The following is a 142,500-nucleotide window of genomic DNA, read 5'->3' as shown; positions in this document are numbered from 1 at the left end:
GACGGTGTTAGTCTCAAACAAAATAAAAACAGGGACAAAATCTAAAAGTAACCTCTTGTAACGTTGCTTCCAAAGCAATGCTTTGCAGACAAAAACAAGCATTTTGCTGATAAACTTTAAAATCTGTCCACACATAGGTATATTTGAAGAAGCATAAGGGGAGAAAAGAGAGAAATGTAAGGAGAGAGAGTTTTACAAGTCTGTTGATTTTTATCTCATAACTTTTCGAACATGAGATGCCTTCACCTTTCATGTACATTGTTATGATAATGAAAAAGGGGAGATGTGGTCATTACATGTCTTTACATTTTTGCATTGCTAAATTTGTTTTATGGCTATTAAAGCTTTAAAGCTTTTCGTCTTAGCTCTTAAAAGTGAGCCTATGTCACTTTTCTGAAATTAAAAGCTGAATTCATTAGCAATAAAACATGCAGTAGCTTGGTTCGATTTGCTGCTACACTGTTACATGTTGTGGTATGACCATTAGGTTATGTTGGCTAATGTTAGCAAACTTAAAATAGATATTGCTGTGACGTTACTGAGAAAATTTATTAGTGATAGGACTTTCCTTTCCTTGTACTATTGCTACTCAGTGTTTTAGCATGACACTGATAAACAGCTTAACAGTTTTATCCCAAATTGGACTGCACTTACATAGGGCTTTTCTACCTTAGCAGACAAAGTGCTCTTATACTGCATTAACACAATGTCGGCAGAGTGGGAAGAACAGGAAAAACTAAATACCCTTATTCCAACTTGGGAGAGTTAGCGCATTATTCCAATATGGTTAGCCATAGCACTAACCTTCTAACACACTAAATAAATGACTACTACTACTAATTAACTACCAAAATTGGCTACTTTTGCTGTGTTACATATTTATAGTAGTTTGCTACCAAGTGAAACCAGATACAAACAAACAGCATTTATAGCCATAGCCTAGCTGAACTGATTTAGTGTTAATACTGGACTTTATTATGACGTGACTGCCAGTGGCGGTGCATGTATAGCCATTCTGCCAACAGTTTATTGACACGTCTGTAGTTCTTTTCACCAAGTCGGAGACATCGTTGGGGTCAGAAGGTCCCGGTATCTCCGACTCGGAATTATAAAGTGGAGGCTGACGTGAATGATTTTTTCCCCACTCGGCTACTCATAATTGTGTTGTGAATGATATGGTGTGAGCACTGCACTACAGTTTGATTCTGACCTACCCATTCAAATGCACATTCACACGCCAGTCGTGGCAGAGCTGCCATGTAAGTTGGCCTGACCATCAGGAGCAATTTGGGGTTGCTTAATATCAAGTAGGAGCAGTCAGTAAAATTTAAAGCAAGTAGCAAAAGTTGTTCTTTCAAGAAAGTTGAGTATTTTCACTTTAAGGTTTTTAATGACTTTCTTAATATGCAATTTGCAACTAAAATGTTTCATTTTCTCAGGCAAAATGTCTGTATTTTGTTTTTATTTTCTGTCCCTGATGGCAGGATGTTTATTAGATTGCTGGTATTAGGATAGTGACTAATACTAGTTTTTAGCTCTGTTAATCTCAGAGGGATGAGGTCACCTCCTTTGTGTACAGAGTCAGCTCAGCTCAACCAGCCTCAAATTATTCTAACACTGACTCCGCATATTTAAACTTCACACCTCTCCTCTCCTCCTCCCTGTGTCTCTTCCCCTTCTTCTCTCATCTCTAGCCCTGCTGGGATTCATGTTTAGACTTCTCACCCTTCCCACCACCCTCCTCCAACCACCACCATTTATTCACATAATGACCTGAGTACCTGGGTCTCAAAACATCTGTTTTTCAACTTTAACTGAATCAATATGAACTAGTGAATCAAGGAACTTCTGCTACCAGAACGTCTTTTCTAAACTGTAAATTGTGACTTGAGGAATTTATTTGCTACTTGTATGTGGGGGTGCCCAGCCCACTCTGCCTCACAAAACCACAGTTGAAAAACCACAAATTTACTGAATGAAGGGAATACTGTGAGTGATCCCATGTTGTTTTCCTTTGGGACAGAATCAGATTATCTGTATGCACACACACACAAACCAAGACATGTACACAGACCTCGGTCTCTCAACCCCCAGCCCAGATGTTGATCTCCACAGCTGTCTTCCTGTGTGTCTGCATATCTTTCATGATGATGTTACAACATCCAAACCAGACATTGTTACAATGTGAGATATGGGGTGCACACACATACACACACTTACATAGGGATGTACACAAACACAGATGTCCCTCCAACTATATTCATGTCATGTGAATGTATGTGTGTGTGTGTTCCTCATTGTTTACATCAACATCTTTAAACGATCTTGTTGTTTGTGGGCAAAGAGGACTTTGTAGCCTCCAGGCTCTTTGTAATTAGGGAGGAGGGGGGTCTTTCTTTTTTTTTTTTCCTTTCTGTCTTCAGGGAAAGAGGAGAACAAGCTGGAGCTACAAGAGGGGATCTGCTCTTTCTTTGTCGGTAATACTCCTTCTAGATGTCTGCATTTTTCTCTCATGCTATCCCTCCTTCTTGGGAGGAGGAGGAGAGGGCATGGGAGAGAGAAGATGAGAAGGCCAAGGAGGAGGTGATAGAGGGAGAAAGGTATAGACAGATTGAAAGATGAAAGGATGTCTGTGTTGGTGGAGTTAGGAGAGAGGCCATAGGTCTGGTTTGCAATGGGACAAATATGAGGAGACACAGTATCCATCCCAAAAGTTATGAAAAGTTAACAAAAGAAAATGCGAGTCAGTGTGTGTTTCCATCAAAATCTTAAATTTTGATTTCCCTACCTCAATGATGGCATTTAGGCTCACATAATTTTCTCTGTCCTCAGATGACATTTTTAGAGGATGCATAGATGGCAATGTCAGTCAGTCGGTCACCACTGTTGGATGGATTGCCTTTAAATGTTGTATAGATACTCACGTTCCCCAGCAGATGAATCCCACTGACTTTGGTGATCCCTTGACTTTTTCTCCTGCACCACCTTGACGTTGAAATTTTGCTTCTGAGTGAAACGTCTCAACAACTAATTCATGTTCCCTCAGATTGAACTGTAATAACTTTGCTGATCCTATAACTTTTCGTGCAGGGCCATCATCTGGTCGAAATTTTGATTTGTCCAATATTTTGGCAAAACTAATGAAATTCCCATCAGCCTCAACTACACGTTGTGTTTAGTGCTAATTGACGAATGTTAGCATGCCGATGTTAACATTTAGTTCAAAGCAACAATGTGCCTGAGTACAGCCTTAAAGAACCAAGCATGACTAGCATGACTGTAGGTGAAAATAATGTGATGCTGCATCTACACTGCCAGAAATTAAAAAAGAAGACGAAGGGGAAGCAGATCCAGTACTATCAACATTTAGTCAAAAAGTACGTTTTTATCATCCTTCTGCACGTTTGTTTTACCATAAGTCACATTTTCCACCTCAGTAAAGCATAAAATGTTAATTCCAATATTAGCTGTTTTTTTTTAAGTATATTTCTATTTTGCTTTTTCAGGTGCAAATTAAGAAAAGAGAGAGGGGGACATGCAAAAAGAGAAAAAGATACAAAATCCTCTGATTTTCATCCTTTCTATATGCTGTTCTTCCCAAAGTGCCTATATTTTGAAAATGCCATAGTTCCATTGTAGTGTGCAAAGGATAAAGACGTTTTGGAGAGCTGCATACACAGGCCTGCACAGATGAGAGAGTGGTACTGATCTTCATATGCAACTCTTGCCAAGGAGTCTTGGCTCCCAAAACGTTGCAGTATTCCTTTAATTTGTGTTCTCTTCTCCACCTTCCCTCTATCTGTGTGGTCATTTGCTGTGAGTGATTTGAGTCTGTCTCTGTGTGTAAAGTGGTCCTGGTGTGCTTTAAAGACTCACAGCTGGAAGACAACAAATTGTGGCAAACATACATCAAAGACTTTCAGACAGTGTGTAGCTCAGTATCTATGTGAGCGTGTGTGCTCTGACAGCCACACACCCCCCTCCCCAACACACACACACACACACACACACACACACACACACACATCCCTTGACCTCCCTACAGGCGTTTTTTCACACCTTTTTAAATAGTGTCCTCAGACTCCTCACACTGACCAGACACATGCCCAGACGTTAATCATCTCCAGGACAAACCAATGTTTGTTGTCACAGTCATCCTGACTCTTTAAGGTTTGAGTCTGGAAATACCCAACAGCTTAAATGAAAAAAGTATAAGCTCTTTCGGATGATCAAAGAGCACCTTAGCACACTTTTTATAATTACATATCCATGTATTTCAATGAACTGTTTCACCGCACATTTTTATATCTTGGGTTGTCAGTAGAAAATGCCTGGTTGATGTTCTGCAAGATATTCTTCCTGTGACAAAGGTCTTTTTTTGTGTTGTTGACATGTGTTGACAATTTCAGACTCTCAGCCTGTTCAACCTCTGTTCTCCCCCGTCCCGCTATCTGTTACTGTGTTATCTGTTACTGTGTTTTAATGCAACCAAATTCATGGTTTTGTTGTACGCATCATGGATATTTTTGCTTCTGTGTAGACAATGGAAGGAGCTTAAAATAGTGATTTGGTGTAGTACTTGAATACCAGGGCAGTCACTCCTCCTAAGTGACTGTGCTGTGGTATGGATTAAATCATTAATTTCTGATAAAGTCATCATCTTTTAAACATAAATGCAGGTAAATGTGGTTGGCTACACTGACTTTTAAAAGGTGTGATCATAAAGAAAAACAAAACATTGTCCTCCTAAAGGTGTCAGTATGGTCCAATTAAAGTGCCTGTCAGATTGTTACACACCACCGGAAAACAGCCCGCCCCCAACACCTTTCCAATGCTGGAGGTTACAGTTTTTGTAACTTCCTGAAACCGACAGTCGATCAATCACACCTCTTTCACACAACGACTGGCCAGGTGTGTGGAAGTGAGGAACTAAGAAGGGCTCGAACAAGCAAATGCAACACCGTGAATGTCTTTTCAGAAGAGACTGCCCGAAAATGTATGCAGCCATCCTTGTATTTAAACGCCTCGACGTGTCTTCCCTCCTCTTTATGATGGAGTGCGGCCATTCGCAACAGCTAAGAGCACTTTTGCTTGGCCTTGTTCGCACTCGTTCCCTTCCAGTGTACCCCCGCCTTAACTTACCTTTACTGACACACAACCCCAGATCTTCACTATGCATCATCTGATTCCGAAACACTTCCAGTAAATTGGAACTGCAACAGGCACAAATTCTAGGAAAGTAGAGCTATGACCAGTTTTTTGTCTTGCTTAAGAGTAGGCCACATGCTAGTCACTCTGCTCATTCTGAATATTATGGGCAGATTTCGCAGTCCTCAAATTTTGGAGTAATCTTAAATGGAAGGTTTTGATGTGTACAAGCATGTTTCCTAGTGTTCGTGTGGGAAATCAGGCAGACCTTTTTAGTTTACACTAAGCATGTAACTTGTATATACTGTATAACATAACTGGGCTTCATATACCTTTGCATTCACTACAGCAGTTTTAGACATGTATCAGGTGTTATGTGGAATTTCAGTTTGTGTCTCGTTCAGCTTTGTTTTTACATATTCTAGCTTAGTTTGGTTTTGTTTAACATTTGGTTTTTTTTATTAGTGGTCTGCTTTACTCTGTCTTGATGTAGTTTAGTCTACTTTGCCATACATAAGTTAACCTGAAGACAGTTTAGTTGATTTTCTGTCTCGTCTGGGTTTTAAATAAATGACTCAACACACTGTAACAAATGTTCTGAATCATGTTATAATTATCTAGGGCTGGATCAGATTCTGGTTAGCCTTGAAAATTCCGAGGAAGAGAGAGACAGAAGATAGAGGGAGGTCAGGATGAATGTATTACACTTGTTTGTTGGGTTTCTGGTTTTTCAGCTTGTCGGCCGCAGCACAGCTGAAAATGGGCAGAGAAAGACAGAGAGCAGCTGCAGTCCAGTTGCCAGCCTCACCAGAGTGCTACAAACGGAACTGCCTACAGCGTGGGAACTGGCACACACACACACACACACACACACACACACACACACACACACACACACACAGTCAATACAGCACAAGCTTGTGGCCAGGAACAGTCCAGTCAGTATTTCGCTGTTGTCTTATGAAAATCCCTGCTCCTTTTTTTACCCTGTTATAACTTCAGCTGTACTTAAAAGGATTCCCTCTAAAGCTTGAGGAAATTGTACAACTTCTCGCTTATGGAGGCTTTTCAAAAATCTTTTTGATCAGCTCAAGAGTACGTGGTGAGTAAAACCAGAGCTGCTTTTCATAGATCTTACCAGAGCACTATTACTGTACTAGTAATTAGTAAAGCTGTCAAGATCCCAAGTCTCAGTTCTGTGCCCATGTTAACTTCATGTGTACTCCGAGTCACATTAGTGAATATTATTGAGCCATCATATTACAGCCACAAGGTGAAGTAAACCCTTATGTCTCTGCTTGAGGTATAGACATTAGCTCAATAGACACTGATAAACAGAATCAGTCTCCTGGCATAAGGATGGAATAACATATTATGAAAGCTGAAGTTCAGTAAGGGTCAGCTTTGAACCAGGATGAGCATATTTCAAGGGATGCCCCCTGTGTCACTGCAAGGGGGTCACCAGAAACAACAAATAGTAAGAATAGAAACAAATGTTCCTATTGTGCTAAAGAAAGGAGGAAAAATATAGAAGAGAAGAGAAGAGAGCGATACGAAAGGAGAGGGCCTGATCCAACAGAGGAGTCCATTTATTCATTCATCCAGCCTCATCTGACCTTCACACAGCAGACACATATTATGCTGTTCAACCTAAAACACCTCCCTTTTTTTTCCACAGGTTCCTCGGAAAAGAGCTTGAGGGGAGAACTAAGTGCAAAACAGAAAAAAATCGTGTACTGTGGTCTCAGGAAGGAGACTTACAGTAAGGACAGATGTGCGATATTGTATAATGCTAAAAAGTATAATCGCTGTCTTGCCAAGAGTTTGATGAAAATATTGATACCACGCTCATGTCTGTACGCTACATAAATGTAAAGCTAGAGCCAGCCTCTGATTAGCTCAGCATACAGGCTGAAAACTGGGAGAAACAGTTAGCCTGGCTCTGTCCAAAGGTAAGAAAATCCAGCAGCTAGCACCTCTAAAGCTCAGTGATGAACATGTTTATATCTGTTCCTTTTATATTACACAAACTGTGTAAAAAAAATATTATTCTTACGTTATGGTTTTTGTATGGATTAAACAAATGAGATAACGTTTTGATTGAAAATGTTAGTAGGCAGATTTTGTAACTTTGGACAGAGCAAGGCTAGCTCTTTCCCCTGGCTTCCAATCGTTATGCTAAGCTAAGCTAATTGTGTGCTGGCTTTAGCTTTAGCGCACAGACATGAACGTGGTATCAATATTTTCATCTAACTCCTGGAAAGACAGCAATTAGCCATATTTTTCAAAATATCAAACTCTTCCTTTAATGAATTGATGAATTTGGCACTCTGATGGCGTAGAAGAAATGAACTTTAGTAACTAACTCAAGAAGTGAACTCAGTATTAAATTAATATTTAAAATATAGGCATTCATGGTACTGGAAGATTAACTTTGTAACAACATCCACTGACATGACAGGATTAGCAATATGTTGCTCAAAGTAAAGCCTGGCCAATACCTCTTGCAAACATGAACATACAGACGGCCATATTTTCTCTGTAAATGACTCTGGTCATTAGTAAATTGAACTACATGGCGGCAGACGCAACAGAATGTGTGTTTTAGGTTTCAAGTGAAGCAATTACTTTCCAATTATGATAATAACATCTTCCAGACTACTTTCATAGAAAACACAACCCCACTTCTCAGTGATGTGAACCTTCACTCTTTTGCGCTAATTTCCCTCTCCTCTATTTTCCTGTTATTTCTTCCCATGCTGCTCCTCTCATCTCCATATCCGACCCCACACAGTCTGCCCCCTCCCCCCAAGACGCTAACCCATCCCGTCACCCCTAATACACATCCTGACAAACACACACCTTAGGTTAATCAGTTCACACACACATACCACTCTACCCCCAGCGCACCCCACCCAGCACCTCTGGCTAATCACTTCAAAGGAAGATGCTATCAGTCCGAAGAGAGACCCACTGAAGCAAATCCCAGCCGAGACCCAGACTGCTACGATCTGACAAGCCAGACAGACCCTTTAAATAACAAAACAAGTCCCCTCTTAGCACATGCAAACACATTTTACACTCAAAGAGGTGGACGCCAGCCTCTTAGCATTTTGTGAACAGTGGATAGAGACTTAATTCCGATATTTGCGGCTCAGAGAAGAAGCAATCACTGAATGTCCATTTGGCAGCAACGCAATCAAAAGGAGCCCTAGTTATTAAGAAATGTTGTAAGAGGTTTACTGCTGCGTATCCCCACTGGACTATTTAAAGGATTAGCTTTTCATCAATTAGGAAGAAAGAAGAAGGCATAAAAGAAACCGGACCACGAGAGTAAAGGAAAGGACAAACACAGATGAGAGGGAGGGACAGAGACAGCGAGATCTCCTGGGGTTTTTCCTTAAATCTACCACTCCCCTCATTCCTCCATCCCACATGCTACAAACCAGGAACAACAAAGCCGTGTTTGTTTGATCGATAAGTTCAGTAGGGCTGGCTTTACTTGGAGGCTTTCCCATAGTTTAACTTACACAAAGCCCCTACTGCTCCTCTAGGTAACCCTTTATTTTACAGGTCTGTAATTCCTTAATTATTTCCTGGGAAACGTTCTGGTTAGAACCATGAAGTTGGGTAGTAATTATAAAGAAAGCAAATAAACTTTTTATTGGGTATACTTCCAATTAAAGGAGCATTCCACTAATTTTAGTTGACATGAGGACTACTACTCGGCTGGGGAAAACAGGTGTATAACGTCTTATGTGGCTTTGTAGGAAGCTTTCTAAATTTTGAGAAAAATAACCCTGATGATGTTATAGTGAGGTCACCAGACAAAGACTTAAAATGTGTAACAGCTCTTCTTAGCGTAACGGTCTTTTGGCAAGTGCACAGCAGGTCAGCTGAACATGCAAATATGAGACTTTTGTCTACAGACAAGCACACAACTCAATAAATATGAAAAGAAAAATTTCTCACAATAAATGAATAATGAATGGATATTTAACTGCGTTTAAATGGAGCTTTTCTTCCAAGAAAATTCAAATTTTCCTTATAATTAGGGCCAAATTACATGCGTCTTTCCAGGAAAATTCCTAGGAAATTCCTAGAAAATTACAGACATGTAAATAAAGTGTTGCCCTACTCCAGACGTTTGCAAACTGTAAAGCACACTTCCTGGGGGGGGGCACTCGGATTGGCACTCGGAGTCATATCTCAGTCAAGACACAGACCCAACATATAATGTATATATATATTTTTTTAGAGTCAGTGTGACGTACACTTTCCAAAGATGCCACTATCTCTGATGTCCATCGTGAATAAACATCCGTTAATCTGCTTAGAAATCAAAGGAAAAAAACAAACAAACTCTTGTATGAGTCCAGAACGTGGAAGAGTTCCTGAAAATTATCACATTTTTAAGTTTTCTTCAGGTTCAAAGTAATCCAGTCATAGCTGTCTGTACATACATGTGTACACTGCAAAAAAGAACTGGTAATTGCTAAAAAAAAAAAAAAAAAAAAACAGGGTTCAGGTTGCTATGTCTACTCCATAGCAACATTATACTTCCTGTTTACATTTCCCAAAGTCCCCAAATTATGGGAACCGAAGTTACAAAACTAAGAGCATGATTATCCCCCTTAATTGAAGTAAGACAAAGAATAATAACAGGAGTTAGCAGGTATATGTGTGGGGCACTGGTCTCAATTTTGACTGAGGGGGGATCACAGTGTCAGATTTTGTGCTCCACTCTACATTCATACTGGGCTGAGGCACGGCTCCTCACTAGTTTTTTTCTGCCTGTTATGGTGGTGATGACAGAGAGGATGTTGAAAAACCTAGCTATGTGCTTGCACTTGGTTCCCCTTCTTCCAGAATCATATTCTAACTATGATTTGGGGAAATATTTGAGAAACTCTGAATGATCAACAGGGTGAAATTGGGATGCTGGAGACATGCAATTTAATAGTAAACCGAGTTGTTAACTGGCAAACAGGGAGGGGAGTAATGTCCAACAGAGCATGACGACATGAATGGTCAAGGCATGTTTGTGTCTACCTGTGTGTGAATTGCAGGAGGGGATAACGAGTTGGGAAGGGAGGGGACACTTTGATGACCCTTGAAGATGACCTTTGACCCCTTCAAAAGGTTAAGAGGCAGATTAGGAGGGGAAGGGGGATTACAAATAGACCCCCCACCCCAGGCTGATTACAAGTGATGCACAACCTCCAGGAATTTGGGAATGTGTGCCTCACAAGAACCAAAACACATTAGTGAGGAATATCTAGAGGTGTTTACATGACGATAAAATGAACTCATTCATTTATTCAGAAATATACAGATAGACAAGGACGCCTAAAGCTAGAGCTCCCCACCCTTCCATCCATCCTACCTTGTTTGAAGGCCCAGGGGTTCGAGTTTGTTCTTCATATGCCGCCACATTCTCCCATGTTGCCACCACCGCATGTGTGGGTGTGAATTTTGCATCCGGGAACCCTCGATGTACTTCCTAGGTGAGCAGATGAATGAATGAACGAATGACAGAGGGAAAGAAGGAGAAAAGAAAAAAAAAAGGAAAGATGGCGAGTACAATGGATTGAACTAATGGATGAGGAACTGAAAAAAGGAAGAATCCAAATCTGGAGTTAAGTCCCATACCAAAGGAATTCATCATAAGACGTGATTTTAAGCTTTTCTACCTTCTCTCAAAACGATCACACGCTTTGTAACTGATTTCTCTTGTTTCAGTGGATAGACAGACCTGGGCCACTCTGTTGAGTACGCTGGGTGTTTCTGTCACCCGGTAGTAAATGTGTCCTCGCCCTCCGCTGGTGTCAATGTCAGCCAGGAACGGGGCCACCACGGGGAAATCTGTGGGGAAGCCATCGTCCACGTACTGCTTCTCCATCGGCAAGTCCATGGCTGATATGATACCATTGGTGGCCACCTAGAAAGGCAGAGAATCACTAATTAATAGTGAACCCATCTGAAGGTACCCGCAGCTTAAAAAAATGGCTTCCGATGACAGTTCCTGCAGAGCACTGAGGACACCTGAAGACTTAAAAAAAAAAACCCATCATAAACACCTGGAACACCATAATGAACCCTCGGAACCTCCTAACGAACCCGTATCCCCTCATAAACTGCTGGAACCCCCCATGGAACCCAGGAACCACATAATGAATCCCTAGATTCTCCTCATAAACCACTGGAGCCTCTTCAAGGACCTCTGGCTCTTCTTCAAGGAACCCTGGTCCCTGATTACGCTTTGGAAACATTCAAACCACATACAGTTCAATTGTTACCGGCTTTCCCTTTTGATATGTTACACTGGATAAAAGAGCACGAAGCCCTCTGATGACTGTCTAACAAAGCAACACTCAGGGGTTTTTTCTTTGCATTGTAAACAGATTTAATCAGTGGCGGAAAGTAACTATGCACATTTACTCAAGCACTAGACCTAAGTACCCCCTTGAGGTACTTGTACGTTACTTGAGTGTTTCCATCTAAGGCTACTTGATACTACCTGTCCACTACATTTCCACCACATGCATCTGACATTTATAATGATTTTGCAGATTAATTTTTTGCAAACAAAACATATGAGTTTATAAAATATGATACATTCTTCTGCAAAATAGGTAAAACCAGCTCCACTCCCAGCAGCTATAAGAGGAATGCATTAGTAATAAAAATCCCATTATTTAATATATAATCTTGCTTAACTAATACTTTCACAATTTATTCTTAATTTCTAGCCTGCTCACTTTCAATTGACTTTTAATTTTTAAATCGGAACATGTCTCTTCTTCCAAACATGCTCGAAATGTTACCAAGCATAGACTGCAGAGGGGAGATGTTTAGATTGGAGTATGGGGAGTGTTGAATTCGGACTCGGGGACTAACGGGGATAATCTGCGGTCACGTCACAGCAGTCGGCAAAATAGGAAAACCAACATCAGATTATATCGAACCCGACAGGCCCCTGGTCACGGCCGTGACTTTCTCCATTTAAACCTGATCCCGTAAAGACCTGGCCGCCGCTCTACAGCTGCGAGTGTCACCTGCAAACTGTAAACTTCAGAAAAATAAGTCCACGCGTCCAGAGTCAGGCAACTCTGTCCGAGGATTAAGTACCGCAGTCGCAAACGATTAAAAGCAGGCTGATGAACTTGTACTTACATAGAGCTGGGTGAAGAGGGAGTTGTAGAAGTATAAGGGTTTGGGCAGGGGCAGCACTCTGGAGGTTTCATCGTCGCCCTCTGCCAGAATTAAATCTCCACTTAAAGTGCCATAAGGAAACATATCAGCCCTCTGGATGGCTGTAACCACGCGCACAGTGCAGCTCCAGCACAGCAGACACGCAGCCAACATTTTACCCCCCTCCATCGTAGAGCTGGGGGTTGATTCTGCGGCTCTGCACTACGAGGGAGCAGAAGGAGAGAGGTGCAGACGGACCCGGAGAGGGGCGCAGAAAGAGGGCGAACTCACTCCTCCTCTGCAGCGAGCCTCCGACGCTCCGCGGGGAGGGAGGAGTTTGGCCGCGCTCTGATTGGCCAGCGAGGGGTTGAGCGACAGCAGGCCCGGTGCTGCCAGAAACATCTGGCTCGTATTAGGGAAAAGACAAATAGAGCATTTTTAATCCGGATGTAACTCTATCTGTTTCACAACAATGAAAAAGACACATTGTAACTTTTTATGCACGATAACTCACGCACACCCACCGACAGACAGACAGACACACACACACACACACACACACACACACACACACACACACACACACATTCTTAAACTGCTTTAATTTCAGTGGAGGACATTTATCAAGATAGAATTATAAGTGGTAACGCCTAGGGACTATATCTTTTCTTAAGACACGTTATAAACTACAAACTATTTAATACTCCTAAAATATTCCTGAAGGGATCCAGATTTTAAGTCTAAAATTAATAAATTTTATTCTTATTATTTTGTGTGGGAGCCCCCCCGACCCCCTTTGTGAATACACTTCAATCAATCATCGGTCGTGTAAAGTACATTACAGAGTTATATTCTTTATTTCATTTTATTTGACTGGGTTATTCACTCGTTGAAGGCTGTCAACAGCAGCCTTAAAATCCTTGACGTCGTGCGCCCCCTGGTGTCTGATACGGTACATGGCAGCATGTACAGCGGATTCCAGCATATTGAATTGATTAGTCGATTAAGTTATTAAAAATGTAATTCACAACTATTATTACTATTTGTATTGTATTCATGTTTTAAAATTTTCTATTTTCTCTTATTGATTAGATTTGTCATTTTCTTTTATCTATTTTTTTACGTTTTTTTTAATTGTTGTTTACATTTGTACTGTTTTATTATCGTCATCTGAATTGCACTAACCTATATGAATGGTGCTATACAACGTTTGATCGATTAATAAGAATTACAGTCATTTTTCAGGCAAAAACACCAATCATTATCCTGCTTCTTAAATGTGAGGATTTGCTGCTTTTTTCTATTTTATATGATGATAAAAATTGTATATTGAATACCTTTGACTTTCGGACTGAAGGTCAGACAAAACATTTTATAGAGTAAAGTGAAGTCAATTTTATTTATATAGCCCAAAATCACAAATAGCAAAGTGCACAGCACACAACACCCTCTGCCCTTCAGTTTAGGTCAAACGTCCCCCAGAAACCCTTTAACCGTGGAAAAAAATGGAAGAAACATCAGGAAGAGCAACAGAGGAGGGACAGACACACAACTGGTTACGTGTGCAGAAAAGACAGACATAATGATTGCACATTTAGAATTATGGAAAATCAGAGTGACAGTATCGGGTATACAGATTTTCTGGCATATACAGCATGAAGAATGTGGATACAGGAGGATATCCTCCAGGTGCTGCCAAAACAGAAAGGACACGCTCACCACGAAGACCTGGAAATGGGACTGACTGCACATATACACAAGAGTTAAAACTCATGTAAACTGTTCAAACAGAGGAAGAGAGAGACAAGAGGTGAGGCTGAGTCTCCTAAGGGACAAACATCCAGATCCAAGGCGTCTGGAATGAGGCACCGGCAGCGAAAGGGAGAGAGCGCGGGAGGTCCCTGACTGGCCAGTGGTCCTGCACAGAGGGGCTTCAGTACTGAAAAGACAAGACAAGGAAAATAAATTGTTAGTTGCAGCCGTCTTTGAAATGAAACAACGATTTAAAGAACTGACTATCTGATTGACGGGTGTTTTAGGATGTTCAAGTCCACTCAGTTTTAGGGAGAGTGCAGCGCGGCTGTGGCCCCAACCAGACAGACAGAATAACCCAAGAGGAATGTTCCTGACTGGCCACGTCGGTCACCTGACCCCAGCCCAGCTGGGCATATGTTTACCTTACTGAAGGACAGACTCAGGGCACAAAGCCCAGATGGCTGCGGTACGGGCCTGGCAGAGCATTAAATCACATCACTTAGTAATTCTCTTCTAGATGTTACTGTGCAATTATATAAAGTAATGCTTTTCAGTGTTACAACAGTATATATGATAAAAATGCAGTGAGTGGGAAGTATTCACACTCCTTCAATTTTGCACAATATTTACTGTTAAGTTGAACTTGATTACATTTTTGGCAGTTGATTCAATGCACAAAACCCCAAAATTACAATGAAGTGAAAACACATTTTTATTTTGCAAATTTATCAAAAATGAAAAACTTGCAGTTTCCTTCATTCAGTGTGGCAGATCCGTTCTACATCATTCATATTGGATGGGGAGCGTCCGTGAAACTGCCATCTTTAGGTCATTCTACAGGTGTTCTGTGGGGCTCAGGTCCCAGCTATGGCTGGATTATTCAACGGCATCCAGAGAGCTGTCCTGAAGGCACTCCAGCGGTGTCTTTGACCAACAGATTCAGGCCGTTGTCATGCTGAACGATAGAAACCTTTGCCCCAGTCTAAGGTCCCTCAGACTGGGGCAAAGGGTGCAGGACCTCACTGTATCAGCTGCATTGATGCTTCCCTCAAATCTTTCTCCGCTACCGAGAAACACCCCGAAAACACCCCAGCATGCGTCACTGCAGGGACTGTATCAGCCCAGGCCGGGTGCCCTGGAGTACTTGGGTTTGACCAAATGCAGCACTTGAAATCGGAAGTTTGGTCTCATCAGACCAGAGAATTGATGGAGAATTTTTGGCTCTCTCAATCCTTTAAGTGCTTATTGGTGAAATCTGTGTGTATTGTCATTTGCCTTCTTCTCAGGTGTGGGTTCTCTGGCCAGGGGCAGAGTAATTCAGAGGCAGTTCTCCTTCCAGCTGGTTCTCGCACCTCTGCTCTCTGTCTCGATACAGTGGCCACTGGATTCTTGGTCACCTCCTGCACTGAGGCACTCTCTGCCCTGGTCCTGAGTTTGCCTGGGCGGTCAGATCTACAGTCTTGATGGTTTCAAAGCTCTTCCATTGTACAATGAGGAAGCCCACTCTGCTCCTGGGAAAATTCAAGGCTTTAGAAAGGTTTTATGCTTTTGCCCAGATCAGATGCGTCATGTCCAGTTAACTGAATTTGCCACAGGTGGAGTCAAATCAAGTTCAAGAGATATGTCAAAGATAATAACAGAGAACACAACGCACCTGAGCTCAGTTTGGAGTGCCACAGCAATGAGAGATTTCAGTTTTTCGTTCATGATAAATTTGCCTCAACTTTTGTTTCTTGCTTTTGTGTTATTGTGGGTTATTGTAACTGCCAAAAAGTCAATGTAATGCATTTTGAATCACATATATAACACAATAATAGTGTGTAAAAAGTGAAGGGGTCTGAATACTTTCCATTGTATATATCAACAAGAGTGAAAAGGTCATTATAGGCTCACTATTGTTTACTACAGTGTTAGGAGGTAGAAAATTAGAAAAGGACCTTTGTAGATTTTATTCAGTTAGAACATGGAGTTGTATGTATCATCCACTGTCAATCAATCTGTCCTGTTCTGTCACGGTAAATGTACTTACCCAGAGACACCTATAGGTGGAGGCAAAAGCAAGGCTGAGATGGTATCCGCACAGAGCAAGGCAACAGAGTACATTTTATTTTTTCAGTGTGAGAGGACTATAATATACGTTTTACTCTGTATATGTAAAGAGATATTTTAAAATCTGCCGTTTTATATAAATTAAACGATCATAATCAGTGTCACAGTCAAGCCCAACACGCAAATGCCCCAATATAACCTGATCACGTTTATATTTGGATTTCTGTGCTCTCAACAAACCACGGCATAAAAAACAGGAATACACACTTCACATTTTATTTTGTAATTGATTATTATTTTCAGACTGTACTAATCTGATAATCTGATCACGAATTCTCTTCTGTCTGTGGTTTTCATCGTTTCAGAGTGTAATTGCAGGCCGCTGACAGGCCGGCTTCATTTGGGACATCAGATATTCCCCAAATCAATTAAACCACCAATGATTCAGACTAAGGCCATTAGCAGGCTGGAGCACACGCACGCACGCACACGCACACACACACACACACACACACACGCACACCAATGTATTTTGTTGACACGAAGAAGTGATGTGAGAAATGCTGCCTTGTAGCGGGACTCGGTTTTGCGTGTGTTTGTGTGTGTGGGAAAGAGCGAGAGAGGGAGAGAGAGAGGCTAACAATACACACAGCCCTTGTCAGCACTTTAACTGATGCCCTCAACAAAGGCTGTTTACTGGCAGAGCACACCGTAGGATTTGTGGATTAAGACCTCAATCGATAATTGAATTGCATCTGAGCAAAGAGCATAGACAGTGAGTATCACCACCCAAGATATGCACCCTTAAAGTTTTTAATCATCCTATAGATCAGTATCAACTCCGGAGCGAATCAGAGATTTCAGCTTTTGGATTTCGGATTGGATAAATTCACTGCTTCTCAGATTCTGTTTAAAACAATTTTCTGGGACACGTATAAAAAAAGGTCAAAACTACAACTTTATCATAAGCCGATATGATATGTTGTAATAGTTAGTGAATCTACATTAAAGTAATTGGATGAAAATTATGGAAAAAACTGCTTCTCTAAACATTTTCTGTCTGGTTTTGCTTTGGTAAAAAAGGAAAGGTAAAGAGAGGGGGGAAAGGAAATTAAAAGAATAGGAAAGGAAAGGAAAAAGAAAGAGGGAAAGAGCGGGATTGGGAATGTCAGGAAAGGAGAAAATAAATGTATAAGAAAGGGAAAAGAGAGACAAAGAAAGAAAAAGAAAGGTAAGAAAACTAAATTTTAAGAAAGGAAAGGAAATGAAAGGAAAGGAAAGAAAAAAAGTAAGGAAAGGAAATGAAAGGAAAGGAAAGGAAAGATATTATGGTTTTTGTGAGGTAAGAACAAGGTAAAACAGCCCCCTGCTGCAGCAGGAAACACATATAGAGCAAGGGTAAAAAGAGTAAGAGAGAGAAAAGACTGGAGAGAATGACGTACAAAAACAGAAAGAAAGAGAGCAGGACAGACAAAGACCAAAACAGGTAGGAGTGCACAGGATTCCTGCATCTGGTGAGTGCTTTCAAATCTACAATATAACCCTCAGAAGTTGACGAGTCAGGTCGTAGAATGTATCCCCATATTGTATGCATGGCTGTGTGTTTGTACCGGCGACGTTTATGCCATATATGCAACACCTGAGTAATATTAAAACGTTTAAGGTCATTCTGGATCGGGACGGAACTGTGAAAGAGAAAAGGAGAGACTGGTGTAGAATAATGGGGAAAGACGGAGTGAGACAGGAAGAAGCGATGGCATAATGGTAATATGTCTCAATTAAGAATTCAATAACGGTCCTGAATAAAAGCCCTGAATTGTCATCGTCATTTAAGGGCTTTCAGCATACATCAGGACCAATTTTAGGATCCTGTTTAGCATCTATTCTGGAATTAGAATAATATTTCAATGCATTTTTCAGTTTTCGAAAGCTTTTTCCATAAAGATGAGCAGGTGTTGCTGCACAAAATCATCTATATCCACCTCAAAAAAAAAAAAAAAATTGCACAATCCTGAAAAACAAAACAAAAATTGGCAAATTTTTATACTGGCCATTTATTAATAATTTCCCTATTTATTATCTAACTTTTTGGGATCACAAGGGAATGGAAATAGGTTAGAAGACAGGGAGACAGGCGAGATTTGGCACTGGTTTATGAGGTGAACACACATTAACGTTCACATTCATCCCGATGCGAAAACAAGAGCCTGAAATCTATGTGACTGTAGGAGGAAACCCAGAAAGAGAGAAAATAACATGCAATCTCCCCACATAAAGACATATAGGAAACCCAACACACATCTTTCATCTTGGAGTCAAAACACATACTTTTAATGGCATGATGCCACATAGGCACAGAGGGTTGCATGCTAATCCCAAAATATCACACTGCATAGAGAAAGCAGTTCGTACGTGACTTCCTTTTTTCGATATTTATTTTAGGAGACATAATATTTGCAGGTCAGAACATTTCCACAGTGTCATTTACATTTTGGGAGACTTTTGCGACTTTGTTGGTTCAGAGAAATATTGCGTCAGGGACTGAAAAGGCATTGTAGATTTTTCTTTTAACACGGGGAAATTGCCTTGCTCAGTCAACATGCTCTGTGTGCTGCGTAATTCAAGCCAAGGTGAGCGCCTGATATATCTCACTGTCCAAAACAAAGACACACAACGTGGCAGATAGTAGTTGAAGCTAAGCCCGAACGATCGCTCTATTAAGTGATTAGTCATTAGTCAGCAACGGTTTATTAAGCAAAAATGTGCTGATTCCAGTTTCCTGGTGTAAGAATTTACTGCTTTAGTGCTGTTTCATATGGTTTTAAATGCAATATTTTTAGATTTTAGACTGTTGGTTGGACAAAAACTATCTGATAACACCCCCTGGTCTCTGTTCTTGTTGTTTTGTGACTTTTTACAATTACAAAAAATGATGTAGATTCCCTTTCTTTCTGAAGCAAATTACGTTATAGTGACCACTAGTTTTTCTCTTCCAAACAAAAGACCTTTGGCAACAGGTCATCAAATACTGGAAATTAAATAAAAATAATTCTTAAACGGTGGAAATCATTAACACATCATTCCCCGTGTTTGACTGCGGGTCGTCAGCACCAAGCTCCACGCCTGGTGCTCCAGGGCGTAGCTTTCACCTTCACTCTGAGGTGAACTGTATTTTCTAGTAGTAGCTGAAAGTGAGGCTGCCTTGCTAAGTAGCTCCAGCCTGTAGCCAAGCAAGGGGTGGGAGTGCCCACCCCGAGTGACGTCATCGCACCATTCCCTGTACCCCGGGTCCTTTCATGCCCGTTTCATCACAGTGCCGCGCGCCTCTCCCTTTCAACACTCCACCTTTAAACCAGCGCGGCTTCACGAGGGAAGCCGACGGTGAACTGGGATGCGTCTCTGCTGGGCTACTCCATCCGGACGGTAAACCACGGAAATAAGCGTCTACACCGGGGGGAGCGAGTGAAACGATAGGTGAGAGCGTCATTCTTTGGATGCGTGACGTCCACGCGGCTGTGGCAGTTGGCGCTCGCGCTGTTTCGTAATTAGGGGCGATCGAAAAGCAAAACTCAAGAGTTTGACATCCGGCGGCATTTTTGACGATTGAATTCTAACTTTGACAATCACCTGCTCCCTCACCGAGTCAACGCGTCGTCTGTACTGTAGACAGAGCGCACTCTGTGTAAATCCAGAAAGAATTCATTTTAAATGCCACTTTAACTCAACTCGTGTCTAAATGGACGTTAGTTACGTTCGTCGGCGTATTTTGTGCAAGGAAACCTCAATTTGTTCATTTTTAAACGGCATCTGGCTTCGAACGTCTCCGAGCGAACGAACGCGATTTCAATAACTCTACTTTCCTTATATGTCTAATTATACACAATCATCCAGCATTGCCAATTGCTATCACAACTAGAGCTGACGCAAAAGCTGCAAAACAACCTCTGCGAAACACATCCAGCTGCCCGCAGACCCAACACCTGGACACATCTGTCAGAGCAGCGGACATCTCCACAGCCGCCGGTGTCTTTTTTTTCGAGCGACTCTTTTGACTTTTGGAGCCCCAAACTCCAGCAGGCATCACCGGAGTGGACACATCGTGCATTGGACGCAGCAAGTAGGTGAGTCAGCTGTCTGCTCGTTTCACACCCAGTGAAGGTGAAGGCGCGCACACAAAGTCATGCAAGTGGAACAGATATTTATGTCGGCCTATTTAGTAGATAGAAAAACCTCGCAGACCCAAGAGGTGTTCCACAGTTCTCTGAGTAAGAGAATGTTCCGCGTGTGATACGCGCGAAACCTTGGACTGCAGTTTTTCGAACCCCCAGCCTGTCAGTTGATATGTGCCAACCTGTGAGACAGAAGAGGAACAACTTTTGGTTTCACATGTCAAATTATTTATACTGGGGCAGAGTTCAAGGACTGGAACATTTCAGTTTATGCCAAGTCTTCCGTTTTATGAGAGGCAGAAATTGTCCTCAATTTGTATGGGATCAGAAAGGTTAGACGAAGACTTGCAAACATGAAATCAGAGTGGTGTATAATCTGAGTAGTTGACTTTTAATCCAAACAGAGTCTGGAAGTGGGGGGGGGGGCACTCGAAAACATCCTTCACAAATGATGCTGCATCTCCTTGGGCCAGTGAGTGACAAGCAAACAAATGTTAACCTGGGGACAGTTAAGGGTTTAATGCGAATGGTAATCGTGGAGGTTTGAATGCATCCGTTGGCTATCTTGTCCATGGTTTTTCGCGTGCCCCCTTTCTTGTCCTACTCATTTAAAGTTTCATTGACTATATTACGTTAAATGAAAAATGAAAATAAGCTGTGACTGTCAGATTTTTTGTAATATTTGGTCTCTACATTAAAAAGAATTAAAAATGTCCCAACAAATTGGAAATTTACTATAATATGATCAGTAAACCAAAATAACTTTTCAACGTTTACAGCAAATTTATGTTGCTCAAGTTTCTCCATCAAAATTTTGCAGGATTCAACCAAGTATTATTTTTATCATTGATAAATCTGAGGATTTTTTTCTCAGTTAATCAAATGATTATTTTGCCTGTGAAAAGTAAGAAAATATTGAAATATGTTTTAGTTTCCCACAGGCCAAGGTGATGTATTCAGATTGCTTGTTTTATTTAACCATCATTAATATCATACTGTATATGACAAAGAGAAGCATCAAATCCTCACATTTGGGAAGGCGGAATCAGCAAATTGTTAGCTTTTTTGTGTGAAAAATGACATGACCGGTTGGTCGATCACCAAAAGAACTTTGCAAATGAACTTTCTGCTGACAGACTGATCATTTCATTGACTGATAGTTGCAGCCCTAAATCTGACAGATATTCTTTCTTCCTTTTTGTTTTAGAGGGATGGCTGCAGATAACTACTTATGGACACATTTTTGACGCTTTTTTTTTTTTGGAATCCGAGACATATTTTCTAATTAAATCCAGTGAGTCTTCAGCCATGATGAATTCAGAAGACGACCCGTGCCACAGCAAGCACCACATCGACTCCACCATGAGCCCGTTGATCAGTGCTATCATGTTCGCCGCAGGGATCTTTGGAAACGTAGCTGCACTGGTTATCCTGGAAATCCGGCGACGCAGAGAAACACAGACTGGGGGCGCGTCGCGGCGTACGTTGTTTCATGTGCTCATCACATCGCTGGTGGTCACGGACCTGGCGGGGACCTGCCTGGTCAGCCCGCTGGTGCAGCGGGCATACTCACACAACACTACCCTGGTGGGGATGTCACCTACAAATAATAGCGTGTGCGCGTACTTTGGTGTCAGCATGACCTTCTTCAGTCTGACCACCATGTCGCTCCTCTTCACTATGGCATTAGAGAGATGCTTTGCCATTGGATACCCCTACTTGTACAGCCGGCATGTCACCAAGAAATGTGCCTATATCACAATCCCATTGGTCTTTATGTTATGTATGATATTCTGTCTCCTCCCTTTTGCGGGATTTGGTAAATATGTACAATACTGCCCTGGCACGTGGTGCTTCATTGACATGAACCCATTTCAAAATAGGGACCAGGCCTACGCCAACCTGTATGCCACTATTATGCTAATGCTGGTGCTGGCCATTGTGGCATGCAACGGTTTTGTGGTATACCAGCTGTTCAGGATGTACCAACGTCGGAAGAGGAACAGTGGCTCAGTGATGGCAAACACGAGAGTCAACAATGAACGAAGAGCGATGTCTATGGCCAAGGAGGTGGAGCATCTCATCCTGCTGGTCTTCATGACCATCATCTTCATCATCTGCACACTGCCACTAGTGGTAAGATGACAGCAGATAACACACACATGCACGCTTTGCCCTTGTTCTGCAAAAAGTAACACACTTACGTACAGTTTTTCAGCCAGTCGACCTTGTTGCATTACTGAAGTTAGGGTGACTTGACCCCATAAGAACTAACTGAATGCAACAGCAGTTAAGTGACTTTGTTGGGGGGTAATTAGCTCTATGGGTCAGTTGGTTATTAGTCGCAGCAGAAATTGATAGAGTTCCGTGATGCTGTGAGTGAGCAGCTCCTTTGGGACTGGTGTTTTATGTCACATTGATGCACAGGGTTCATCTCATTTTTTTTTAATTTATCAATGGGCCCCATTACTTCCCACTACCACCACCAAAAAAATCTGGGAATATATTTGTGTTTAATTCAGCATAAAGTACAATTGAAAATTAGGACTAAAATGTAAATAATACACAAATCAGGGTGTAAATGCAATTAATCTTATTTGCCATCTTTGAACAACGAGGTGCTAAGATGGAGTGTTACTCACAAACTCAATAAGGCAGTAATTGTAATGACAATGACGATATTTTGGGTAAGGCTATTAGTGCTTTTGCTAAAATAGCATCATGTAACTTTAAAGCAGCCTTTAATACAGTAAAAGACAACATTTAAGCTTCATTAAAATCTTACAAATGACAGCAGTATAGAAAATTAGGGTTGCGACTAATGATTATGTTCATTATTGATTAATCTGCTGATTATTTTGTTGATTAATTGATATTCATTTAGTGGTAAAATGTCAGTCAAAGTGAATAATGATTTTTTTGGTTCAGTTTACAGTGGCATAAAACAAAGAGGCAGCAAATCATCACACTGTAGAAGCTAAAACCAGAGAATCTTCAGCATTTTTGCTCAAAATAGTTGCTGATAAATGTTCAGTCGTTCATCTAATCAGATAATCAACTAATTATTTCTGGCTTATGATACAGTTTGGTTTTACATTGAAACTCTTTCACAGTAAATTTTTTGTTCTTGTATTAGGTATCTTGCAAGATAACTTCCTTATAAGCATACATCAGAGTGAAAACTAGCTTCTTGATCTAAGTCACATGATACAACATTCTATACATATATATATCCGCATCTAACTGTCTCTGTAGCACAAAATTACGCAAGTGCCACAAAAGCCACTTGTGGCTTGTGACTATGGGCTGTTCTAACAGCAAGTTGTAGACAGGAAACACCATCTCAGGTGCAATTTCGAGCAGATCTGACTCGGCTGCTTAATCTGATGCCGCGAGTATAAACACTAGATGTTTAACAATAGATTTCATGACTGTTTGGTAGGAGATATACAGTGCCTTGCAAAAGTATAAAGATGTTGACTTTTTAAACATTTTGATGCGTTGATAAGTTAGATCTAAATGTATACATGTAAATGTGAATATATCAGTTTTCCACTCAATTGTTATTACTGGATAGAAGAATTCATGAATACGCTGCATTTTCCTGAGAAATTGACTTAAACCTCTTTGACTCATTGTCTAGTGATGATTAGCCAATATGCTGTCTCTTGACTCCAGGGCAGTCTGTTTGTAACCACCTTGGTTCTGAAATGTCACTTTGGACTTCACATGAGAAATCAATATCTTTCCCAGCAGTATATGAAGATGTGCACTTTGCAGACAGCAGTAATGGGCCATTAGGTTTGCTGCTGCATCTCAGTTGTGGCTTGAAATGCAGAATCAAAACCTTCATCTCTGCAGTGATTGCGGGATTCTGCATCATACTTAATTGAATAGAGTCATTTGATAGACGAAGACAGACAGTTTTATGAGCTCTGTTTCCTCACAAAGCAGAGCCTTTTAGAGAGCCTTTGTCAACATGAGTGTAGTCAGAGAGAAGCCACCATTTATATGAAATCACTTACAAATTGAATGTTTTGACACTTAAAAAAAAAAAAAAAAATCATGTATGGGTATTTTTATTGTTTTAACTCCACTAAAAGTTAAGTTAAAACAGCATCATGAAAAATTTAGAACTTTATACTTATTGGATCCAATCTGTGTCAGAAACACTAAACTGAGAACAGCGTGCCGTAAACTTGCCTTCAAAATGATCTTGTGAAAACCAAGACATTATTTGTGTCTATTTAAATGCGATGGTTCACTAAATTGTCCTGCACTGTACGCCGTGTAGCAGGTGTAGTCTACTGCAGGCAGGTAATGGACACAGGGGTCAGCTTTACTTCACTGCGTCATCAGGAGGCTGAATAAAGATGACTCGGGTACAGTGAGGATAAACACGGGCGGACTGAAAGGAGGCAGCGGGAGAGAGGAAGAGGAGACTGCCGGCGGGAAAAACAAATTAGGCCCCATAAGATCTTAAAATTTAAAAATGAAAATTTAAATTTATATTTTGCTTAGAGTTTTTGGTCAGTACTGGTATTTGATTGGTGAGATGTCTGTGTGGGCGGGCATTAAAAATATTTTACTTCAATTCAATGAGACACTAGTTTTTATGCTGACGGCGATAGTTGTTTCTAGCGCTATCTGTGGTTTTTTTTGAGCACTCCCTACGTTACTCCATGACTCCGTACAATATTCTGTGTCATGATTTGAGTCATGACGGATCCTGCTTCGTTTTTTTTAACCAAGGACGTCAGGATTGTTTTTTAATACTAAAGCAGCAAAACCTCTGACACAGAGATATGTAAGTATTTGGTGATGTCTTGTGAACAGAGAGTTATGGTTATATATTGATTGGTATATGTTCACAACATCTTTCGATGCTTAGTAGAAACTCGGTTGATTTTTCACATTTTTGTTTCTTTAGTTTTGCTAACTAACTCTTGATTTCAACTTTTGGCAACTCTGAAAAGGTTTTACAGAGTATTACATTTTGCAGACATCCCCAATTCCTTTTCTTTCTTTTTCTACCTGCTGATTATAAGTCAGTAACTTGGTTATTTTTTTCATCAGGCTGTGTATGTAATGTATGCTGTCCAGCTATTAGCCCATCTTACTTTGTCTTATCAGATATCCAGTGACGTGACCAGACCTTTCACCACATTAGACAGGAGTCATCATGACATTAATTTTCCCCTATATATGATAAGGTCTTCTTATAATGGGTGTCATATGTCTAGAAATCACTTTGTAGAGGATGTGTTTACAGTCACGTCTCCTCTCCCCTCCTATTTCTACAGAATAGCCCCTTTTACCTATTGACAGACATTTCCATTTTTTTCCCTGCAGAGAGATTGAGAAAAACCTTTTAAACGCACATTAATCGATTACGTGGCCTCAAGTGGAATTTCCTTTCCCATTCCTTTCTTTATGATTCAGATGAAGACAAAAATGTCATCTCTAGCAATAGGAGCCGTTTTACATTTTCAGTATTTAGCTGGAGGTCTATCCCTAATGAGTTCTAGTGCCTAAGCAGGGAATTATAAAGGATTTCAGTTGCCTGTTCAATAATACTTTGCAGAAGAGACACACAAACAGATACAGACACTGTTTTTAGGACAGTATCTCTTAACGTTGACTTACAAACTGCTGCACTGTAGAGTTAATTTTAAAACTGCCCAGTTGTACACAAAATTCATAGTATACGCAGCAGAGTATACACACACACACACACACACACACACACACACACACACACACACACACACACACACACACACACACACACAGACACACACACACACACACACACACACAAACCTCAATAAACATTTTGGCACTTCTGGATTAACCATATGGAAATTAATCGTATCATTATTTAAAACGTGACTGATATGATGATATGATAATGTGTGTTAGATAATACTGTTTTCTTTGAAGTAACAGTGTAGCTGTGCCTTCTGTTCAGTTAGATTGATGTTATAAATAGAGTGATACTCAGTATACAGACATGAATTCTCTAGCTAGCTATATAGCTGATCATCAGTTGTCATTTCAGCCAGCAAAAACTGCCTAAAAATGAGAAGCCAGCTTTTGTTTACTTCTGTCTGAAATGAAAGACAAATTACTGTGAATTTCAAGTGATAAAGCTGCTATCATTGTCACTGAACAGATCATTTGACGTACATAGCAATAGTAGCTAGAGGGGGGAGTTTGAATTAAAATTTTAAAAGGTGTTACATTTGCTTTATGGTCGCAGGCTTCCCAAGTATTCCCGAACACAAAGACTAAACAATGCTGTAATTGCATAATTCATTGAGAGCATAAAACACTCACAGGTGTCCAACTAGCAACGTGATACCACAGTCTGAGGTCAGGATATCACAACCACAGACACACAAACGGCGAGATCTTTTCTTTTTTTTTCTGCCAATATGAAACTGAGGGCTGATGATGTGTTTGTGTGTGATGTGCCTCCAGTTATCTATGATTGCAATAAAGAGTGAAAAGGCCACACTGTAGCCTTCTGCACCAAAAAAAGTGAAAGAAATTGATGGATTGTTAGAAAGACAAAGTCCAGTGCAGTTGTTTGCTAAAGATACACACGTTTTGGGGGTGTATCTTTCTTTATATGACTGCTATTAAAAGGTCAGACTGGATTTGAACCCAGGACAATACAATAATGCGATGCATTTTTGGCAATGGAGCAAACAACAAACTCTCAATAACCTATTCATCTTAAATCTCATAACTTCAGGAATAAAAGGCTTGTGGGTACAGACAAGCATGCATCTTCGTCTCATCTTTGAAATGAGACATTCTGAATATTCGGAATATTCTCCGAGCTTCCTGTTGGTGCTGAGATAGTAGAGGAAAGTGGGCTCACAGTGAGAGTCGGATTTCACGGGTCCGCCTGGAAAACCCGCAAAAATCTGTCTTCACATGCACACACATGGTCCTTCGGCAAGGCCTGTTTCTAATTGCAGTAATTATCTGGGGTTGTTTTGTTTAAAATGATGTGGAATTTTTTACGGAGCTGTTCTACACATCCCACCTCATTCATCTTTTGTTCCAGAGTTATTTGTTATATGTTCAGATTTTCATAATTTTATTTATTTTTTTTGTGGTGAGAAAATGTTTCCAGATTTTCTCACCACATGCAGTGGTTGAGAAAATCTGGAAAAGTGAGTATTTAACAGTTTTCTCAGCCGTCAAACTAACAGCTGCTGATAAGCTCTTAAGCCAGAGTCTTAACTGCCATTTGCAGCTCAGGATACCAAACCTGAGTGAGTTTAGAAGAACAGCTTTATAGTGGTAGAGACAGGAGAAAGTATGAAGAAATAGTATGAGATGAGAAATTCAGGACAAGAATGGGTAGAAGGCAGAGATGAAGATGAAAAGTAAATAAAGGAAGCAGCGTTTTTTCAGTTAATAGACTTTCCAAACAGCTGCAAGGTCATTTTCCTTTCACATTTAACTTGATATTGTTCCTGTCTGACCCCCAGAGAGAACAGCAGTAGGAACCTGTGAACTAGTCATAGCTTCCATGGATTGTGTTAATATGCTGGTTCCCATCCTAGCGTCAACTGCCCAGGGACTTTAGTGCTTCTCGTTCCAACCAGTCACCGCAATAGCTGATATCACTGAAATGCTTCAACCACAGAGGAGGAACTAATCAGTGAAGTCTGCTGCTCATTCTTGGCCACAGTGGTACTAATAAAGCCCGCTTTGATCAAAAGCTGCTTCCGTTTTAAAATGTAAATATAAATCCCATCACTCCTGAGATAAACAGCTAAACTAGACCTGCTAAAAGGTAAGTAGCGTAGCTTAGCAAACTAGCAGTATCTGCCATCTTAGCTTCGGACACCAGTCGAATTCACACAGTCTGTTGTGGTTGAGCTATCTTTACATCACATATTTAAAGGTATTAAACTGAAGGTTAATTTAATACATTCATTTCAATATAAATATTAAGACAGGCAGCCAAATAACAAAGATACATTTAAACACACTTATTTATTAACTATAAACTCAAAATAAAGTCTCTAAAAAAAAAAAAAAAAAAAAAAAAAAAAAAAAATTTTTCAAAACAAACAGCTACTGTGTGACTGTGTATTACCAACCAAATCATTGAAATTTGTTGAATGAATGATTGCTAAATAAATAAATTATATAATGTCTGGCTGTCATAGGACTTTTTTTGTTTTTTTTTTTGCTCTCTTCTTCTCTCCTTCAGTGTATATTATTATTATAGACTTCCTCAAAAAAAAAAAAAAAAAAAAAAAAAAAAAAAAAAAAAAAAAAAAAAAAAAATTTTACATGTCAAAAAAAAATTATCTAAAGTCGACAAATATATATATATAGTGTATAGTGTGAAGAATAGTATAATCTATTACTACACTTAGCACTACTACACCCAATCCATATTTCACAACAAAGATTTTTTCATTATCAGAGTATGTTTGAATACTGAAAGGTGTCAACCAACTCAGGGGTGATAGCATGGGAATGGAATTTTGTTTTGGCCTTCTCAGGATTCAACATCCCTTTTTCTTTCCTAAAATAAAAACACAATATACATCATTCATCATCTCTCATTTATACGCTGCCTGTTTTTGCCTCGGCAGTTTGTTTGAAAAGCAAACACAATGATAAGGGTAGTAATATCTTTTTTTATTTACTCTGTATTCTGCAAACATCCCGTGTGTGCCAGAATGAGTGATTGTGCTTTCTGCGTTTTAGAGGATAAAATTAGGGAGTTTGCTTTTGTTTAAGTGCAAGAGTGACTTTTTACTACTGATTTATTATGCAAAGGTTACCCTGAGCAAACTCATTTAGACTAATACTCAGTGTTACAAGTACACACTTGTACTACTATGTGACCTCTTTAGTTGACATTCTTTCTGGGTTGGAGATGCTAACTGACATGTATGAGTTCCCATAGAGACGATACAAACTCTAGTTATTCATTGTTACTATACCAGTCACTCTTTCAGCTAACTGATAATAATCTTTGAAATTTTTAGATATTTTTCTCACGTTTTTAGGAAGAAGCAGATCAGGAAATGGACGAATGAAAGGGTTTATTTGTATTTTTGCACACAGGTTTGGCTTTGGATCACAGGTTCCGCTAAATGGCTAAAATAATCAAACTGTGTGTTAGACAAAAACATTACATTTACAGTGTATAAATAATTACATGGCACAGTCTATCTGTCCCTATCCCTATTAAGCCTCCAACAACAATATAGTAATTTTAGTAGGTTGGTCATCCTTATGCAAGGTAGATAAGTGTGTCATCACCAGCTTTCAGCATTCAGCATTACATGAAATTTGTGTGACAACTCTAGCTGAGTGTTGTCGAGAGGCTGGTCTATATTTTTAACCACACTACCAGGGTCTATGGATGCCTTGGTTGGTTGGCCTCAGCTCAGTCTTGTTTAGTGCTAATTAATAAATGTTAGTGTGCTAACAAGCTAAATTAAGATGGTAAAAATGATACCTGCTAAACTTCAACATGTAAACATTGTCATTGTGAGTATGTTAGCATACTGACATTAACATTAGTCTTAAGCTACATAGCCCATGTAGCGAAAGCAGCACACTAGCATTGCAACAGCAGCGGCTGAGGTGCTCTGGCCTTGTCTAGGCACAGGGTGCGTTCATTAGTATTGAGTGTAGGTCACCTGCGTTTTGCCAGCGCTCAGAACGCAATACTCAGTCACAATTGTTCCGTATGTAAATGCAAAATAGATGTGAAGCATAAAAATACATTTCGGGGTGTGTATAGCTTGAGTAAAACGCAAGCTGTTACACCACCTGTGTAGAGCGCTGGACTGATTAAAGTAGGAGCATAGCTGTTCTGTCAGATGTGCATGAGACAGACGACCGAAAACTGCAGTGGAAACACGTTTAGATAAGCTGGTTTGAATTGACCACAAATAAAGATTAAATAAAGTTAGGTTTTCCTTTTAGTTTTTATGCTCACCCATTGTATCTTGTCTCACTCTCTATATTTTTTAATATCAAGACCTATTTGTATGTTTGGAAGATAAACAGAGAGATTGTGGCTGAATTGAAACTTAGTTAATGTGTGAACAGGCATGTGTGCCTGAAAGCAGACAGCAGAGCTAATAACTATCTTCATCTTCACGTGTACCTACTCAACAGGTGAGACCAGTTGTACATTTTGTATTCCTCTGTAACTTTTACACCATCAGTCCTATCAAATCCTGTCGACATTTATTGTACGGGGTAGATTAATATCTTGCTGAAATGGCGAGATGAGAAATAGAGAAAAAAAGTCACTGGTTATTGACATGCCCCAGTTTATTTTTGATGTATCTGAGCAACAGCGTGTCTGCAACAATAGGATTAGATATGTTGTCGTGACAAAACATCAGTCAGTGACGCTGGCATAAAAATAATTGACATTTAGATTTCAGAATCTAATCATGCAAGATGATTATCAGCTTAAACCAGAGTAGTAGTTTTGCTCCTATAAACAGGTCCCACTCTTTATCTGTTACTGTTGCTGCAGGGGGTTTAGTGTGGGATTTATAACAAGGATGCTATCTAGGATATTGCACTTGACACTTGTGCAATGCTAAACACCATCCATGACTGGTGTCTGCAGCGGGATACTTTGGCAGCTAATTTAACACTCAGTCTCTCTTTTCTCAATCCACTCCTCTTCTTTCTTCTCTCTATCCATCTCTCAGATCCGGGTGTACATCAACTCCATAGGGTTGCGTACCGAGTCTCACCCCATGGACCTGATTGCCCTCCGCTTCATCTCTGTCAACTCTATAATTGACCCCTGGGTCTTCATCCTCCTCTCCCCCAGCGTGCTGCATTTTTGCTGGGCCTCGGTCTGCTGGTCCCCCTTAGGAACCTCCAGGGGCTCCATTTTTAAATTATCAATTGCTAAAGAGAATTCCGTTAACATAGAACTGACTCAACCAACATTGGACTATAACAACCATTTTAACTCTGTGGAAAATGTATGACCATAACAGTACATTATAATTTGATATTTATATTTATTGGATACATGATTGGATAGTGTGTCCTCCTTGGTGATCACATGAAGTGGATGGGTTTCGTGGGCCACAACATCTATTACATGTGGGTGTAGTTTCGTATCTATTTTTTCGGGTGTTTCCATCAGATAATGGCCCTTTCTGTCCAACTGATAAGCACTTCCAACCAGTTCTACCAGCTGGTGGCCATATCTGGCCCTTTACTGGGCATTCCCATCCACTTCTAGCATTTCAGCAAATTTTATGCATGTTGAATGTATATTGACCTCTCTAGAGCTTTATATTTTAAGTATAAAAAGGACAACATTTTGCCTCCTTTGCTGCTTGTATTTTATGTCAATTAATCAGTTAAATGAAAAAAAGCTACTGATGGGAAAGACAAAGACTTCATTCAGATTCTGTGATTCTGCAAACAGTTGTTACTAGTTCTGGGAATGGTGAGCCAAGTGAGACGTCACATTCAGGCAGGAACAATTTTCACCTGCCATTAATATGTAGGTTTATGGAGAGAAGCATGGGATCCATATAAAGTAAAATAAATGGAAACAGAGAGAAATGTATGAATGACAAGTAAGCACATTCAGATCAGTTGGGATCGTGATGGTCATGTAAGAAGATAGAATGTTGGGATCCATGTTTATTATCAAATTTAAGGTCACAGATTACCAGAAAAAAAAATGCCATTTATTGCAACAGGAAAGCAAATAGATTTTAATGCCAGGTGTAGATATATCTATCTAGGTATGGTTTAGACAGATTATAAAAGACATGAAACAGATATCCAGATATAGATATTTGAGGCATGACTTACTTTTCTGAACACCTCAATAATCATGGGTCATCCTCTTGACGACATTATCTAATCACATTCAAGCTTCTTAACCTCTGGTCTGCTTTGGTAACCCTTGCCCTCACATTTATACCAGATCCTTGCAAGAAAAGTCAAAGTGCAAGAAGTCCTGGGGAGACTTTTGATATATCAAAGATCAAAGTCAAAACGTCACTCAGGGAGTGGGTGGCAAAGAATGATAAACAGTGTTTAACACAGAAAACGTTATACAGATGGTAATGACATTATTTCATTTATCTGTACATGTACAGTATATAGCAGATATTATAATATTTTATTAAAAAAAGTTCTTCATATGAGACTGCAGTTACCTTTTGACTTGAAAACTTCCGCTTCTTGTATTGTTAAGTAATAGCCGATAAATATTCTCACATAATCATTCTGTAATTATAATGCTTGTGACCTACTAAATGAATGACAGAACATATTTTAAGCAAATGATGGTACTTTTTTTATAGAACAGTAGCTACCTCCTTTAGTGACAAAATAACACCCTTAAGACTATTTTGCCAAAGCGCTTCTATGGATCAGATTCTCTATATGGTAAAGAGGTCATAAATAAAGTAATAAAGGCTGCCCCCTGAAATTTTTTTTTTTTTTTAAAACAAAGTCATGTTTACATTCAGTGTTACTCACTGGAATAGTGTGAAACTAGGCAGTTGTGTCTATCGCTTCACCATCCTTGTGAGCGCAGATGATGCAAACAAAACAGGGGCCCACTCATAAAAACATTGTCACCAGTTTATACCACCAGTTTTTGTAGAATACTGTTAAAAATAAAAGCCTCAATTATTTATAAGCTATTAATCTAATTTTCAAAATGATTTCAAGTTCATACAGCATGCAATGTAAAATTTCAAGTATGGAGCCTCTAATTTTTTGACATGCGCTCAGTTGCCAGTTTATTAGGTACACATAGCTAAAACTAAAATAGTTAAACCGAAATAAAGTTTCCTTTCTTGAAGGTTTTAATGTTCAGTTTTAACTCACTCATATAAATAGGGTGGATAAAATATCACCTATTAGTATTATGCAGTAAAGTAAAACAGAACCACAAACGGCAGCCTCCAAAATGACCATAAAGTTGAATCAACACCTCTCTAAACAATAAAAAATTCGAACCATCATGAAAAAGGATTTATTGCAGGATTATTGTATTGGAGTGGATAAGTTTTAGATGTGTGTACCTAAAACTGGTAACTGTGTAAATCATATGTTACTCTTTAAAAAGCACCATTGTTTGTTTTCAATTTGTGCAACAAATCATTTTTCAGTTAGTAGACACGTCATTGCGGGACAGAACTCTTAGCAACTTAAAAATATTTTTTCCTGTATTTTGCCTTGTTTTCTCTCGGAGGTACATTGTTCAGTCACATTGCCTGTAAGTTCATTTGAAAAGCTATGAAAGGAGTTCCCTTAATTTTAATCCACTGATTTTATGACTGAAGAGCCATTTGAACTGCATTAGTTTAACAAGGGAGCAACTTGAAATGTAATTTTTTATTTCCACGTGTGTCTTTCCACGGGACCATTAATATGGGTGAAATGACGTCCCCCTAACTGCCCCTCGCAGCCTACATGGAAAATGTCATGATTACAGTCTTTAATTATATCCTCATGCTAATTGTTCAACTATCAACTAAAGCAAGCCAAGAAAATGGAGGCCCTCCCTTTTCCCCTGCTATAGACTCTGTCAGTCAGCATTAAGGCTTATTAGCAGAAAGCTGGACATGGTGGAGCCCTACTGGGTTAAATTACACAACACCATGGAGAACTGTAACTATTGCAGCATCTCTTCCTTTAAAAACATTCAAATTCAAACTGAGCTCAAGTGTCTGGCAAGAAAAATAAGCTACTACAGATTTCAAGGGATCTCTGGTCAAAAATCTCTCAAGAAAGAAAAACACTTGGAGCTGGAGTGACCCGGGTTACGCAAGTGTGTACAATGTGAGGAAAAAAAACTAGAAGTTGTCAACAATCTGTCATTTTAGAGGAAGTCAGAAAATGTGAGATCTGGGAACATCAGGTAAACTTTGTGGCTGTAAGCCTTTATTTGAAAGTGTTTGTGGTGTGTGTGTGTGTGTGTGTCTGAGAGAGAGAGAGAGAGAGAGAGAGAGAGTGAGTGGTGAGAGTATTTCAGACATTCTTTGGCTATTGTGTTATGAGAACAGCAGTTTATTTGCTTCCCTCGGTCTGTTTGGTTCTGAGCTCAGCATTAAAATGTTCAGTGTTTACCACAAGAGTACTGTTTCCTGTGGGTGTTATGTGTGAGTTTTGCATCTGTATGTGTGTATCGGTGTTTTTCCCTGTTGTTTTTTTGGTGAGTGTGTGAAAACATTTTTGAAAATGTAACTCCCTACATATATGCCTGTGTGACCATGTGCCTACAATAAATTGTGTGTCTGTGCATGCTAGTGTGTGTGTGTGTTTGTGTATGTGTGTGTGAAACAGACAGCACTGAAATGTAATGACGTCAAACCAGAATGCTACCTACCTGGATGTCTTGTACTCTGTAATTATAAAGTACTGTAGATTAAACTGAATGCACTGAGCTGACAAGTGTGTAAATAAATATCTCATCCACAAAATATTCCGCCTGACCAGCTTTCTAATGTTCTTCCTCCACACACACACACACACCCACACACACACACACACACACACACACACACAGAGGGCGGATGGGTTCCAGATGTGGAGAACATAGCCAAGTCTTCCAGTTACACGTGTGTGTTTCGGTATCTGTATGTTGGCCTCGAAGAATGTTCCCTCCACATATTTTAGGTTTGCTTTGCTCATGTTGTGTCTTCCACCATTTCAAAACAACATATATCTGTAATTTAACCAAACGGGTTAATGTGTTGAGGCAGAACTGACAAATAGGCTATAGCCTAAAATCATAGGGGTGCAGACTTCAGATTTCAATATTCAGACTTTCAGTCAGGTTCATCCTCAATACCTTCTCCCAATTTTTTTCACTAGATGTGAGGAAAAAGCTTGACCCATGTTGCACAGGTTTATCTCGTGATCTGACATTGAAGCAGCACATTGCTTGACTTGACAGTGGATGGAAAACTCACGGGCAAAAGTTAGGGACCATCTCCAAACCTTTTTGAACGTTTTGTCAATAGCTTTCTCATTTTTTTAATCACAGACACATCAGATCAATTTTACATGCATCTGGGCCTCCTCCCATCATACACACAGCCTCCAGTTTTTAAAGAAAATAATGCAACATGGCCCAGTGCCATTCTTACTTATCTTTTCCCACTCTCAAAACATTCCATTTGTACTTTTCGTTTCCACATAGACACATCTTTTATTTTGATACAGTTTAGCCATTTTTGAAGGTGGGGTTACAGTGAAAATCATGCTTAATTATTTGATTATATTAAATAGTCTAGTACATTTTGTGAGCAACTAAAACAAACTCAGAAAATAAAGCAGTCTAGACGATTTCTAACAACCCACTCTGGTCATAAATCCAAGTACAGATTTTTTTCTGATACAAACAGATGCAGATAGTAGTAGTCCAGCTTTGTTGGGGTGGGGATTTTGCACCACTGTTTTGAAGATATTTCATGTTTTTTTGTTGACAGAGAGGTGGACCATACCACGCACCAGAAATTCATTTAGGCAATTACAATCAATCTTCCGAGTCTCAACAAACATACGTTGACTCCTTGTTGCTGCCACACAATTTCCCAGATTTAACCATCAAACGATTCTGATTTCATTAAGAGTTTTCTCTCTATTCCTTCCTCCTCTCTTCCTCTGACCTTTCCTTCTCTCCTGTCCTCCCACCATTAGCCAATGAATGTGAGCTAATGTAATTTTCAAGAGTTATGGTCCAGGACTGCGGACATTAAATGGTACAACCCATTTATATGCACATCGCTCCTCTCTCTCTCTTTCAATCAATCCATTCAGCAAAATAATCTCTATACCTCCCTCCTTCCCCGTCTTTCTCTCCAACACCACTGAGCTAAGAGCCCGTTTGCATCAGGCATTGGTTCAAACAGTCTGTTAATGAGAGTGTGTGTTGGTGTATTTAAGCATGAATAACAGCATGCGTATGTTTATCAGTTTTTGGCTGTTAGCTTCTGTTGCCTGATTAGTTCACTCCAGTATGAACTACCAAGTGTATTTAAAATGTTAGTAGCTCTCTTCTAGTTTAACTACAGTAATGTAATGGTAACTTCCTGTGTATTTACATGACTCTCAGATCTTTCCTCCAAATCAAAACATTGACAATAAACCTGATGAAGAGTAGTATTCATTTCAGACCTCATGCTCTTTCCCTGTACAAGTTATCACAGCTTCGCTCCTACGAGTTGATTAGAGCACATCCTGTCCTTCACAATAAGTCATTTTATTTCTAATACTTTAGTGCCTTTTTCCTCTTTACCTCAAACTAAAGTTTTGAATGCAGTACTTTTAAAGGAGTATTTTCATACTGTAATCTTGATACATTTACGTAAATGGAAAATCTGGTATTTCACCACCAGGGTCTTATTTTAATAACTTTCGTTACTTCCTATTTCAAACACCTGTCTCTGGCTGCGACTGTAAATAAACAAAGAAAGTAGCTACCCTGGATTAGCTGCGGTAGTATACTTCATAGAGATCTGCTTCTGGGGATACTTGTGAACTAACCAAACCAGCTGCACGCCGGTTTGTTTAGATGCATGAAGGTCTGGGTTGATTCAGCATGTTGGCTTGCAGTAGTTCCAAATGAGAGAAGATTTTTTTTCATTATTATTATCCTCTAGGGAAATTGAAGAAATCTAAGTACATAAGGCAGATGTATATATGTACATTGAAGTTTATTTGGAAAGCCCGTGCTGCTGAGTTGCATTTCCCTAATCTCTACAATTGAGGGGGGGGTCAAGAAAAGTTGACTATAGTTATGATCATTTATAAACAATGGACAGGCATGGTGCCAGATTTCCTGAGCTTTCAATTTTACTTTGAAACCATCAGGAGCAGGCACAGGTTATGAGGAAACAAGAGCAGATAAAATACCAGCTATGTCAGCTGATTGCTGGACTTAAATTCATCAGGTGGCAAGACACCTGAATCCAAACGAATGCGAATGTTGCTCCACATTCTACTTGATAAGCGTGATTGTAAGGTGATAATATGTCATGTTGTGTCTACACCTTGTTTTGCTTCCCCCACGTGGCCAAAAAAGAAGCGAATGCAAGTTTAGGTATAATTTTGATTGCAGGACTTATTTACCTATTTCCGTAAAGAATTTGGGTTATTTTTCCACCACTGTTGAACATTAGGGGAAGTATTTTTACTTCATACCCATAAACCCAAAGTAATCATATTATATTCTGCATATTGTATAATGGCCTATTATATATCCCACCGACTGAAAGAGCAGCAAATCAAGATATTGGGAGCAAATAGGGGAGTACATTGAGCAATTTAAAAGTAATATATCCTCAAAATGGTTTGACTCCACACAACAAATCCAAAATAACGATGTAAAATAAAACATGAGATATTATTCAACTACTAGGCTCAGACTAAACAGCAGTAGCACCTCCTCACTAAACTCACACCTCCTAGAAATCAATCTGTGGCCATCATAGTTTAACAGGACCAGAGTGTTGCGAGTCAGACCTGAACATGCCTTGTCACAAGCACATGTCATTTGATTACATTTTGACAGGAATGTCATTTCCCTCAATAATTACCCATAATTCACTACATATCCTGCTTGCTGTCTGTCAATTAACGTCTCACCGATAAACAATTACATCCACACATCTGGAACATATCAGCTTTAACTGGGTTTATTCAATGTAATTGATTCGTTGACTAACTGACCATGTCTGGTTAATTGGATGATCTCTTCTTGTGTTGTGATTAGATCTGAGGAAGGAAGGAACTGATGTGTGTTAAGTTTGTATTTGAGAACATGCAGAATACTCTGATTCCAAATAGGTGCACCATAATAATAGAGGCTGACCCTGATCGCTGTAGGGATGTTTATGATGGTGTTTTAGGGCCATTGAACACACAATCATTTGAGATTTTGAAAATAAACCCAATACCTTATGAGAACAAAAAGTCGTAATTTTTCAAGAACAAAGTTGTAATTCTTTTTTTCCCCTCTAACAGTGGCACAAGTGTTAGGGGAAAAAGTGCATGGGACCCACTGATTGTTACAAGCTATTTCCCACACTGATTTGAAGTGTAATTTATGAAACCAGTTTTAAATGTCAGTCAATTTCTTATCATCATCATGATGGAAAATCAACTAGTCTTTCATTACAAAAAACAACCTTCATAGTCTGATCAAAAGACTTTGACTGTCAGTGTGCCCATGGTTGATGAGCTGAATAATGTACTTAGTTTCTTTTTTTTTTCCTGTACGTTTTCAAATAAGAAACATGAAAAAAAAAACAACTGATGCCCAGATAATCTGTTTTCACATTAGTCATCCTGAAATGAGTCAGTTGACAGCTTTTGGTATTTAAACTGGAAAGCCCACATGCAAACACACAGGTTTGTGACTAATGATACTTTCGACTTTCATATGCAAATTTAAAGCCTCTCTAGTTCTCAGAAAGCCAAGCTGCCGTGCAGGTTACAGAAATCAAATAAATTTTTAAGCTTGTTACTTTTGGCCCCCAGAAAAGTAACTTCTCTCATACTTGTCATGGTTATACATCGAAAAATACTGACGTGAACAATTCTTTACAATTTTTTTCCTAGTTTTAAACAACTTAATTACTAACCAAGAGACAATAAAGAAGAGAGTTGCCCTTAACTTCACTCTGCAGCCTACAGATAATAATCTGGGGTTCAAAGGTTAGAAAAAGACCAGGAGGTCAACCGGGTCTTCATTCACAAGGGAAACTATAGCTTTGGGGAAGTGAACAAGTCAGAACAAGATGCAGAGCAGCACAGTGGTACAAGAACTGTGTTGTGCAGCATCTTCAGGGCTAATATCAGTGCTGATACCAAGATATGATCTTTGACATTTAAAAAAAAAAGTTTTTAATCATACATTAAAGCAGATATTTGGGAATACTAATAGTGAAATAATGAAATGATGCAAACACAAAACGTACCCCAGACGGAGTTATTGTCACCCTTCACTTATATTTGGTAGCAGAACCTTTGGCAACAGTGGCAGCTTCTAACCGTTTCTTAAATTCGTTTAAAAAGATTTTGATGATGAATAAATAATTAGTGGTGAAGAAGTGTTTTTGTGAAAATCTGTGTACAGATACAAAGCAGCCAGATGGGTTTGCATGCATACACAGCACATTAAGTGTTCACCATTATTATCATCTACAGCATCAACAAATATAATTTAACCCTCCTGGGTTACGGAAGAGCTATATGCCCTCCACTCACACTCTGCTTTGTGGATTGGACATTGTCAAATCAGGTTCAGGCGTTAATACAAAGGTCAAAATTCACACCTGTAACTTCAGCATCACACACAGTGTGGGAACTTTTAGTGGTGAGGTTTACACACAGTTTTCTGCTTTGCATCTGTACATAGATGCTCACAAAAGCCCTTTCTCACAGTATCTTTGTGTAACTTCACAACTGATATCATTTGTTTACAGATTTTATCCAGTCCTTTTTTTTTCTCTGACAAAAAGTGTACTCTTTACCATATTTGATTGCTGTGGGGATACATTTTTTGGCAGAGCTGATTTTGTAGATTTGCAACTCATGGTTTTTTTGTTTTGTTTTTGTCATTTTAGCCGAGATTAATGTAACATGTATGAAATTCACATTTTTAATAATGAATCCCATGCTTGTATTTCAGGAAAGACATCACAAGGATCAAATAGTGTTACCCACATCATATTTTGGTCTGTTTTAGCTTAAAAATGTGAATTTCATACATGTAACATTCATCTTGGCTAAAAAAAAAAAAAAAGACAAGGTATGCAAATGGGATGTAATGAGAAACACCTGCATCCACGTTGTAACTGTATTGGAGATGCATGAATCAAATGGTTTAATATATATTTTTGTTTTGACAATTTGAATTTAAGACATGTAATTATAACTTAGAAGCTAACCATTACTTGACAGCAATAACCAGCAGTGCATCCACCCCTTACATTTAGAAAGGACATATCAAATAAAAGTGAGGGAAGAATCAAAACGGCGCTGTCAGCACACTTCATTTTATCAAACTTTGACTTTACTGAGTGAATTTGCCATCCATTCAGTGGTGCTCATTTTATAACCTTGTAGCAGATCAACTTTCTATAACTGACTAATTCTTATCTTTAAAAATACTCTAGATCAAGAATGGAAAATAGTTTGCCCTCATAAATGTTATGATGAAGTGTATCAAGAATGCTACTTCTCAAACTCTAAACGCTAATAAACAATAGACTTTGGATAACTTATCATTGATAAACCCAACAACGAATATTGCATTATTTTCAAGCCGTACTTTGCGTTAGAAATCATTATGATGTCCACAAGATTCCACTTTAGCTGTGCACGTTCCCGCGGCAGGTATGCAGTTCTTGGCAGGCAGAACTCAGCTTAAGACCTCTCTCAGAATATAAAATAATGGGCCTGTATATACCCCTTTTTGAAACGAAAATCAAATTACCAAAAGATACACAGAGCGCTTACACTCATTTACGTGGGAAGATAAAGTTTTTAAACCTAGATGCTCATGTAAAGGCTGCTGCAAGAGTGAGCCGACTGTAAGTGAATCTATAGGAAAAGAAATATCGCCATCAACAGCTCCAACAACCGCAGAGCCTGGAAAGGTGATACTGATGCCACTGGGTGAACTGTGTTTTCCTGCGCCTCAGAGTGAGTTAAATAATTGAAATCCTGGAGCTGCAAGCAATCAGTGACTTTCCGAAGGACACTTCAGTCTTTACGTTTGGGCCATCCTGCTGCTCTAATATCATAATGACTTGGGAGGAGAAGATGGGGAGGTGACAGGACTAGGAAGTATTTTTTCCTCTCTTTTTCTCTCGGCAGGGAAAGTTGATTTATTATTGAAACTTCAGATCCCTTTTCTGCCACTGGTGTAAACAGAGATTAGCTGCTTTTTGATCAAAGGCATCTTGATGATTTTCAAGGCAAGGCAGAAGGAGTTTTTAAAATATGTATTTACCAAAGATTATTCAAGTTTTTAAAACTGAAATGTATCTCATATCAACCTTGACCCTGAGAGATGCAGTGGTTTTCTGAGAGTTTACAGTAATCTTGACAGCCGGACAACATGGACTGCACTGTATGTAGTATGTTTAATGTATTCATTAAGACTGAGACTGACCCGCCAGTGAGAGAATGGTAACAGGTACAAGGCCTGAAGTGATCAAGGAATAACATATTAACTGAAAGTTAAGGCATAAAGATGAGTGTCTGGGGATGGACAGGAAGAGCATTGGATGGATTATAAGGTTTAAAGAGATCAAACTGCTATGAAGGGGCCTGGATAATTTAGGATTTTGTATGTCATTAGAAAAGTCTGATCTGACATGGATAGGGAGCCAATGGAGGGAAGCTAATATTGGTGTAATGTGGTCAAATTTTATGAATTTAGATAAATATACGGCTGCAGCATTCTGAACCATTTGAAGACTTCTAGTACCAGCAAGTCGCAGACCTGAAAAGAAAATGTTAGATCAATCAATTCTGGATGACACAAAGGCGTTGTTGAGGGTTACTGTTACTTGATCACGGCAAACAGTTATTTCAGATAAGTAAGACTTTAACCAGACCAGAGATGCCAAATAGATTTTCCAATCAGTCTAGGAGTATACAATGGACTAGAGTGTGAAAAGCTGAACCGAGATTGAGTGAGAGTAAGACAGAGGTGGAGTCTGAATCCTGTTTAGGGTATTACAGATGCCAATGCAGGTTACAGATGCTTCCACCCATGTGCACTACATGGTACAATTAAGCAGTTAATAACCCATCATACTCTGTGACGGGTATAAAAATGCTGAGCAGACCCACTTGATTCTGATTTTGTATCAAGACGGCAAGAGGAAAAGATCTAAGTGACTTTCAAAGAGGGTTCAATGTTGGGGCACGGAAAGACTGCTCAACAGTGACTAAGTGATATCTGTATTAAGATCTATGGGAGACACGTCAGTGAATAGGGTTGGAAATTGTGGCCAACCGTGCACATTTGACGACTATGATGCTCGTGCATTAGGGTGATATGTAAGGAAAAACAGAAGGTGAAACTTTTCCTTGTTTGACTGAGAAAGTGAATGTAGGACGTGCTTAGAGTTTGTCAGCAGGTCCAGTTCATCAACAATCACATAGAGAGGGATCTTATAGTAGGGTTGCAGTGCTTAAAACCCCTCATTACAGAGATTAATGCACATTTGAGAGTTCAGTGGTGCAAAAACCACAGGCACTGGTCTATAGAGATGTAAAAAAAGTGATAAGGTCAGATGAGTCATCCTTCACCATATTCTCAACCATTGGGTGAGTGCATGTGTGGTGTACAGGCCTGATGCTTGACGCCTACAGTGATTGGATCTGGTGGCTCTGTTATGCTCGGGGGCAATTTGCTGGCATGGTTTTGGTGCGTTCGTCCCCTTAAAGGGGAAGGGTCACTGCAAATCAATATAAAGTTGTTCTGAGTGATCAGCTTTATGATCGGAGTGGTCGGAGTGGTCTGCCCCCATCCACAGGGCACAGGGGGTCACTGAATGGTTTGATGAGTGTCAAAATGAGGTGAATCATATGCTATGGCCTTCGCAGTCACCAGATCTAGATACAATTGAATACTCATGGGAGATGTTGGACCAATGTGTTAAACAGCACTCTCCATCACCATCACCTAAACATCAAATGAGGGAATAACTTTTGGAAGAATGGTCTTCATCCTCTCCAGCATAGGTCAAGACACTTGTAGAATCCATGCCAGGCACAATCTTTCACCCGTCTCTACATATGTATGTATCTTGAAGTTGTTGAGGATGATCAGTTAAAGGCATCATAAAAGTATGACCGTGGTCACATTTTGTCATGTGGAGAGGAAGCCAGAGCACTAATGAAAACCCTTACCTACTACAGATATCTGGCTAAAATACTGTTAGCAGCAAGCAAAAATTATTACAAGGAACTGGGGGAGGGTAGAACCACCTACAATAGACTAATGGCTGTCAATCATGGAGGAAATTTCTCAGTGGAAAAACTGGCACGAGATTACAAAAAGCACAACTGGACAAAAAAATGGAGGGAGCACACAATAACATTGATTTGCGCTGACACTAACGACTTTGAGACTTTCATTGAGAAGCCACGACTGGAAATGCATTTTATTTGTCCCAAATGTGATTCACCTGTAAAGCTTTTAACATAAAACAAGAGCAGCAAGAAGTTATGGCTGTGATTTAGGAGTAACCTCACACAGTTCAGGTGTGTCTTTAGAGGAGCATTTCTTTTTGTTGAACCAAACAGAAATGCCTTTTAACTGAAATGCCTTGTGATCATTGTCATCGACTTGGAACTCCTCGATTATAGACAGGTTATGCAGGTTGGTGACTGCTGCAGTGTTCATTTTGGCACCTGATTTGGATTTGCTTTTAGTCTTAGTCTTCAGAAAAAAAAATTGTGTATTAGGTTGAGTCAAAATTGAGTCATTACAAAAGGGTTATGAAAAAACAAGGACTGCCAAATGTCCCTCTGAGACCAAAGTAGCATAGAAACAAGTCAAAAAGCAGTGTTCATTTCATTAACGACAACAAACAAGACTAAAACTAAATAAAAAGTAACAACTGAAAACAAGAACTATGACAAAGTGTATTATATTAACTCAAAAATTTTGATTCAAAATTTAAAAAGCAGAATGTGAATAATAAAGTGTTGACACATGTAGATACAGAATATGTGATATTGTCGAACAGTGTCAAAAAATGTTCAAGCTACCTTAAAGGTTACTTAAAAGGAATCTTGGGAACATTCGAGTTTCATGACATTTTCGTCACCCACCCACTGGAGGCCTATTTAGCTTAATTCCTGCCTAACTGACTGTTGTGAAATACAACGTATGAATCAGACATGAGGTGTGTTGATCCCCAGAGATAGGGCTGACTGTAGACAGATGTCTCTTTCCTCTTTTCTCCTCTCTCTAAATCATGAAACCACTTCCTCTGAAGACCACAACAGCTCCTCTCCAATCTCACTATCATATTAGTATAAATCTCATAGCCGTTTACAGAAAAAACACTGTCAATGAGAGAAAGAATGACAGCAATCTGGAGAGAAGAGAGGCAGTGAAAAGTGATGGATGAGCAAGAGAGGGATTTCCCCTTTAGTCAGACTGTACAGAGAAAACAGAGGGAGGATTGCCTAACTCATAAATGTCCACAATTACAAACAGCAGTGACAAAAAGTCTCTGGACACCTAGTGTGGTTAAATATAGAAATACACAGGCTTGTCAAAGTTCACCCAAATTTAAGAGCAGCATTAGAATGAAAACATCTGTTTCCTCCTAAGGCGAGGCGCCAGTGGTAATGGAATATTTAAGCATTTTAGGTGTCATATTCTGGACTTGAGCACAAACTTAGACCATGATAAACAACAGAGCACTTTATGACACAAAAAAAAGCAACTGTCTGTGACGAAATAGTTCAGATGACAGCAGGGAAACTACATATGTCTGTGTTAATTATTTTGCCCAATGCTGAAGCTGTGTGGTCACACATGAGGTAGTTTCACAAGTGTCCAAGGAAGCATTTCTTGTTTGAAGCAAGGCAGCACACCAGCCTAGTCTGGGCTGTATGTTGTGCATTTGGCAGCAGCAAGAGCAGCACCTGATTGTGATGCAGTTTTAGTCTTAGTATTTTGACGATGATGTATTGAGAGCCTTAGTGTTAGTTAGATGCCTGCAGGTCTTTGAATGAAACTTCATTTGTCCATCTTTCAAAAAAACGTTTATATGTAATTCAAAAACTAATAAGTTTCGTCGTAGCTCTCAAAGGTTACTTTTTACTTAGTCAGTCTTGTTTTTGTTGTGAAAAAAATATTTTTCGTCAGTTTTCAGTGACAAAATGAACAGATTTCAATGGACCTTTAGAGATAGAAGGTGAAAAAGCTAACAATGTAAATAGCAGAAATTCAGACAGAGCAAGACAACGCCAAAGGTGAACCTCATCAATGCAAGGTCTGCTAATACTATTTTAACTCCTCTGCTGAGTCAGTTTAGCTATCTACAGCATTGCACTGGAAGGATTTCTATCAAATAACAGTCTTCAGAAATATTTTTTCTCTCTATAACAAGTATGTGTAAATGATTTCTGGCACGCACAAACACACTTTTACTGCACTTTACTAAACAGTGCATTTGGCTATCAGATTTGTTTGCCTACTGCGACTTTTGAGCATTACCTGGTAAGGTTGGTATCCAAGTCAATCGCACCAGCTTGATGTGCTTTACAGTATATAGGTTTTGGCAGAGTCAGCATGAGAAGCGATAGGCTCTATAATGAGTAAAATGAAATTAGGTCCTGACTTTGTTTTTTTCGATCTATTCAAAACTTAATGATTCAATGGCAGGCTCAAGGCAGATTTTTATTTTATGTTAACCGAGTATGGGCTTTTAAGAATGTCCCCGACAGTACTGCTTTCCAGAGTCATGCCATGAGGTGCTTTCTTGGGGGGCAAACATTACAGCAAAGTGGGCCACTGAAAGGAACATGGGATGGGAGTAATGTATAGTTAAGAAGAGATATTAAATAGTGAGGTTGTGGAACCGCCTTCCTCAACTGCCATAGGAAAGGTTAACCAAAAAGAGCTTTCACTGGGATAGAACACAGTTATCCTTGGCCAACACACAAGATCCTCTATTGTGTGTGTTGCTTAAGAGGAGATTTATGGAAAATTCGTGGCAGATACTGAAAGTCTTTGGAGCCAACATGAGTCGAACACAAAAATCAGCACCAAACAGAGGCCTCAATGATTCAGTGGGCCCAGAGCAGGACAGGGGCCTGTAGATATTTGGTTTTTCAGACCCCCGATGAGCTGTCATCAGGGGGGGGATTTCTGGCAGTGGCCCTATTTCTGCAGGGTGCAGTTTACAGCGACTATCAGGGCTCTTCCAGATTATTGTCTGGCATTGTTGTGAGGGTGTTTGCTACACAGAAATTTATTACACAATCCAAGCTGGTTTAAAATGATATTTTTTCCTCTGTTTGGATAAAATAGTGTATTATCAAAAAATGTCTTAATATAACACAAACTCCAAATAAACATGATCTGATTGTAATTTAAAAATCCCACAATGCATTTCAGTGAACCCGTGGATACTTTACAGTTTATTGAGGTTTGGGGCATGAAAAGGATCCAGTTTAAAAATACCAAATACTGGCAAAAATGTCTGCTGGCACCTTTGACAAAATATTAACAGTACTGATATCAGTACTGTCAAACTCACCAGACAGAAGCCAGCTTCAGTGCTCACCAGGCACAGCTGTGTGTCATGTGTGTACCTTCATATTAAAATAATACTGATTAGTTTGACAAGTTCTTGTAATGTACACAGCTCAAAAAAATTAAAAGGAACACTTTTGCATCAAGTCGATTAAACTTCCGGGATATTGATCTGGTCAGTGAATTAGCAGATGGGGTTGTTAATCACTTTCAGCTGCTTTGGTATTAATGAAATTAACAACAGGTGCACTAGAGGGGCAACAATGAGACAACCCCCAAAACAGGAATGGTTTTCCAGGTGTAGGCCACTGACATTTTTTCCCTCCTCATCTTTTCTGCTTGTTTTTCACTAGTTTTGCATTTGGCTAGGGTCAGTGTCACTACTGGTATCATGAAGCGATACCTGGACCCACCAGAGGTTGCACAGGCAGTCCAACTCCTCCAAGGTGGCAGATCAATACATGCATTTGCCAGAAGGTTTGTCGTGTCTCCCAGCACAGTCTCAAGAGCATGGAGGAGATTGTAGGAGACAGGCAGTTACTCTAGGAGAGCTGGACAGGGCCGTAGAAGCAGGACCGGTATCTGCTCCTTTGTGCAAGGAGAAGCAGATGAGCACTGCCAGAGCCCTACAAAATGACCTCCAGCAGCCCACTGGTGTGAATATCTCTGACCAAACAATCAGAAACAGACTACATGAGGGTGGCCTGAGGGCCCTGTGCTCACTGCCCGGCACCGTGGAGCTCGATTGGCATTTGCCAGAGAACACCAGAATTGGCAGGTCCACCACTGGCGCCCTTTGCTTTTCACCGATGGGAGCAGGTTCACCCTGAGCACATGTGACAGGAGAAGCTGTGGAGAGCGTAATGCTGCCTGTAACATCGTTCAGCATGACCGGTGTGGTGGTGGGTCAGTGAGGGTCTGGGGAGGCATATCCATGGAGGGACGCACAGACCTCTACAGGCTAAACAACGGCACCCTAACTGCCATTAGGTATCGGGATGAAATACTTGGACCCATTGTCCTACGCTGGTGCAGCAGGTCCTGGGTTCCTCCTGGTGCACGACAATGCCCGGCCTCATGTAGCGAGAGGATGCAGGCACTTCCTGGAGGATGAAGGAATTGATACCATTGACTGGCCCCCACGCTCGCCTGACCTAAATCCAATAGAACACCTCTGGGACATTATGTTTCGGTCCATCCGACGCCGCCAGGTTGCACCTCAGACTGTCCAGGAGCTCAGTATTGCCCTGGTCCAGATCTGGGAGGAGACACCATCCGTCGTCTCATTAGGATCATGCACCGACATTGTCAGGCATGCATACGAGCACGTGGGGGCAATACACAGTACTGAGTACCATTTTGAGTTGCAGCAATGGAATTTCAGCAAAATGGACTAGCCGGCCGCATCATTTTTTCACTTTGATTTTCAGGGTCTCTTTGAATTCAGCCCTCTGTAGGTTGATCCTTTTCCTTTCTACCAAACGATGTGGCATCCTTTCGTTCCTAACATTACCCAGCCCATGTCAGTATAGTTACCCAGCATGATTTTTTTTCCCATTGAGATCTGATGTGTTTTCAAAGTGTTCCTTCAATTTTTTTGAGCAGTGTACTTGTGGTTATAATACTAATATTGTGAAACCACAGATGTGACATATTACCTAAGTGGCAAATCCTGACCTCAAAGCTGATTATACATAGTTGAGTGACAGCTGTTTGTAGCTGTAGTTTCTATTTGTTCTGAGAGGAATTTTATCAGAAGAGATGTGTCTGTGTACCCCCCCCCCCATCTGTTCTGACAGGAAACTAAGAAAAACAGTGTTGGTGAGCATGAATAATACAGACATGTGATGTTGTAAGTCTGGAGAAACAGAAAGACAATACCAAATGTCCAAAGTTGACTAGGTAAAAGATGTGGTATGTATGTTTGTTTGAAAGTTAAGGTGACAAGTCTGTGGTCTAGACATGTTTTGTCTAGGGGAGATGTTAAATGTGTGTCCCACTATTTCTCATTATTTTCCAGCTTAAAAAAAATAAATCACACAAGCTGTCACTGTTACTTAACAGGTAGAACTGCACCACTGTAAGAGCAGGTGTGCAAGAGAAATAAATGAGTCAAGAAGCATTTTCTTATCCTTTTACTTGACTTGAAAGTCATTTATAAACCTGTTTTACCAGAGGTATCGTCATTTTTATTTCATGCACATAAAAATAGAAAAAATTAAACTAACTGTGGCATATGCAAAATTTTAGCAGCCTTTTACTGATAAAAGTCTCAGGACTTCATTTAATCTTTAATTGACTCATCAGGACTTGTACGGGGGGTTAAGAATTCTCAGCCAATTCTCAGGAATCGTCAGCTGATGATAAATTCTCTGACTTTTCAAACCTTGTGGTAACACTCAACAACCACAGGCTCCTCTAAGCAAATGACTGTGGATCTGAAAATGAAGCTAACTGATGCCTACACAACAGAGAAGGCTGTAAAAAGATATCAAAGCACCTCCAGCTTGAAATTTGCACTGTCTGCATGTCATTTAGAAATGGCAGCTAAGGGGAACTGTGGGAGTCAAGTTAAGACCTGAAGACCAAGAAAACCTTCGGATAAACCTGCAGGTCTGCTGGGCGGAAAGGCAAAGCCAAACCCCCATGTGACTGCAGAGGAGCTGTGGGAAGGTTTAACTGATAAAGGAGGGGTGGTGCACCGTTCCACTGTGCAGCACTGTGCAAGCAAACCTCACTTGTGACCTCTTCACAAAAGTCAACATCTGAAGTCTGTTAAACATCATCTGGATAAGCCAGAGCTGTTTTAGAAACAAATGCTGTGGGCAGATGAAGTTAAAACTGAGCGCTTTGGCCACAATCACCAAAGGTGTGTTTGAAGAAAAAAACAAAAAGGAGCAGCATCAGATGAAAAGAACACTTTGCCAACTGTTAGGCCTGGGGCTGGAAATATTCAGCAATGTAGAAATATTCTACATGGCACAGATAGAGGGAAGAAAGGATTCCAATAAATGTCAGTCAAGAAAGTGAAAGTGAACTGTTGGCTTCTACAACAGGACAATCATCCAAAGCAAACTTCAAAATCCGCCAGGAACTACTTTAACAACTATCTCACAAGAAAGAAGAAAAAAAACACCAGTTGAAGCTTCTGGAACAGCCACTACAGTTCCCTGACCTGAGCATCACTGAAAATCTGTGGGAAAATATTAAACATGCTGTACTGCTATCACAAGCCCGAGGAATTGACTGGAAATAAAGCATTTTATAATCCATTATTTTATTTCATTGCCACAGTTACGACTAATGTAAACCTAATATTTCTTACTGCTGCTAGGTCACATAAAAATTATTCAACTGGCAAAACACAGAGTTGCTTTTTCTTATCTATAGACATTTTCATTCTATAAATCAGAATATTTTTCGTTTTATAAGCAATCAACATTATTACTGATGTATTTACACATTAACTCCTATAAATATAACAGTTTATTCCCTCACTCCAATGCGCATTAGTGTCATTTCAGCTCCCCTGCATGGCTTCTACTGCACACTAAACTCCTATATCAGCAATACACTAGTCTCATGTTTTACCTGTAAGACATTTTAATGCCTTTGCTCATCATCTGTGATGTGAAAGATCAGATTTCCACAGCCATAGCTCAGTTATAAAGTCCTGGCGTGGCATGGAGCGTCTTCTCCTAGGGGGTTGCTGACAGAGTTGTCAGCTGAACACTCAGCCACACCGGGCGGCGATAGAGCAGGTTGTATCTATGCCTGTAGTAACTTCACTGACAGTCAGCACCGTGAGCCATTCTGTCATATGTTTCCATCGCCCTTTTCTATTTCCATCAAAGTTCGTTTTTTGATTCCAATATTTTGAGACACAACCCGGTTTGTAAAGTTTATAGCCTGCCATACCGTTGCTCGTGTGTGTAGCTCTACGTACAATGACCCAGCTTTAAACTTTACTACTGGAAAAAATAATAAAAAGTCCCGCCAATATTTTCTGACTGACAGGTGATTTTTGGGAAGTGCAGCACAAAACCACAGCAACGACACCGTTGCAAAAAAAACATAAAATAACAACTGAGGAAATTGACTACTGGCACATTACTACTTGACAGTCAGATTTTTGGGGATACTGGTTGTTCTTGTAAAAGAAAGATAAGGTAAGAATTTCCATCTGTTCTTACTCTGTGTCAGGTCTGAACACATCCAGTTTCACTCTGACATAGCTGGAATGGTCCTCCCCTCCCCCTTCTCTGACTCTGTGATAACTGCACTTCCTGTATTCAACTCTCAACAGCTCTGTCTGAGAGTTTATTCCGACGAGCTGAAAATGTGAAGCGCTCTTTATATTCTGTACAGCTGACTTGGACCAGCACAAAACACACACACAAGCCTTTGTTTTATTTTCATTATACACAAATATGGTTAGTGTAACTGTTACTTAAATGCGATGCAATTTTGATGACATGCTTCTAGTTGAAAAATCAAAATAAGCTGGAGAAAGATAAATAGAAGAATAGTTTTACTGTATCTTATCAAATGATGAGGTTAAAGAAAAGGTTTTACACTCCATTTTAATTATTTAACCAACAACATTATTTATTAATGTATTCAGTTATATTTTTTACTTCTCTGATTACCTTTTACCAAATTTTGTCAGTTTCAGTGCTCCATATAGTTCACTATACACTTTTTCATTTTACTACAGACACTTTGTGAATTTCCCAGTGACATTTTCGCTAATGTGGTGTCAGAGTAGTCATTTTCTTAGCTCACGTTAGAACAAAGCAGTGACAGCCCACTTCCTGAGGTCATGCTATAACTTGAATTGTTTTATCATCCAAGTAGCTGCTGTAATCCTGAGTCACTTGTTTGTTGCTAAATGGCCAGTTCACACAGGTAAATGTCTTCCTACCTGATCTTTGTCAATAGCAATGAGCTAATGCCCGGAGCCAAGCCTCTGCTCTGCTAGGCCAAGGGTGTAACTAAAATAAATGGAAAAAATAACAAAACAGCACAACTGAAAATGTGGCACGTTCTAAGTTGTCGTTCACAGTGGGTGCACATTCTTGTGCATATGGGCGTGTGCTTGAGGAAGTGTGTTAGTTTTGTATGTGAGTCAATACTGAGCCCTGTCAGGACTTGTTATAAGAATCTGATGTCTGAATAATCCTGGCAAACAGGCAAGCTAGGAGCGCGCACACACAGTATTACAGATGGTAGAACATTGGGGACAACCCCTCCAATGGAATCATACTAAAACTCAAGCTCCAATCAAGAAATGTCAAAAGGGTGGTTTGGAAAAATGTTTTTGCTCTTCCAGTGCACAGCTTGATCTAAACTAAACCTTTTAGTTTAGTAATGGTGGTCAAATTCTCCCAATAAATGAATGACAAATTCCTGGATTTACAGTCAGCAGACAGGAAATAGTTGTTTTCTTCAGAAACTGATGGCAGACGGATGCTGCTGTGGTCTTCCTGCTGATGTTTTTATGGCCATGCTGAGACTTAATAGATGTTATTGATTGCAGGTCGTGTCTCCTTTCCAAACCAATCCACCAAAAGAATAAAGACAAGTGAAGCCACAGAGGTCTGGACAAGATTTTTTTTGGTCACATTTATGCCTTAACTGTCAGATCCAGGATCTATTAGTTAAATATAGTGCACTTTTTAATTCTCTCTATCCTTCCATGTTTTTCAAAAGTACTTCCAGGGCTGGCGCATATTAGAATGCTTTAGCTTCTCCAGAAGCAGAGCATTTACACCAGTGTAGATTCAGAGAAAATCATTCTACCAATGGTTGTTATTCAGCTGGTTTACAAAATGAATACTGCTTTGAATGAAAATGCTCAGTTTATGCAAAAAGAGTAAAAATTGAAAAAAAAAAAACTAAGTGCAGACCTCATGAAATACACTTGGAGTCTCAAACAATAAAAAGATCAGGAAGTTCCAGAGAGATAAGACAGACTACAAGGAGAGCAAAGTCTGCAACAGCTACAGCCACATCCACCGGCAATGACAAGACCCAGGACTTGAAAAGCAGTGAGGAAGAAGATGATGCTATACACACCACAGCCAAGGCATGGAATAAGCAAAATCCCACAAGCTCTCTACAAGCTCCATAGACTCAGTTCAGACTCCTTCTCTTAACCTCAGACCACAATTTAAACCAAAATCCACCATCTGTCCCTTGGTTTAGTGCTGCATAAAATACATTTGGAAAAAACAGGTAAATTTTGATATTGAGAACTTATTCAAGAACAAAAGCTCACCAATTTACTGTAACCTTTCCCGTTAAGAGAAATTGCCTTCGAAGCATTATCAAAAGAGGATGAAATTGTCATCAAGAAAGCAGATAAGGTGGGCGCTATCGTGGTTTGACGTAATGACATGTATGTCAAAGAGCCTCATTGTCAACTAAACAACACTGAGTTTAACTGACAGATGTTCACAGAGGCAAAAGAAAATGGCTGGATTTCTGAAGCTGAACTGAGATTCCCATATAATGAATATTCATGAATGGCTTCCTTCTACATGCTTTTGGAAATAAATACATATGCTGAGAATCCCAGCCTTCCTGAATCGGTGTCATAGTATATCTACTTATTTATTATCATTTTTACCTTCACTTCCTGCTTATGTTCAGGACACTACACTACTGCTAATGCTCAGCCAGATGAAGCAACTGCCAAACATAGTCAGAGAGACTTTTCTAGCCACTACGGATGTTGAGTCAATGCATGCAACCATAGAACACGAACAGGGCCTAGCAGCACTTTTTAAGTGCCCGGCCAGAATCTGAAATGCCACCCAGCGATTTCTTATTGTCACTGACAGAATGGACTTTTACTAATAACATTTTCATTTTTCAGGAAAAAGTATTTGAATAGACAAAGGGGTGTGCAACGGGGGTTTGCTATAGTCCTCCTTATCTAAGTCTATACCTGGCTAAATGGGAAGAAGACTGTGTTGAACCATGATAGAAATAGTTTTTTTAAGCACATTATTTGGTGAGAACGGTACATCGGTGCTGTCTATTTGATTTCATCTGGGTCAGAGGCAGAACTACAAGCTTTCCATCGCTTTTTGAATGGTAATACCCCTAACATCAAGCTGTCTCTAGATTACAGCAACAACAGCATACATTTTTTAGATTTTACAGTCTTTAAAGATAATTAAGGGACTTTGAGTACATCTACTTTTAGGAAACCAACAGAAACACCATACTACATGCCAGGAGCTTCCATCCAAGTGGCTCATAGAGAATGTGCCTGATGGCCAGTTCCAATGAGTGTGGAGAATCTGAGACCAGGAAAAGGAGTTTGAGGCCAAATCGAAGGAAATGGTGTTATGCTTTCAGGAATGGGAATACAGAAACACTACCCTACAGAAAGCGTACACTAGAGCCAAACACCGGAACAGACTAAATTTACAACAAAGAAATGCTCCCAAACGAAGAAAAGATGGAGTGTATTTGTCACAACTTGCAGTACAGAGGCAGAAAACATTAAACTGATTACTAATAGGAATTGGGTATTATTTAAAGTGATGCCATATTCAGTCAGATCTTCCCTGAACCACCATTAATCAGTTTAAAGAGATGCCCTACCCTACAAGATAAACACTCAACAAACATGGTTGGGTGCAAAACCCATGGGGTCCTAAAAGTGTAACAATCGTAACTGCTGTACAAATAAACAAACCAACACATATTACATCTAAGAAGGAGTTCATCATGAATCATTTCATGAACTGTAAAACCTCGTCATCTATTGGCTAGACTGTCCCGGCTGCAAAGTGTTTTACAAAAAGAACAAAAACACTTTTGCAGGACAGGCTTTCAGTTATCACACTATGACTTCTATGGAGTGACTTACAAATGGCTCTCAAATTATATTACTAATCAAAAACAATTTTGTTGATGGGAATTAATGGACATCTGATTTGGCTTGAGTGGCTTGTGGTGTCCCGTGGTGTCCCTTTTGTTCCTTATCTTTTCCACTCTTTTTGAACATTATTATAACCATTTTAATCAATCAAGCAATGTAAAATGTCTCAGTTGGAAGATCAAAAAACTTGTCTTAAGAGGAGATTTTAAAGATGGTACAGATTTAGTAAATACCATATATCACCAATATCACCATACAGAACTTATAAAAACAATGTCTGTTGATAGTTGTCATGCATAAATTGCGTGCTTTTTAAATCAAAAGGAAATCATGTCAATATGACAAAAAAAGAAAAAAAAGACAGCTAGTGCCATAGGAGATCCCGAAAGATTTAAAAAGAACCACAGAGAATTATATAATCTCCCTGGTAGCACAACGTTTTTACAGGCCTGAAATGTGACCAGCTCATTATTCCCACGCTCCGTTCATCCTGGCCAGAAACACACAACCCTGTTTTAAGACTTTACTACTAACTCAGAACAGCAGGCTGGGTCTGTTTTTAAGGTGATGTCTTACTGCACACTAATTTGTTCTCTGATTGGATGAGACTCTCTAGCCTTTTAGCCATCAGCTGCTGTACCTTATGAGTTTGTATGTTAATGAAGCATTGTAACTTATTGTAATTCTGTGTGTGTGTGTGTGTGTGTGTGTTTTTGTGGCTACTTCCTGGCATCATGTGTCAGCAAGTGATGGAGTAACCAGTGTCTGGTTTAAATATCACACACATATTGACTTTGGCTCCATCTGCACTGCTGTTATATATTATGAAGTTTTTGTACTGGATTTCCCAGAAATCACCAGTTAATCCAATTCTGGTTCCAGCACTATGACGTCTTCTACTTAGATTTTCTCTTAATAAAGAAAGGGTTTTTTTTTAAGCCTGTCCCTGCCAAGAAAAAAAGAAAAGAAATGTTATGCATGATAAAATGAGTAATACTCATGGTATGTCAAAACTTACCATCCTATAATTTATTTCATAACATAATTTTGATATACCAATTTGAACTTACTATCCAGTGATTTTCCTATTTTCACTTAACTATCATGATTTTGATTTACAGTGAGTATTTCTATTTTTATCTTGCATAATTTGTCTTTTTCTTTTTGCCTGTCTCTTTGCTGTTGCAACCATCAATGGTAAGGTGGTTATGCAAATGATATATTCCACCATGAGGTTCATTTTTGCAGCTAAAAGTCACTCCATTGGAGCAGGAATCTTTTAAAATATTGTTGATTGTGCAGTGTGGTTGATCTTGTTGTTGGTTGCCTACTGGTGTGCACTTTGTCATACTGTTGTTATGAGACTGAGCTTTTCTGGTGGTGGCTTCCTGTGGATCAATAAAGTGACGGTCGATGAGCCCTGTGAGGCTCCAGCCTAAAAGGGAAAATCCACCATAAAACCAACAATATTTCTTTTGTGACCTCGGCCAGAGACACAAAACAGTAGGCCAGATGATTTTACATTCTTTCAAACACATCAAGTTTTTTGCACATTAATTATGTGGAGATTATGCTCCTCAGAGGGCAATAATGCATCAGTCAAAAGATTATTTGTCAGTACCTCAAACTGCTATTGGCTTAGGCAAGTAAGACAGTTTGATAAATGCCAGGGTTTTGTTTGTCATTCCCGTATGTCACAGTGCTTCTATCAGGCCTCCTGCGCTTCATCTTTCCTATGGGGAAAAACATGTCTTCCTTTTTTGAGTGCACGACTTTTAGGACAATTTTAGGACAATGTGCTCAACTCCGTCCATAAATATGGCGAGTATTACAAAAATGATCCCCGAGCTGTTTAACATTTTATTGGCTTTTCATTATCCCTATTACAGTATAGTGGTTTGATTACTGCATCGTTTATAGGAAGGAAAGTCATGTCTACAGTGACCTCTACCAGGCAGCTCATATTTCAGATGAGAGACACAGGTTTTATTAAACAACACTGAAAAATAAGCTTTTAAAATTTAACGAAGCAGTATTTATTAAAGGACTGTTAGACTGGATTGAATTACAATGCCTGATGCGCTTCCATTTTAAACAGCATAGCTGTCAACATCAGAACATGCTGTCCTATCTGGCCTGGGAATGCCCCTGAATCCCTCATGGAGGCAAGCGGACATCTGGGCCACTTTCCTGCTGCCCCAGCCGAAAATGTACAGGTGGATTTTAACGAACAAATTCACTTATATCCCTGTTAGCACAAACACCTCTCTGCATTTTTTTTAGCTTTTTGTAGGAGAGTAGATGTGACATTGCTTGAGTTATCAACAAAACTCAATGTGCTGATGTCCAATGTTACATTATGATGCAGTGATATAAAAAAGTGAGGAGAAACAATGTGGCATTAATTTGCCACATAAGTACTAAAGTAAAGTCAGAAGTAAATAAATGAAGTAAAAAAACACTTAATAGCTGGATAATTCTTTTTCGTCTTGTTCTTCAGTACAAGTCAGCCTCTCTGCTAATGAATCAGTTTGTTTCAGTTGTGTGTGATCCAAAGCAAGGTGTGTGTTTTGTGCGTAGGGGACTGTTTGAATGATAAAACTACAGTAGGAGGTCCTGCAGTCACAGTAGAACGGCCGCTACAAATAACAGATCAAACATGGAAGACCTCAAACTAAAGTTGCAAATTCACCGAAACAAAAGTGTTATTTTTACCCCTCTTTTCACCCCCCTAAACTATTCATAAACATTTGAGTATCTCAATTTATCTGTGTGTATCCACTCTCTTCCATCTATTTCCTCTGTTCTGCCCTCATGTCAAATTGCTTGTCCTCTGAGTTCTCATCATCCATACACTTTGATAGACCTCTCCTTATCTCTCCTTTTCTGCCATGTCTCTACTCCCTCATTACCCTGTGTTTCCTGGTGATATGGCAGAAAACAGCGCCTCTGGAAACACAGCCTGAAGCCCCAAACAGCTCACAGGTCTACTTCTAGCAATTTGTAAAACTAGTGCCGTGCCCTTTTGGTAGGGGCTGATTACTTGGCCTGTGTTAATCCAGCTTGAGAGCATCATCCAAACAACTTCCCACTCGACGATGCACGTCCCTGGGTCCTGAGCAATACACCTGCCATGACATAGTTGTGTTCCCGAGCAATACCGGAGTAAACACATCATTTCTGGAGTTGGCTGCTTCGCTCAAATAGTGTCTGGGTGACCACGTACAAAGTGCTGTCGCAGTTCAGTTCCACCTTTCTTAAAACCCTGGCATGTGCGCGACGCAAACTGTCTGGGTGCTGCACTGCCCTCTAATTGTAGCTCCGCCTTTTTCTTCAGGTCACAAAACATATAGAAAAGAGAAGTCTCATCAATACAGCCGCAAATTTCGAAGTTGATCGGATGAGCAGTTTTAGAAAATGGAAATACAGACAGACACAGATTCCTCCATTTATAGATAGATGTCAAGTCTTAGTATATTTCAGCAAATACCTGAATTTTTAAATCCAAGACTAATGTCTGCTATCCAGTAAAGGGAAGGTTAATTCACTGAAAATTACTGTCTTAATTCCTAGAAAGCACTCGGCTGTATTAGTACAACTTCCAGTACATGCAAAATATTCCTGGAATTCACTGAAAGTTGTAGATGTGTTGCTAGAAAATGCAACCAGGCTGTTAACAACTTCAAGCTGACACAGCTTTACAAAACTCATGAGTCATCTCATAGACTTGTCCGTTAATCCTACCGGCTTCTAACTGCTTACTTGAGAGGTTGTGACTTTAATAATAAACTTAAGTGCAATCAGAGATTTGCTCCCACTGTGTTTTTTGGACGAATCCCCACAGTTATGTCAGATGAACTCAAGTACCCCTTCAAAACCACCTGCCATGTTCCATATGGCTTCATTTGAACCAATTTGATGTAACTACCAATGATATAAACACCATTTACTTCACTTTTAGCTCACCATTTCAACTGTCTATCCATTATTTTCTGTTATTTCAACCATTGATCTATTACTTTTAGGTAACAATTTAAACTCTTTATCTGTTACTTTTTTTAAACATCAATTTGTAATTTTAATTTTTCCAAATTACTTAAAATACTCCACAATATTTCCATATAACCCCTGGTATTGCATAAGTGCCCCTTGTGATACAAGTACCCCTGGTTGGGCATCAGTGCTTTAGAGGACCTGCAGGTTAAGACACTTCCTCAGTACTCAGATGTTATGGCTTCCACTTTATTAGTGGAACCAACCAAGCAGATATAGATGCAGCTGCTGGCATTCAACACCGATCAGAGAACAAGACAGCTCATTTCAGAGAGAAATAATTCAGACTTTTCACACACAGTAGAGCAAAAAAGAACTGACACAACCTTGTTTACACACATTCAAAATGCGGTTCTGAAAAAGGCATAGGAAAAAACGTGTGCATGCAAGTAGGATGTGGTTTTAACACTAGGCATGTTAAACCACATATGCATTTGTCAGGTGCAGAAAAATACAAGATACAAAAATTAGCGTTATGATTTAAATGAAAGCATTCTTCACTTTGCCCTTTTGAGCAGCTGCTGCAGGGATAGTAGTCCTAGCAAGAGTAGTATCAGTAGTATAATATAACTAGTAGCAGTAGCGATGCAGTAAGTACTAGTGGTGGTACAAGCAGTAGTAACAGTTGCCTTGTGTCACCTCCTTAACTGATGTAAGATCCTTTCAAATGCATGTGTATGATGGGGGCATTCTTCATTAAATGCACATGCGCGCACGCACGCACACACCCACCCACACTTCTTTACAAACAAGGTGTTAAGTAGGCACATTTGTTGCTCTCTTGCTCTAACTTGTTTCCTTCTCACTGCTGCTCTTTTTAGTCATCTTTATGTGGACCGAGTGAAACCGACGAGGAGCCACACAGGAGAAAGGCAACCGTAAAAAAAGATACAAGCTGTGTCCCCACATCCATACTAATTCTATGCAGGTTTTTTTTTATGTAGTGTGTTCACAGCTTCAAAGGCAAAATGAAAAATCAAAATCAAAATCAATAATTCTCAAACCAGTGAACAAAAGGAAATAAACAGGTTTCTCACAGCTGGAAGAAGATCACAGAAAGAAAAAGATCAAATCTGAACATTTTTCAATCATAGATAAAGAAGTTGAAGTGGCAGAGGCCTTCTAAAGTCATCTGTTTACGTAGTGTGTAATTTTCTGAGAGTACTGTATAAAACAGTTAAATATGTTGATTTATACCAACAGTGTACTATAAAGATTAGTATAAAAGTACTTTGTGTATACAGTTAGTATGCAGTATTGAATTGGGACATGGCTACAATGTTACATAATAATTCAAACAAGTGTCAACCCGTAGAAAAAAAGCGAAAGCAATACAAGCTGCTACAAGTGGTTCAACTTTTTTTCCTATTTCAGTTTTGTAATAGGATGTTACAGCTTAGAGGAGTTGACAGATAATTACAAACATTATATTTTATTGGATTTAATACTGCAGAGTTTACTGGCTGAGGGACATATCACTTCTCTCATTGCTACATTACCTTTGTAAATGGTTTCTGTACTTAGTGATACTTGTGAGATCAAATAGAAGAAACTCACAAGCATGTGTGTTTTCAGCCACAACTCATTAAATCACTAAGTTCAGAAAATCCAAGTCAAATTTCTGAACCCTTCAACCCTTCTTGAATTTGCTTTATGTGATAAACAAAGTCTCTCTACTTCCTTTCTCCATAGAGAAACAGCAATAGTATCTTTTCTGTTGCTGTTAACACCAGTTAACCAGTTAACCCCACAAAACATCAGTAGAGAACACAGATGATTTCACAGGACTCACACTTCAGCCAACACAAATGATGGTTTTTCTGTTATGAAGTCATTCATTTACATGTCCAAGAATGGCACGCGCATTTATGCCAATCCAACCATGGGTGTTTGTGAGTTGTAGAGATTATACACACAATATAAAGCAGAGAGGGAGGGATCAACATGCAACTGCCAAATTAAATTGATGCATCTGTTCCACTTTACTACAGGCACTTGATCAACTCTGCTGTGTGTGTGCGTGGTTGTGTGTGCACTCTTACACAGTGAAGACGAAAGCCAAAATAAGACGACACAACTGCTCGTACAAGTCATTTGACTTGCTCTTTGATTAACACACACACACACACACACAATTTTTCCATCTTACGGATCCTTATTCCCCCATCATTCTTGAATGATGACAGTGACCAGAAAAACAGAGAAATTGCCGGATCTCTTCACTTCTTTCCTCACACCATTCATACATGTATCCCGTTTCATGTGTGTAGGTGACCTGTCACCACACAGGAGCTATTGATTTGATTCGCTGCCGTATGTGCCTGCACACAGGACAGACCCATTATTTCATTCACAAATGGTAATATTTTTTTCTTTTATGAATTAGACTCTAAAGAAGATCCTGTTTATTGGTATAAACAAATTGAGTAATAAAGACTGATGGAAGGACTAGCATGCAAAGCTTCAGTAAGACACAGATGACAATGATATTGAGTGCTAATGGCCTATTACTGGTGTCAGCATGCAGAGCCATGTTAAGGACTCTGTAGAGGATTTGCATCGATCAACACTTGTGTTGATCTACCACCCCCACAACCCTCAGCCTGTGTCCCAGTGGATCTCATACATGACAGAAATGACCTATTTTGTGCTTCATACCTGCAGCTCATAGCATAACCTCTCACCCCAACTAATGACCCATTCTGGTGACACATTTATACATCAACGGTCTTCCCAGTGAATGGGTCAGTAGTCAGTCAGCTGTAAGGACACAGCGCTTTCAACTTTTTTTTAACCATAGTAGGTTTTGTGCTTCTGTAATGTATGTGGTGAGGTAATGCTCAAAGTGAGTCATCAGAAGGCGGGAACAAAAATGCTAAAAGAACAGAGAGCCCGTGAAGGTTTCCATATGCTTCAAACCAAGCGCCTTCCAGGCCTCTGCTGCCCGACAAGTGAAGGAATCATTTATGCAAGGGCAAATAGTTTTCTACACTCCTAAAAATAAACTGTCCTTGTTTAAAGAATAGCAATTGTAATAAAAGTACAGTGTGATGCAGATCTTACAGTCATCCTAATGCCTTTAACTTGCCTACCAATCTTACTTGTCTACACTGCAGGTGATGCTCAACAACCAAAGTAGATAAACAAGTTTCGCCACCTTTGCAGTAGCAAGAGAAAAGGCAGTTGTGTGCGAGAAATTATGGACACACTCGTTCCGACTTTTAAGCTGCCAGTGTGCTTCATCTAAAGTGCCTATCGGATCGTCGAACAGCATCTTAATATTGTCACACTGATTAAATACACTAATGGAGGACAAATAATATCCATCAATTTATACTAAAACTAAAGGATTCTGTCGAACTCAATATACCACTGCCCACACATGACATGCTGAAACACAACCCTCGTATCAATAGAGCAGAGTGTGTGAGGTTGAACAGGAATGTAGACACAAAAGGGAGATGAGAGCTCTGACGTAATTCAACACACCAGCTACCACACACACATGGTTCTGACAAGACAGAGCTGCCCAGGTTTATCTTCGGTGGCAGGTACACACACACACACACACACACACATACACACACAGGCTTAATGGCTCGCTCGCCCCCCCAATCAAGAACGTAACCGCTGTAGGACATTCCTGAGGAACAGAGACGGAGAAGGATGTTTACCAGGTCCTACATGTGGAAACAGAGAGGCACAAAGAGGAGGATGTTTTCTCGACTATAGGTTCATATACTGCAGGGAAGCTAAGAGTGACCGAAACACACCCAGACACATCGAGCACACTGTGTATATACACACACACACACACACACACACACACACACACACACACACACACACACACACACACACACACACACACACACACACACACACTGTATATGAAATCATATTCATCCACTTGGAAAATTCTCCTTTTGGAGTTCACATTGCTGTCTCAGTTCTAAGGCAACACCTGTGAAATCTCCAATGATTAGACGAGGCAGGAGTTCAAGGGTCCTCCATTCAAGTTAACAGCTACAAAGCATCATTTCCAGGCTAGAATTTATAGTTCTAGCCTGGAAATGATAAGATCCACAGTAAAGCTCAGCCATGAAAGGAAGGCTTTCTTTTTGTTGGCCTTGGTATTATCGTGAAATTGCGCTGGAATAACATCACAGCAAACAGAAACGTCCAAGCTGGAAAATCAACAAAGTTCAATTTTCATTTTGGCAATATCCGTAAAGAGAAATACTGTTGATGATGGCGGTTATTCGGTATTAACTGCTCGGCACAATTTTATGTTCTGTAAAAAACAGGAATTTACATTTTTTAGAATAACACACATCCTCCAAGGACCAGCAGAAGCTGCTGAAGCTGCAGCCTTTTTTGATCTATTATCACTCCCAAAGATAGTGAATTTAAGAGACTGTCCTCCCCAGAAAAAACCACCGAATCAGTCATTTCTGCAAATGCCAATAAATTACATATGTTTATGTCCAAGTGACAACTCCCTCTACTGGCCTTATGAATTATGATTCTTGGTAACTGGAATCAAAGAAAGAAGTCAGGTGATGTCATAATAAATCAACAAAATCCACAGAGGGAGATCGCCGAGGTGGTTAGCTGGGTCAACAAAACTTCGTAATTTAACACGGGAGACTGTTCATTTCCTGTTTCCCATGTTTGCAGTTGCTATCTAACCTTAAACAAGTGATTTTTATTATAACCAGGACAATGGAGGTCATATTTCCTTTAACGAGTATTTACTTTTACCACTGTGATGCACGAAAGCTTTAGACTGACCTGACAAAACGTTTACGGGGGAAACACCTTGCCCCATGTATGCGCTTGAGCCTCAATGGTGCCCCAACAAGAGATTTTCCTTTTGAGAGAGCCTTAGAGCTCTTCTTTCAGAGCCCTTGAGAGATCAAATGTCCTCAGGCACGATGCCAACTGTGCCCCTACTAAGGCTTTTAGACCCACCCTGAACCTTTGAGGGTTTCGGGACGAGGGCAGTGTAGGGTAGGGATCTTAAAGAGGTGGGAGGGAGGGAATGAGATGTAGGGGAGACGGTTGAACGGTTGGGAGGGCCGGAGGTGTGAGCGATGTGTGGAGGGGAGGATTCTGATGGTGAGAGGGGAAGGAGTGGGAAGATGCATGGATTGGAGGCACAGACCTTTTGCATTGTTGCATATTTGTATTATATGATTTTACTGTGTATGGGTGGTTGTTGATATATTTTTTTGTTGATATATTTAAATGTCAGTAATTGTTGTAAAGAGATGATACTTTTATTATGTTCAATACAAGTGAATTTTCCTAAAATCTTGGAAAAACAGAATCCTCCCAGCATCATGCGCTTTGTGAGCACACAATTTTATTTTTTTTCTGATTTTTCTTTGAAATTCAATCATTTCTTCTTCAAACAAAAGAAAAAATTACATATTTTATCTGTAATGACCTGTTCGAAATTCAACATTTACAGCCTACAAGTTCACCAGACTGACTGAGTTAGTTTTTCTTGTGGTCTGACAGAGGGCATCTAAAATCTCACTATCAGCTTGACCTATTTCATGTAAACTAAACTAATAAATAAAAATGGAGGAGGACATTAGTGAGAAAAGCAGTGCTGGTCGATATTCACAAAACTGAAGCATCTGAGAAGCAGTGTGTGGAAAAAGTATTTTCGGGTTCTTCACCAAATGGCAAAATCACCATTCAATCCAATCACCAACAAATTACGTAACAGTTCAAATTTCTGCAAACTTGATTTTTTTTTTGAAAAAATGAAAGCCCTAATCGCAAAAAAATAAATCTGTAGCGTCTACCAATGAAATGCAGACCTCATGTATATAATTCATGTACAAAATAAAGGATAGTGGGCCTAACACTGAGCTGTGAGGAACCCCACAAGTAAACTTCACTCATTTTGAATTGATATCATTTGTGTGAACATATTGATACCTCACACTCCATATAAAGTACTCTATGGAGCAGCTAGAACAACACATACATGCAACATTGACCAGAGATGTACTGTAATCACCCTCTGGTGGAATTTTGAAGTTAAGAAAAACTTTGATTGTAATAAAGCTCCCTGACACATCATTGTTGATGGTTTCAAGATTATTTTCATCACTTCTTTAGAGAATAATACATACACATAACCTTAGCTGCCAACACACGCATCTGAGTCTTAACAACAATAAACATTGTGATGTAGATGAAATGGAAAAAGTTCAATCACAAACATACAGCTTTAAATGCTTCAAACTGTAGGACTGTAAGTAACTAAATATCTATAAAATATCCATGGAAGGTCGAACCATGTCAAGCATGGACTCAAAAAAATATATCCTATTACTTATGAGCAACAACACGTGGTTGGAGAAATTCATCGTCTTGTCATGTAAAACTTATTTAGGATGGGGATCGAAGATATTGATTAGAGCCATTTCTCAGAGACTAATGTCATTAATTAATATTCTTCAGGAGTACAGAAACATCAGGAGTCATTTCACAAATAAAACTGTTGCTGGACATGGACAGAAATGTGCATACGCTTGTTTTTGGTCAGATTTTGGTCAGAAGCTGGTATTAAAGCTGGGTACGCATGGTTCTTTTTTATAAATCTCAATCATTGTGGAACTGGCTGCACATGAACGAGGCTCATTTCCACTCCTGCAGTTACTCACAAATGGATGTAGAAATTCCATTTATATAATCAATACGTCTGCCTGCTCATGCACTCTTAGGACTTGTCAGTGAAAAGAATGGCAAAAGAGTGCATTTTTACAACTAGTACACCCTGCTCTAGCTATGTATAGCATCACATCATTAGTACATCACATGTCCCCGTAAACGACCTTTAAGGAATATATCTTAATCACCATTATCAAGTAACAATAATCAATAATTTAGATTATAATGTCACTACCACAACAGTACTTCAAGAAAAAAGATAAAATGAGGAGCAATTGTAGATGTAGAAAATAAAATGCCTCACACACACACACACACACAGTCACACACAGTCACATGCACACACCCACACCATTCAGCTACAACACTGAAACCTGTTACTGGTTTTAATGTTGTGGCTGTATCTGTGTTCCTGGCACTGTGCCAGTATCAGCCCACAGATCTCTCACCAGTTAGGTACTCTTTACATGTGTTTTATGGCCGAAATTCCTCTTTCACATTTTACAATCATGTGTGTCAGATTTTTATGAACTTACGTATTTCATCTAATTAGGATACAAGAAACTTGGGTCGCAAGTTAGATTATTTTAATTATAAACTTAGCTATTATCACAAAGAAGTATTTTGAAACTAAATACTGTATGTGAACCTTGAAATTCACGTAAACAACAGCCAATGTCCAGCTGTGATTAGAACAAATATTTATGCTTTTACAATCAGCGAAACTGCATTTTTGACTCTGTCGAGTTTGACTGCAGTGATGGTGCAATCTTTAGAGACCACAACACCTATTCGGCCAGCGGATTAGTCTACAGGATGAGAAATGGTGACCACAACTACCTCTGATACAGTAGAGGTGGGTGATTTCTACCTCAGCTTCAATGCTATCCTGAATTTTGCTTCAGAAATGCTTAGTTCAAAATGGTCAAGATCTGCTTTAACTCTACATTTATACAAAAAAAACACTTATTTTTCATGTATAATGACTTAATTCTTTGTATTGTCATCCCGAAATTCCCAAATCTTTGAAAGCATATAACTGCTTTGGAAATGTTAAAAACGATGTGTTTAAACTATGTTAAAGATCACGCAGCTTGGATTATTCTGAGCAGTAAACTGACTTCTGGCAGAGTTGACTGTTTGTTTTGAACAGGACACCCTGTGCTTTCTGCAACCTAATGCTGCTTGTGTTCCGTCTGCAATGTGTTTCTGAGTCCCGGAAGACCAGCTGGAATGCTGATCTCTGTGTTTCATCTCTCTGTGTCTTCTCTTCTCTGTTGCAATTAGTTTCCAATAAAATAATGTTCTTGTGGAACATTCTGAATCGGGAAAGTTCAAGGTAGGAAAGTTCTATATCTGTCATCTTTAATATCGTATTATTGCAGCTGAGGAAGCAACATCAGTCATGGAGAAGTAAACTTGAAAAACCACCATGACATCAAACACAGCAAAAATGATCAGATAAAATCTCTTTGACCTTTAGTTTTGGGGATACTCCACTGATCTCCACTTCCCTCCACAGGAAGGTCAGAGGCCAAGGACACTTTTACATGATGGACTTTCAGACTCATCCCAGAGGCTCAAACTCTGACCAGAGGCTGCAGGTTGGACTCTAAACACTTCACCTTGCTGCGACTCTGAGGCAGCAATGACAGCTCAGCAGAGCCTGCCAGCCACGTGAAATGAGACGTCTCTGTTCCTGAAGGAAATACACATCCATGTTTGGAGAATTAAAAAGGTTTACGTCCACACTTTTGAAACTTTATCACGAAGTTTTACAGCAGCTGAGCTCAGCTCACCTTTCCCCCTTCTTCAAACTTGATGCATAGACAATTCTAAAAAAAACAAAAACATTCTTCAAACCAAACCAGCCCTTTACTGAAGCAGTCATTTAGAGAAAAGAACAACAAAAAAAGGCATGAGATGAAAGGAGGAACCCAAAGAAACTCCAATAAAAGTCAATCATCCATCATTCAAAGTTTTGTTCTGAAAGCTTTTCATACTGTAGTTTCAACAAGGAGTAGATAGACTATAAAGGAATTAAGTTAAATACAAATCTGTGTCCTAGAATTTAGGTGTATACTACTAATTTACAACAGTAAACAGGTTTAGGGAGAAACGTAATACTACCTGAATTGTGTTTTATTTTAATCAGTATGATGAGGAAATGCATTTAAAGAACATACAGTATCCACCAAATCACAAAATGTTGATACTGAATGTATTTGCAAAATGTTCAACAACATATTTCATTTGTTTCCAACAATATCTGATCTTGTAATACAACATCCGGCCATAGGAACTAAAGCATAATCAGTATTTTGTCAGTTAAATCCTGAAAAAGTCAACAGTGGCTTCAAGAATGAAACAGGACAACTTCATATAATATTTAGTGAGAAAACCCACAACCTTTCCTTTACTTCAACCAAAGTGCTCTGTCACTCAATCAAATGCAGGACTCAACAAACAAACCACAGTCTGTAGTGTCAGTGTCCTGGGCTTTGTACACCTCCCATCCACCCTTACCATGTCACTGTGACTTGCATGTGGTATAAGAATTTTCCAGTGAAGGAAAATCAGCTGCCAACATGTTCCAGCAATAACATTTCAATCAAAACATATCTGAAAAAAGTAATTACCAGTATATAAATGTTATTTCTAGGATAAAGTTAATGAAATGAAATGAGTCAGTTGAACGTGGCCATGAAATGGAATAAAAATTTTAAAATGAACGCAGAAATAGCAATTTAAAAAAATATATACATAAATAAAATAAAATAAACAAATAAAATCAGTAAAACTAGACTGGCACTAGTAGAGCACATACCTCCGCCAAGGCGAGGCAGGCAAAAAAATAAAATAAAAAAATTTAAAAAAACCCTATGTTGTGCAATGTTAAGGAAAGTGATAAAAAAATTTCTGGTTCCGCCCCTTCAATTGGCTCAGCACCAACATTTAATGCCTTTTATTCCTGGCATATGCCTCATCCCTCCACCAAGTCTGATGCAAATTGATTCCATACTTTTTGTATAATCCTGCTGACAAACAAACAAACCAAAAGACACGGCTGAAAACATTACCTCCATGGCGGAGGGAATGAGTAAAAAAATATACAGTGAACATATGGTGTCAAAAGAAAAAGAAAAAAAGAAATAAAACACCAACACCTGAGAAAAATATCTGGCTCTTTAGCTGCTAAATTCTCCACTATGTTCACTAGCTAGTTGGAAACTTTTTCTGGGTGCTCTTTGGTGCTGGGCAGGTAGAGAAAAAGTTGTATTTAAGAGCTTTTTTCTGATGAACAGCTGCCTGCTGTATTAAAAAAAAAATATCGATGAAAATGAACAACATTACAGTTGTGGGCCGTCAAAACCAAAACAGTGAGCTGAAAGATGCAAAAAGCTCTGTGTAAACCGAGGGGAACAGCAGAGTCGGGGGATAATTCCCTCATGATGGACCCCTTTCGCATTAAAAAGTCATTTCATTGATTGTTAATAATGTAATATTGATTATAGCAACTCTAAACTACAGTACAAAAGGTAAAAAAATACTTGATATATGTAGTTGGTAAAAATATTTGTACTTATTGCTCATCATATTTATAAAAATAATAAAATTACCTAGAAACAACAGTGTCCAACACAACATTTTTTCCCAGCTGGCCCACTTGGCCAGTAGCTCAGAATTTTCCTGGCTCCTTGTATATTTTCACTGGGCCGGAAGCCAGGAAGTGAAAAGAACTTTTCCCCCACAATTTAATAATTGAAATGCCAGTCACAGCCCATGGAAGTCACATCGCTCGTTAAGACTGCCGTCCGTGTGGTTTGAATAAAACTTAACACTATTTGGTCTCTATTTGGCTACAGTCAGCTACAGTAAAAGTTGACGCTAGCTAGTGCTAGTGTTACTGTCAATGCAGTACTGAGCAGCGAGCGGCTCAAACAGAAATCTGTTCTGGGCACAAACAGATTTGACTCTGTGATTAGCAATTTATAAGCAGCCTGTCTCTTTTGTCGACCTAACATTAGAACCTGTGTTTATAGATGACAATAAATCTCATAGTGGATTGTAAAAAAAAAAACACCTGAGCGCCAAGCAGCCAGAATGGCTACGGGGAGAAAGGACGAGTGTCTGATCGTGTCAGTATTTTCAGATTTTTATACTAACATTAGTACTAGACAGCCTCAGAAGTTACCGTAGCTGTTAAGCTCAACACAGCTGGCTCCTTGGCTAGCTAGTCACAAGCCCCTCAGCAAAGTCTCTCATAATAGGGCTAACGTTAGACTGCTATATGAGATGATGCGCTCAATAACAGCCAAGTTTTGGGTCTAAACAGTATACTGAGTCGATTTACAGTAGTTTTGTACTTTAATTTACCTTTGACATCCCACATCCACTCCACCCCTAAAGAACAGCGACAGTCACTGGCCCAGACGGACCAGTGAGTGGTCAATCAACTTGCCCTGCATTTACTTTAACTGGCCCCAAGCCGTCAGTTATGTTGGACCCCACAAAATGTCATCAGTGCCATCATACATATACAGGAATGTATAAAGATACTAAATTATCTGCATGTGTGCAATATGAAGACATGGCTGAACAAGGTTGATTTTTTTTTTTTTTACAGGGAAATAGTAGTCTATACTGGTGGGAGAAGTTCAAGGAACCTCAGTTAATAAAGATCATCTCCCATATTTCACTCCCTGACAGAGTCAGTTCCTGGGATCATATTACCCACACACACACACACACACACACACAGGCACACACTCAAAGGCACAACTTTAAACTCCCTTCCTCACTGGGGATTGTTGACCCTACTGTGACTTCTGTAACACAAACACAAAAATAGACACAGACAAAGGCAGATAAACACAACATGCATGTGTTTAGATTGTATGTCCCACGGTTTCTTCACCCTCAGTGTGTGGAAACTGGATGTTTAGGGAGAAATGCGGATCAAAGATCAGACACCATTTTTTTCCCCGCTAAATTTAAACTCTGTAAACCCCTCTTTGTCAAACCTATTGAATCATCATTCTGTGTGTCAATGGTAATAAGATGTAATGCCAATCTTTGTTCTCTGAGCTGTTCTATGATGTCCAGCGTTAATTGTCATATTTGATTAAAGATGTATTTCGTCCACGCAGTGTTTCAAAATGTAAGAAATGTAAAAATCCGTTAGCAAACCTCAAGTGTCAGTCAAAACTTCCAAATTAAAAGTGCGTTCGTAATTTTATATTTATTCATTTATTATACACAAATTAAAACAAATACAAATTTTGACTGGGATAGGAAAACTAACAATTCTTACATTCAAATAATATATGAGCTACATGCATAACTTACAACTCTGGTCTCAATCATATCAAAATTCCATCGGCTGGGATTTCCCAATCTCTAATAAAACCGCTCCTACATGTCTTTTAAGATTAACTTCTAACTAACTGAATTTATTGCTAATTTTAGGCATGCCTGGCTGATTTTTGTGCCCTGACAGGATCGATGACTTCAGAAAATACTGTGCATGAATCCCTGACTTTTCCTTCTTTGAATGGTCAGGAGAAGGAAAAGAAAACCTAAAGCTCTCTGTATTTGGCTGCAGTGCTAACAACAGATTTCTGTGAATTAAAGACAGTAGCCGTCAGCCAGACGTTATCTGCCTCTCTGTGGTACTTACGCACATTGCCTTTGTTCACTTGTCCAAAATCTAAAACACAAACACACACACACCTTATGGCCTCCAGAAGCTGGAGGAGGGAGGGAATTTCTTTGCACTGGGGTTGACAATGAGCCCGAGATTTCACCCTTTTCGCCATTTCATGCAAACCCTGTGTTTGTATGCACCATCAATATTCTGTACATACAATCACTATATATCATAGCTCTGTCTCAAACTAAAATACAGCGGCGAGAAGAAAGGCAAAGAATGTTTGAAGACTACAGTTTTACTTAGAAGTGGGATGTGTATCATTTTTAAATATATAGTCAAGAGCTGCAATTATTTTAATTATTACATGATTTGCAGATCATTTCCTCAATGAACTGATGGTTTGGTTTAAAGAAATCCCATAATGTTTTTTCAGAGTCCTTGTCAATGTCATCAACTTTCTTTTATAGCCCAACCAACAGTCCAAAACCCAAAGATTTTCCGTTTACAATGACATAAACATAGAAATCCTGCAAATCCTCACAAGGGAGAAGTTGCAACCACATAATTATTGCCGGTATTGCTTAAAAAAAAAAAAAAACTCTGTTAAGTGATTAGCTGATGATAAAAATAGATACCATCTAATTTTCTGTCAATCAATTTATTGATTAATCATTGCAGCTCTAATATGGTCCCACTTATCTAATCATTATTACCAGTATCAGCAGTGTCACCCTAGATTTACCTAATCAGTCACTGTTTTGTCATTGAAAACACACACACACACACACACACACACATTTATACATACACACACGTATGCACGTAGGACATATGCAATGGAATAAAATGTTTTATCATGTTGACAGCAGTTTACAATCAGAAAAGCTTTTGATGACTATACTAAAAATTGTTGCCAATACTAGCTTTTTCATAAATCATCAGCACTTCAACCAACTGAGACTTTATTCCTTTAATGGACGTCATGGACGTGGCTCAGTTACATCGTTTCAATCAGTTAACCTTCAGAAACTCAACTACACCAAAAATGTTATTACCCTGGAAAAAACCCAAATATGAGACATGCCAAAAGCATTTTTTCTGCTGCTCTATTCCTGGAAAGAGGACAATTGAAAAAGTCTGGGTCTGAAAACTGAAAACTAAGAATTTGTTTAGCCCAAACACACATCAAACGAGGGCTAGAGATGCAGGTTAAGTAAAACAATTTTTTCAACAAGATATCACAACTCACAATGTGTTGTACCAAAAGTTAGAGAAAACAATTAAAAGGGTTAAAAATCATTTTAATTCAATATATATATATATAAACGTACAATATATATAATTCAATATTGGATACGTACAGTATTTTTTACTGGTTTAATACTCGAGAGAGTTTGTCTTTTTCTTGCTGTTCCCAGTTGACAATGGCTCCTGAACTGGCAGCCCGAAGTGCAGTATGACCAGCCATGCTTTTACTGTTTTAGTAATATTACGAGAAGAAAAATGCATCAAATCCTGGAAAAATGAGAAAGGATTTGTCCAGGAGCCGCGTTACTGTCTGCCATGTTCTCTCTCTTTCTCACCACAAACTCATACAAAAAACACCACATTTCCTGACATCTACTCCTCCATGGCAGGCTATTGTGTTTCTCTTCCCAGAATTGAACAACAAACCCAATAAAAGCCTCTTAGGGTCTCTCTCCTTAATGTCCCTCTCTCTCTCTCTCTCTCTCTTTCCCTCACACACACACACACACACACACACACACACACACACACACACACACACACACACACGCTTTCTCTCGTCTTTTTCAACCTGCACAAACAACTGAACTGATGAAAGTCTTTATTTCACTTGAATTTGATGATACAGCATTAACCACAAAAGTAAACCATCCATTAGTGTGTTTGTTAGTTACTCAATCTGAGTTGCACTCTGTGCATAACTGCATGCCTTTATGGGTATGTCTGTGACTCTTCATGAATTATCTGCAGCCACCTCTTTATTTTTTAAAGAAGGCTGTAGTGTATTTGTGCATTAGAGCCTTAAATAGGAGACACCCTGGAGTTATGTTGTAAAAAGAATCTGTCTGATCATACTGTAATTTCCTTCAGTGACGGCTTGTACACGTTTGAAAAAGGACAAATTATGTGACAATGTAAATCTAGCAGAATTCAAAAGGATTTTTAGCTCAAAGTAAAAGTCATGCAATCCTTCCACTGAAATGAAAAATGAGAAATCACTTCAGGAGATCGTCTGTGTGTTCTCTTAAGACGCATCATCATCATGAGTCATAGGTGCTCTAAAGGCAAAAAAAAGTTAACAGCAAAGTGTGAAAACCTGCGCTAATGGGAAACATTCTGCACTCAGGTTTTTCAATCACACAACAGATAACCATAAAAGGATACTCCCATTTGTAACCATGGTCACTTGACTCAACAATGCTGTTAGCTCCCCCTATTGGTTGACTGTATACAGTAGATGTTGTGGTCAGTCAGCTCACTGTGTAAACACATTTTAAAAAAGGCTTGGGAATTTATGAAATATCCCTTGCTTATTTTGATCAATATCTTTCATCCTAAATTGCAGCAGCCTTCTGTTTCTTTTTACATGTTACAAGAAGACAAACTAAATCTGTTAGTTGAGAGTGTGCACAGCCACACAGGTATTCTTAATTAATTTGATTTCTGCTCAGGCTGATGTTGGGCACTGTCAGGCTGGGAAGTACATGAAGTCACCAAACTTCACGAACTACTAAGAGTAGGCAGGAGGTTGAATCATACACATTAAGTGAAGACCATTACCTCTTAACCTTAACCACTAGTGTATTTGATATGAGAGTTGCCAATCACTTCTTAACATTTGCCAGGGTTACCCCCCCAGGAAACGGGAAACTATCAACTTCAGCCTCTTGTCTGACCTGCAGTGCAGTGGTGAGTTTTTTTTTTCCTTACACATCAGCACCTTAATGTGACTGATTGGTTTGGTTGTCTCGACTTTTCCAAACATTGTGCTGGGCATTGTCTCAAAGTAAGTGTTGTACCAGGATTCATACATGTATATACTGCATTCAATTAGCATGTAGTATTAAATTAGCATACAGCTCCTGTTTTTTACTGTATGTTAAATGTTAAAATGTGCACTAGTCTGAGCTACCTAACACAGACATGATTTCAGTTCCAATCTTCTCAGAAACTGACTTTTCTTTTTGGTTTGCAGCTTTCCATTAAAAAAAGATGCAGGACCTAAAATAGTCAGTGTCCAGTATTAATCTGTATGTCATTATATTTTGTTCAGCAGTCATGACTAGGTTTCGGATCATGACTGACTAAATTTTTCAAAGACATGAAACTTAAATTAGATATGACCGTGAAAACTTTTCTCATTATGACTCATCAGGGTGGCCCCGCCCTTCATTGTTTAATTCATATTTCTCTTTTCCCCTATGGCAGAGAGACAGGAAAGGGTACTGAGTGGCTCTCATGGTAACAGAGTGTCATCAATGGCAGCCGGCCAAATATTGTAAGTGAATTCTGGAGCTTATAAATAAAACATTAAAAATGTCGCCTTGGTATGCTCTCACATTTACACTCATAGATTTGTCATAAGTGCTCATTGACTTCCTGATAACCACAATGACAATGCAGATTTTCCCATGAGAGAGTAAACGGAATTTACCAAAAAGGAAAAGTTGTCATAGTCATTTTATAACAAATTCAATTGATGCTACTCACTAACCTTGTTTTTCCACTGCAGATATCCACTTTTTTTTTTTTTTTTTTTTTTCTCCCCAGCCTGCATTCTTATTTTTATGGCAATGTGTACCAGTTCATTGGAAAGTACACATTGGAATAGGAAGATAAGGGAGAGAGTGATATACAGCAGTAGTAGTAGTAGTGATTGTTAGTTCACGATATTCAAGTCCAAGATTATAACTTTATTACCATCATCAACCAGGTGCAAGGAAATAGTTTTTCTGCATACTTCAAAGAAAGGAAGTGAGCACAGCAAAAGGAAATCTTTAAAAAAAAAAATTTAAACACAGAAACCGGTTTAAATCAGAACCCTTTAAGAGAGTCAGACCCTGAACCACGTTGGTGCATCGGCATCACTGAACAAGTTGAGCCCCGGAAAAACAGCTCATGTAAACAGCTGTGACACAAAAATGTATTTACAGTCCCTGGAACGCTCCATTGACCCAGAGGGCCCTGAATCTGGTAACAAGGTATTCAAAGGATTTTCCGTTTACTGCAAACGAAACAAACCCAAAACAAAACAGAACAGAGGGGAGAACGTTACTCCAGAGAAATATTTCTACCCTGATAAAGCTCTCATGACCTCATGGCCGTGACCAGTGCACTCCACTGAGTTTAACAGCCTCTATAGAGTGCATTATATTTGTATAACTACGTGACTCATCATTAATTATCCCTAATTAAGGTAGAGGGTCATGTTGAGATGCGACTTGGTTTTTAACAGTGAGATTCTCTGTATTTATGTGTGTGTCTGTGAGAACACAGATTAAGGGACCTCCCATAGGATTTTTAGTGTAATTATGGTCAAGAATGTGCGTATCAAAACTTGGAATCTATATTCCCACACAAAGTCAGATCAAATTGAAACACACAGTCACATTCCAAATGTATTCCCAACAAAATTCCTCATCTCTGTAACCCTGGTCCCACATGGCTTGGATCATTTGTCTCTGTCTCTCTCACACACACACACACACACACACACACGAACACACACACACACACACACACACACACACACACACACACACACACACACACACACACACACAAACACAAGCTCCTTACCCTAAACTTAACCATCACAAATATGATTGCATCACATCATTTCGGCAGATTTGTCAGCTGCACATTCATGCAGCAAATCTCCTGTTTTAACAGATCTCGAAGGTCTTTTGTTGGGTCCAGATCTGGTGACTGGGAAGCCCACCGAAGTTCACTGAACTCATTGTGACGTTCATGAAACCAGTTTGAGATGGCCTTTTCTTTGTGACGTGGTGCATTATCATGCTGGAAGCAACCATTAGAAGATGGTAAATTGTGGCCATAAAGGGATGCACATGGTCAGCAACAATACTCAGAGAGGTTGTGGAATTCAAACCAGGATTGATTGGTTTTGAGGGGCCCAAAGTGTGTCAAGAAAACATTTCCTACACCATTACACCACCACCACCAGTCTGGACTGTGGACACAAGGTAGTATGGGTCCATGGATTCAAGCCGTTGAAGCCAAATTCTGGCCAAACAAATGTTTCTTTCCCATATCACTATGTAGTTGCTGCATCGTGACGACAGTCATCTTTGGCTCCAGCAATTGGTCGGCTCCAGTCAACGCTACAGTTTTAGAAAATGGTGACTGCAGCAGAATTCAACTTGGCTGCAGCAGAGTCTGACTTGGTTCAGTGTAAAAGATTCCAAAGACCCAAGGCTTTGAAATCACTTCAGATTATTACCAAACAAAAAGATAGTTTGTACACTTTGCAAAGTTTGGATGGCATACCACAGCAGCACTAGTGCTAGGCACAAGCAACTAAAGAGAAATGGATGATAGACCGCCAGAAAAGGCAAAACAACCTTAAGTGTTGTCTATTCATTAGTAGGCAGAGCTTTTTAATATATTTTACCCATGTCACTGCTAAAAACAGTCATGAAGCTATTAAGCCATCTGCATGCTACCTTAGAATTTCCATTGAATAAGTTTTTGTAAAAAAGGTGTAGGCTAGAATCTAAGCTTAGTCTATATTGACTGACGGTGCCAGTGTGCACGTGCATGCGTATTGGGCTTGTTGGGACACATACCTTTATTTTTATATATTTCTTTGTGGAGGGAATGCCATAAAACAATAGATAACATTTGAATAATTGTGATTAAATGGTCAAGTTGATTTTTTGGAGGAAAATTAAGAGTTTAGATGAATTTAATCAGTAAGATAGTTGATAGATTAATTGAGGGAAAAATAGTCGTTGGTGGCAGCCCTAATTTCTAGAGACTGTTGTGTGAAAATCCAAGAAGATCAGCAGTTTCAGAAATACTCCAACCAGCCCATCTGGCACTAACAATCATGCCACGGTCAAAGTCACTGAGGTCACAATTTCCCCATTCTGATGTTTGATGTGAACATTAACTGTAGCTTCTGACCTGCATCTGCGTGATTTTATGCACTGCACTGCTGCCACATGATTGGCTGATTTGTATGAATAAGCAGATGTACAGGTTTTACTATTAAAGTGCTCAGTGAGTGTATGTATGGAAATTCTGTATGATCAAATTTGTATACGCAAACCATAGCTTGATTACATGGATATGGTAGCACAGGTAAGACCTTCCTTTTATTAGCATACACAAACAATCTTATAAATCAGTCCTGGGGACAGAAAAGTTTATTTTCAGACACAGTGAAGCCGGAGAGTAACTCCAAAGCAGATAAGATCTCCTCATGGCTTTGCCTTGGTTCTGCCTGCCAATCATCACATCTTTGTTATTGCATTCTTACACTCATGCATCTGTGTTATTATGCCGCCAAGCCTCTGTGATTGCGTACACTGGCGTAGTTATCAAGCCAGATTCCTTCTCCACGTGCCTGCATGTGTGCTCACTTACTATTGTTTTTGATTGAAACTGCTGTTTAGCTGCTCCACAGAGAGCTGAAACCAGCCATTGCGGTTTGTGTAAAACAGTAAACCAAACTTGATGTATTTCTTTTTCAATTCCTCTTATCTGTGAAAAATAACTGACTTCTCTCAAGTTCCTCCTAAGGAATAAACAAATGATGATACCTTATAAATAGTCTGTAAAGGTTAATAGTGAGCACACTGTTTGAAGCATCAGGCCTGTGTGTGTGTGTGTGTGTGTGTGTGTGTGTGTGTGTGTGTGTGTGTGTGTGTGTGTGTGTGTGTGTGTGTGTGTGTGCGCACGCGCCCCCGGAGAAAAAGAATGGTACATGGTCTGGGTACGCTAATGTTGAAACTCTCACATAAGAGAGGGGTGTATGGTTGGTCTACAATCTAGTTAAACTGATTTATCAAGTATCATTTCCCTGATTGATTATGCTTGCTCAAGTTCTTCCAGGCTGCAGAAAATGCAATTATTTTGTATTTAAGTTTGTTTGTGTGTATGCGACTCCTGTATCAACAGGCATTGTAAGCAAGCAAAAAGAGTTTATCTGGAAATGATACGACATATTGTTGAGCTTGTAAGACTCAATTCATCTGTGAAAAGATGAAAACTAAACCAAAAATACAAACAGATGAGAAATCTAATTTTCTCATCCTAAAGCATCTTAAATAAAATCCACATTTTAACAGCTTCTCTGAAGAGTGATTTTCACATACAATTCAGAGTACCAAATAAAATCTGCTGGTCCAGTTCTAACTCTGCCCAACTCTCTCTCTCTCTCTCTCTCTCTCTAACTATGTTACTGTTTCCCAGCAACAAGGAAGCCCTCCGCTGCAGTGCTTTAATTTCCTGTCAACACCAGAAATGGGAAATTGAAATGGGATGCTTCACATCTGCTGCTTGGGACCACCTTGCGCCTACATTTAGCAAACATTTGATCAATTTCCAATATAACATCAACATTAAGGACAATAGCTGGTAGAAAATGAGAGAATTTCTTCTACACCACTCTTAGAAACACTCACCATGATTAGCAGCCATTAGTTTTGTAATAAGCAGGTTATTCAAAATTATATTAATGATAAAATATATAAAATATATATATTTGGGTGAAAAGCAATGTTTGTAATTCAGCTTCCAGACCAACAAACAAAAAAGTCATTAGGTTGAGTGAATGTGAAGAAAATAATATTTATAACCTGAATCACCAAAAAAAAAAAAAAAAAATCAAGCTACTGCTACAAGTAAGCTAGTTGAGGATAATGCTTTGGGGATCTCTGTGGTTGGCCAATTCAAATGATCATGACCAATACTTTTGACTTTTGTTTACTATATGTTTACGATATTTTGCAACAGCAACCGGACGTTAAGAGACAAAAGCAGAAGTGGAATAAACAAACATCATGTTTGATCAAACCATCTGCAGCTACATGCAGTAGATTATTTCCTCAGTCATCTGACTGGCTGGCTAGACGTGTCTTAAAATACCTCCCTGACCAGACCTCACCATCATCTCATGTGTTTGTTTCTCTTCTCAGATCCTCTGGCAGGACTCAGTTTGCCAGGAACTGCTGCCAACAGCAGGAGAGCTAACTGTTAAAAGTCTGCAACAAAGGTTATTTCACGTTCCCTAGCCAACAGTGGAGCTGCCATAAATTACATAGCCAAAACGAGTTTATATTATATAAGCCATTAAGCCCAGAAGTCTGGAAAAAATATTTTCAAATTAAATAACCTTTTTTCTTACAGGAAAAGTGAGGCAGCACTTCAAGACTTAATTCTTCTGTAATTACTACCGCCACTGGAAAAACCCAAACAGACTATGTATGGTGAAATCCAACCGTTCAAGATGATACTATAAATCACACAATGATTAGCTTGGGCTTGACTTTAAATCATGAGTTTTTTTCTCTGCTTACTACAGCCTTGACACTGATTGACTTGAACAGTGCAAAGCAAACCGAACTCTGACTTAACAAAGGAGAAATCCACTCCGAGACAGGATTCAGTTACTATGAGGACCACTTTCTGTCAGTTATTTTGGGCTTTTGCAATGCACTTAGGATCAAATGTTTCTTAAAAATAATCAAATTAAAAATAATCTCTCATTCTAATCACCTAAAATCCTTATCCTTAAAAGATATTTCAACCAGTAATAGTTTGATGATAGTTTTTCTGTGTCGTGGTTGCAATCAAATGGTGGCTCTGGTCCACGTAAAAACGACAAGGGCCAGTTAAATTTACTCTGAAGCTAAATGACCATAGTCAGATGTGTGGTATCATTCCACTGTTGTGTAATACAACACACCACACATTCAATTAGACAAAGGACATATAATAGATGCATGATTTACACCCTTTTCTTAGGCAGTGTATTGGCATAAACGATATATACAGTTCTACAAAGCTTATACTCTGATACAGATCAGTACTGAACAATGAAAGAACATCAGAGTATCAATGCATCTATCAAATACATGCTTGCTACACGAACACGGGCCTACAGTCCAGCAGCATCCTGGTTAATTATTAAAGTTCATTACACATCACAAAACACAGCTTAGGAAAAAACAAGTACCCGAGAAAGTGTCTCACGCAACCCACTGAGCCTCTGGCAACAGACAAACACACAGTCAGCTGGTGACTGCACCACCATTTAATACAGCACTTGGTTAATTCCACATTGTTCAAAGTCTGGGTGTCCTGCGTTCACGCAGACACACTAGGACTAACGGGGCAGCTTCATTACAGTACACAATACTGTATAATGGTCATAATATCAAGAATATAGTAAGGAGTTAAGTACACGGTGTACCACAGCCATGATCCATTTAACAATCGGGAGTGCAACCAGTGAGCAAAACTAACAGAGGACAGCTAGCAAAGGTAGACAGAGAGAAAGAGAGAGAGAGAGAGAGACAGAGAGACAGAGAGACAGACAGACAGACAGACAGAGGGTGTAGTTGACTCAGGTTATTTGATGTTCAAGTCAATTCTCCTTTCTTTCACGGGGCTGAGGCATCCACGTTGACAGCCATGTTCCCTGCTGACAGGAGTCCTCATTTCCCCTCTCCGTGGCTGCTAGCGAAACTAGCTTAGCTGGTCGTACGAAAACGTGGGGGCTGATATCACGAACAACACTTGGAAAAGTGGCTGACTCGCACACTTATTTCATTTAAATAATACTAACATTTTTGTAGTTTTTTTTTTTTTTATGTGAGGCCAGGGGCCAGGGTTCACACTTCACTATGGTTCCTTTTCTTGAGACGTGTCCTGTTGCAGTTTCGCAGTAGCTCAACATCGACCGCATGGTGTTTAACATATTTTTAAAATTTTTTTTTTAATTTTCCTTTAATTAACTTCACATGGCTTCTCCTCGGTGGCCTTCGTTGAGGCCGCAGCACATTGTGTGTGCCCACGCAGAAGGGCTAACGCCTAACTGCCGTCTCAACCCAGGGAGGACCGCGGCGTCACTCACTCGGGGGGGGGGGCATTTTTAAATATTCTGTTACTCATTAAAGTGACAACGGTGGCTGTTTTGGATTCTTAAGGGCCTCTTTGCTGCCTTGCGTTGGGTCCTGAGAGAATATGCCTCTGCAGCGAGGCCACTAAGAGGTCCAGGCTTGATGCCACAGGGACACTGGACCACCGTGGCCTTGGAAACTTTAATACCTCAATGCACCTCAATGCACCTCAATGCACCAAAAAATGTGATTGTCATCCTTTCATTAAATAAGGAAACGAATTAAAATTAGAAAGTGCTCTGTATTATGCTCAGTATGTTAAAAATGGAATAAACCATATAATTGCAATGTGTGTATATTATATATAGTTTATTTATTTCTATTTTTAAACTTCTGTAATAAACCAAGTCATCATAGCATTGAAACTCCTACACCTAAAACTGTCAGCCCTCAGAGCAAAAGCCAAGTCCTCAATCAAAACAAAGACTAAGCAAGTAATTGAGCAAATAAGGGTTCACATACAGCAAGGGCTCAAAAAGAAAATCCACCCTAAACCACACTCCAAGTGTTCTTTAGTCCCTTTATTACATGTTTAGGATGGATGTTCCCCTTTAACTGAGGCACTAATTGATTATACAACTCAGAAACCAGAATTTAAAGCCACGTACTATTTAAAACAAACAAATGCAACAAACCTATTCCACCTCCTTTGTTCTGCATCTCAACTGCCAGGAAAAATTACCCAGCTCTGCCTTGATGTCGATGTGATTACGGTACAGGAGGTGAAATAACGGGAAAAATAACGTCAGAATCATTTCAAAAACATTTCCAGGACATAGACATCTGATGGAAACATCTCAAGTCACTGCAAATTCCACACATGGTGTGATTTTATTAGAGCATAGGCAGATGTGGCAACTGTTAAAATTTTAGGATGGTTGAGCTATCATCCGTGAAATTCTGCAGCAAAGCTGCAAAGCCATTGTGATGAATTTGCTTATTAGAACGTTAACTAGGCTTACAGTCACAGTAAACATGCCCTTGACAATAATAAAAAAGATCAAAATTTCTAACAAAGGTTCAAATATTCACAATCCCATCTATATAACGCAGCTTTACTTCACCCAATATAAAACAAACAGTTGGCTCAATACAGATCAGCCATCAATCCTTCTTTAGCAGAAAAAACTGGAGGGAGTAGAGGCCAGTAAGTGATTTTAAAATCCAGAAATATTAGCAACCTGCCCAGTGAGAGTCCAGCATTTAAAAGCACTCTTCCACACAATTTATAATGATTTTACTGTTATATGAGGCAGCACATATCCCCCTATTGCTGCTGACGGGTACTTTTAGAGACAGGTCGTTAATTCTGAAAGGGTGTCTGACAGGTCATGACAACCGAGCACTGAAAATTCAGGGGAAAAGGAGGCAGCGCTGAGGTGGAGGTGGTCTACTTTGATCACCTCTTATGTTTCTTGTAAATCAGCCCTTAATCATTATGCGTGCAACCATTATTTGCCAATAAGAGAGAGTGAGTGGTGGAAGAAACTATTCAGATCCTTTACTTAAATAAAGCAGAAATACGACAGTGTAAAAATATTGTCTTCAAAATCTTACATGAGATAAAGTACATATTACTTTAAGTGAGTATTATCAACAAAATTTACTTAAAGTATCAAAAATAAAAGTAGCTATAATGCAGGAAAATGGCCCCTGTGAGTTTGCATTGTTATAAATATTACACTACTGGATTATTTTTACTGATGCACGTGTAAGCAGTATTTTACGGAAACAAAACTGAAACTGAATTTGGCAGGCAGAGCATCTAAAACTGAAGAATTCTGTATCAACACAGTTTCAGGAAATGCTTTATCAAGGACCATTTGGAATTAGAGTTCATAGTTTTGCTTAACATTAATATGCAAAGAAAGCCCAAAAGCCCTGATTTTATGTGTATACCTTTTTCAAACACATTGTTTTGACAAACTGAAACCATCTTGGTGCTAACCGTCCACCCTCAGGTTCAGAGCTTGCTGTGGCTTGTTTCACCAGCTGAGCTGAACTGAAGGTGAGTAGGGAGCAACTGAAAGGGCTGACCGACAAGAGTGACACACACTTCCTGCAAGTTGTAGCTTAAAAAATGTTTCTTAAAAAAGTCAGCTAATCAGCTGAAACCACAGCGTTTACAGGGAGTAAGTCACAAAACCCCGGCAGACAGTGAGTAGGACTCCAGGAAATGAAGCCAAAGATTTCTGTAAACACTCATGAGAAAACACCTTCAGAAGATGTGTAAAGTGATATTAAAACCTGGAAAAATTTAAATAGAACACATACAATATAAAAAGTGGTTTAAAAAACCTAAACTTTACAGTTCCTGTAGTCACTCTCACCTAAAACTATGCCTTAATATGCTACATTATGTGTTTTTGGCCAAAACTTTACCAACATGATCATAAAATTCCAGGAAAGAGTTATGCATTCAATAATCTAATGATAAAAACAGCATAATAAAAATATAAAATAAAATCCTAATTTAATAAAAAGAAAAAAAAAACTGAAGCCCATATCAACAGTAAAAGAAATTTAATAAATGGCTTAGTGTTATTTCCCTCCCATGTTGGTCTGCTACAGTTCAGAGTGAGTGTTAGGGTTGGCATCAGGAGCAGCAGAGCTGGAGGAGGAATCTGTTGCCTCTGCTACCACTAAATCCTCTTCCGCATTCACCTCTTCCTCGTCCCCCTCCTCTTCTTCTTCCTCTTTAGGAGTTTGCTGCTTGGTGGAGCCGGGTTCCTGCGTGTCCATGATTTTCAGAAAGTCATAGAACTTGACAGCAGGAGGCCAGCTATCCTTAGCCAACATCCCTACAGAGAGAGAGACCAGGACGGAGAGCTCTAATTGCAATGTTAAAGAGGATATTGACCTTTAAACGAATGCCAAGGCATTTTTAATCGATTCCATGTTGGCATTATTACCATTATTAATGAGTCCAACTTTTACCTTGAAGGCCACACACTGATTTCTGGGGGAGACAGCTTAATTTAGAATTTAAGATTTATCACTTTATATCAAGCTAATCAACAGGTTTCGAACATGAAGGAAGCTGTTATTGAGCTTGAATAAATAAGTATGAAATAAATAAATACATGTATAAATTGTGTAAAATTTATAAAAGACGTTTTTATTTCATATGGCCTGTTTCCCCAGGTATTTTGAAATGGTAGTTAATGGTCCTAAAAGTAATAATAATAGAAAAAAATTAAATTGAAATCCATTAATGCTACAAGCTACAGTTACTTTACGAGGAATACACTTCCAGTCAAAATAAGAATTTTGGCTGAAACTGCCTGGCACAGAAGCATACTCCCTTGAAGTAAAAACTGGAGGCTTAAAGCCACTCAGCAGCTTTAATGTGTGCAGGTCTCCAGCTTCTCTGTGGAGAATGGCTGGAATGTGCTGGGTCACATTAACGGATGACAATCCTGTCAGCTCAGACAGTCTGACACAAGTCACAGCAGAGACTGGCGTCTTATCTTGGCCCTCACTTAGACAAAGGGTTCAAAGGTCAAGGGATAATGGCTCCAGACAGTTTTGGTTTAAAGGCTGAAGTCATCACAGCAATCGTCACCTTCATTTAAAGAGTCTTCTACACTCATTAAATTTGTAACTGCTTAACTTGAGGCCTCTTGCACATGCCTTTAACATTCCCCACACAGGAATGGCTGATGCCTGATGGCAAACACAACTGTATAATGATGTAAGATTGGTGCCATATTCCTTTTCGTTTCCATATTAGTTTAGTTTGTTTTTTTTACTTTTTCGAAGTGAGCTCATTTCTAACTTCTTATTTTATATTAACCCACAGGACACACAACTTGCCAGACCCCTTTTTATTCCACCTGCTAAAAAGTAAATGAAATTACATTAATCACAAGCTTTTGAAGATTAGAAAAAGACTAGATTTAAAAAGGGGTAGTCATTCTAATTCTAATTCTAATCAGTCTGTATTTCTCAGAATTTGAGCCTCTTCTCAGTCTCTTCTCATGTCCCACGTACTATTTCACATTTACATTACAGGCATTTAGCTGTTGTACGTATCTTCCTATTTTAAAACTTAAAATGAAAGGAAATGTAGATCGACAAAAGCCGTAAACAAACACAACTACAGCGCGCATAGGTAAGGTTTAAATGCCATTAAGTCATGTCATCGTTGTAAATCTGGCGTTGAACTAATCCCTGTATCTGGGTATTATCACTGGATATGGAAGACTGGTGTAAATGCACACAGGAGACACTGTGCTGAGGATGTGCTGACTGCATCCAACCAAACGGAAAAATAAGATATAGGGAGTTGGAAAGTCATCACTGCAGGTAGCTACCTAGTGACTGCATGTAGGTGGGCAAGCACTGCAGATAGGAGCCTCGCCTGCTGCAGTTAGAAATGTCATTCTTGTGACTCTGCTGCTACAGAGAGGACGACCTCCTCCAAGCTACACAGTCATCCAAATTGTTCAGACAGAATACAGACAACCAGAAAATACCAGGTGTGAATGTGAGAGTGCAATCGGATTACTCATTATGGATGTATTACCAGCTGGAAAACATACTTAGATCCAGATTGCATTTCAACAGCAGGTACTGAAAGGACCTTACTGCTTACAAAGACAAGCTGTGAAGCAAATGACTTACTTTATAGAGCAACTGCATGTGAACAGAGAGGGGGAATGACTCAGACGGAATAGCTGAGGGAAGGATGGTGAAAATGTTTTTTCTCAGGATTCACCCTGCTTCTAACTGAGGTGATAGGGCCGCTGAATCACCGCAGTAAGGCATCTATTTTGACCCTCTCGAGATCTCCAGAACCGCAGACTCTGGTGAGTGAGTCACTATTTGGAGAATACTTTACCCAATATACAGTGCAGTAAGACCTTAGGAAACTCATTGTCCTTCTGGCTTTTTCTTTAGGTAGTTGTGCTTTCTTTTAATCCAACTAAGGTATGGATTTGGTGTTGTTTTGTGCACTACCTACATAATTTTTGCAAATTTTAGTAGGTCTTTGCTGGAACACTTTGGTTGTTAATACAGCAGAGTCTGGAATTTCATCATTTTTAGAGGAACTACTGTAATGACTTGTGGCCACGATGTCCTTGTAGAAGGCAAGGATGTCATATCAAAGAGACAGCAAACCGGGCCATTCAGCACTGTATAGTGTACCGGATAACTGTGTAACTCACATGCATAAAAAAAAAAAAAACGTCAGCGCTTAAACAAACATCAGTGAGGACAACAAAACCGGAACATAGGAATAAAACCTGGAGCCTACATAACCCACAATGCAACTCAACCGCAAACAGTTTGGTTGGAGATTCAGGCGTGTTATGCTAGCAATCAATGTAGCCTGTAGCCTCTAGCAGACATTAGGAGCGGCCTACATAGGTCTGGTGAGCTCACTTCTTTCAAACTCCACAATCCCCAGATTTTTTTCATTTTCAAACTTGTAGTCTTCAACCCCAATCGACGCTGACTCAAGTGACATCACTTGAGGACATTTTTCAGACGTCACACAGCTCCCTCAGAACTTTTCAGTCACATGGTGTTTCAAAAAAGGCAGTAAATTAAAATCCAAAAATTATAAAATCAAATTAGTCAGTATCTGTCATTAACAGCGCTCTTCCTTTTCCTCTCAAATCATTGAAATGCCTCAAAATGTACCCAAATATTGTATTTAATTTTCAATTTCAAATTGCCTTCATTTATTTCTTTTTGGTTTTGCTTTTCCTCTTTATTAGCTTACCCTCTCCAAGACGAAAAAAGAATACCACACAATCATTTTCCACTTTTGATGCCCAAAACAACCGGAAATACAAAATGTTGATCTTTTTTTTTGTTTTCCCATTTTTTGTAATGAATGAAACAACTGACTGAACGTCTTAAACCACTCAAGGACGCCCTATCTCAATAACTTGTTAACATATTTCAATAAAAGTATATCAAATGTTAAGTCATAGTTTTTGGTGTGGATTCAGCCAGTAACTTTTTGAATACTTTCTTTACACTGTGACATTTTTATTCACATTTAAAGCACTTACTTGAATGAAAAAAGCCTGGTATCATTATGTGTATTTTGATACAGATCTGGAACCAGATGCATATTAAAACATTCTTCAACACTTCTGTTATAAAAATAACAAATAGGCTGGAAAAATTCATTTTCATGAGATTATACTGCATACAACTGTGGTGACAGTTATGTTAGTGCTTTTATGACACATTATGTTTGGTTTCTAGCCAAATTTGCATAGAAATGTGTTTATTATTACTTGTATTTCAATGATGAAATGTCCTATAAACAGTTATTATATTATATACTTTCCTTTTATTTTCTTAACTACACTTCCTCTTCCTTACCTGCTGGTGATTCAGTTCCACCCTCAATCCTCTGCAGCCATTGCAGGACAGAGGAGGCCACTATGGGGGTGTTGGGGGGGTACTGATAGATTTCACCTCCAGAGGGCAAATGGGTGAGGACTAGTGCAGGGAGGGGGGGCATAGAGCCCAGGTATGACCCCAGGACAGACATACCAGCTGGAGTACGGCCCCTGGGACACAGACCAGCAAAATATACAATATATAATCATTCACCAAATAATAAGAAAAATACTCAAATCATAAGGAGATCTAAAATTAAATGGATGTAATTCTAGATCTGGATGAATAGAGCAACAAATCCAGTGCCATCTAGTAGGGTAAGTCCACATATTTTGATGAATGACTGAAGGATTGATCGACATCAGTGAATGATGCACTTACAGGTGGATCCAGCAGGCTAGATATCTCTCCATCTTCCCTTCTCCCAACTCTACCACTCGTCTCATCTCCTCCACCAGCGCCTGGTTCTGCCTCCGTCCAATCTCATCCTCCTCCTCTCCCACAAAGAGGAGTAGGAGGGCTTTACTCAGAGAGAGGAAGGATGGCAGGTTTTCCACCGTCAGCTCAGGCTGCAGATACAATACGGTTAAAAAGGAAGGAGGAAAGAAAGATGTTCATATTCATATTATTCCAGTGATTTCAGATGGCAAGTCTTTTGGCTGCATAATCGCATAATTATTTGCAGCCATGCGAGCCAGTGATTAACGCTTGACTATCACTGGATGACAGATACAGAGACCTTTACACGTGGAAAATGCACCTTCATGACAACAACTCCACCAAAAGGAAGAATTTGTCATTGGTGTCACTTTTAATCCTGCTGTATTGTCAGAACTTGTGTTGTTGAGCAACATCTAGATTAAAGCTTGTTTACGCATCAGTTCCGTTTCGTTTTTTTTAAATGAACAAACTCAGGAAACTCAGAAATGATGTGTACCTCTGACCTTGGATGTATTGCAGAAACCACGTTCACACTGAATCCACATATGCTGCTTGTTATCTGTGACATATACGGTGCAAGATTCCATCTTGGCTTTCACAAACTTCTGGGAAACACCCACACCATTTATTTTAGGTTCTTTCATTTAATGAGATTTAAATGAAGAAAGGTTCACAATTTGACTTTAGAGATCATGGGATTTTGAATTTTGTCTGTATTACTTAAGGTGTTACTCCTAATCAGATTATTGTGGTAAAACGGTCTAATTTTTTAGTATTTCTCAATGCCAAAATGATTGTGCAACACAGAAAGACAAATGAACACAGTCTGGCTTACCATTGGATGGAGCAGTGCAGTGTTGACGTGTGCGAGAAGCTCTTCAGCAGAGGAGGACACAGGCACCGCAGAGGGATGGGTGTGTGACCCCCAAGATGGAAACACCAACACTGTGGGAAAGTCCACAGTGTGGTCTGTGGCCCTGAGTAGCAAACATGCACATACACTTAACAAACACAAACATGACACACACCGTACATATGCACACACATACATCTGAAAATATAAATGTAATAAATATCAATTACATGTTGAAAAGTAAGAATTTGAATAATTATTTATGACACTAGCTAAAACAATAAATTTAACTAATTTAAGACTTTTTAATAACAAAGGAATATCTTAACCTTTACAAAATGTAACGCCACATTGACTAAGGTGTCCAATGTCAATACCTGACTGGACTTTAAACATCTCTGATGGGCTGCTTAGGCTTCCTGAGTAAATTCTACCCATCAAAAAAAAACAAAAAACAATTTCACTGTTACAATTTTATACTGTCTTTAAGTCCTGTTGGAACACTGCTTTGAAAAGTTAATGAGCATACACAACCCAGAAAAATGTACCTTTTGTCCTCTTCATACTTTTGTCCTCTTCATACATGGTTACGTTGTGTTTTGTCATTTCAAAACACAAGCACTTGGAAGAAATTCAAGTAAATTACAACTTTAAACCCTGCTGTTACCATTTGTCTGCCAGCCCGTCTGTCAACAAGCCAGTTAGCACCTCTCCCCTCATTGACTTTGCTGCTTCTGTAAATACTGGTACTCCTGGCAAAATGGAGAAGCATTGGCATTACATCAGCATGATGTTACTGACATTGGACAGGTCAATGGTTTGTACAGAGAGTAGGACTTGAAGGGACATTTCGAAAGCAAGAGATATTTGTGCAATATTTTTTTTATATTCACTATGTGACCTGGTCTGTCTAGTGTTATGTGTTTCATTAAAATTTTAAAGTTGATAATATTCCTCATTTTTCTTTCTGTCAACATTAAAAGACCAAAACTAACAATTCATTCATTCTGCTAACAATTATTGTGTGTATATCTTATTCCTCTGTGCCATAGAGCTCCACTTTTGTCAAGAAACTTTTAAAAACACATCCGTGAGCCAGACTGTTGCACAGGATAACATGCTCCTTCATTACTATGAACACACACACTGTCGTTTTTTTTTTTTGGCTCAATCCCACAGACACCTGCTGCCAGAAATACTCAGAAGGCTGAGATCGGACCGACTTCCGCACTGTGCTAAATTCAACCTCGCTCATCTTTTTGCCGGACCACAACACGCTGTCACCCAGCAAGGCGCTGCGGAGGCCGATCAAATATGTACAAGCACACATTCCTGGTACACTACTTTATAACATTAACGCTGTGTTTCTACTGTTTACCTTGCAATCGTCATGAGTAAGATAAAATAAATGCCACCTCAATAACTTCCCAGAGTTGTAAAATCCCACAAACACAACCCCCTGCGTTGTTTTCACGCAGGGCGATTTTTTGGTTTGAACTACCGTTTATGCTCCAAATGAGGATTGATCTGTAGCGGAAAACAGCCCCCAACAAATGCACTCTTTCCTCCAGCCTGAGTAACTTTTGCATAAAACCTGCAGTGACCAGCTGCAGTTTTAGGAAATTACTGAGCCTTTTTTAAAAAAAATGAAAGTATATTTTTGTAATCTTTTTTTAAAGATTTATGTCATCACTAGGAACCAATGTGTTTCGGTGTGTTATTGAGAGGCGGAACAACAAACTAATTAGTTTTGCCTTTTCCATGGGATTTGTTCGACAGTAAGAAAAATACACCAACAACCTTATATTTTAAGTGTCTATTCTAGGAGACTATTTATCTCAACCTTTAGACTGAGGTACAGTTTGCATATCCATTAAAAAATGAATAAAGTCCAAGTTTTCATATTAGCTATTGAGCTGTCGACATAAAGTAGAAAATTTCTAAGGTCATCATTAGCTAATAATGAGCACTGACGCATGCATCACGCCAACACAAAATTACAGCACCCTACCTGCATGTGTTTTAGTCTTAAACAGTCCCAGTACTCTGTCAGGCTTATAGCCTGCTAGCTCAGGATGAGGCACTTCCTGTAGAAACAATATCACTTCATCCTGGGTGGATAGCCATGCAGGAGAAGCTGGGCGGCTCCTGGTTAAAGAACAAAGTGCACACAAAAATATGCATGTGTGACTAGACGGATATAAAACATATCAAGACATGACAACCCCATACTTCCCCTACAGGCAGCTTTTATACTATAAGTGCCTGATGAAGGGCTTTAACTTTAACCACTTGTGTATTAAATAAAGAATACTCAATAAAATGAAAAAAGAGGCTACACTGACAGGTCTTTACAGAGCCTGGAAAACTTATTCAGTCTTAGTTTCTGGCCTGATGGAAGTTAAACGCTCACACATATAGTTAGACCAAGAGAATATTTACAACATCTTGGTCCTACTGGTCTCATTCTGTTCTGAGGAAACACTCTTTCAACAAGGCATGATGAGAAATACGCACAAGATCAAAGACTCTGGGTGACTACAGGACAAACACGCTTTAACTGTGGAAAATGTCCTGAGTTATGGGAAACACAACTGCACATCAAAATAAGCAATGGCTCCAAGAATCCTGCGGACTTAAGAAATATTCATAAAACATTTGCCAAGAGGGATGTTTTCTGTCCTATAGTAGGGTGTGTCTATACGAGCAGTATATTGAGTTCTGTTAGAGCAGCAGCAGTATTTCCTCCAAATTCAAATGGTCAGTAGATTGTTTAAACAACTGATTTATGTTTTGCTTATGTTTACTTGTAGGCAACCTCTTATGAGTGTGTTTTTCCTGTGTTTTCCAGCACATGTGGTACTGAAGACAAACAGTTGCTTATTCAAGGCTATGGTGAGGTCTAATGCAAACACCGTCACCTGATTCACATCATGTGTCCTTCATTTTATGTTTTGAACATCATTCTGATAAAATCATGTCTTTTTCACTTTGTTCAGTCCTTTTCTGTACGACAATGCTGTTGGTTGCTTTTCTAAGGAACTTCTTATGTCCTCTATGCAGCTGTAATAATAAGACAAACATCCCTGCAGAGGACAGGATGTTTCTTTGATTTTCATTATCATAAATGGAGATTTCTTGAGTGCCAGACTATTTCTTATGTCTTTGGATGCTGTGAACTTTGGCTGTTGTTTGTTTTATATTGATAATGACTAAGTAGTGTGTTTATTCTGCTGCTGCACTGTTTGTAAGGGGTTGATGAGAACTTCAGTGAATATAATCCCTAAAATGTAATATATTGAATTAAATGGATACTCAAGCAAATTAGTATTGCTTTAGCATAAAGTTGGAGCACTCACAATAGACAGATTTTTTTTTTTTTTTTTTTTTTTTAAATGGTCGACATCAAAGCAGCAGAGGCAGATATCCTGACTTTTAGCTCCCACTATGCTTCAAAAACTCTGAATCCTATGTTTCCCATGATGCAACTTGATAGCACCTTTAATTAGACCTTTCTTGCCGGGTAAATGCGCACATCTTTCCAATGTCACACCTCCAGTTTGTAACTTGTGGAACTTTTTGTTTGTAGCGCCCAGGGCCAAGCGGAAATGACCACCATGACTTCACTATGACATCTTCTGGGATAGTTTTCCTCTCTCCAGAGTCTCAGAGGACACTGTACATCTGTTTTCACAGACTGTAATACTCCACATAATAAGTGAACTGAGCTGGATGTTTAAAATCAGCAGAATGTCCCTTTAAGTTGTAACTGATCATATTTGCTTCAACACTGACTACTGTTTGCTTCAAATGTTGGTTATTTGGTTATTTGAATGCTGCAGTGGATTAGAAGAGCACTTAAGAGAATGTAATGGGTTTAATTTAGTATGATATAATTTATCTCCTGATTACACACACTCTTGTTAGTTGGTTCTTAAAAAACTTCTCACAGCATGATGAAGCGATGCAGTGCCTCACTACCCAGCATGCCTCTGTAGTGCTGGGCCGACACCTTGGGGCGGAGCAGCAGGATGCTGGGGAAGGCTGTGATTGGCTGAAACAGGGCCGGGAGGGAACTGCCTGGCTGAGCGGCACAGAGGTCGGTCCACTCTCCGCAGTCGATCGCACTCATCTGGACATCGTCGACCTCAGAGTCTGAAGAATTCAGATCACTTAAAAACCTATGTCTCTTGTTTATCTATTTAATAATCAAAAACATCAAAATGGCACATACTCTGCCAACCATAATGTCCCACTGTCTTACATATGAGCAAATATTTACAGAAAAATACAACTGCAATGATGTAAGACCTAAAATCTGATCTAAAAGATCAGAGGTGGGAAAATTCCTGGTTTTCTTGATCAGACCATAGGGCAGAGGTTTTCAAACTGTGAAGCTTGCATGGAAAAACAAATATACTGCATGAGGTAGAAGGAATAGGTGCATGCTGGTGTTGTAAAAACAGTGAGAAGTTAGTCATTGTAGTATGGCCCACTGATTTGGCCCACTTAGCAACATGGTCAAATGCTGGAGCTCCAGCAGTGGCTTTAACACACAGATCAATGTCTGTGTCAAAAAAAAAACTGTCAATTTCATACTCCTTCTTTGAGTCATTACTCGGTCAAATCTGTAATTTTAGATTCATTGTGACTTACACTTCCTATGGAAATCATTATCTCACCGCGAATAAAAGTCCATAAATGAATTTAGAGATCACAGAAAAAAAGACGCTGCCTATAACTTCAGAACGTGCCTGAGAATCATCAGGTCTTAAAGTTTTCTTTAATATCAAAGTAATCCAGTCATAGTTGTCTGTACGTCAATGTGCACACTGCAAAACAGGAAGTGCTAATAGCTCATTCAGCTTGATTTTTCTCTTGCCAAAATGTAAACAAAAATAGGCTACAAAAATAGGGCTGGTGCACAGCGTCAGACCCTGAAAACCCCTGCCATGAGGAGTCTTTTCCTCACGTCTGTTGCTGTTGTCTCCTGTTTACCTGCAAGCCTCTCTGCAACTTCAATGAAGGAGCTGAGAAAAGCCATTGAAACAGCATCCCCTGGTGGTGAAAACAGAAACTACAATTAATTCCATCCACATTTATTAGTTTTAAGTTCAAAATCAATTCCCTGCCCTCCTCGACGGGCCAGGGGTTTTAACGGAAACTGTGAATAACTGAAAAATTAAGAAACAGCACAGCGCCAGGAAGGCTGTGTCTTACATCTGAGGTAGAAGAGTGCCACTGTCAGGCTGCTTTGTGCTACTGTAGTGTGGAAGTTGTCAGAGGTCAGTTGGGTAATTGAGTCCATGTCCAGCAAGTTGCCACGGTTTTCGTAGACAGACGCTGCAATCTCGTCGTCCAGCTTACCTGGAGGAAGACACAAAACACATTAATACATCCTCCTCCATCTGTTTCACTCTTATTCTCCCCATTTTACCATCAGACACTTTACCAAAATCTGAATCCTCCTCGTCCTCCAACCCCTCGTCCTCGTCCTCCTCTTCATCCTCCTCCTCCTCTCCCTCTTTCTCTTGATTTGTAAAGATCTCCAACACCTCATCAAGGTTGTGTAAGGTCATATACTTCACCTCTAAACTCTTGAGGTGCGCACACACACACACACACACACACAAAAGTAAACCACACAGGGGTAAAAATGACAAGTCATTTTGAGTATATAGCTTGTGACCATCATACCTTCTCAGGCAGCCTGTAAGCGGCATTATATTCATCGGGAGTTTTCACTGCAGGACTCTGCCTGAAAACACACGCACGCACGCACGCACACACACACACACACACAGTGAGTAAGATCCCCAAATTGCACAGAAAAACCATCAATGCCAATGTATTCAGATCCATGCTCATACATGTACCTGTACCTTTTACACACCTCTGTACGAGCAGCAGCAGGGCAATGCCCCGGAGCCTCCAAGCCAGAGTGGTGGCTGTGTCCAGGTCCAGGTGCTCGGTGGCGGGACGAGAGAAGAGGAAGACCTGAGGGGTCTGCTGGTAGGGGAACTGGGGGGGCGGGACCATGGAGGGGTCATCGTATACTTCAGACTGGCAATAGCGAGACACATGTAATTATGTAAGAATTAACGGTTTATATTTAATTTTGCCTTTGCTTATGAAGCAATGACCAATAATGAATAATATTTAATTACTAACAGCAAAAAAAAAAACAAAACAAGGGACAGGTTTTTGTGGTTTGTGCTCATACAATTAAACTTGAAGATTCTGATGTGCCTTTTTGACTTTTTTCTGACATTTTATAAACCAATTAATCAAGTAAATAATCAGCATATGAATCAATTATGAATATACTAGCCCAAATCTTAAGTGCTTCTCTAGGGCTGCATTTAACAATTATTTCATGACAAATTCCCATCACCTTATCCTAAAGCCCAACATAATGTCATTAAGCTGCTTACTGATGTTCAGCTTACTGCCACAGAAGAAAAAGAAAAGCAGCTAATTAGAAGCTGAAACTAGAGAAAGCTCTGCATTCTTTCTTAAAAAGTGACTTCATCGTTGCGCCCCGTTGGCCTAGGGGTTAAAGCCCTGCTCGTGAAGCGTAACGTCCCCGGTTCGGATCTGGCCGGGGGGCATATGTTGCATGTCAAACCCCATCTCTCATTCCCCTCACTTCCTGTCATCCCAATACTGTAACCTCTTTGATAAAAAGGCATAAAGTGCCCCCAAAAATAGACTTCATCAATTAATCAATGCCTCTTTTTTCTGTTGATCAACTAATCCAGTGGATCCCAAACTTGGGGTCAGGACCCCTACATGGGGCTCCAGACCAATCTAAGGGTTCACAAACATGTTTCTGCTACACCAAGTTGTGTTTATTTTTTTTTTCAGAATTTCATCTAAACTTAACTTTGTAAAGATCATTGTAGTAAAATGAGGCAGGACAAAAAAGAAAAAAGAAAATCATTATTTTGAAGCTTCGTTTTGAGGGGTCAGTGCCTGATTCTATAGTTCCATCATTTACCACCAGTGGAGCCTCCATGAGCTGCAGGAAGGAGTGCAGGCTGAGGATGGACAGGGGTTTCCTCATGCGGGTCAAAGGGCAGCGCTCAGAGGTCATCGGGGTCATGAACCCACTGTGAACTGTACAGTGGAGGAACCACACTTGCGACAAGTGGGACGATTCATTCACACTGAAGAGGATTGAGAGGGAGAATATTTTTCTTACATTTTTATTATTCATCAAAATGAATAAAGCAGATGACAGTCGTCATATTTTTTAGTTTTATGACCAAAAATATAGCGTGGCAAGAGAACCTTTTCCTAGAATTTTCACGTGGAGTCAGTGGTGCAGTGTTTGACTTGGTGTGTGTATGACAAAACTTGTCAGTTATCAACAGAAAACATCAGTCACTTCATCTCTATACCTCTATCAGGATTATTTTCAGGGAATTGTGTTTCATAAATGATGCTTAAGTAAATCTGGCCTAAGTTGCCATGTTTCCTCCTAACTGACCTGGTCCTGCTCAAGCTCAGCTCAGGCTGAACCAGTGTCATAAACAACTGGCAGACTAAAGCAATGATTTCTCTTCATTCCTCCCTGATGGTTCCCTTTTACATTTACACTGTGAACATGAGTCCATTTCCAGTACATGCTTATCCCATATCTATCACATTTTCAGGTCATATCTTTTTCAGTCTAAATTATCTGCACAGTATTCCAGTCAACATATTTTCTTATAAATGCACTATGGTTAAAATAAAGTTGATAAACAACTTTGACCCATTGCTGCAGCATCTTAGTAAGCAGCTTTTCCCCTGAGAGATTAGAATCTCTCTTTAAATGTGATTAGAATTTAAGAATAAATAGAATTTATAGAATAAATAACGTGTCTGGGATCTTATTTAATACTTCACAATTGTTTAATGTCATGTTGCACCTTAAACATTGAGACCATTAACTTCTTCATGACAAGATTACAGCAGAGCGCTGCAACAGACTGAGCGAAGTTTATCTCCATTTTTAATAAGGTTGAGATACAACATGCTGCACAAGTTCACATTAGCTTTTTTTATAAAAAGTTTTGTTTGGTTTTCCTTTACTATTTGACTCTCCAAATCATATGTTAAGCGCTGCTCGTTGTGAAAAGAAGAAAAGAAAAGAACCTACCCTAAATGTTTCAGGACTGGTCCTCCTGTTATGAGGATGAACTGGTATTTGGATCCATACACATATGCTGTCTCCATCATCGATCTGTGCTCTGAAGTGATACAATCAGCAGAAACAATTCAATTAATTTGATGAGTCATTCAAGTCAATCAGATAATCGTGTCTCCACATGAGCTGCTGCCTTACACAGAACAATCCATGAGTCAATTAATCAGTTGTTAAGTACATCAGCGTGATAATCTCCATTACTGACATTTTGTCAAACTATGACTTTGACAAAGTCACCCACACGCAACCACTTTTACCCTCCATTTCCCCAACATTTATTACTGCCTTACTTTAGATCCATCTTCTCCTCCTTGTTCATACCTTGTGTTCCCAAACTGCGGACATGACCCAGCACAATATCCTTTTGCCCCCTGGCTGCCTTCTCCATGGCCAGGAGGTCAGCATCCGTGTGGACGTACTTGACCTCTTCACGCAGGATGGCACTGGAAGAGTAAGAATGACAAAAGCTCTGTTTTAAACTAACTGTCAAGTACATCTTAAATGTTGAGGCTGGGGTTATCATTCACATGTTGGAGTCTGCATGAGATGACATAAATCTCCAAAAGATATCATAAGGTAAAGAGGATGAGTGAATCCAGTAAAATATATAAATCAAATCAATCAATAAATTGCTGAATAATTTAATTAGCTACTGTACACACAAGCTGCAAAAGAAAATGTTATCTACATATAGTGTTAAAACATATCAACTGTGCATACGTAAAGGTTGCAGTTATCAGTGTGTTTGAAATCTTCTTTGTAAACTGATTATCTGTCCTGAGTGTTTTAGATACAAGCAACAACTGTAATCTCACAGGGCTGTGTTGCATTATAACTGAGGGAGTGTTGCTAACTTACAACAGGACTTCAGAGACTATGGAGTTGACATCAAACACGGTGTCCAAATCCAAACCCAAGAACTCCTTACCACCCCTGACGGAAAGACATCGGCAGAGTTAGATTTAAAAAGGCCAATACAATGCATCAATACCCTCAGTTGCTAGTTTATTTTTTCTACTCCTAGCTAAAGATAATGCAGTCTAATACAAGAATTCTTCTATAAAACCCTACCTTCGTGAAGGTTATAATCTTCATCTTGTGTTGAAACTGTGTTAAAGAGGTGTTGATTCAACTTTATACTAGTGTTTGTTACTGTGGAATTGTATGACATTATACTGACCGGTGTTTCTATTATTTAGTCCACCCCATTTATATCATTGAGGGTAGGCTAAATAATGTCTTTTATGTCAACTGTGAAAAATACAAACAGCAGCTCCCATTAATACTGTACTTTTACTTCTGATTCTACAGTGACTCATAATTATTAGTAGTAGAAGTCCGTCGAAATTTAGTTTGATTTGACTCTGGAGGCCGTTTCTGTTCATTAATGTGGTAACCAAAGGGTAAGAGATTCGAAGTTGTCAGTATAAACTAGAGGGTTTCAAATTATGGCGTGGGAGCGTTAAAGGACAGGACAGGTGCACGCCAGTGTTCTCAAAACAACGAAGAGTTAGTCATCGTAGTTTAGCTCGCCGATTTTGTCCGTTTACCCACACAGTCAGCTGTTACAGCAGCAGTGGAACTTAAGCTACTTCTTCTCGGATGTCATAACTCAGTCAAATCTGAACAAACAGGCATGACATACATACTTTTAGATTCAGTGTGACTTACACTTTCTGAGGAAATTATTACCTCTCATCATTAACATAAATACACTTAGAAATCATAGGGGGAAAAAAGCTCCTTATAACTCTAGAAATTTCCTGAGAAATCTTTAGTTATTCTTCAGTATCAAAATGGTGAAAGTTGTCTCTACATCCTTGGGTACATTGTAAACAGGAATTGCTTATAGCTAATTCAGCATACTTTTAATGTTCCCAATTTTCCAAAATTTAAACAAAGAGGCTGAATAGTTTAGAAAAATAGAGGCCCAAGTTGTAGCCCAAAGCCTAACTCACTACATCCTTAGGGGGAGGGGCGTATAAACTGTCCTGTTATATCCTCCCTGGCCATATTTGAATACTGTGACTAACCACCGCAGAGTACTTCTACACAACCTACCTGAACAGAAAAGCTGTGTGCAATAGCCTTTCGTCTGTGCAGTATGTGTGAACCAGCTCTTTATTGCAATTGACCTAAACAGAAAGAACAAAAAGCTACTGATCTGCCACACATTCACTTGCTGACTTATGTCCAAATCTTGACGTAATAAATGCTTGAAAATTTGAGCTTTAATGTCAACTTTCTTTGACAGATGGAGCCCATATGTATAACTACAGTTACCTTGCCAACCAGTACTCCATAATCCTTCAGAACTTCAGCAGACTTCTCCAGCTCCACCAAGAAGAGAGAGATGGTTGGAGAGACTGGAGACAGAGAGGGGAAGAGACAAATACGGTTATGCTTGGTAAGTTAGATGAGATGCTTTAAATGCCAGATACAGTATAAGATAGGGTGAGCGGCTCTTATCGTTCGTATGATCATTATCAAATTGAATAAAGACTAGAATTTGACGTGGCATTTAAATATAAACGAGTAAAGAAATATTTTTATTCAAGTTACACCTGAAGGTTCCTGGCCAACCTGAGATTACATGACACTACTTACATTGCATACAATGGCAAGGAAAAACAGAAGGAAAGCGAGCAAACATATATAAACGTATAAATTTACAACAAATTTAAACATACAAATGCTCTCGTGTGTGGATAAAAAAACAAACCAAGATAGACAACAATGCTATAATTCTAAGTATCCTCACATCGTCAGTAACAATCTGCTAGAACAGTTCAGACAGATAAACTCCCAAAAGACACAGATTGTCAACAAGTCATCCAAAAACACTGGCACCCGACTTCCATCAATAAAATCTTCTCCACAATGCAGTTATGAGATGTCATGTCAACATTGCGGCATATTTTGCCATTGACATATTTACGGTGACTAACCTTTCGTGTCTGAGACTCAGCTAAATGCATATATAACATTCTGTGCTGAAAGGAATATTTGAAGTGTGTGATGGCTCTGACAAATATATTGCTACAGTGCTAAAGAACACGCTTTAAATACAAATGTGGACAGGACTGAGTTGTTTACTTGTACTCCAGAGTGAGCATCCCACCTTTATGCTCAAAATAGACAAACATCATCTTCCCAGAATGCAATTTCTCATAGAAGTCTGCAGCAGTGTATTCAAGCAGGTCTGATGTGTTGGCCTTCTCTGTGCATCCTCCTGACCTCGTCCACAACAGGAAAGCAGCAATACACATCCACATCATGCAGGACAGACTGTGTTGTCCTCTCTGTGGAGGGGGGGAGAAAAATCATTGCTTTGAAACTAGGAGAACTATGAAGAGAAGAAAGAACTATGTTAGAGAAGAAGAGAAGAAAGAACTATGTTATCTGTGCATAAATGTCTAGTAGACAAACATGATGAAAATGACACTTTCCTGATGACACAGAAACAAGAACTGTGCTCCGATATTGCTGGAATCTCTATATTTTATCATTACTATACCTGAATGTTTGTTTGCAAGCTGTCTATTCACACAGTAACATTTCAATACCTGTAGCAGTTATGTCCCATTATTTAATTACAGAGAACTTTTTACAATCTCAGCCTCAGTTTCCAAAGGTAACGCCCTTTGGGTTACTTGTGAATTTCAATGTATGGGTCCCAAACAAACCAAGGAAGGGTAATATGAACACCCACTATTCTTTCATTATACCTGCACCGTATTATATATAATTGGTTCGTTTCTGTTGGTCCCTTAAATAGAACTAAACAGGAAAATAGAGTGGGATTAAAGGAGCAGGCAGTGACAACAAAGATGCTAGCTGACTGTTACCTGAGAAAGTCGAGGTAGGGTTAAGGTTCAACTTTTGTCTTTCCAAGTGGCAAAAACGTAAGAAACCACAGTAACAACTGTAGTAAACGGAGATAAAGGCATTATGCCGCTAATTATAAGCAGGAGTTTATCCTAGGAGTCTAAAATCCCGAAGAAAGTCCAAAAATGGCGCTTTCACCTCTAGTTAGGAATGTAGTTGATGCTAATAAATTAGCTAGACTTGTTAGCTGACCATTGATTTATATTCGTCCATGGGTTTTTAGAGCTTCCTAACGTTAACACCTGTAAATTTAGAATATACATGTCGACATATGTCCGTGGGAGATGTAGGCCTGAGACAAAGCTAGTTTGCAATGTTATTTTTCGCCAAACTGCACACTGCAAGCTGAGAATATGTCTTTAAAGAATGATGCCCCATCTTTCGCGAAACAGTATCAAGCTAATAGAAATAAAACAGCATTTCCTGTTATTGTTTTAAAATAAAATCTTTAAACGAAAAATTGGTTGCAAAGTTTCTGAGTAGTCCATACTTCTTAGTACAATGAACACGACAATAATTATTTAAAAATATGTAGTTGATAAGAATGAGGCTGTTTCATAGTTATAATTTATTTCGATTATCCCAGGTTGCCTCTCCGTGCTTACCAAAATTTTACGCTTTTATTTTGAAGGCAACACCCCCTTTCCGCAAAGGTTGGTTATCTCTCACACACCTGACGTAACTTTTTTGCATGTTGTTTTGGTGCCTCTCTTTCTGGGAGAAAACGCCCGCGTGCTTCTATGAGCCAATCAGATCAGGGAGCAGCTTCGACTTGAACGAATGACCGATCACAAGCCCGCAGAGGACGGACACTTCCACAGCTGACATCATCATCAACCAATGGAGTGAGAGAGCTGTGGAGGTTGGGCGGCACGATTAACCAATGGAGCGGCGCACTGGGAAAGTGGGCGTGGGCAGTACGTTCGCTCGGGAGATTGAGCTCGGAAACTGGCTAGAAGCTCCGGGCTCCGGAGTCAGCTGTTTCATATGAAAGTGAATGTGTTGTTGAGCCAAGATGGCGGCATACGGAGAGCTAGTTTCTATTTTAATTTAGAGCAAGGGGCGGGTCTAAAACTGCATCACAGCTGATCTGGAGGTTTTTTCCCCCCTCAAGTTGTTTTTTACAGAGAACAGCTTTGCAGATAATCACGGGGGGACCTCTCTCTTGTTTCCTCTCTCTCTTTATAATTGTTTTTAACCCAGCGTTTCTTAAAACTACACACCAATTTTTCTTCAACCCAATATCGGATTTAAACCCCAGCGCAGTTTCATTATGCCACTTGTTTTCAGAATAAACTGCTTTCATCGCAATTGTTCACTCGAATACCCACGTCTTTTTGTCATCCCCGGTGAATTTATTCCAGGTCTGACCCAGTTTTAGTGTTTTAGCCTTCAGAGCATCCCATGTGGTAGTGCGAGCCGTCGGTGGAGATGTTTTCGGCAGGAGAGGAGGTTAATTCCCATTTGTTTACCTCAGTGAAGGAGTCCCATGGAGCTGCAATCTCCCCAACACTGGAGCTCAGTCTAACTACCATCTACACTGGCCTCTACTCTTTCCTGTTTGTTTTCGTTTACCTGCAGCTCTGGCTTATTTTGCACTACGGACACAAGCGCTTCAGCTACCAGAGTGTGTTTTTGTTTCTGTGTTTGCTGTGGGCAGCGCTGAGGACGACCCTCTTCTCTTTCTACTTTAAAAATGTGGTGCAGGCCAACCAGCTGCAGCCTCTGGCCTACTGGCTGCTCTACTGCTGCCCCGTCTGCCTGCAGTTCTTCACTCTCTGCCTGCTCAACCTCTACTTTACACAGGTAGGACTTTACTGTGCTTGTGTGTGTGTGAGTGTGTGTGTGTGTGTGTGTGTGTGAGAGAGAGAGAGAGAGATGTCTGAGAGGGTGTGCAGTGTTTCTATGTGTGACCTGATTTCATAAAATAGCTGACACTGCAATTTTGTACTCATTGTATTCATTTTATTTTATATTTAACACAATATAATTTCAATACAAGAAAATGGTGCTGTTATTCCAGTCTATTCTACTGTATCTATTGAGTCCTCGGTTTGTAGTACCAACATCACCCAACACCCTGTGGGGAAAACCTTTCCAAGGATACTTAATTAATTCAAGGTAAAGATACACAGTGTTAGCATTTTTTTAAAAATGAATTATTATCAAATTGATTTGAATACATTGAATTTGCGGTAAACAAACATAAGTTGTTGTTTTGAAGATAGAGGACCTATTTTTTTAGTATTAAAGACTTTGTCTCCCAAGAAGCTGTGACCAGTGCTTCTGTGACTTAGACTCGTTGAATACATTGGATAAAAACTGAGCTGAAATGATGAGTCAGTTAATTGATGAGTAGATCAGCAACAAATTAATCTGCAACTTTTTTAACAATTTAAATACAACCGTTGAAATCATTTTTTTAGGCAAACTTTCCAAACAATCACCGCCTCCAGGTTCTCAAATGTGATTTTTATTTTCCCTTGTTTTTCATGGTCTTCCGTTACGGCAAACTGAATTTTTTTTTTTGACTGTGGTTGAACAAAACACACAATTTGAGGACACCATCTTGGGCTTTGGGAAATTGTGATGGACATTTTAGTGACAATTAATTGATTAATTGAGAACATATAAGCAGAGCAGATTAATGTACAATGAAAATAATAATAAATTGCAGACATAGATTAAATATAAAAAATTGTGTAGTTTTTAAGTCACTGCACCTGCCCAAAAAATAGTCCCGTCACTGTGTTCACCAATGTCCTACCTATTATAGTAGAGTGGGCTTACAGACTTGACGCAGCCAGTACTGACTACCGACTGACTTTTTAGGGTGGACGCTTTTCATTTGAACGCCCTGCAGATTGACTCTGTTCATGTCCTGGAGTGAGAGATATGTGAAGTTCTCCTGGTAGAGGGCTGTGTTGCCTTCAGTCCCAGCCTCCACTGAAGTTTCCTGTGCAATAAGTGGACAAGACTGAAGCAAATGGCCCTGTCAGCGGCATGTTATCCCAAACCCGTGCGTGTGAAAGAAAGAGAGGGACACAGTTGGTCAGTCACAGTTGTTTAACACCTGCCCACTCCTAATGTCAAAGACCTGTTTGTTTCTCTGGCAGGAAACACCTACAGACTTAGGGACTTTTAGTTGGTAACACCACCACAGTTCAGTCACTGCTTCAAAGCAAAACACAGTATTTATCTCAATCTCATATTCGGGTGTGAGTAGAAAGGAAGCTCGTCCAACCGGCTGAGTGGATATTAGGTAATGAAACCAACTGTGTCATATGACTGCTGAATAAACATTCTAGCAAATCAACTGACCTGTGACCAGTTAAAGTATACAAACTACTCTTGTTTTGAATAAATGTCTTCCTTTTGTGCTCTTTGTGTTACTTTGCATGTAATCAGCAAATTTGACATTCTAAACATGTATGTGGCAACAGTGGCCTTCTCCTTTTTCACCATTACTTCCATTTCCGTATCTGCTAAACATGTCATTATAGGTTGAAAATATGTAACAATATCTATGGTGGGAGTGCCATGTGACTGGCAAGCTCTGTGAACAAAGTTTTCCTGCTTGTGGTTTCATGCCAGGCCTGGTCAGACCTGAGTTATATCATACTTTCTTCCTCAGTAGAAGCTGTGCAAACTGAAAGCTCTCCGACCATTGTGCTCCAGTGCTGTTCCTCTTGATTATGACCCCTATCAAAAAAGACACCCCCTTCTGAAAGTTTAACATTAAAGAGGCTATAATCAATAGTTTTATGGTAACAATGGATCACATGACTGCTTGTATACGAGGGGTTGTTTAAAGTGACAAACCCACAGAGAATCATCACCTAACTTTTCAGCTCCCCTTAGCCCCCTTTAGCTATTTGTTTTGGTTTATGAGCTCACAAGTTTACTGTTTTGCTTCACTCCCACAGCTCTCATGCACATGATTGATAGACATGAATTACAGTTATTTTTCGTGTGTTTATGTGACAACCATAGGATGAGAAATATATAAATTGCTTATGATTTGCACTCCTGTAACTGGACCTGGGCCATACCATACATTATATCTTAAATCAGTGATCCCTAAACTGAGGATTCAGATCCATAACAGGGTTCACAGTACAGTATTGCAACAAATAATTCTTTTCATTATTCAATCATCTGCAGATTGTTTTCTCAATTGATTATCAGTTCTGTTTAATAAATGTCAGAAAACAGAGAAAATCTAATAATAATTGTTGCAGCTCTAGTCCACAAGATAAATGTCAAGCGTTTTGAGATGGTAAATGTGACTGAATAGAATCAAATACGTATATCTTCTACAGAGAGATTCCTGAATTGTTTTACTCCTTTAGGACTCAAAAAATGTCTCAAATAAAACGATTTGAGCAGGTAAAATTACTCTGGTTGACCTGGTACCTCCTCATAGACATATTAAACCTGTGATGAGGGGCCAGACCTAAACACTGCTTTGTCTAAAGGGGACATTAACTAAAATGTTTGGGAACCACTGTCCCAAACTATAATTGATTTATGAGACAGAATGAGACTGCACGCTATTTGAATTAATTAAGGGGGAACTTGACAGTACCGTCACTGTCTGATCAAAGTGTGTAAAGGGTCTCAAGAAGCTAAACAAGAGTTGCAGAGCTGTGCTCTTACTTTCATCACTAGCCTGGCTGCACACAGTAACATAAACTCTGTTACTGTACAAGGTTATAGCCCAGTATGATTAATAATTTGTTTAAACAATGTCACAGCACACTTCCTGCATTAGTGCTTTACTGCTGAACAGCACTGTTTAATGTCGATCTCGCTGAAAGTAATAAAGGCCATGAGCTGAAAGCTGATCTAAAATCATGCCACTGTGACACGGTCTCCCGTCTGACACACATGCATGTGTGGAAATACTTGTTCTCCGACGAGTCAGGCATGAGTCCTGACCTGTGATTTACTTCCCCTTATTGCATTTTAGCCCCTGCTACAGACTGAGATGATGGTAACGATCAGTTAAAAACACCGTCTCAAATCTAACAAATCGCATTCTCCACTGAAAGAAAATGTTGATCCAGCTACATTTTCCGTACATAAAGTATGTATTCCAGTCGTGCTCTGTTGACCGGTAGCTTCATTTCTAGGTTGCCACTTACCTCCCTCTGGCCTACATGCTCACACAAAAGGCTGAGTGTTTATGTGCATGAGTGTAGGTGTGTACCTGTGTGTACTTAAACTGAATGTTGACAATGTTGAGCAATTTTCCATGCTTTTGTGGCCAGTGCATCTATGATATGATATAAAAAATGACTCATTATCACTATTAATCAGACCCCGTGAAGTTCCCGACAGACTTTGATCAGACTGAGCAAAAGATTAGAAAAAGCAGCTGGAAGCTGGCAGTTGTTATGCAGTTCTTGTTGGTTAGTATTGACTCTTTATTAGATCATTTTCAGGCCGGATAATATAGTGAAATTAACAATCTTTAGGTTTTGTAGTGTTGGATGAAAATGTCACCTTGGGCAACGGGACATTACAACAGGCATTTTTAACTATTTTCCCAATTTTATAGACTAAAACATGAATTGGAAAAAAAGCAATTGACAGAATTATCAATGAACGAAAATGAAACAATGAAAATAATCGACAGTTTGCAGTCCCACTTCAGTTTATTCCAATCCAAAAAAGACATCTAAAGCACATTGCTTCCTGTACATCAGACATTTTTCCTTAGAACTGCAAATGAACAGGATATAGTGTTACATGAGTTGAGGATAGAAAGAAGCAAAACCGACACTTGTGTATAAAAAATCGTGAATGTCGCAGATGTTTCCACGAGGAGACGCATCAATCAGTTGACAGTGACACACTGCATTAAAGTCCAACTTATTGCATGTCTTTTCTTCTTGCTGCAGCATAGATCCGCTCTTTCAATTATACTTTGCTCTCCTTTATGAGAAAATAGTGTGCAAAAGGGAGAACTTTGTATTGGTCTTATGAAGGCACCCTCTGTCTGTACATACAGCAGTTGGCAAGCCAATGGTTCTTTGTCAGGCCATATACCCAAACATTTCAGTTTAAACTGCATTTGCATAAAGAAGTAACTGTTACTGCCATGTCACTGGCATAACGTAACTGACTGCACATTAGCGTCTGGCTCATATCTCCTCCTTATCTACGATTAGACTTGGACAATACACTGTATGATATTACATAACAGTAGATGATAGAGATTTGTCAAAATGTGGCTATACCACTCCTGCCAATGTAGCTGTTCCCTTGATTGGCTCCGATTGTACCAGAGGAGAGTTTTACTGTCCCAGAGGGCTGATTTGGCGCACAGTCAACAATGAATCGTAAAATACAAAAACACACAGCAATAATTAAGAAACAACTATAAACACCAACTTAATGCCAACATCAGTGTTGTGATTGTCACTTATTACCAGCAGCTCTATCACACCCAGCTGGTGACAGACCAGATTACATTTTATTTTAAGAGCCAACAGCAAAGAGAATAAAAGACCTCATATACTGTATACTTGTTAGTGCCTCCGCTAGGGAGGTGTAACCTCAATCCCGATGGCAGCAAATTTAAACTCATTGTGAGGAGGGTGCCGGGAGTCCACTAAGATGACCCGTGCTTTTTGTGCGGCTCTAACTCGATGCAAGGCCATCTTAGGCTAGGTTGCAAAGTAGCGAGCAGGACTGCTTCAGGACTTTATGGGATTTACAGGCTTTTTTTTTTTGCAGTAATTGAATGAAGTACCTTCGGTTGTCAGGTATCAAAATCACCGGATTAGCCAAAAACACACGTTTCTATGTATATATTATGTAATATAATATAATATTTAATGTGCAATTCTGGGAAAAGACATTAATGCATTTTCCTGCTACTGTTTCAGTGTATCGTGCATAATTCCTTGTGAACACTGCTGTAACTTTTCATATTGAACCATAACTCAGCCAATAAATTAATATCCACCTTCGTTACTTTTCATATGATTATAAAATCATCTTAACCTCATGGCAATCCACATTAATGCACACAGCAATCACATGGATGTTTGATCAGGAAATCCTTCAGAGTGTGGAGTGCTTGCATTATTTAAAATTACACACACTGTGATAGAAGATTTTATCCATATATCTTTGTCTTGGACCTTGGTTCCATAAATGAGCTACCAAGCCCACATCCGCCGGACAATAGGTGGCTAATTAGCTGAAACGCTGAACATTTTAAAGACGTACCTGCAAATATCGAGATCAGTCAAATTAAATGTTAAGTGATGAGGTCCTTTTCCTGCAAAACCACTGTTTGTTAATTGCTGACTGTCACTGTCTTGTAAGACGCAGTTAACTTAAATTTGTTTACATTGTCTCCATCCCCGTCGATGGATCAGTTGTCAGTAAAACACACTGGCCCGTCGTTCCAGAGATGGAGACTAAAGGAACGTTTGTGATGTATCACCAAAGACCTTTTTTTTTTTCTTTCCTTCAATACTAAAAATCATATTCACAATAAATATGAAAATCACCTCGGGGGGCTGTGACTGCAAAAAAGGATGAATATGAATCATTTTTAATAGGGTTAATAGTTGACATGCATAATTCTGTGTCTACATGCAGACTGTTATGTAATGTGGATCCTTGTTTTCCCTCGCTTCGTTTTTCTGGTGTGCATGTGTCTGTGTTTGTACTTCAGTGACACACAGGAATCTCTTCAGGCTATGTTAAGCTCATGCTTTGCTCCTAAAAGAATCCCACCGCCTCTTTGCTGTCTTTCCTTCTACCTTATCGTCACATGCCTCATATTTGGTCTTTTATGTGACTTCATTAAATACCCTTCGTATAAATTGATATGGTTTGTTAAAATTTCATAAAAATTATATACATATATATATGTACGTCACCGTATGTCTGTAATAATATTTTTTTCTTTTCTTTGTTTAGGTGATGTTTAAGGCTAAAGCCAAGTATTCCCCAGAGCTCACCAAATACAAGTAAGTCTGCTCTATTACTGTATTGACCTTGTTGTTTATGTAAAACGCAGTTTCTCCTTCTTTTCGTCGTTTTCATCACTTGACTAAAGGAAACTTTCACTATCTACATTAAATATCATGCAATAATCTTTATGTCCTTGACTGTTAAATACAGAAATTCAGAATGTGATTTTTAACAAGCTCTCTTCATTTTTCTTCCCCTGCACAACCTTAATTCTTTCCTTATATACACACACACACACACACACACACACACACACACACACACACACACAGCCACACACACACACACACACACACACAGTCGGTTTGCAGCTTCAACAGAATGATATGAATTTTAATTAGCTGTTGGAAAGTATACAAATAAATTCTTTTTTGGGCCGTCCTCTAACCGAATGTCTGTATTTTCCTTTATCTTTATCTCTCCAGGGTTCCTCTACGTTTGTTCTTCCTGCTTCTCAGTGTGTTTTTCCTGGTGGTGAATCTAACTTGTGCATTGTTAGTGCAAGGAGCTCTGGAGCGCTCAGAATCACCAAGGTAGACCAGAAAAAAAAAAAAAGTGTAACTATGAAGACTTTGTGTTATCATTATAACAAGTTAATAACCTTTATGTCTCCAGTGATGGGGGTATCAGACATGCAGTCTTGGCCCGTGTCCTGATCAACGACAGTCTGTTCGTCTTGTGTGCCGTCTCTTTGGCCGTCTGCATCTTCAAGATTGCCAAGATGTCCTCTGCCAACGTTTACCTTGAGTCCAAGGTAAAACCATGTATGCATAACTTTACTAATCTTGGACTGTATTCTACTCACGCAAAATGATTGCACTGCTGCTTTTTGCTGAGACATTTAACACCGATTATACTTTGTTGTAGAAAAACATGTTAAAATCCCACAAAGTAAGGTAATGAAAAATGTAAGGTTTTGGTAGCAGTCCCGAAATTCTGGTACTGAATCTGTCTTAGTGTAGAAAAGTAACGTTAGCATGTGTGAAATTCCTGCTATGTGCCTGCTGCAACAGTTAAAAGCACAGAAAGCCCCCTGTGTGTATTGGTAACGATAGCGTGAATTGTGGTTTAACATCAGAATATACCAGAGACTAGATATGTGCCAAAAAAATTGCAAAATCTAAAATTCTTTGTCATCTATTTTGAAAGATGTAAACAGGAAATGGTGACTCGTGATTCCTACTATCAAGTAGACCTGTAAAGATGCTTAAAATTATGTCGCCTAAAACTCAAATTCTGGACTATAGTCTGTCATTTTGGTCATGGAGAGGCCTCAGTCATTATTGGTGGATCACATCTCTGGCCCATATTGACATTCAATTACAGGCCAATAGCTGTCTGATACATGAGCGTAAGCCTGTAATAAGCACAGCAACTCTTCCTCCAGGGTACATCGGTGTGCCAGGCGACAGCCATAGGAGCCGTGGTGATTCTCCTCTACACATCAAGAGCCTGTTACAACCTGGTGGTGGTGGCTCTGTCACCACAGGACAGACCCAGTCCCTTTAATTATGGCTGGTACAGTGTGTCTGATCAGGTAATGTACCAAGTGTGCCCAGTCAGAGATGAAAAAATGAGCTTTTATTTAGCCAGAAACCGTGTGTGTGTCTGTGTGTGTGTGTGTGTGTGTGTGTGTGTGTGTGTGTGGACAAGCCGTCTTAGGAGATTTGGGAAGGCAATGCTTAGTGGGGTAAAGGGCTTTGTTTGGCTATAAATAACAGTGTGTGTGTGTGTCTGCGTGTGTGTGTGTGTGTGTGTGTGTGTGTGTGTGTGTGTGTGTGTGTGTGTGTGTATGCGCGTGTGTGTCTTTGTGTGTGTTTTCACATGCCATCGTGTTTGTGTGCGTGTGTCTGTGTGTCCTGACCTACATCAGGGCTCAGGCCTTGAGATGGACAGCCCATTTGAAAGGGGGCCGTTGTGTGTGTGTGTGTGTGTGTGTTTTGTGTGTGTGTATGTGTAGACATCTACTATGTGTATATGTGTGGGCATTATCTAACATTACAAATTATTCCTTTAATCTGTCTGTATAACAGCTGTTAGTCCAGCATCTCCACATTATTCTGTCCCCCCTCTGTGCATTTGTGTCCATTAGTGTGTGTTCCAAGCTTTTCACTCATATTTATGTCACATATAATAATTTTCAGTAAGTAAAAAATCTATAATGTAGACGAAGATACACTTTTTACATATTTGCATGAGGATACCCTTGAGCTAAAGCCAGGAGCCTAGCTTAACATAAAGACTGGAAGCAGGGAGAAACAGCTGGCATTGTCCGACATTTGGGGAGATACAGTTACATGATAAGATCGATAGCACTCTTGTCTGTGCGATTATTGCGGGGCTAGCAGCTGGTTAGCTCAGGTTAGCATAAAGATTGGAAGTGGGGGCATGAAAGCAAAACCAAAATATAAAAACAAGTTGAGGTTTTATGGTACGTTGTGTGCTGTAAATACCTATTACTTCTTGGTGACTATGCGAACAGAGAGAAATAGTTATTACACGAAACTTTGCAAAAAGCCCCAAGTTTTCATTTTTACATTTACATACACGAAACAAACAAGTTTTGCGCAGTTTAGAGGCGTTGGTAGACATTTTTGAGCTTTTGCCATGCTAGCCATTGTTGTTCAATTGTTACTGTCCTCAAGTCTCAGGTAATGAATATAAATCAATGGACAGTCTTCACATTTGCACCATATATTGTGTTTGTGTGTGACAGGCTGACGTGCAGGAGATCAGTGGTGAAGCCTATATCGTGTTTGGGATCATTTTGTTCTTCTGGGAGCTGCTACCTACCAGTTTAGTGGTGGTTTTCTTCAGAGTCCAAAGACCCAACCAAAACCTGGTAAAACAGCACGTTTAAAGTACTAGTGGGCTGTGAACTGTCTCAAATGCTGTAAGCCCTGATGACGCTTCAATATCTCTACATCTCTCAGGCTCCGGGAGGGATGATCAACAGCCACAGTTTCAGCTCCAGAGCTTATTTCTTTGACAACCCTCGACGATATGATAGTGACGACGACCTGTCCAGAAGCATCAACAGTAGGGCTGATCGGGCCAGGTGGGTGCGAGCACACACACACACACACACACACACACACACACACACACACACACACACGCACAAATAGAGTCTAACAGTATCTGTTTTTCAATTAAAAATTGGTGTTAACACCAAATCAATTGAACTTAACTTTGTGCTATAAGCTTTTCAATTGAAAAATCAGTACCTTCACAGACTAATTTTCCCTGATCTCTTATCCTCTCCCTCCTTCCTCCGCTTTAACACCTCTCCTCAATCCTTCTCTTCCCTCAGCCTTCTCTCCACCACTCCCCAGCTAGGTGCATCTAGTTGGTATGGCTCCATCCAGTGCAACGGCATTCTGACAGCGGACGTTGCATCCGCCCAGCAACCGACATCTTCCACCGCCCCCGTGCTCTTTGCCTATGGAAACATCCAGAGTCACCACCATCACCACAACTACTACTCCACCCCGCAGAACAACAACTACCACCACCATCATCACAGTAACTACTATTCCACGCCACAAAATTATTACTGCGGGTCCCAAACATATTTCTGCACCCCACAGAATTAAGCATACAAAAGACTAATATCTGATTGTCTGCATAAGCATCATCATTTTGCTTCCCCAACTACATCAAAGCAGGTGCTTTTAAGTGATAATCTGAAAGATTGCTGAGGAACAAGTTGGGCATTAAAATTGGTTTGCCAATTTATTCTGGAGAAATGTGGTGGAACCAGCAACTGGGAAGTTGTTGTGCAATGACAAATGGCTTTTTGAGGATTTCACCGTATTTAAATGGTGTGAATGGACCAGAATTAAAGCAAGCGCAGTCCATGGACCAGAGTTTTAGCACGAATATGGCTAATACACCTAAAACTGCTAAGACCAAACTTTTTCTGTTAAATGGTTTGATCAGATTATCATTTTTGAAAGTGGAATCATCAGGGACCAGATAATCGTCGTTCTCATCATCCTTTTTCTCATTCCTGTTAAATTTCATTAGGACAGGAGCCATGTAGTGGGCTTATCAAGCTGACTTGGCTAATGCTGGAGCTGCAGTGGTCTATCAGTCAAGCAATATATTTGTCAAACTTTGGGTTGTCAAAAATAGGTTGTATTACTATTTTCAATGGGTACGCTCATGATACTAACATTTTAATGAGCAGAAAATAGGATAATTTAGGCTGAGAAAGAACAGTGTAGGGTGCTGTTCCCTAGCTTGAGCCTCGATTCTAAAAAAGACTTTTCTGAAGATGAACCCAAAAATGATATGTATCTACAGAGGGCATTTCATGGTGTTTCTCACTTTTAGGTCTGAATACATTACGACAGGAATTAGCTCTTGCTAATTTGCCTTTGGCTGTTGGTGCATTGAGGGCTAGCGTATAGCCAACGCAAACAATTATCTTAAACTCATAATCTGTTTAACCCACATAAAAGAACACAAAGAGACCCAACAAAACCAAAATACAAAACATTAATGAAACCTCCATTCATCAAAGACTAGGTAATATTACCTAGTTTGTAGCAGATTGTTGTGTTTTCAAACTTTCATTGTTAATCCCAGTTTGAGAACACAAATAGAAAAGCACAAATAGAAAGTTGTACAAACACTATTAGCAAGCTTAAGGCTTTACCCTGCCTATTTGGTCCTCCTTTACTCATGGATTCTTGTATAGTTTGGCATGTAAAATAAGCTTTCTTGCAATTTTCATAACTGACAGTTATAAATATACTGGTCAATTTATTCATCATCCATATAAACTCGTTGCAGCCAAAAAAATATACCTGTGATTTATATGTAGCTGCCTTATGGGTGTTATTGTCACTCTCAATCACACAAGCTTGGTCAAACATGCCACTGCTGTTGGATGAAAATATTTAACAGCAGCCAAATCCAGGCTTCCTTACCCACAATTATACAATGGAAACTATGTGAAAACCTAAGACTGGAGTGCCCAAATTCTGCCATAGTACAACTACATCCACTGTCAAATTATATTATTGATTTTACACGGCAACAGCATTATTAATAAACTATAGATTAAACAATATGTAACTTACATTCAACATTGGGGGGGAAATCAGCCCAAGGACTGTGTGTTAACAGGGTGGAAGGGTCTCTGAAGTAATAATTTTGACCAAAAACTCTTCATCTGATCTGTTTGTGAGCTGTGAGACAACAATTTGCACTTAGAAGAAGTTCACCTTCAGAGCAAAAGGCTTTGGGGCCTGAATGTAGGATTTCATCTTCTTAATTTATGTATTTTTTTCAACAGTTGTCTGTATTCTATATGTTACTATTTATCCTTTGAGAAAGGAAACATCGATGTGCCATCACATTTTGTCATATCTAAGAGTTTCATTTGTTAAGGAGAATATTTTTGCACAAGAAATGTTGGGATGATGGATGTTTTTAATTGTTTGTGTGTGTCCAAGCTAATCAATTTCTGATCCAAGTGTGTCAAGTGACATTTTAAGTCAGTATGTGTGTGATATAGATTTTTGTTTATGAAGTTTGGCAAGCTTTTATACATTATTTTTTATTTAATTTTGAATTTTACTGTCTTACAGATTTTTCAGTTTATTTTTTTCACTCTTCCTCTCTCCTGTCCTTATTCACTATCTCAAACATTTTCTGAATCTCATGACAGACTGCAGTCTGTAAGCAATATTTACTTTAATGGAACATTTTTGTTTATGACCCAGTTCTCAGACCAGAATCAGTGCATCTGTGCTAACTAGGCTTGTCAGGACTGAGGGGGGGGGGGGACGCTTTTGAACACTGTGTTACTTCAGCAGACTTCAACTGTCATGAAACTCAATCTGTAAATGATCATGTAAACTTTGACTTCATACAAGAAAACAAACAAAAAAAAAGCAACATTTTAGCTGGGTTCGACATTAGCTGCAAGAACTCAAAAAGCCTTGCTTTGTTTCTTGGAACAAATTACCGGTAAAGTCATTTAGTTGAAGTAGACCGCTATTCATGCTTTAAAGTAAAGCACCTCTCGTGTCACAAATTTCACAGGACACTTTTAAATAAAATGAAGAAAGTGCTTCTCACCATTGGTTACAGCTGTTCAAACTATTTCTGAAAAAATTAACATCTGCAGTGCATGCTTCTGCATCAGAGTGCAAGAACTCAGTGTCATACTTTCTTTCCACGGTGATAGGATTTGTGTGAAAATGTTATTTGCTCTATCTGCTATATAAAAGGCAGTGATAATTGTTTTATGGATTGTTTTATGTTTCGGATTGTTTTATCTGTGGCCATACTGAATGTAACCTATTGTGTGACAGATCACTAACGATGTATGCAGGAAAAGCACTACCATGTTAAAATAAAGGCCTACTGCACTGTTTTTAAGACAAAAGCAAAACCGGAATGTTCATAAATATTCATCTTTAAAAGTGTTACTTCAAACCTTACACAAATTATAGTCTTGCTCCAGACACCAACCAGACTGATACGCAGTATGACAAAGTGTGATCAGCACATCACCAGTACGTAAGAAAAAGCAAACCACCACCAAATGCTCACTACGCACAGACATGAATGTCCTGATTGTGTTTGCTACCGTGGGTCTAACTGGTTCTGACTTTTCCCACCGATACACACAGCTGGTCATGTGGTTGAATTTACCAGTTAACAAGTTTATGAGGAACATCTGCAGTAAGTCAAGACGGCAGCTGGCCAGCTGACTGCAAAACATGGCCACGTTTTGTTGCTGTTTTGCTTGACATAAACAGATTTCAGGGAGCTGTTAGTGAAATCACTTTGCCAGGAAACTTAACTGCCAACATGAAGACATTTAATTTGTTTTTCAGACACGTATGAGACAAATCACTATAAATATTTAGTTTAATTTTTTCCTCTGTAAAGTTGTATTAAAATGATTCTGCCTAAAGTGAAAAAATACCAGTGAAGTAAGGTATACCAGGGCTCAAGCACCCAAATGTGAGTTTTCTGTGTGAGAGAACGAAGAATACTAAGAGCAGCTCTGGGCCCCGTTATACATGGCAAGTTAATTATTTCCCCAGGCACCCAGAAACCAACCAGGGCCGTACAGTACTGTAGAGCACAAATGATCACTTGATTAACCGGATAGACGATTGACAAAAAATAAACTGGCAACAATTTTGATAACCGATTAATAATTTGGGGGAGTTTTTTAAGCAAAAAGGCCAAAAATTCACTGACATCAACTACTCAGATGTGAATATCTGCCATTTTTCCCTGTTTTCTATGATAGTACACTCAACATTTTGGGGTTTTTGACTGTTGGTCAGGCAAACAAGCACTTTGCATGTGTTAATATGTTCATTTTCAGTATTTTCTGACATTTTATGCACTGAACAATCAAACGATAACCGCCAGATGTATTCATAATGAAAATAACTTGGTTTCAGCCTTAGCAGCCACAGTAGTCCCGAATAATACGGAATAATACTACCTATCCCCAGGTGTTAATTACTTGACACAGACAAAAAAATGAAGCAATTTGATGAAACACAGTGTTACAACACATGAGCTCAATATAACAAATTGCAACCAATCAAATTATGGTGACCCAAATGATGGGGCCCCTGGGCAGATGCCAGTTTGCCCAGGTGGTAATCCAGCCTTGTTGGCTGTAGTACTGATTGGTCTGATTCGATTGATGCAGCCCCAACAACAGCTCTACATTTCTCTGTGGGGGCCCGGATCTTCTCTCTCTCTCAACACAGAAAACATTTTGCCGTCATTTATTTTTCCAAGACAACATTTACAAGCAACACATTCGGAAAGTCTGATCGAACATTTCAAGCAGCATGAAAGAAATGGCAATTTAGAGTGGGGCCACACAATATTGACAAATACCCTCAATTTTGTTGAAGATTGCAAATGAGACGAGTGCTGTGATTTTTTTTTATTTTTTTCCCAAATAACATGTTCGCTATACATTTTGCTGTTTTGTAACCAAAGAAACCTCCATCTCCTGTTGTATAAACCTAAAACAGCTACGAGAGCTGACCGTTGTAGAAAGAAAGCGCGTTAAAGAAAAGCAATCAATCTGTTCTGCTTTTATAAAGATGCCTTCTTCAAAAGACATAACAACAGGTTTTTACTTGTCAAGTAATTCATAGCTAAAAAGGCAGGGGTTCAAAAAAAATACAACACATGTAAGAGTTTACAAAGTTCCCACATTTTCACATTTTAAAAAATTAGAATGGTATCTGTTTGAAATTAATTCTGAATTAAACTGAAATCATCCGTAATAAGTCGATTTATATGATCACTAAACTGATTTGACTCTTTTCGAAACCCAAAAGTCACCTATTTTGCCTGGTTTCCCTCTACCAGGAGGTCAAAGGTCAGGCTCAGCTAAGCACCCGCTGAGCTGGTGGTTTAGTGTCTTGCTAAAGGGCACTTGGGAGTGGATGCTTTCTGTCACAAGGCTTGAGCCAAGGCTCGCTGGTTGAACGACAGTCTCTTAATGATCAGCCCCACCCGCCTGCTCCTCTGATAAATCAAACACACCTTAACAAGTTCCAATTAAAACCCCTAAAATCCTACAAAAAGTGTGTTACGTCAGGGGAAAAAAAAAAAAAAAAAAAAACCCAAACAGTTATTAAAAATATTTAAGGCATCTCTATTGTTAGGCCTCAAAGTTAACACACACATGCACAAGAAAAAAATGAATCAGCGCACGCACGCACGAATTAATAAGTAGGCATTAGTTACACACACATACGAAACATAATCTAGCCCATTTAAAACCAGTAGAAACAGACCAGTTCTGGACACATCCTTGACTTAGAAAGAGGGTTGAATGTCTTTAACTAATTAAGTTTTAGTTAAGTCAACCACCTACATTTTCTGTACTCAGGTAAAGGATTACTTGAGATACATTTTTAAGGTAAATCAGACCTGCTGGGAGAAGGTGATGTAAAACACTAACCACAGAAAAAATAAGAACTTGTTTTTCCAAGAACTCACCGTTTTCCATCACGTTCCTAGACCATTATCGCATTATTTAAAATCACATCTTTATCACAATTTTCTGCATCGACCTTCTAAACCTTTCCGCAGCCGTTCACATCCCACAACACACAGTTTAAAAAGCCCAGAGTGAACGATGGACACAATGTCTTTCCAAGCAGAGACCTGGGTCCTATTTGTTGAAATCTTGAATTTACATGGCCGACTGGAGAACACAGCAGTTACTTTACATGACAAACTGTTAAAAAAAAAAAAAAGACAGTTTTCCCTGCTGTGTTGTCTTGGTCCCTTCAGCCTGTTCTCACTCGTCACTAATCGTGTTACTTTAGAGTGATGATACGAGATTATTTAAAAATCTGTTCCGCTCTATATCTTAATTTTTAAAAAATGTTTATTAAATTCTTCCCATTTTGGACAGAAAACTCCCTGTTTATAAAAAAAAATATATATATATGTATATCACGTGGGTCCTGAACCGGACTTGATGACGCCGTCAGAAAGGTCAGACAGGAGTTTTTAGAGTTCGTCGTCATCACTGCTGTCCCAGGATGCGAGGCTTGTAGACCTCCGAGGGAGGAGCTTGTGCTTCTGTCAGGATTCCTCGCCGACCTCTTGGTTGATCACATGGTGGTATCCCTGGTTGCTGATTGGATCTTTTTGCCAACAAATCACCCCGAGGAGGAGGACGATGAGAAAGAAGAGGAGACAGCCGGACACCACCAGACTGATGATCACCTCTGAAGACAGAGAGAGAGAAAGAAAAGAAAGCAAAGGATAGATAGGGAAAGAACAAGAGAAGAGGAAGGAAGAATCTTTTTTTTTTATTCTGGCAGTCTTGAGTTTTTAAATTGAGAGCATGTGTGAAAAGCTCACCTTTATTTCTCCCCTCAGAAGGCACCTGACACTCCTTGTCCCTGTCTTGTGAAATTGAGGGCATTGTAAGTCTCACAAAGTCCTCCAGGGGGCAGTCAAGGGAGCAGCCTGGTAACTGCAGCCGGTACAAATCCACTGAGCTGTCATTCCGGTAAAACATCGACACCGAAACAGAGCTGGAGGCAGAGAGAGGAACAAGATGTCGGCTTCGTAATCCAGAGTTGTCAAAATGTTACATTTAATAATGTCCACTATCGGCACTTTTCACCCACAAATAGTAGTATTAGACCTACACAATCAGTACCAGTGGACTCGAAGCAGAGGAAGATAAACGGACTCATCATTGTGCTGGATTATTTGGAGCCTTCAATATTTTAAAAGCATTTTTAAATCAGTTGGTTCATAAATGCTCGTATTTTACACACAGTTGAATCTGGTTGTGTTAAATTTCAATGTAAAAGTCTCTATTTTTTCCTTTCTTCCTGGTATTAGCTCCTCAATATTGCATTGAGTCTGTGCAAGTCAGTATTACGCTTGAGCAAGTGTCTACAGTATACTATGTGTGTGTGTCTGTGTGTGTGTTTTACCTGTTGTCATCTCTGTACAGCTCAAATATTTGACAGGAGGCATATGGCGGCTGTCTTCCATTGAACACATTCAAGCTGGCCTGTAGAGCAGCTACAGTGGTGTCATGCTGTGGAACAAACAAACAAACAAACAAACAAACAAACAAACAAACACACACACACACACACACACACACACACACACACACACACACACCTTAGATGAAACAATCAATACCACTCTCGTGCTTGTACACTAAAAGTGAAGCTAAAGCCAGCTGGTTAAGCTTAGCTTAGCACAAACACTGGAAACAGGGGTAACAAAATCCACCCTCCAGTAATTCAGAAAGTAATTCTGATAATATGAGTATTTTAACTAGCTCACCGCTGACAGCATCATCATTTTGAGTTGCTGTTTCGGGTCTGGGACAGCCATCTTGGAAAGGTTCTTCACTATTGCATCCAAGAGGATACCTTAAATAAAGAGAGCAGTTCTGATTACCCCATTTAATCCTGTATTTAAAGGATAAGTCCAGTGATATTAATATAGTTGACTTATTTTCAATAAATCCCATGAAAAGACCCAAACCAACAATGAACTGAGGCTACTGACAAGTATTGTGTCTGTATCAAAGCCTGATACAGTATATCTAGTCCTCCGTGCCTCGGAGCTCCACCGTTGTCCAAATGTGGATGAATCTGCTGCTGAAAAACAGTCCCCAACAAATGCACCGTTTCCTCCTGTTTGAGTGATGTTTGTGTGAAATGGACTGCCGTGATGTTTTAGCAGATCACGGAGCCTATTTAAAAAATTAAACTATATATTTCGTGACCCATTAACATTAATCAAATGAAAGGTAATAAAATGAGAACATGAAATATTTTGTCTGTTTTAAGAAATTTCATTCAATCCTGATCGTGGATGGCAAGTCCCTGCGGTAACCCTTTGAAATTCTCTGAGCTAAACACACATACCTCCCTGCAGCCGGCTCTTTTCTTGTTGTTTGTAGACCCCAAACATGACCTGTGAAAATTGGACATCAAGTTACAATTATATTATAATACTTTTAACTCCAAAATAGCATTTAGACCATCATGAGACACCCCAAAAAAAAAAAAAAACAAAGAACTAAAAGCCAAGATACTATTTCATGCTTTTACCTTAAATCCAAAGTCTTTTAGCACTTTGAGCTTTTCCATCACATCAGGAGTCACCCAGTCAGGAGCTGACATGTTGTGAAGGGACTGAAAAAACACACACACACACACGCGCGCACACACATATGAAAAATCAAGAAGACTAAAAGAAGAATTTCTAGGCCTAAAAGCTTTAATTAGGTAGGAATCCAGTTGACAAACTGTCCTCTTGTTCTTGTTAGCGCTTTCTCGGCAGTCAACCTCCACCTCTTTCTCTGTGAAACCATTTCTCACACTGTTGCTTAATTATTCTGTGGTTGTACTCTGTGACCCAGCTGTCCCCGATTTCCTATGGGCTCATACTTGAAACCTCACCCTACTCTGCATGTATTTGACTCTTAATCATGTGGACGATAATCCCTGCAACATCGAAAATGTCTAAATTCTCGATCTTGACGTCAGTATTTTTATTTATTGACAGTAATAGATTGTATTGATAGGTTTGGCATGTGTGGCTCATGCTGTCCACTAAGAGTCATGCTGAAATGGCAAGCGGTGACCTTTGAGAACTACAAGAGACAAAAAAAAACAACAAAAAAAACAGATGTTAATCTGCTGCTGGTTGCACAGTCCTGTTCCTCAAACAGTGTGTTTGCCAAAATGTCCATGTGTTCCTCAAAACCTCTCAGGCCGGTGGAGTCACGAGACCAAAACCAAGACTCGTGAGATTTGGTCAGTTGGAGATTAGCCAACCGAAAGTTTATACATACAGTTACTGTTCGTACATACAGAAGTAATTAACTTCTCTGTTGAAATTCAAACAACAACAGCAGGGCGCTCTTCTTTTGAAATGAAGGCAAAATGAGTAGTAAACCAGAAAGCTATGAAGCCTGACTTCCTCAAACCTGCAAACACAGGCCTGCCACAATATCTTACTTGAAACATATTCAGACTATGACATGAAGCCCTGCCAAAATCCCCCATAAAAAGACAGAACTTTACGGACGGAATAAAGCAAAGTGATTTAAATAATTCCCTTTTTTTAACTTTACAAACCTCTCCCAATTTAAAAGTACTTGATTGTTACAATTCAAGCATAAACAGTTTGTGCTGTTCTGTCTGATGCAAGTACATTTCATAATGTTCAATGTTCAAATAAAAACTTCCCATAATAACACAGTCAAATGCCATGTTTCTGGATCCATTGAACTTTTTTCATTCTACTGCTGAGAAAGAAGGAGCCACATCAGAAGATTCTTCAAGAAATACAAACATGTTGTTACTGTCAATACAACAAGTCAACAGACAAATCAATACAAAACTTGGTTCTCACTGGTGTCTTTGTGTGTGTGTTCTCACCTCACAGTAGAGTGTGTCGTACACACTCCAGACTGATTCCACGTTGGTCTTATTCAGTCCTGTTTTATTCCTCACCAGTTCAATGATGTCCTGAGAGAGGAAGACAATAAGCTCAGGAACCACATACCTAAATGTGTATCACTTTTAAAATTCACTGTCAGTTTTTATTGATAAAGCTATTCACTCATTTTCTTTATTGTGTGTGCTACTTATTCATTTTGTCTGTTTGTTTATTGTGAACTTAAAAGCATGGCCAACAGCTAGGATTTTAGAAATACGATGTTCATGAGTTTAGGTATATATGAATAAAGTATATGAGAATAAAGGTAATGAAATAAAAACAAAAAGTAAATTAAAAGAAAATTTAAAATTAAAAAAATTTCACATTATTTATAAAAAAAAAAAAGATGAAGAAAAAAGCCCAATTCCACATTTTATTTATTCCTTTCACTTTTCAATTTTACTTTCTCTAATTTCATCTTCCGACATTATGTTGTAAATGTTGATTCCCTACTCCGCTAGGGGACGTAAATTCGCTTAAAAACAGTCGAATTTTAAGATATTTATACCAGAAAATATCACAATCAGGCTTCAAAAAAACCAACACTTGTAATATGTGTGTATCTGTCAAATTTATACTCCTTTTTATGTCATGTAACCCCCGCAGAAATATTATATACTGAGGATATGACCTCAGTGTCCTCAGTGGTAGCTACAGCCACTTTTTATAAGTTAATAAAGAAAAGAAAAGAAAAGAAAAGAAAGGAAAGGAAAGAAACTGTACCTGGTATGTAGTGGTGACATTAATAAATTCTTCTGTGTGTTCAGTGTCATTCATCAGCTGTTTGTAGCGAGGACAGTCTCCCAGAGGAAATGAGAGAAGCTAAAAAAAAAAAAAAAAAAAAGAAAGAAGAAGAGATAAAGGCAAAGTTCAAACAAAGGGCTTTGAACCACTTTCGGCTTGGTACACTGATTTAAAAAAAACACACTTATATACATACCCTCTCTTCACTTTGCGGCACCGTGTGTACAGGTATTGGCTGCCACCTCAGGTTGGGTTTGAAGACCTGCTGACCAGTGGGAGGGTAGAGACCTGGATGGCGACAGGAGTCAGAATTACACAGACTGTTAAGGTGAGGAAGGAGAGCCCTACAAAGTGAAGTAGTACCGGCAGACAGAAGTTAACTGAAGTTCAGACCTGCCAGGTTGGCCTCAGCGCTCATCAGGGTGCGATCGTAGTCTGTGCTGCGAACGGAGATCTGAGGACAAAGGAGTTGCAAGCGTGCAGTCAACTTTATTTAAGAAGCGTAGCACGGCCATCAAAGCCTTGAAACAGACAGTGTTAAATATCTTTAGTCCAAATATACTGGAGAGTTTGAGGAGAGGCGCTAATAAAAGACTTTGGTCAGGTCAATCTGTTGATATACAAGTGCAAGCACTGGATAATTAACTGCAGAAATACACAGGGCCCCTGCTGAGGCCCCTCCTACTAGACCAGCACCAGTGGGGACCCTGTATAACACCGACATGGCAACAGGCCCCTTCTCTGAGAGATTAATGAATAACCATCTGTGTGTAAAGGTTCTGGTGAGGGCTCATGTGATCTGAGACTAAAGAGGCGAGTCCATCTCCCACCTCATGTCTGTCATAGGATTCGTTGAGGAATCCTTTGTATCGATTCCTCAGGAACTGGCCCAGCTCAAAGTGCTGCCTCATCCCCTCCTAAAGACACACACAGAGATGGAGAAGAAAGTCCGACTGACGTTATGCTACTGAGCAATTCCTTTGGTACTCGCACACATGATTGACTTGATAATCATACGGAAACTGAGCAGGTCATCATAACAAGCCCCCTGAGCATTTTGAGAGCTGAATGGCATTTCAAGTGTCTACAGACACAGAGTAATAAATACAATGGGACTGAACAGGCCTCCATAGACTTTGTATGTATTATGGAAATCATAGTGAATCATGAACTGTACACATCATCATAACCTAATTTACAGTTGATCAGTGTGTAATACTGAACATTTTTGACATCTGAGTTTGAACTGTGTACATGTGCACACAGCACAAGTGTACAGTTCAAACTCTAAATACAATGGGACTGAATGGGCCTCCATAAACACTAATGAAGTGTATAACAAATAAATACTCATAATCAAAATTCATGGCTCCTATCTAGGAAGAAACTCTTCAACTATGCAAATGTTTTCTAATTTTATGAAAACACAGGATACTTCATTAAATCATGCATCGACATGAGTGGTATATGCAGTGTATGGATTTCAAGCCACAGGTCAGGGTCAGCAAGGTTATACCTGTGATAACTGTCCAAAGCCTTGTGGCCAGGCACTCTCTTGGTGTGGGTCGGTAGGATAGGCTTTGACTGGTGACCGGTCACCATGCCGAAACAACTGGAGGGGGGAGAGAGAGAGAGAAGCCATGTCAGGTGACATCGAGCTAATGACACACACTGTACAAGTACACCAAGAACATTTCCACCATGGCATGAGAAAATGTGGCATAAAATATCTTTCAGTACTCTTCATCGTCCTATGAACCAAACCTGTTTAAAACAAAAGCGTTGCTACACCGAGACAACAGAAGGAAAATATTTTTGATACTGAGACTAGCAGGGTTGGATATTAGCAGAATATTGCACAATCTGATACTGTCTCGATCAAGCTGATTTATTGAGTGTCGGCAAATAAAACTTTCGTTATTTCATTATGTGACTTTTGTTTGACTTTAGAAGCACACTTAAAAGCCCAATTCCCCACTGCTTGAGAGTATGTATCTGTATTGCTATAACTGAAGTGACAATGTTTATTATTCTGCCTCTATTACACACAACATTTGGAAACAACATGCAGTTCCTCTAAAACAGAATGAAGCCAAAACCGTCCTAGTTTTATCCGTGTTACTGGTGGTTATAAAATCCAGTCAGCTGGTACTGAAGATCCTGCCAAGTGTCTGTCATGCTATAATGTCATTTTTAAGCCACCTAGCCAAAAAGTCAAAGCATGTCAACTGAGAGCTCATTGACACAAAAGGCTTAGAATGATTAAAAACTGCAGTATAAGTAAGTCAAGGATCTAAAAAACAAACAAACAAACAAAGTCAAAACTTATAATAAAGGGATTTTCAAGTCGTTCAAAAGATGTGACATGATTTAAAAAAGAAGTAAGATACTCAAGAAACACAGAAAAATCACATTGTGTAGGATATATACCTCAAAAAAAAAAAAAAAAAGAGACCTCAATAAACTTTACAGGGCCTTTTTCAGGAACTACATTTATGAACTGGGCACCAAACCTGAAACTGCTTCTTTGGTAATAAAAAAATTTCTAATGTTGTGACGCCTATTGTTGGTGTAGCTTGAAACTAGTATCCGTACCAAGCCAATTTGGTCTTGTTACTAGAGGCCACAACATCAGTTGTCTATTCAGTCAGAACAGTTTCAAGTTTCAAGTCTTCAAGCTACTTATGAGAAGTGTGGGTTTCTGGTGTTGAGGCGTGAAGAGCATGCATGACTGATCTGTCTAAAAATGGCTGAAAAAGTGCGTGAACTCTATTTAAAGTCTGGATTACCCCTGTAGAACTCCTAATCTTATCTGCTCCACAATCCATTAATAGCTGTCTTGCAGGAAACTATGTAACAGTTTCCAAAAATGACTGCTATAATAAAGAATAACATCAGCAGCTTAGCTACCTTGGAAGCTGCGACAGTCACCTATGAGAAAATCTATATTGGCCTGCCGAACAGACCTTCCCCACACCAGCATATTTTAAAACTGTGAGATGCAAGGTTGTTGAAATCATGGCTTTAACACAGGAAAACATTAATGTGTATGATGCGATTTCAATTCTCACATCAGTGACAAATTCCAAATCTATAATGTTAAAAAAAAAAAAAAAAAAAAAAAGGGGCGGAGAGGGCAGGAAACAGAGCCTGCTAACCCTCAAGCCAGAGTGAATTAGGTTAAATAAGAGATTATGATTTCTAATTTTTTTTTTTTTTTTAAAGACGAATTAAAATGAAACAAACATTCGGTGTTACTGTTCCTGTACTAGGTCTTCAGCTTTGTCGTTACGAAAGTTTGGCCCTGATTTAGTCACAAGGTTTATGTTACTAGCTTGGCGCACTGTGTTCTCCACGAGGGGAACCGCAGACGTTGCTCCAACTCTAAAATCACCATCATACTTTGCACAGAAACTAATCAGGTATATGAAATTCACTGGCCCTCACTTAACTGTTAGTCAAATGCAATCAAAGGAGGAATTGCAAAAATACACTAGTGCGCACTTAAGGTGGATGTGATGCTGTAATGCTAAGTTTTACTATAACTGACTCTCAGAGGAACAAACAACCTTTAAACCCTCCAGAAAGCTACAAAAACCATGTCAAATCTTGGCATAAAATATTTGTAACGGCAGGAGATGTCTGTATCAGCTTGCAGCGACCAGTTAATTTATATCTCACTGTTGCTCTGAGAAGACAGTAACTTCTGTATCCTTGACTACACTGCATTTCCTCCCTGAGCCAAGCCGGTGTTCCCGGTGAGCTGCGAACAGATATTTCAGCGAGTGACTCCTTAACGTGTGCTTCTGTTCTGCGCTTGACATCAGGGAAACCTACAAGGAGACACAATGTTGTTTTCCACATGACCCAAATTGTTATCAATTTGCCTGAGAGATAAGATATGACCTAAAGAATATCAGCATTTACTTTGGAATGAGTTACAGCAACGGTCATTGCCATTTTTTAAATAGTTATACACCCATACTGTCAGGTGACCAGTCGGTCGTTTTATCAATACAGACATCAAACAACACTTTGAAATAGCTGGCCTCCTTTTTATAACGTACACACTTCTATCATTTAGCTGACAGGTCAGACAGGTAAGGCTTGTAATGTAGGGTTGTCTTCATGTTTTCCAGGAATAACGTTAACATGGGAGTTCAGCCGAACACTTGCTGAGTTCCTCTCAATGTTCTTCTGGAAAGACTGTCTTTGGTCGTTTGGTGGTGTCTTAAATGTGTGCGTGCAAAACAGGTCTTGCCTTTTAAACATTTCCCGATTCATTCATTGAAAAGTGAATTCTATTCTTTTCTTCTTTTTTTTTCAATAAAACGTCCACTTCTACAACAGGTTAGCCCGTTGTTCTTCTAACGCAGTGCATTGCTAACGAGCGGTGTGAACCAAACACAAAAATGTGCGTCTTCATATAAGTGTTGCTAGGTGTATTTTTGATACGCCGAATTTACTAGAAGACCCCAACGATTTCTGCCTGACTTTATTCGTGTTCAGGGAACTAAACAGGTTTACAGATAAGCATAGAAACCACAAAACCTCCTGAATTTGGAATGTAGTTCCGTAAGCGTCTGTTCATCCCAAAGAGCAGCCAGGCAAGTCGCTGCCGAGTTTAACGCAGCTTCCGCAGCGTTACACCAGATATGGATAATACTCACCACAGTCACATAAACTAGTTTTTTTTCTGGTGCGGCTTGTTCACAGACAGATCCCACTGTTAAAAAAAAGAGCACCGCAGTGGACAACATGTTCCCGTCTGTGTAACCGGAGGGCTAACCTATATGTGCCATCAGCAGATAAGTGACTGCTGTTTCCTACGTCGCCTGTCTGAGCTGCATCAAGTCAGCCATCGTTACCGTCGCCGCAACGAAATCGGAAGTTGAAGCATAAATGTAGCGTCCGACTTTAACAGAAAAAATTGCACGACTGAGGGTGCTTAAAGCTTTCTAAGCGCCATCTGTAGGTTATTATTTTTAAAGCGTATATCTAATTTTCACCCACACTTGCCATTTTAACTCTTTAGCGTGCATTTCATTCTGAAATAAACAGCCTGCGTATCGCTGTCTGACTTGATACAGACAGGGAAAACGGAAGTGTTGAAACATCCGATTCGTGTCCGTCCTTGTCCGCGGTTCTCAAGACTCCTCCATGCCCCTCTACTGAAAGGTGAAATATATTTGGAATTTGACCCATTCACAAGCTGCGACATAACCGAATAAAGCACTTTTCTATGTTGTTACATCTGAAACGCAACACTGTCTGTATGAAGTAACTATTCGCATTTCTTGTTGGATATTCAATAGAAGGATCAAAAAGAGACGCCCAAGTACTAAAAAGAGACACGAAACAACTAGAAAATGACCCAACACCACAAAAAAGACGCTCAACCACAAGGAGACAGATAAGGGTTTAAAAGAGACACAAGACGTAAGAGACCCACAACAACCACAGTGACTACAAAGACTCAGAAAACGTCTACAAAGAAACACAAAACAAATACAAAGACATGCAAAACGACCAAGAGCCATTAAATGACGCAAAAAAAGCCCAGAGAGACGCACAATGACCACAAACGAATGCAAAAACAACCACAAGGAGACGTACAATGATTAAAAAAGAGAAGCACAACAACTGAAAAGAGACCCACGACAACAATGACTACAAAGAGACGCCAAAGCGACCAACAACCATAAAGTGACGCAAAACAAACACAAAGATACACACAAGGACTAATAACAGAGACAAACTGACTAGGAAGACGCACAAAACAACTTAAAAGGTTGTTTGTCGTCGTTTTGTGTCTCTTTAAATCTGAGGGCCTTGCTTCTATGTCTGGCGGTGGAGAGGCCTTTTATATGTCTGTGCTCAGGGGCCAGTTATTTTATAATCTCTAGGCTATGTGGATTTACAAATAGCTGTTATTTATTATTATTATTATTATTATTATTATTATTGTTAAATATTCCAAAATGTAAAGTTTTCTATTTGGCTGATTAAACTGAATAAATAACTATTAATAATGCACAGTTGATTATTGCAGAGGGCTTCAAATTTGAGTCCAATACAATTGAACTAATTTTACAAATGTGCCCCCTTCTTAAAACTGTGTTCCAGTCTGCCGCCCCCCATTCAAAAGTTTCTGCCCCCCCGGCACACACACACACACACAAACATACATACATAGACACACACACACACACACACACACACACACACACACACACACACACACACAAACACACAAACATACACACAAAAATAAATACATTCACAAGTTGAGCTCAACTTCAGCGGCTCTGGGAGAAAGTTTACCATCAGTTTACCTTTTGATGAAAAACTCTTATCAGAGATTTCTATGTCTTTCAGCTGTAACGTTATTTAAAATGAAGAGAAAGTGAATTATTCAATGTGAAGAGTTCTGTTGGGTCAAATATTATCTGCACTGTAATATCTGACAGTTAATTGTTCAAAGGCAACATTTGACATAAACACTTTCATTTGGACCATGAGCTTTTAAAATGCATCTAGTCACAGATTTCTGTCTGGCCTGTCTGAACGCAGACAGGCTGCAGAATGAATGAAGAGATGGTTTGTGGTTTGCGCACAGCACCACGTACCATGAGTGTTAATAAACTGTGTGGTCATGTAGATTTTTTTACGGTCCCGTCACAGTGGTGTATAAAAGATGCCTGGTTGCTAAAATCTGATTGTTCTTCTTTCTAGATTCCATCAGATGAACTGGGAAAATTGAGGTGCGGCAACCTGGACGTTCCCCTGTTGATACCAGCCCCGCTTGAGTCACTTGACAGCCAAGGATGTCTGGAAAGTGATTGGCAAGAAGGTTGCTGTTCAGACAAGGAGATGGACATCCAGGAATACGCTGAGGAGGATTACATTGAAGAATCTGTCAGCTTTATAATAGCGAGGCAGAGTTTAGACCTCTCAGCCCGTCTGGACACCCCAAAGGGTTGCTGTCCAGACGAGGACATGAGTGAGGAGGATCCTTTTGCTGAATCTGTCAGCTTTATAACAGCGAGGCAGAGTCTAGACCTCTCAGCCCATCTGGACACCCCAAAGGGTTGCTGTCCAGACGAGGACATGAGTGAGGAGGATCCATTGCTGAATCTGTCAGCTTTATAACAGCGAGGCAGAGTCTAGACCTCTCAGCCCGTCTGGACACCCCAAAGGGTTGCTGTCCAGACGAGGACATGAGTGAGGAGGATCCTTTTGCTGAATCTGTCAGCTTTATAACAGCGAGGCAGAGTCTAGACCTCTCAGCCCGTCTGGACACCCCAAAGGGTTGCTGTCCAGACGAGGACATGAGTGAGGAGGATCCTTTTGCTGAATCTGTCAGCTTTATAACAGCGAGGCAGAGTTTAGACCTCTCAGCCCGTCTGGACACCCCAAAGGGTTGCTGTCCAGACGAGGACATGAGTGAGGAGGATCCTCTTGCTGAATCTGTCAGCTTTATAACAGCGAGGCAGAATTCAGAGCGCTCTGCCAGCCCTGTAGAGCAGTTGCCACAGCGAGAGACGACCTTTCTCACTGTGTTTCTCAGGAGCTGGTGGAGCACATCGCCGACGCCCACAGGGACATCCATATGTGACGTGGACTTTGACGGAATGTTGACACGTCTGAGAGAGAGGATTGCGGAGAGAAATAAGTTCAACTCTCCGCAGACTGTTGGAAAAGATCCACTTCCGTCTACAAGAAGCTTTGTCGGAAGTTTGGATCTCCAAAGCGGCTGCGGGCTGCCATGGTGTCCAGGGACGGGCTTTTGAGAAAGCTGTTGCCAAAATTTTAAAAGCGCAGCTGAAGAAGTCCAAAAGCCCTTTCGACGGACCACCCTTCAGGAAGCAGAGCGCCCGCCATCATCAGGATGTTCTCTTCGTGGCCAGGACTCTGAGGAAGCCCTTCACCTCCTGCACCAGCGGTGGATCACTGGATGACTAGTACACGCAAAATATCCCGTGTCCAGTCTTTACCCCAGTCATGATTGTTTCAGATCAATCTTGAAAATGAAAAACCAAATTAAAAAATCATCGGATCATTTTTCAAGATTAATACACACTCTTAGAAAGAATGTGTTTGATAAAGTACCAGAAAGATTAGTTTGACAAAGTAGAGCTTAGCTTCTTCTCTACTTTGTCAAACAAGTCTGATTTGTGCTAAAAAGAGCTTTTCTAACGACAAATGAAAAGAACACATCTCTTTTAAGAGTGAGGGCAGCACGGTGGCTCTTTGTTGCCTCACAGGAAGACGGCTGAGGGTTTGGTTTACTCGGCCCTTTCTGTGAAGAGTTTGCATGTTCTCCCCGTGTTGACGTGGGTTTACTCCGGGTTCAAAGTTTTACTCCCACATTACAAAAACATGCAGATAAAAATCTAAATTACCCACACAACTGAAACTGAAACTACATTTGGACTGGAAATAAATTTAGCTAAAATTAAAACTGACACATGGTTGTGACATCTCTTTGCCATCATTTACTGTGAGAATTAGAACAGTATTCAAAGTACGGATGGAGGACGAATGAATGGAAAACCCAACATGAAGCGTCTTAGTTAGATGTTGTTCCACCTTGAGCCTCCAAAGCAGCTTCATTGCTTCATTGCTATGGAGGCATCTGCATTTGTTAGGATTTGCACTCATTTATTCAGGTTTTTCCTTCAATTTCTCACCCATCTGTAGTTTCTCTAGAAGCTTTGCAAAGTTGAAGGTAAAGCAGTGGGTTAGTTTGCAGTAAATCTCATCAACCATTAGATGGTGGCAAATAGCTCATCATTGTTTCTGCACACTGTTCACGTTGTGACATACACAAGCTGAGCACAGAGCAGTTACCGGTTTGGTGGCTGTGGATTAAGGAACATTGACTGCTATAGGTGAAGTAGTTTTGGCTCAAATCTGCTGATGCAGCAGTTCAGTGTTTTTGGTTTTGGCCTAACAGATGACAAGGATGCAAAATAAAAACGTTCAATGAGGCAGTATATCATGTAAAACTGTGTTTCCGAGCATTCGGGCTCAAAGCCCAGTCAAATCCAGTGTTTCTTGCTGCCTCCAACAGTTAAATCAGTCAACCGAGGACCAACTCTTACCTAAACAGGGCTATCTTTTCCTTTAATAAAGTAAGATTCTCCCATCTTCTAAAACTCATGTCAGAAAATATAGCAACTATGTATTTTTTCATTGCATAAAACGAGACCACATATTTGAAGTTAGTATTAGAATATTGGGTCAATAGCTTACGTATTGGCTAAAACTGAAAAAAACGTCTGTCCATCACAATGTCAGACAGAGACAAATGGAGCGACAAGGTGTTTTCCACACAAAAGTGATGAAAGCTTAGATCAGGCTCTTGGTAAATTCAAAATCAGCCCTGTCCATACACAATGTGTCTGATTAAGAAATTATTCAAAAAGGCCCAAGATGGTTGCGGTTGAGTTGATATTCTAAGTGTCTTGGGCATCCAGACTGCCATATTTGGAAATAAACATAACTTTAAAAACGTATGATGACCACGATCTGAACATGTCGAACTCCTGTTTCTTTCTATTGCATCTACCGCTTGACAGGATCTTGCTGTGTACCGAACAAGATGATCATACACAACAGTGTGTGTGTGTGTGTGTGTGTGTGTGTGTGTGTGTGTGTGTGTGTGTGTGTGTGTGTGTGTGTGTGTGTGTGTGTGTGTGTGTGTGTATGCACCAGAGCACTTTTCTCCAGATGTGGTGTATTAATGAAGTTCACCTTGTAACTGGAAGCGCTGGTCCGAATGGTCCCATGTTCTCATCAGTCCTCACACTCCTGGGGCCTTGTGGGGGCATGATTGGGACAATTGTGGGTCTCTGCAGCCTTATGTTTTGTTTTACTTAAAATCTTCTCAGTTTGCTGCTGAAAACCGCATGACGCCATGTTTGACCCACAATCCTGTCTCTACATGTTGATTTGGAAATACAATTCAAAACAATGGAGCAAGTACAAAGAATCACCAAACTAAAATGTAAATCATAAACTTTCTTCAGACCTAGATCAAAGCCAGTTGTTAACTGCAGACTATGGCCGCTTTTACCAGTAAGATGTGACTTATTCATTTACCGCTACACTGGAGCGGGTGGAACGACAACTAGGTTTGCTCTTACTGTAGACTTAGCAGAGCAGCTGGGTCTAGCGCTGCCACAGTTTAATGTGACCCTAATAGGTATAGTGTCAGGTGGAGCAAGGTTCAGCAGGACCCAGGGAGCTGTTCATCATTATGGACAGAAGCGGCCTCTAGAGCGGGTCATGTTGAGGTAGATGTCAGTCAGAATCAAAAGCAATACGCTCGATGAGGTTTTTAGCACGTTCTTTATGGAATTAATTCACGCACTATTCCATCGCGGGGGGTAAATATTCGTCAGTGCTCATTATTCCATGTGGGCTGACGGTGACAAAACACAGCTATACTGTTGGATGCCAGCTACAGGCCAGTATTCAGTGCAGCAACAGATTTACATCACGCAGCTTTCTATTGTTTTTTATAACTTACTGCAGTGTAATAAGTGGATTCTGTGCTGTGCTCCTCTCCATCTGATGAAATCTGTCTTCACGGCCTCATCCCTTCCTCTGTTGTGCTCTTGTTGATCCTTGAAGTTCTCTCTCTCTCTCTCGTATCCATTAAAATTGTTGGTCAACGTCTTCTCTGTATTTTCCCACTCCTTTGGTATCCGTCGGGGTTTTTGTCCTTTCATGTCATGTCTTTCCATTCCCAAGATCTTTATTCTTCTAATGTGCTTTATCTCCTCTCCTCTCCTGGCCTTTGTACTGCTGTGTCCAAATCTGGGGAGGAGGCTTGAGGGTGTGACGTCTTGAATTCAGTCGAGTGAACGAGTCAATCTTTGTCATCATGGAAGCCCCCGACCAACTCTCTCTCAGTTGACAACACCGCCAGATCACGGAGCATCTCCTGGCCCACGGTACACCTTAGCCAAGTATGTAGTCGGCGAAGAGCGCTAAACCACCACTCGCAGCTGCAGCTACTGACCGGGATGGTAAGGGCCACCTGTAAGATCGCCTTCAATGGTGGGAGCGTCTTGGGATCAAGGAGCTTGAACACACTCAGGCAGAATTTTGGCTGACTGAATATTCTGGCCCGTTAAAAGTGGCGTACCAGCTCCTCTGAAAGGACCTCTTCTGAAGTCCAAAAGGTTTGGAAGGAAAATCCATATCTTTACGTGCTTTGGACCTGTGTCTGTGTGTCCTGAATCTATCTCCTGTCTTTCCTCGTCCCCCTCCTGGCTCCTCTGTTAAGCAGCAGTATATGACAATTTTTATCTATATACTTTTTTCTTACCACAACATAAATCACAACAACTCTATCAACTGTCTCGTATGCTCTATGTTTTACTTAATGAACATATTTTTTCCCTTTTATATTTACATATGAATCACTCTCCACTTACAGAGTATTTTTGTGTCATTGTCCTATATAAGTGTACATTGCATAGCCTTCAAGCCTTGCCTTAGTGAATTAGCTAGCTTTCGTATTCGCTGCCTATGACTTTTGCATGCACCCTGTCAGATATGCCAAGGATGTGTTGCCAAAACACTACAGGAGTTCAGAAAATACAGTAGCCACAACACAATGCTCAGCCAGAACAGCCGTGTCAACTCACTGCCATTATAAAATCATGTGCCACAGCCATATTCATTACAAAAAAAGCACATCCATGGCTACAGCCACGATCCCGACGACAGCATCGTCTCATGGCTATAGTCATGATTACAGTGACGATGAGGTAATATTTGACTTGTTCTTTAATCATTTTGTTTCTGTGAGTCAAAAAAGGAGCTTAAGATGAGTATTATTCTCTTTCACTACGACTAACTCTTCTTTGTCTCATTTTCTTGGCAGAGTCGGGCTTCCACACGTATTTCCCAAAGCAAAGACATCTGGATTGCCAGCTCCTTCACTTGCAGGGCTTGCAATGTTTCTCTCCTCAGCCACTAGAGGCCACTGGTGTTTTAGTCACAATCAACCCAACAAGTAACCTCTTGCATGCAAGACTTTGATTGTTTTGCAGCAGCCTGTATATGTTACTATTTACAATTATCAGTGGGTATAATCCAGTCATTGTAGTTTCAGTCCAAACCTATGGGTAAAAGGTGTTTCTGGATGTTGCTCATTTTATAGCTGAGAACAAAGATTGAACAAACATGTCAGAAATGTATTCAACAACCATATTTAACAATAAATAACTGCATTAGGTAATGTGAGTGTAATACAGTGATTATGTCATCAATATAATAGTGAGACCTGGGTTAAATCCTAGCTTGGCACACTGTGTTCTCCACGAGGGGAACCGCAGACGTTGCTCCAACTCTAAAATCACAATCATACTTTGCACAGAAACTAATCAGGTATATGAAATTCACTGGCCCTCACTTAACTGTTAGTCAAATGCAATCAAAGGAGGAATTGCAAAAATACACTAGTGCGCACTTAAGGTGGATGTGATGCTGTAATGCTAAGTTTTACTATAACTGACTCTCAGAGGAACAAACAACCTTTAAACCCTCCAGAAAGCTACAAAAACCATGTCAAATCTTGGCATAAAATATTTGTAACGGCAGGAGATGTCTGTATCAGCTTGCAGCGACCAGTTAATTTATATCTCACTGTTGCTCTGAGAAGACAGTAACTTCTGTATCCTTGACTACACTGCATTTCCTCCCTGAGCCAAGCCGGTGTTCCCGTGAGCTGCGAACAGATATTTCAGCGAGTGACTCCTTAACGTGTGCTTCTGTTCTGCGCTTGACATCAGGGAAACCTACAAGGAGACACAATGTTGTTTTCCACATGACCCAAATCGTTATCAATTTGCCTGAGAGATAAGATATGACCCAAAGAATATCAGCATTTACTTTGGAATGAGTTACAGCAACGGTCATTGCCATTTTTTAAATAGTTATACACCCATACTGTCAGGTGACCAGTCGGTCGTTTTATCAATACAGACATCAAACAACACTTTGAAATAGCTGGCCTCCTTTTTATAACGTACACACTTCTATCATTTAGCTGACAGGTCAGACAGGTAAGGCTTGTACTGTAGGGTTGTCTTCATGTTTTCCAGGAATAACGTTAACATGGGAGTTCAGCCGAACACTTGCTGAGTTCCTCTCAATGTTCTTCTGGAAAGACTGTCTTTGGTCGTTTGGTGGTGTCTTAAATGTGTGCGTGCAAAACAGGTCTTGCCTTTTAAACATTTCCCGATTCATTCATTGAAAAGTGAATTCTATTCTTTTCTTCTTTTTTTTTCAATAAAACGTCCACTTCTACAACAGGTTAGCCCGTTGTTCTTCTAACGCAGTGCATTGCTAACGAGCGGTGTGAACCAAACACAAAAATGTCGTCTTCATATAAGTGTTGCTAGGTGTATTTGTAATACGCCCAATTTACTAGAAGACCCCAACGATTTCTGCCTGACTTTATTCGTGTTCAGGGAACTAAACAGGTTTACAGATAAGCATAGAAACCACAAAACCTCCTGAATTTGGAATGTAGTTCCGTAGCGTCTGTTCATCCCAAAGAGCAGCCAGGCAAGTCGCTGCGAGTTTAACGCAGATTCATAGCGTTACACCAGATATGGATAATACTCACCACAGTCACATAAACTAGTTTTTTTCTGGTGCGGCTTGTTCACAGACAGATCCCACTGTTAAAAAAGAGCACCGCAGTGGACAACATGTTCCCGTCAGTGTAACCGGAGGGCTAACCTATATGTGCCATCAGCAGATAAGTGACTGCTGTTTCCTCGTCGCCTGTCTGAGCTGCATCAAGTCAGCCATCGTTACCGCCGCAACGAAATCGGAAGTTGAAGCATAAATGTAGCGTCCGACTTTAACAGAAAAAATTGCACGACTGAGGGTGCTTAAAGCTTTCTAAGCGCCATCTGTAGGTTATTATTTTTAAAGCGTATATCTAATTTTCACCCACACTTGCCATTTTAACTCTTTAGCGTGCATTTTATTCTGAAATAAACAGCCTGCGTATCGCTGTCTGACTTGATACAGACAGGGAAAACGGAAGTGTTGAAACATCCGATTCGTGTCCGTGCTTGTCCGCGGTTCTCAAGACTCCTCCATGCCCCTCTACTGAAAGGTGAAATATATTTGGAATTTGACCCATTCACAAGCTGCGACATAACCGAATAAAGCACTTTTCTATGTTGTTACATCTGAAACGCAACACTGTCTGTATGAAGTAACTATTCGCATTTCTTGTTGGATATTCAATAGAAGGATCGAAAAGAGACGCCCAAGTACTAAAAAGAGACACGAAACAACTAGAAAATGACCCAACACCACAAAAAAGACGCTCAACCACAAGGAGACAGATAAGGGTTTAAAAGAGACACAAGACGTAAAGAGACCCACAACAACCACAGTGACTACAAAGACTCAGAAAACGTCTACAAAGAAACACAAAACAAATACAAAGACATGCAAAACGACCAAGAGCCATTAAATGACGCCAAAAAAGCCCAGAGAGACGCACAATGACCAAAAACGAATGCAAAAACAACCACAAGGAGACGTACAATGATTAAAAAAGAGAAGCACAACAACTGAAAAGAGACCCACAACGACAACAATGACTACAAAGAGACGCAAAACGACCAACAACCATAAAGTGACGCAAAACAAACACAAAGATACACACAAGGACTAATAACAGAGACAAACTGACTAGGAAGACGCACAAAACAACTTAAAAGGTTGTTTGTCGTCGTTTTGTGTCTCTTTAAATCTGAGGGCCTTGCTGCTATGTACGAGCGGTGGAGAGGCCTTTTATATGTCTGTGCTCAGGGGCCAGTTATTTTATAATCTCTAGGCTATGTGGATTTACAAATAGCTGTTATTTATTATTATTATTATTATTATTGTTACATATTACAAAATGTAAAGTTTATTATTTGGCTGATTTAAACTGAATAAATAACTATTAATAATGCACAGTTGATTATTGCAGAGGGCTTCAAATTTGAGTCCAATACAATTGAACTAATTTTACAAATGTGCCCCCTTCTTAAAACTGTGTTCCAGTCTGCCGCCCCCCATTCAAAAGTTTCTGCCCCGGCACACACACACACACACACACACACACACACACACACACACACACACAAACATACATACATAGACACACACACACACACACACACACACACACACACAAACATACACACAAACATACACACAAACATAAATACATTCACAAGTTGAGCTCAACCTCAGCGGCTCTGGGAGAAAGTTTACCATCAGTTTACCTTTTGATGAAAAACTCTTATCAGAGATTTCTATGTCTTTCAGCTGTAACGTTATTTAAAATGAAGAGAAAGTGAATTATTCAATGTGAAGAGTTCTGTTGGGTCAAATATTATCTGCACTGTAATATCTGACAGTTAATTGTTCAAAGGCAACATTTGACATAAACGCTTTCATTTGGACCATGAGCTTTTAAAATGCATCTAGTCACAGATTTCTGTCTGGCCTGTCTGAACGCAGACAGGCTGCAGAATGAATGAAGAGATGGTTTGTGGTTTGCGCACAGCACCACGTACCATGAGTGTTAATAAACTGTGTGGTCATGTAGATTTTTTTACGGTCCCGTCACAGTGGTGTATAAAAGATGCCTGGTTGCTAAAATCTGATTGTTCTTCTTTCTAGATTCCATCAGATGAACTGGGTAAATTGAGGTGCGGCAACCTGGACGTTCCCCTGTTGATACCAGCCCCGCTTGAGTCACTTGACAGCCAAGGATGTCTGGAAAGTGATTGGCAAGAAGGTTGCTGTTCAGACAAGGAGATGGACATCCAGGAATACGCTGAGGAGGATGACATTGAAGAATCTGTCAGCTTTATAATAGCGAGGCAGAGTTTAGACCTCTCAGCCCGTCTGGACACCCCAAAGGGTTGCTGTCCAGACGAGGACATGAGTGAGGAGGATCCTCTTGCTGAATCTGTCAGCTTTATAACAGCGAGGCAGAGTTTAGACCTCTCAGCCCATCTGGACACCCCAAAGGGTTGCTGTCCAGATGAGGACATGAGTGAGGAGGATCCTCTTGCTGAATCTGTCAGCTTTATAACAGCGAGGCAGAGTCTAGACCTCTCAGCCCGTCTGGACACCCCAAAGGGTTGCTGTCCAGACGAGGACATGAGTGAGGAGGATCCTTTTGCTGAATCTGTCAGCTTTATAACAGCGAGGCAGAGTTTAGACCTCTCAGCCCGTCTGGACACCCCACCGGGTTGCTGTCCAGACGAGGACATGAGTGAGGAGGATCCTTTTGCTGAATCTGTCAGCTTTATAACAGCGAGGCAGAGTCTAGACCTCTCAGCCCGTCTGGACACCCCAAAGGGTTGCTGTCCAGACGAGGACATGAGTGAGGAGGATCCTTTTGCTGAATCTGTCAGCTTTATAACAGCGAGGCAGAATTCAGAGCGCTCTGCCAGCCCTGTAGAGCAGTTGCCACAGCGGCGACCTTTCTCACTGTGTTTCTCAGGGAGCTGGTGGAGCACATCGCCCGCCACAGGGACATCCATATGTGACGTGGACTTTGACGGAATGTTGACACGTCTGAGAGAGAGATTGCGGGAGAAATAAGTTCAACTCTCCGCAGACTGTTGGAAAGATCCACTTCCCGTCTACAAGAAGCTTTGTCGGAAGTTTGGATCTCCAAAGCGGCTGCGGGCTGCCATGGTGTCCAGGGGCGGGGCTTTTGAAAGCTGTTGCCAAAATTTTAAAAGCGCAGCTGAAGAACTCCAAAGAAGCCCTTTCGACGGACCACCCTTCAAGGAAGCAGAGGCGCCCCGCCATCATCAGGATGTTCTCTTCCGTGGCCAGGACTCTGAGGAAGCCCTTCACCTCCTGCACCAGCGGTGGATCACTGGATGACTAGTACACGCAAATATCCCGTGTCCAGTCTTTACCCCCAGTCATGATTGTTTCGTATTAATCTTGAAAATGAAAAACCAAATGAAAAATCATCGGATCATTTTTCAAGATTAATACACACTCTTAGAAAGAATGTGTTTGATAAAGTACCAGAAAGATTAGTTTGACAAAGTAGAGCTTAAGCTTCTTCTACTTTGTCAAACAAGTCTGATTTTGCTAAAAGAGCTTTTCTAACGACAAATGAAAAGAACACATCTCTTTTAAGAGTGAGGGCAGCACGGTGGCTCTTTGTTGCCTCACAGGAAGACGGCTGAGGGTTTGGTTTACTCGGCCCTTTCTGTGAAGAGTTTGCATGTTCTCCCCGTGTTGACGTGGGTTTTACTCCGGTGCTCCGGTTTCCTCCCAGATTCCAAAAACATGCAGCTAAAACTCTAAATGTCCCACACATCTGCAACTGATTCTTCATGTGGACTGGAAATAAATTTAGCTAAAAATTAAAACTGACACATGGTTGTGACATCTCTTTTGCCATCATTTACTGTGAGAATTAGAACAGTATTCAAAATACGGATGGAGGACGAATGAATGGAAAACCCAACATGAAGCGTCTTAGTTAGATGTTGTTCCACCTTGAGCCTCCAAAGCAGCTTCATTGCTTCATTGCTATGGAGGCATCTGCATTTGTTAGGATTTGCACTCGTTTATTCAGGTTTTTCCTTCAATTTCTCACCCATCTGTAGTTTCTCTAGAAGCTTTGCAAAGTTGAAGGTAAAGCAGTGGGTTAGTTTGCAGTAAATCTCATCAACCATTAGATGGTGGCAAATAGCTCATCATTGTTTCTGCACACTGTTCACGTTGTGACATACACAAGCTGAGCACAGAGCAGTTACCGGTTTGGTGGCTGTGGATTAAGTAACATTGACTGCTATAGGTGAAGTAGTTTTGTCTCAAATCTGCTGATGCAGCAGTTCAGTGTTTTGGTTTTGGCCTAACAGATGACAAGGATGCAAAATAAAAACGTTCAATGAGGCAGTATATCATGTAAAACTGTGTTTCCGAGCATTCGGGCTCAAAGCCCAGTCAAATCCAGTGTTTCTTGCTGCCTCCAACAGTTAAATCAGTCAACCGAGGACCAACTCTTACCTAAACAGGGCTATCTTTTCCTTTAATAAAGTAAGATTCTCCCATCTTCTAAAACTCATGTCAGAAAATATAGCAACTATGTATTTTTTCATTGCATAAAACGAGACCACATATTTGAAGTTAGTATTAGAATATTGGGTCAATAGCTTACGTATTGGCTAAAACTGAAAAAAACGTCTGTCCATCACAATGTCAGACAGAGACAAATGGAGCGACAAGGTGTTTTCCACACAAAAGTGATGAAAGCTTAGATCAGGCTCTTGGTAAATTCAAAATCAGCCCTGTCCATACACAATGTGTCTGATTAAGAAATTATTCAAAAAGGCCCAAGATGGTTGCGGTTGAGTTGATATTCTAAGTGTCTTGGGCATCCAGACTGCCATATTTGGAAATAAACATAACTTTAAAAACGTATGATGACCACGATCTGAACATGTCGAACTCCTGTTTCTTTCTATTGCATCTACCGCTTGACAGGATCTTGCTGTGTACCGAACAAGATGATCATACACAACAGTGTGTGTGTGTGTGTGTGTGTGTGTGTGTGTGTGTGTGTGTGTGTGTGTGTATGCACCAGAGCACTTTTCTCCAGATGTGGAGTATTAATGAAGTTCACCTTGTAACTGGAAGCGCTGGTCCGAATGGTCCCATGTTCTCATCAGTCCTCACACTCCTGGGGCCTTGTGGGGGCATGATTGGGACAATTGTGGGTCTCTGCAGCCTTATGTTTTGTTTTACTTAAAATCTTCTCAGTTTGCTGCTGAAAACCGTATGACGCCATGTTTGACCCACAATCCTGTCTCTACATGTTGATTTGGAAATACAATTCAAAACAATGGAGCAAGTACAAAGAATCACCAAACTAAAATGTAAATCATAAACTTTCTTCAGACCTAGATCAAAGCCAGTTGTTAACTGCAGACTATGGCCGCTTTTACCAGTAAGATGTGACTTATTCATTTACGCTACACTGGAGCGGGTGGAACGACAACTAGGTTTGCTCTTACTGTAGACTTAGCAGAGCAGCTGGGTCTAAGCTGCCACAGTTTAATGTGACCCTAATAGGTATAGTGTCAGGTGGAGCAAGGTTCAGCAGGACCCAGGAGAGCTGTTCATCATTATGGACAGAAGCGGCCTCTAGAGCGGGGTCATGTTGAGGTAGATGTCAGTCAGAATCAAAAGCAATACGCTCGATGAGGTTTTTAGCACGTTCTTTATGGAATTAATTCACGCACTATTCCATCGCGGGGGGTAAATATTCGTCAGTGCTCATTATTCCATGTGGGCTGACGGTGACAAAACACAGCTATACTGTTGGATGCCAGCTACAGGCCAGTATTCAGTGCAGCAACAGATTTACATCACGCAGCTTTCTATTGTTTTTATAACTTACTGCAGTGTAATAAGTGGATTCTGTGCTGTGCTCCTCTCCATCTGATGAAATCTGTCTTCACGGCCTCATCCCTTCCTCTGTTGTGCTCTTGTTGATCCTTGAAGTTCTCTCTCTCTCTCGTATCCATTAAAATTGTTGGTCAACGTCTTCTCTGTATTTTCCCACTCCTTTGGTATCCGTCGGGGTTTTTGTCCTTTCATGTCATGTCTTTCCATTCCCAAGATCTTTATTCTTCTAATGTGCTTTATCTCCTCTCCTCTCCTGGCCTTTGTACTGCTGTGTCCAAATCTGGGAGGAGGCTTGAGGGTGTGACGTCTTGAATTCAGTCGAGTGAGCAGGTCAATCTTTGTCGTCATGGAAGCCCCGACCAACTCTCTCTCAGTTGACAACACCGCCAGATCACGGAGCATCTCCTGGCCCACGGTACACCTTAG

At 39.8% G+C, this 142,500-nt stretch overlaps 5 protein-coding genes across 14 annotated transcripts in view; 2 read left to right on the top strand and 3 right to left on the bottom strand.

Moving 5' to 3' along the window:
- The window catches only part of nid2a (nidogen 2a (osteonidogen)), a 45,228-nt gene extending 32,630 nt beyond the window's left edge, over positions 1-12,598 (bottom strand). For all 8 annotated transcript variants that reach the window (XM_040141973.1, XM_040141974.1, XM_040141980.1 and 5 more), the window contains exons 1-3: positions 12,325-12,598; positions 10,904-11,089; positions 10,535-10,651 (exon numbers count right to left, since the gene is read on the bottom strand). In XM_040141973.1, the coding sequence (XP_039997907.1) occupies positions 10,535-10,651; positions 10,904-11,089; positions 12,325-12,531 (510 nt within the window). In that variant the 5' untranslated portion in view covers positions 12,532-12,598. The remainder of the gene's footprint in view (positions 1-10,534; positions 10,652-10,903; positions 11,090-12,324) is intronic.
- Positions 12,599-16,824: 4,226 nt separating this feature from the next.
- Positions 16,825-34,757, top strand: ptger2a (prostaglandin E receptor 2a (subtype EP2)). Of its 3 annotated transcripts, none has more exons than XM_040142500.1 (3): positions 16,825-16,921; positions 21,523-22,451; positions 31,040-34,757. In XM_040142500.1, exons 2-3 carry the CDS (start codon positions 21,624-21,626, stop codon positions 31,325-31,327), a joined length of 1,116 nt encoding a protein of 371 aa, XP_039998434.1. In that variant the 5' UTR covers positions 16,825-16,921; positions 21,523-21,623; the 3' UTR covers positions 31,328-34,757. The 3 variants fall into 3 exon arrangements, with proteins under 3 accessions (XP_039998434.1, XP_039998433.1, XP_039998432.1); XM_040142499.1 differs by lacking the exon at positions 16,825-16,921 and adding an exon at positions 19,516-20,263; XM_040142498.1 differs by lacking the exon at positions 16,825-16,921 and adding an exon at positions 19,516-20,267.
- A 46,718-nt stretch (positions 34,758-81,475) lies between these two features.
- txndc16 (thioredoxin domain containing 16) lies at positions 81,476-101,221 on the bottom strand. Its single transcript, XM_040142408.1, has 20 exons — positions 100,797-101,221; positions 100,070-100,250; positions 99,232-99,314; positions 99,010-99,083; positions 97,807-97,881; positions 97,270-97,391; positions 96,901-96,991; positions 95,755-95,923; positions 94,648-94,817; positions 94,452-94,512; positions 94,207-94,351; positions 93,975-94,121; positions 93,753-93,812; positions 92,705-92,909; positions 90,766-90,902; positions 89,422-89,506; positions 88,737-88,878; positions 87,842-88,029; positions 87,440-87,630; positions 81,476-83,895 (listed from the first exon to the last, which is right to left on the bottom strand). The coding sequence occupies exons 2-20, from the start codon at positions 100,224-100,226 to the stop codon at positions 83,660-83,662; spliced, it is 2,538 nt and encodes an 845-aa protein (XP_039998342.1). The 5' UTR covers positions 100,227-100,250; positions 100,797-101,221; the 3' UTR covers positions 81,476-83,659.
- Positions 101,222-101,980: 759 nt separating this feature from the next.
- On the top strand, positions 101,981-115,344 carry gpr137c (G protein-coupled receptor 137c). The gene is made up of 8 exons (XM_040142409.1): positions 101,981-102,642; positions 108,781-108,830; positions 109,260-109,367; positions 109,450-109,588; positions 110,222-110,371; positions 111,551-111,676; positions 111,768-111,892; positions 112,148-115,344. Exons 1-8 carry the CDS (start codon positions 102,268-102,270, stop codon positions 112,428-112,430), a joined length of 1,356 nt encoding a protein of 451 aa, XP_039998343.1. The 5' UTR covers positions 101,981-102,267; the 3' UTR covers positions 112,431-115,344.
- A 2,875-nt stretch (positions 115,345-118,219) lies between these two features.
- On the bottom strand, positions 118,220-127,556 carry acp2 (acid phosphatase 2, lysosomal). The gene is made up of 13 exons (XM_040142410.1): positions 127,257-127,556; positions 124,103-124,198; positions 123,417-123,503; positions 122,980-123,040; positions 122,783-122,874; positions 122,566-122,664; positions 121,782-121,871; positions 120,447-120,530; positions 120,261-120,309; positions 119,671-119,759; positions 119,307-119,413; positions 118,720-118,895; positions 118,220-118,583 (listed from the first exon to the last, which is right to left on the bottom strand). Exons 1-13 carry the CDS (start codon positions 127,344-127,346, stop codon positions 118,438-118,440), a joined length of 1,266 nt encoding a protein of 421 aa, XP_039998344.1. The 5' UTR covers positions 127,347-127,556; the 3' UTR covers positions 118,220-118,437.
- Between the last annotated feature and the right edge of the window lie 14,944 nt (positions 127,557-142,500).

The sequence above is a fragment of the Xiphias gladius genome, chromosome 13 (assembly GCF_016859285.1).
Source record: "Xiphias gladius isolate SHS-SW01 ecotype Sanya breed wild chromosome 13, ASM1685928v1, whole genome shotgun sequence".
NCBI lineage: Eukaryota > Metazoa > Chordata > Actinopteri > Istiophoriformes > Xiphiidae > Xiphias > Xiphias gladius.
Note: the sequence above shows the minus strand (reverse complement) of the source record. Positions and strands in the feature narration are given on the sequence as shown.

Coding starts and splice junctions, on each gene's coding strand:
- acp2 (XM_040142410.1), bottom strand. CDS start 127,346: ATGTTGTCCACTGCGGTGCTCTTTTTTTTAACAGTGGGATCTGTCTGT. Junction 122,665..122,782: donor TGCCGCAAAGTGAAGAGAGG/GTATGTATATAA, acceptor TTTTTTTTTTAG/CTTCTCTCATTTCCTCTGGG. Junction 119,760..120,260: donor AAAGAGCCGGCTGCAGGGAG/GTATGTGTGTTT, acceptor TCTTTATTTAAG/GTATCCTCTTGGATGCAATA.
- txndc16 (XM_040142408.1), bottom strand. CDS start 100,226: ATGATGTGGATGTGTATTGCTGCTTTCCTGTTGTGGACGAGGTCAGGA. Junction 94,818..95,754: donor TCATGGAGGCTCCACTGGTG/GTAAATGATGGA, acceptor CGCTATTGCCAG/TCTGAAGTATACGATGACCC. Junction 94,122..94,206: donor CGAGGAGGATTCAGATTTTG/GTAAAGTGTCTG, acceptor GTCTTCCTCCAG/GTAAGCTGGACGACGAGATT.
- gpr137c (XM_040142409.1), top strand. CDS start 102,268: ATGTTTTCGGCAGGAGAGGAGGTTAATTCCCATTTGTTTACCTCAGTG. Junction 109,368..109,449: donor GAGCGCTCAGAATCACCAAG/GTAGACCAGAAA, acceptor TTATGTCTCCAG/TGATGGGGGTATCAGACATG. Junction 111,677..111,767: donor AAAGACCCAACCAAAACCTG/GTAAAACAGCAC, acceptor TACATCTCTCAG/GCTCCGGGAGGGATGATCAA.
- ptger2a (XM_040142500.1), top strand. CDS start 21,624: ATGATGAATTCAGAAGACGACCCGTGCCACAGCAAGCACCACATCGAC. Junction 22,452..31,039: donor TCTGCACACTGCCACTAGTG/GTAAGATGACAG, acceptor TCCATCTCTCAG/ATCCGGGTGTACATCAACTC.